The sequence below is a fragment of the Oncorhynchus gorbuscha genome, linkage group LG12 (genome assembly GCF_021184085.1).
Source record: "Oncorhynchus gorbuscha isolate QuinsamMale2020 ecotype Even-year linkage group LG12, OgorEven_v1.0, whole genome shotgun sequence".
Classification (NCBI taxonomy): Eukaryota; Metazoa; Chordata; class Actinopteri; order Salmoniformes; family Salmonidae; genus Oncorhynchus; species Oncorhynchus gorbuscha.
The window spans coordinates 22,057,251-22,178,838 of NC_060184.1; the positions used below are offsets into that span (position 1 = coordinate 22,057,251).

At 42.4% G+C, this 121,588-nt stretch overlaps 1 protein-coding gene across 1 annotated transcript; it reads right to left on the reverse strand.

Annotated features, from left to right (window-relative positions):
• Positions 1–34,825: 34,825 nt before the first annotated feature.
• LOC123990707 (band 4.1-like protein 2) lies at positions 34,826–98,224 on the reverse strand. The gene is given in 21 exon segments (XM_046291476.1): positions 34,826–35,912; positions 37,589–37,704; positions 38,399–38,479; positions 39,146–39,244; positions 39,336–39,464; positions 40,567–41,268; positions 43,249–43,301; positions 43,304–43,406; positions 46,743–46,805; positions 50,342–50,439; positions 52,747–52,919; positions 56,182–56,279; positions 56,602–56,754; positions 57,877–57,964; positions 59,223–59,441; positions 60,435–60,510; positions 65,711–65,753; positions 68,783–68,884; positions 88,973–89,203; positions 90,950–91,518; positions 98,059–98,224. Coding segments are annotated over 19 exon segments (3,174 nt in total). The 5' UTR covers positions 91,505–91,518; positions 98,059–98,224; the 3' UTR covers positions 34,826–35,912; positions 37,589–37,596.
• Between the last annotated feature and the right edge of the window lie 23,364 nt (positions 98,225–121,588).

Here is a 121,588-nt window from a genome sequence, read left to right on the forward strand (position 1 = left end):
AAATTTGATACTGGGAAGATGACTACCATCTAAGGCAAACATGGGCGTAGGCCTGTCTAACGGTCTGAAAGGAATGTTATGTTTCCGAGCCCATGCTTCGTCCATGAAACAACCCTCAGCCCCAGAGTCAATCAAAGCACTGCATGTAGCACCCGAACCGGTCCAGCGTAGATGGACCGACATAGTAGTACAAGATCTAGATGAAGGGACCTGAGTAGTAGCGCTCACCAGTAGCCCTCCGCTTACTGATGGGCTCTGGCCTCTTACTGGACATGAATTAACAAAATGTCCAGCAACTCCGCAATAGAGGCACAGGCGGTTGGTGATCCTCCGTTCCCTCTCCTTATTCGAGATGCGAATCCCTCCCAGCTGCATGGGCTCAGTCTCAAAGCCAGAGGAGGGAGATGGTTGCGATGCGGAGCAGGGAAACACCGTTGATGCGAGCTCTCTTCCACGAGCCCGGTGACGAAGATCTACCCGTCGTTCTATGCGGATGGCGAGAGCAATCAAAGAGTCCACATCTGAAGGAACCTCCCGGGAGAGAATTCATCCTTAACCACTGCGTGGAGTCCCTCCAGAAAACGAGCGAGCAGCGCCGGCTCGTTCCACTCACTAGAGGCAGCAAGAGTGCGAAACTCAATGGAATAATCCGTTATGGACCGTTCACCTTGGCATAAGGAAGCCAGGGCCCTAGAAGCCTCCCCACCAAAAACTGAACGGTCAAAAACCCGAATCATCTCCTCTTTAAAGTTCTGGAATTTGTTAGAGCAATCAGCCCTTGCCTCCCAGATAGCTGTGCCCCATTCTCGAGCCCGGCCAGTAAGGAGTGAAATGACGTAAGCAACCCGAGCTCTCTCTCTAGAGTATGTGTGGGGTTGGAGAGAGAACACAATCTCACACTGCGTGAGAAAGGAGCGGCACTCAGTGGGCTGCCCGGAGTAGCAAGGTGGGTTATTAACCCTGGGTTCTGGAGGCTCGGCAGGCCAGGGAGTAACAGGTGGCACGAGACGTAGACTCTGGAACTCTCCAGAGAGGTCGGAAACCTGAGCGGCCAGGTTCTCCACGGCATGGCGAGCAGCAGACAATTCCTGCTCGTGTCTGCCGAGCATGGCTCCTTGGATCTCGACGGCAGTGTAACGAGCGTCTGAAGTCGCTGGGTCCATTCCTTGGTCGGTTCCTTCTGTCATGCAGGTAAAAGAGGACCCAAAAGCGACTTAACAGAAACAGAGTTTATTAAAGTCCAAAACGGAATAACAGAATTCCTCTAGACTTGTAGAGGGGAAAACAACTGGAGAAGCGGCCACAGACTGCAGGTCGCTTCGGGTAGGCGCAGGCCGTAGTCGACTGAGACACCTGCTCACACGCAGCATCTGATGAAGGCACAAAACACGACAGGACAGGGTGATACACAATCACGGCAAAAACACGACAGGACAGGGCGAAACGCAATCACGGCATGGTGAATACAATACAAGGAACCGACGGGACAGGAACGGATCATAAAGGAATAAATAGGGACTCTAATCAGGGGAAAGGATCGGGAACAGGTGTGGGAAGACTAAATGATGATTAGGGGAATAGGAACAGCTGGGAGCAGGAACGGAACGACAGAGAGAAGAGAGAGCGAGAGAGTGAGAGAGGGAGGGGGAGAGAGAGGGATAGAACCAAACAAGACCAGCAGAGGGAAACGAATAGCATGGGGAGCACAGGGACAAGACATGACAATAAATGACAAACATGACACATAATCACTAGTTATAACTACTAATCCAGTTGAGCAGGCAATATTAACCAGGTCAAATTGTGTCACTTCTCTTGCGTTCATTGCACACAGAGTCAGGGTATATGCAACAGTTTGGGCTGCCTGGCTCATTGCGAACTAATTTTCCAGAATGTTGTAATTATGACATACATTGAAGTTTGTGCAATGTAACAAGAATATTTAGACTTAGGGATGCCACCCGTTAAGATTATTTTTTTAAATACTCTCATGTTCTCATGTTAAAAGGAACCACCAACTTTCATATGTTCTCATGTTTTGAGCAAGGAACTTAAACATTAGCTTTTTTATATGGCACACATTTTTACATGGCACATATTACTTTCTTCTCCAACACTTTGTTTTTGCATTATTTAAACCAAATTGAACATGATTCAGTATTTATTTGAGGCTAAATTGATTTTATTAATGTTTAATATTAAGTTAAAATAAGTGTTAATTCAGTATTGTTGTAATTGTTGTAATTGTTATTATTACAAATAAAAAAATTGTAGGTATCGGCTTTTTTGGTCCTCCAATAATCGGTATCGGCGTTGAAAAATCATAATCAGTCGACCTCTAGTTAACACATTTAAATGTTTTACTCACGTCGGCTGCAGTGAAGGAGAGTCCGCAGATTTTGGTTGCTGGTCGTGTCAGTGGCACTGTATTGTCCTCAAAGCGTGCAAGAAAGTTATTTAGTCTGCCTGTGAGCAAGACATCCTGGTCCGAGACGGGGCTGGTTTTCTTTTTGTAATCCTTGATTGACTTTAGACCCTGCCACATCCCTTTTGTGTCTGAGCCCTTGAATTGTGACACTACTTTGTCTCTATACTGACGTTTAGCTTGTTTGATTGCCTTGCGGAGGGAATAGCTACACTGTTTGTATTCGGTCATGTTTCTGGTCACCTTTCCTTGGTTGAAAGCAGTGGTTCGTGCTTTCAGTTTCACGCGAAAGCTGCCATCAACCACGGTTTCTGGTTTGGGAATGTTTTAATCGTTGTTATGGGAACGACATCGTCAATGCACTTTCTAATGAACTCACTCACCGAATCAGCGTATTCGTCAATGTTGTTGTTGGAAGCAATGCGGAACTTATCCCAATCCACGTGACCGAAGCAGTCTTGAAGCGTGGAATCAGATTGGTCGGACCAGCGTTGAACAGACCTGAGCACGGGAGCTTCTTGTTTTAGTTTCTGTCTGTAGGCAGGGAGCAACAAAATGGAGTCGTGGTCAGCTTTTCCGAAAGGAGTGCGGGGGAGTGCCTTATAGGTGTTGCGGAAGTTAGAATAGCAATCCGAGTAAAAATTGCCTGTCTTAGGTCAGTTAGGATCACCACTTTATTTTAAGAATGTGAAATGTCAGAATAATTGTATAGAGAATGATTTATTTCAGCTTTTGTTTCTTTCATCACATTCCCAGTGGGTCAGAAGTTTACATACACTCAATTAATATTTGGTAGCATTGCATTTAAATTGTTTAACTTGGGTCAAACATTTTGAGAAGCCTTCCACAAGCTTCCCACAATAAGTTTTGACCCATTCCTCCTGACGGAGCTGGTGTAACTGAATCAGATTTGTAGGCCTCCTTGTTCGCACACGCTTTTTCAGTTCTGCCCACAAATGTTCTATAGGATTGAGGTCAGGGCTTTGTGATGGCCACTCGAATACCTTAACTTTGTTGTCCTTAAGCCATTTTGCCACAACTTTAGAAGTATGCTTGGGGTCATTGTCCATTTGGAAGACCCATTTGCGACCAGGCATTAACGTTCTGACTGATGTCTTGAGTTGTTGCTTCAATATATCCACATATTTTTCCGACCTCATGATGCCATCTAATTTGTGAAGTGCACCAGTCTCTCCTGCAGCAAAGCACCCCCACAACATGATGCTGCTACCCCCGTGCTTCACGGTTGGGATGGTGTTCTTTGACTTGCAAGTGTCCCCCTTTTTCCTCCAAACATAACGATGGTCATTATGGCAGAACAGTTCTATTTTTGTTTCATCAGACCAAAGGACATTTCTCCAAAAAGTACGATCTTTGTCCCCATTTGCAGTTGCAAACCGTAGTCTACATCCCAAGGATGAACCAGACCTGTAGAGGTCTACAATTTTATTTCTGAGGTCTTGGCTGATTTCTTTCGATTTTCCCATGATGTCAAGCAAGACCTCAGAAATAAAATTGTAGACCTCCACATTTTCTGGAATTTTCCAAGCTGTTTAAAGGCACAGTCAACTTAGTGTATGTAAACTTCTGACCCACTGGTATTGTGATACAGTAAATAATAAGTGAAATAATCTGTCTGTAAACAATTGTTGGAAAAATTACTTGTGTCATGCACAAAGTAGATGTCCTAACCGACTTGCCAAAACTATAGTTTGTAAATAAGACATTTGTGGAGTGGTTGAAAAACAACTTTTAACTTCCGACTTAAACTTTAAACGGAAATATGGATTAGGGAGAGTAACTTAGTGGTGATGTTGTTGTTGCTATTACATTCAGATGATGACTACATTATATTGTAAATAATAATAATAAACCAGGGTTTCACAGAGTGCAGAGATATCCTCCTACTCTTTGATTAAGAGACATACACAGCTGTGTAACTTTACAAAGTAAAGCCAGCAGGCCAGATGTCTGAAAAGAAGGTGAGGGCTGTTGTGAAAAAAATGCACTGATTTCCTTCTGAGAGCTGGAGAGACTATATCCCCATGGCAACCTGCTCCTCAACATTGTCCTCATAATCTCTGCTAGTACATTTCTCAACCCTGTTTGATCTCACCTCTAGGGTGTTAGCTCTGGTGCTAATAGGCCTGCTGCTGTTCGGAGATGTTTTATCTTCAGAAAGATGGTTCCATGATATTCAGTTACAGTGAAAACGGTGGTAGATTTAGCTCATTCATGGTATGTACTGTACAGTAGTAGTGGAAAGTAGAGAGCCTCAAATAGAACATATGAAAGCTGGTGGTTCCTTTTAACATGAGTCTTCAATATTCCAAGGTAAGAAGTTTTAGGTTGTAGTTATTATAGGAATTATAGGACTATATCTCTCTATACCATTTGTATTTCATATACCTTTGACTATTGGATGTTCTCATAGGCACTATAGTATTGCCAGTGTAACAGTATAGCTTCCGTCCCTCGCCTCGCCCCTACCTGGGCTTGAACCAGGAACACATCGACAACAGCCACCCTCGAAGCAGGGTTACCCACACAGAGCAAGGGGAATAACTACTCCTAGTCTCAGACCAAGTGACGTTTGAAACGCTATTAGCACGCACCCCTCTAACTAGCTAGCCATTTCACATCGGTTACACCAGCCTAATCTCGGGAGTTGATGGCCTTGAAGTCATGAACAGCGCAATGCTTGAAGCATAGCAAAGAGCTGCTGGCAAAACGCATGAAAGTGCTGTTTGAATGAATGCTTACGAGCATGCTGCTGCCTACCATCGCTCAGTCAGACTGCTCTATGAAATCATAGACTTAATTATAACATAATGACACACAGAAATACGAGCCTTTGGTCATTAATATGGTCGAATCCGGAAACTATCTCGAAAACAAGACATTTATTCTTTCAGTGAAATACGGGCATCCATAAGACTAAATATTCCTGTTACATTGCACAACCTTCAATGTTATGTCATAATTACGTAAAATTCTGGCAAATTAGGAGGCCCAAACTATTGCATATACCCTGACTCTGCGTGCAATGAATGCAAGAGAAGTGACACAATTTACATTTACATTACATTTAAGTCATTTAGCAGACGCTCTTACCCAGAGCGACTTACAAATTGGTGCATTCACCTTATGACATCCAGTGGAACAGCCACTTTACAATAGTGCACCTAAATATTTTAAGGGGGGGGGGGGGGTGAGAAGGATTACTTTATCCTATCCTAAGTATTCCTTAAAGAGGTGGGGTTTCAGGTGTCTCCGGAAGGTGGTGATTGACTCCGCTGTCCTGGCGTCGTGAGGGAGTTTGTTCCACCATTGGGGAGCCAGAGCAGCGAACAGTTTTGACTGGGCTGAGCGGGAACTGTACTTCCTCAGTGGTAGGGAGGCGAGCAGGCCAGAGGTGGATGAACGCAGTGCCCTTATTTGGGTGTAGGGCCTGATCAGAGCCTGGAGGTACTGAGGTGCCGTTCCCCTCACAGCTCCGTAGGCAAGCACCATGGTCTTGTAGCGGATGCGAGCTTCAACTGGAAGCCAGTGGAGAGAGCGGAGGAGCGGGGTGACGTGAGAATTTCAACTGGTTAATATTGCCTGCTAACCTGGATTTCTGTTAGCTAAATATGCAGGTTTAAAAATATATACTTCTGTGTATAGACTTTAAGAAAGGCATTGATGTTTATGGTTAGGTACACATTGGAGCAAGGGCAGTCCTTTTTCGCATATACGTACCGCATCAATTATATGCAACGCAGGACACGCTAGATAAACTAGTAATATCAGCAACCATGTGTAGTTAACTAGTGATTATGATTGATTGTTTCTTATAAGATAAGTTTAATGCTAGCTAGCAACTTACCTTGGCTTACTGCATTCGTGTAACAGGCAGGCTCGTCATGGAGTGCAATGAGAGGCAGGTGGTTAGAGGTTGCAAGATTGAATCCCCGAGCTGACAAGGTAAAAATCTGTCATCCTGCCCCTGAACAAGGCAGTTAACCCGCCGTTCCTAGGCCGTCATTGAAAATAAGTATGTGTTCTTAACTGATTTGCCTAATTAAATAAAGATTAAATAAAGGTGTAAAAAAAATATATGTATATATATAGTCAAAATCGGTGTCCAAAAATACCGAATTCCGATTAATCGGTCGACCTCTAGTGGAGAGTACTGAGTGTGCTATGGTAATGCAGAAGCAGCTGGAGGTTTGAGAAGTGGAGGGGGGTACAGAACAGGTGTAACAGACATCCTGACAGCCTGACCTTTTCTATATGTAAACAATGTAAAACTAAAGTGATGGGCAACACTTAGATAATAGACAGTAAATACCATTGTTTCACGGCAGAATGCGCAGCGGCCATCTGCAACTGTGTGTCCCATTGGAATGACACCATCCAATGGAAGATATTGCACTACATACTGTAGCATCACAAGGTCACATACAGCACCTCTCTACAGAGATAGTAGGGAATTATTATTTGGTTGAACATGGTGAAACCAATTGTTTCTCATCGTCTTCAACCAGCCCTCATTCCCTAATGAGATTCACCACATGAGAATCCCCAATTGATTATTCAAGTTCCAATCCTCACCTCCTTCAGTGGAATACAGAGATGTGATCTTATCTTCTTATGGCTGCAGGGGCAGTATTGAGTAGCTTGGATGAAAGGTGCCCAGAGTCAACGGCCTGCTCCTCAGTCCCAGTTGTTAATATATGCATATTATTAGTACTATTGGATAGAAAACACTCTGAAGTTTCTAAAACTGTTTGAATGATGTCTGTGAGTATAACATAACTCATATGGCAGGCAAAAACCTGAGAAGAAATACAAACAGGAAGTGGGAAATCTGAGGTTGTCGATTTTCAACCCAGCCCTTATTGAATACACAGTGGTATATGGATAAAGTTCCTAGGGCTTCCACTAGATGTCAACAGTCTTTAGAAACTTGAATGCTTCTACTGTGTTGTGGAGCAGGATGGGAGCTCTTTGAGTCAGTGGTCTGGCAGAGAGCCAGGTCCTGGTCACGCGCATTTCACATGATAGCGACCTGCATTCCATGGCTTCTCTACAGACATAGGAATTCTCTGGTTGGAACTTTAATGAAGATTTATGATAACAACATCCTAAAGATTGATTCTATACTTAGTTTGACGAGTTTCTTCGACCTGTAATATAACTTTTTGATGTTTTTGTCCGACATCCGCATGGACCTGCACGAGTGTTTGGATTTGTGTACTAAACGCGCTAACAAAAGGAGCTACTTGGACATAAATAATGGACATTGTCGAACAAATCAAGCATTTATTGTGGAACTTGGATGCCTGGGAGCGCATTCTGATGAAGATCGTCAAAGGTAAGGGAATATTTATAATGTGATTTCTGATGACTCCAAAATGGCGGATAATTTTATTTATTTTCTGAGCGTCAGATTATTGCATGGTTTGCTTTTTCTGTAAAGTTTTTTAAAAATCTGACACATTAAGGAGAGGTATATCTATATTTCCATGTCTAACAATTGCATTTATCAACATTTTTAAGGAGTATTTCTGTAAAATGATGTGGCTCTCTGCAATATAACCGGATGTTTTGGAACTAGTGAACGTTAAATGGCAATGTATATTGAGATTTTTTTATATAAATATTAACTTTATCAAACAAAATATACATGTATTGTGTAACATGAAGTCCTATGAGTGTCATCTGATGAAGATCATCAAAGGTTAATGATTCATTTTATCTCTATTTGTGCTTTTTGTGACTCCTCTCTTTGGTTGGAAAAATGGCAGAATTATTCTGTGAGTTGGTGGTGACCTAACATAATCGCTTGCGGTGCGTTCCCTGTAAAGCCTATTTGAAATCGGACACTGTGGTGGGATTAACAACAAGATTACCTTTAAAACGGTATAAAATACATGTATGTTTGAGGAATTTTAATTATGAGATTTCTGTTGTTTTGAATTTGGCGCTTTCACTGGCTGTTGTCATATCGATCCCATTAACGGGATTGCAGCCCTAAGAAGTTTAACACAGTTCACCAACTGTCACATGAAAAGCTTCATTGGCTCTGTTATGTGTGTCATTGCATTTGTTTTCAGGTGACCCTTCTGGTAAATTCATTTTCGTTCATTGCCAGTTTCTCTGTTGGAAATGGAGTTCACAATCGTGGAAGAATGTGTATTTTATTAGATTCCCATCATATTGCCAGGATAGAGCAAATGGAGGATTCTTTGCTCAGATGGTGTTTTTAGTGTCCATCTTCATTCACCATGTAGCCCACACCTCTGGAGCAAGAGGCAAGGCAGAGCTGATTTAAATCCCAATGCATTTTTTATGGAAATTATCATTTAATTAAGAGAAAAATAGGCACAGTTACAATACAAATGTGATTCATCATCATCCGTCCAGGATATCTGAACAAATCGTTGGTTTGGTCACAAAAAATGGGTATGGTGATTCACAGCCACGTTGTCTGTCTGGTACATGATGTAGCAGTTCTGCTGTGGTCTTAAACACTGCCAGTTTGATGTGATATTTCAAGATGTCAAATTAATAGAAAATAGAAATGGTTTTAACATACAGGCAGCAGTGTGATAACAGGAAACACCACTACACAATCAGACATTAACGTCACAAATACCCAATGGAACTCTGAGTGGGTACCGTTGGATTCCTGCAGAAACCGAGATTGGCTGCCCACTGTGGGGGTTTCCTTTGTAGTCCCTAAACCTGAGGTACCTACGGAGGATTGATACTGACTGGCCACCTTATGCAAAGACAGCCAAAGTATGCACCCCTGCCCGATACATCCTCCATAGAAATTCTGTCAGCTAAACGCCCCTCCATCACACGCAATTGGCAGATAAATTGCCAATGATCCGGGTTATTTTTTATCTCCCCATTTCATACAATAATGAGACAGATTTTGCTTCAGCATTTTTAAGCATATTACAGACCGCAGGCAGGAACGCAGTGGAAATGAGCTAAATTGATTTTCCCCTCCTACTCTACACCAGTTGAATGCCCTCATCCTGTTCAGCATAACATCATGAAATAAATGTAGAAATTACTGAAGCTATGTGTGTCTGATTGCCGTACTCTGCTGCACTGTGGCATCAGGGTGATACAGTATCTTATTCTGTCTTAATAAGTCTTTGTTCCATTACACAGAGAATACACTGAGTTTTCACATGCATGTATTATTACTGTTCACTGAGCATTGGTTATTGGATATACAGTAGATTAAAAACACATGTATGTTTTACAATAATGACTTCCAGTCAGATTGAATAGCATTGGTTATTTATAGCATTCTTATTAAAGGATGTCAGGTCAGAACAAAGGGAATCTCTTGGCGATATAGATCAGTGTCCTGCATCTTAGACAGCCTTTGCTGTGAGCTCTGCTACACACAGGAAGCACCATGGCTACACTGACACATAGGGCGACTCTCAATTGTATACTCCATGCGTCCTCTCTCCTAGCTTCCTTCTCAAAACCCATTGGATGAGAAAGTCATTGGTCCCTCCCCTCTGACCTTCTCTAATGGGTTTTGAGAAGGAGGCGAGGAGAGAGGATGCGAGGAGTATGCAATTGAGATTATCCCCTTGATAATACAATCAACTCTTCCTCTCTCTCAGCTGAGACAAGCTGTCTCAGTCTCAGAACACCTGAACTAAAAGCGTACAGTCTTCCCCTTACTCCTAGTAAGTGTGTTGTTCGGTGTTCGAATACCCACACTAACATACTGTATACTACATACTTAATGAGTATATACTACTTGTTCATTTGTCAGTGTACTGTAAACAAACGGTATCCTTTCAGTTGAGTGTACTAGCGCTTCGAGGGTCTACCGGAAGTAAATGCTGTTGCTATGCAACTTCTTGGTAGTTTTTAAGCAGAAGAAATTACTAGCTAGAAATCACAAGACTTCATTAACAATGTTCATTAAGAAAGCACAACGACTATACCACTTCCCTAAGCTAAGAATTACATGAATAATCAAGTCAATAAATGTTTCCTCCATCTGGATTTAAATGTTTCATTATTTGTGTCCATTCCTATGTTAAAACCTATACGGCTCAACTCGGCAAGACAGACATACCATATACAACTATGTAATAGTTGATATACTGGCAAGTTCCATGTATTAGTAGCCAACTAACGTTATGTAGCTAGCTAACATACCGGTGCATACAAGCAACTGCTGTAATGATATGCGGTTCGTAAGACGAGTAGTGTAGCTAACAACTTGTTTGAAAAGTCAATACTTTTTTTATTACATTGCTCAACTTTTTAAAAAAGCAATTAAAGTTAAAGCAATGAATATTTACTTTTTGTACTTGCATTTACATCTGGGGGAAATGCAAGTTTTAACTAATTAAACAACAAAGAATATGAGCTACATGATCAGCCTGTGTGTGTAAAATAACAAGCGGTTAATGTGAACTTAACTCACAGCTAAAACATGTAAAGAAAGCAATCCAATGTTATTTGTTGCCTAGACTTTACTGCAAATGACACTCAAGTCCTGAGAAAAAAACAATACACTAATATTGCAGTTAACCATGACACCCTTTCTAATAGAATGCTACACGAACCACGTAGGTCACCTATTTTGGATTCAAAACAGTGTATTTCACCGAAAAGTGACTAGTTTGCATCCCTGATACTTAGAATTTTGGAGAATGTATCAATATTCAAACACAGCTCTAGTCTTCAACCATCTGGTCTGTCCCATCATTTAGTAAGAACATTGTTGACCTCATGAACCAACATCCCTTTGGTCTTAGACTTCCTTGATTCATGATTTGATATTATAGAGCACCTTGTAATTAAATGTACAATGTTAAAAATGCAGTACTGTATCAATAGGTTGATGCCTTTCGGTGAAGGGATTCAATGTCTGCAATCCATTTGAAAATCAATCCTAAAGTGTGTATGAATACTCGTAAGAGTGAAAATGTCACCACAAACCAAAGATCATGGATTTTGAATGGTTGATATTTAATAAGATGGATCTTTGCAATGAGTGAAAATGAAGCTGAGTGTTGATTGAGGCTGATGAGAATAAGACGCCTGGCTCTAAACCAATCCTCACCTCCGGGGTGTCTGTCTTACCAGGAAATACACTGTAATTAAAGCCTATAGTGGTGACAGGTAGTAATCCGGCCTGGCTCCGGAGTCATTAGGACCAATGTGTGGGATACAGCCATGAGAAGAGGGAGGGGAGAAGCAGCAGGAGGCACTGGATCTATTTCAGTCTAGAGTTTATACGTTATAGATCATCGATTCCAGGGAATGTTTTGATGCGTGGTGGGCTCTAGAGGGAATGACGCTTCCAGCCGGTACTACTATGCCACTCTGAGAAAAGACTGTCTCTTTAGAACAAAAGACAGGAAAGTCAACAGGCGCTACTGTTATTCTACAATCATAAAGGGCAAGTGTCAAGCAGGTGGTGAATCACTGATAGTTGTTGTCATAACGATTCCATAAAAGATCTAATTAACAGTAATTCATTCATGTTGATATCAATCTAGAACAACAATGTCAGAAAATGATCCGCTTGTCTTTACCAGAAAAGGTGTAGCACCCAACTGCTGTAGCTCTGTGTCTGAAACAGTTTCCAACCGTAGTTCAGAATGTGGACATGCCAACCCATCCACTTCACACCTTTTATAATGTCAAGTAACAGTACCATACAAAAATCCACACATAAACGTTTCTGAAAGGGGAAATAGCGGTGGGGACTTCACTGCAATCTGCTTTAATGAAAAGGCCATTCTCATCCAGAGTGAAGTGCCGTAGATGAAAGACAGATGAGTCTGCAAACCAAACAAGGCCATGATACCAAGGTGTAACTGACTGGTGTGCTCCCTTGGTCTTGGTCTGAAGCTCACTATGTGGCCAGCTCATCAACCTGTTAGTGTACACAGGACAGATAAAGTAAATCATCTTTTATTGTGAACACACATACAGTACAACATTCAGTAGACTTGCCACTCAACACAGCTGGTGATGTTGCGACGATGGAGCCTGTCAGTACACCAGTATGGGATGCATGACACTGGATATTGTCGTAAACCAGAACAAGTTGAGGACATGGTTAATTTGAGAATACAGTATTTTCAGTTCACATGTTATTGCAGGACCAATGATGGAATCCTAATCAACCTCCCACACATTACATGCTGATGAATTTATTGGGTTGCTACTCCAACCATGGGAAAAACAAGTTTCTACAGAGGGTGGAATCTCCTTCTAATCCTTGACACCAATCAAGCAGTAACACAAAACGCTGCCAATTAGGAAGTATACAAATGTACAAAACAGCACAAGAAAATGTGTGATGCTACATTCACAGCGAATACATTAAGTTACATAACAACTTTTAATTGACAATCTCAATGCGTATTCAGACATTTCAGACAAAAGTTGAGGGGTACAGCATACTGAACAAATGAATCTTAGAGTCAAAGATTGAGACAGATCCTGAAGACAGGCTGTATCTGGGTTAAGCTATTACATGTCAGGTAGAGTCAGTAAGGGAATATGTTCTGCTGCTACTGCTGATACAGTAGGAACATTCTCCACAGCTTTTCCCTAGCAGACCCAGACTCCAGCCTGGAACAGAAAGACAGCCTCCATCCAAAAACACTTCAGTCCTGTGGGATCAGCTGCGTTCTAACCACTAAATGCTGTTCCCTGGCAACGACTGGTATAAAGTACACAGTCAAAAACAGCATTCAAAGGAAAGTTACAGTTTGACGAGACTGTTCTCTACAAGCAGAATAAACACAGAACAGACATACATTATTTACATGAAGACGTGCTAAGTGTTCGTAATCAAGTATGACCTTGAAGCTGTTTTCATTCACTCTAAAGACTCCATTAAGTCTCTTTACCTTCACCGTTATATACTGTACTTTTGACCTTGAAGCTGTTTTCATTCACTCTAAAGACTCCATTAAGTCTCTTTACCTTCACCGTTATATACTGTACTTTTGACCTTGAAGCTATTTTTCATTCACTCTAAAGACTCCATTAAGTCTCTTTACCTTCACCGTTATATACTGTACTTTTGACCTTGAAGCTGTTTTCATTCACTCTAAAGACTCCATTAAGTCTCTTTACCTTCACCGTTATATACAGTACTTTTGACCTTGAAGCTGTTTTCATTCACTCTAAAGACTCCATTAAGTCTCTTTACCTTCACCGTTATATACTGTACTTTTGACCTTGAAGCTGTTTTCATTCACTCTAAAGACTCCATTAAGTCTCTTTACCTTCACCGTTATATACTGTACTTTTGACCTTGAAGCTGTTTTCATTCACTCTAAAGACTCCATTAAGTCTCTTTACCTTCACCGTTATATACTGTACTTTTGACCTTGAAGCTGTTTTCATTCACTCTAAATTGTTATGCAGGTGAATGAGGACCCAAAAGCGACTTGGCGAAAACAGAGTCTTTATTCCAGTAAAGGAAATAGGCAATACTCCTAGACAAATCAGAGCAGAAAACAAAACATAAAAAACTAATTCCACTCGTAGTGACGAGGACAGACTGGAGACTCGACCATAAACTGTAGGTTGCCTCGGGAAGGCACCGACCGTAGCAGACTCAGACACCTGCTTACACGCAGCATCTGAGGGAAACAAGACACAGCACGGCGAACAATATACAAGGATCCGACAGGACAGAAATGGAAAACAAGGGGAAAAATAGGGACTCTAATCAGAGGGCAAGATAGGGAACAGGTGTGGAAAGACTAAATGAGTGAGTAGGAGAATGAGGAACAGCTGGGAGCAGGAACGGAACGATAGAGAGAGGAGAGAGAGGGAGGGAGAGAGAGAGGGATAGAAAAAGGGAACGAACCTAATAAGACCAGCAGGGGGAAACGAACAGAAGGGAAAGCATAATGACAAGACAATATAAGACAAAACATGACATAAAGATTCCATTAAGTCTCTTTACCTTCACTGTTATATACTGTACTTTTGACCTTGAAGCTGTTTTCATTCACTCTAAAGACTCCATTAAGTCTCTTTACCTTCACCGTTATATACTGTACTTTTGACCTTGAAGCTGTTTTCATTCACTCTAAAGACTCCATTAAGTCTCTTTACCTTCACCGTTATATACTGTACTTTTGACCTTGAAGCTGTTTTCATTCACTCTAAAGACTCCATTAAGTCTCTTTACCTTCACCGTTATATACTGTACTTTTGACCTTGAAGCTGTTTTCATTCACTCTAAAGACTCCATTAAGTCTCTTTACCTTCACCGTTATATACTGTACTTTTGACCTTGAAGCTGTTTTCATTCACTCTAAAGACTCCATTAAGTCTCTTTACCTTCACCGTTATATACTGTACTTTTGACCTTGAAGCTGTTTTCATTCACTCTAAAGACTCCATTAAGTCTCTTTACCTTCACCGTTATATACTGTACTTTTGTGGTCAACATCTTTTTTTATCCCGTTCTGAAAATCTCAGATGTAAACATGGAACCAGTGAGAAAAGTTTTGTACTGTAAATGTGGTCCCCAGAGCATTTATCATCACACAATAGCTCTGTAATACTGTTTCCATACTTTATCTTACTTTCTCAATTAATCCCCTTCTGACAGCTAAGTTCTCTACTGTAGCTACAAGTTCAAATACATGGCTCTCTCAATTCATGTTACTTAGAAAGGCTGGTAAATGAAACATATTTCACCTCAAAGCAGGCAAACACAATCCCACGTTGTCCCAGATATGATGGCAGATGGGCTGTATTATAGAAACCATCCCTTTCTTTTTCAGAGAAGAGGAGGAGAAAAGGAGTCAGGAATAGCAATTACACCGAGGTCAAGCTGTATGTCACTAAATCTACAGCGTATGCCGTGCTTATGCAAAACATTTAGCTGTTACAGAGTGACAATGTCATGTAGCTTTCTGGCTTCCCATTGGACAGAAGCCTTTTGTTGCCATAACACCCCTGCCCTTGTGTCATTTCCCATCAACGTAAGACTATATTCAGTCAAACATATAGTCTTAGGGCATGAAATTAAACTGACTGCCATGAGTTTCAATCAAATCTTTGCTTAGTCAAAATATTATATCCTAATTCTCATGTCGCGTTGTTTTTTTAAACAAATCCTCTAAATGGGCAGATGTGATTTTCCTCCATGCCCACAACTTGGCATTACTCAGTGCCAAGATTGTGCATGTAATCATTTCATGTGGCCAAAAACACATATATTTAGTCTGAGTTTCCTCTATGACCCAAAAAGCAGACTGTCCCTGAGGGTTAAAGGAAGGCTGTGGGCTTCTTCACTAATAGATTTTTATTTCCACAGAGTGGAGATTGTCCTGCAGCTTGTACACATACAGTATCATTACATTTGCTAAACAATCTATGTACATGCAACTATGTAAAGTACTGTACTATGATAGCAAAAATGTGTGTACTGTAATGATATGTATAATGACCAAAAGTAATCAAATGTTCCATTGGGCTGAAACTATTTTAGAACGATAGACCACCAGGATTTGGGTGATCGAGGGGCTGTACACACTAAACACAGATATCTAGATGCTGAATTACTATTCCAAACACATCCCCTTAGATAACAACAAAACAGTGGAATGCTAAACGCTATCAACTACACCCCTGGCCAGTTCACCTCTGTTGCCTACAATACACACAGTTGCTCTAAATGCATCATTCCTGCAATTACAATATGCTAGACTTAGAACTCTGTCACAATTACACACCAGCACTGTTTCCATAGTTACCCAACAAAACCAGGCATTGTTTCCTCAAGCATTTCAAAACGTTTTGATTTGCGTTGTTACACTTAAATGGGAGATTTTCACAAAAATGTAATTAGTGCGTTTTCACGGATATATTGTAAAATGCCCAAGATAACAGATATACTCCATTAACATGTGATGGTCAGAATATATTATTGCTCCATAATCACATTCAGAAAGATGTACCACAAGATCGATTAAAGACAAATCAATCAATCAAATTTGATTTATATAGCCCTTCGTACATCAGCTGATATCTCAAAGTGCTGTACAGAAACCCAGCCTAAAACCCCAAACAGCAAGCAATGCAGGTGTAGAAGCACGGTGGCTAGGAAAAACTCCCTAGAAAGGCCAAAACCTAGGAAGAAACCTAGAGAGGAACCAGGCTATGTGGGGTGGCCAGTCCTCTTCTGGCTGTGCCGGGTTCATAAATGACCAGCATGGTCGAAAAATAACAAGGCAGAACAGTTGAAACTGGAGCAGCAGCACAGTCAGGTGGACTGGGGACAGCAAGGAGTCATCATGTCAGGTCGTCTTGGGGCACGGTCCTTGGGCTCAGGTCCTCAGAGAGAGAGAGAGAAAGAAAGAGAGAATTAGAGAGAGCATATGTGGGGTGGCCAGTCCTCTTCTGGCTGTGCTGGGTGGAGATTATAACAGAACATGGCCAAGATGTTCAAATGTTCATAAATGACCAGCATGGTCAAATAATAGTAAGGCAGAACAGTTGAAACTGGAGCAGCAGCATGGCCAGGTGGACTGGGGACAGCAAGGAGTCATCATGTCAGGTAGTCCTGGGGCATGGTCCTAGGGCTCAGGTCAGTTGAAACTGGAGCAGCAGCATGGCCAGGTGGACTGGGGACAGCGAGGAGCCATCATGTCAGGTAGTCCTGGGGCATGGTCCTAGGGCTCAGGTCCTCCGAGAGAGAGAAAGAAAGAAGGAGAGAATTAGAGAACGCACACTTAGATTCACACAGGACACCGAATAGGACAGGAGAAGTACTCCAGATATAACAAACTGACCCTAGCCCCCCGACACAAACTACTGTAGCATAAATACTGGAGGCTGAGACAGGAGGGTTCAGGTGACACTGTGGCCCCATCCGAGGACACCCCCGGACAGGGCCAAACAGGAAGGATATAACCCCACCCACTTTGCCAAAGCAGAGCCCGCACACCACTAGAGGGATATCTTCAACCACCAACTTTCCATCCTGAGACAAGGCTGAGTATAGCCCACAAAGATCTCCGCCACGGCACAACCCAAGGGAGGGGGGGGGCGCCAACCCAGACAGGATGACCACAACAGTGAATCAACCCACTCAGGTGACGCACCCCCTGCAGGGACGGCATGAGAGAGCCCCAGTAAGCCAGTGACTCAGCCCCTGTAATAGACAGTTTTATCATAACCTACGTGGGAGGGAATAGTCAGGAAGCAGCCTATGGTATCAGTGTGCTTCACTCATACAACAGTGTTTACAGAAGTGGGAAAACAAAGTCCTAAGGTACAGTCCATTAACAGAATACTAAAATTATATCAAATGATGGTTGATAAGTCTAGGCCGTTACTCACCAACACAAAGTAATGAAAGAAGAAATCATTATCACTCCTACTGTCCCCTGTCCAACACAAAAAATCACTCTCTCATCTTTTAACGAACTGTATTTTACACCCATGTTTGTATTCTGGTATATTTTGTATAATGGTATATACACACTTGGCAGCTTCTATAGAATGAAAAACAGGTTTAAATGCATCCAGTAAACTAATGAGACCTCAAGGGAGAGAGAAAGGAAAGGTACATGTTTGTCAGGGACATGTTAGAAGAGCCATTCACACACACATGCCATCAACAAGGTACAGAAGCTCACTGTGAGGAGTGATAACACAGAGGGCAGAGGTCAAACACTTTTACTCAAACCTTGTGCTGCAGAGAAAACCACCTGCTGTAACTATATTTCTCCATAATGAGTCCCTCTCTCTGTCCATTCCTTCTCGCTTTCCCCACAAATGGATGTATAACCACACGAGCAGCTGTGTAAACACTCCATATGTACTATAAATGGTTGAGAGCTGCAGGCTCTGGTAAACGAGAACAAGACAGCAGTACTACCAAAGTAACCAGTTAATAGATAAACATGTTATGATCGTCAGATAGGAAGGTGTGCCTCATCCTAGACTTTCAGTGCCCTGCCTGATTCTGTCTTCTTCCAGTGTCTGGCTGGGCTCCATTTGGGAGAGATTGGGAGAGCCCACAAAGATGAGCCTACCAGCCAGCAGGGCTGATGGACAGAACAGAAACACAGCTAGTATAAATTAATTGGAGCACTTGCTATTTGTTCTCCTCCTTTTGTCGTGCTCAAAAACCTTTCAGGGCCTGACTAATTGGCGCGCTGAAAGAATGGAAAAATGTGCGTCATTCAAACGCTATTGAAGCAGCTGGCAGCACAGCCTTGTTTTCAGGAACACCGTTTACACAAAGGTTTCAAACAAGCCATAATATAAAATTGCAGCAATAACACCCTGCCCAATGCAAAAGAGCAGCCTACTAATTAGAACCAAATCTCAACTCCCAGCCCTTCCCGCCCTGGGGTAAAACAACTCTTCCCAGACAGATGTACTTTATAAAAATGTCTCCAAGACACCCACTGCAATGCCTATGCTGTGCCTCTCGGAGGTATTCACACCCCTTGACTTTCCGCAAAATGTTTATAAATTAATTAAAAATGAAAAGCTGAAATGTCTTGAGTCAATAAGTATTCAATCTCTTTCTTAAGGCAAGCCTAAATAAGTTTAGGAGCAATATGAGCTTAATAAAATGCATGGACTCACTCTGTGTGCAATAATAGTGCCTAATAAGATTTTGGAATGACTACCTCAACTCTGTACCCCACTTACAGTACTTTCGGAAAGTACTCCTCCTAACCCTTGACTTTTTCCACATTTCGTCACGTTACAGCGTTATTCTTAAATGGATTAAATAAAAAATCCTCAGCAATCTATATAGACAATACCCCATAATGCGTTTTGCAAATGTATTACAAATATAAAACAGAAATACCTTATTTACATTAGTATTCAGACCCTTTGCAATGAGACTCGAAATTGAACTCCGTTGCATCTTGTTTCCATTGATCATTCTTGAGATGTTTCTACAACTTGGAGTCCACCTGTGGTAAATTAAATTGATTGAACATGATTTGGAAATGCACACAGCTGTCTATATAAGGTCCCACAATTGACAGTGCATATCTGAGCAAAAACCAAGCCATGAGGTCGAAGGAATTGTCCGTAAAGCTCCAAGACAGGATTGCGTCGAGGCACAGATCTGGGGAAGGGTACCAAAAAATGTCTGCAGCATTGAAGGTCGCCAAAAATAGTGGCTATAGTTTGGAACCACCAAAACTCTTCCTAGAGCTGGACGCCCAGCCAAACTGAGAAATCGGGGGAGACGGGCCTTGGTCAGGGAGGTGACCAAGAACCTGATGATCACTCTGACAGAGCTCCAGCGTTCCTCTGTGGAGATAGGAGAATCTTCCAGAAGGACAACCATCACTGCAGCACTCCACCAACCAGGCCTTTATGGTAGAGTGGCCAGACTGAAGCCACTCTTCAGTAAAAAGGCACATGACAGCCCGCTTGGAGTTTGCCAAAAGGCACCTAAAGACTCTCAGACCATGAGAAACAAGATTCTCTGTTCTGATGAAACCAAGATTCAACTCTTTGGCCTGAATGCCAAGCACCACATCTGGAGGAAACCTGGCATCATCCCTACGGTGAAGCATGGTGGTGGCAGCATCATGCTGTGGGGATGTTTTTCAGCGTAAGGGAATGGGAGGCTAGTCAGGATCAAGGGAAAGATGAAAAGAGCAAAGTACAGAGAGATCCTTGATGAAAACCTGCTACAGAGCGCTCAGGACCTCAGACTGGGGTGAAGGTTCACCTTCCAATAGGACAACAACCCTAAGCACAAAGCCAAGACAACAGAGGAGAGGCTTCGGGACAAGTCTCTGAATATCCTTGAGTGACCCAGCCAGAGCCCGGACTTGAACCTGATCGAACATCTCTGGAGAGACCTGAGAATAGCGGTGCAGCGTCGCTCCCTATCCAACCTGACAGAGCTTGAAAGGAACTGCAGAGAAGAATGTGAGAAACTCCCCAAATATAGGTTTGCCAAGCTTGTAGCGTCATACTCAAGACTGTAATCGCTGCCAAAGGTGCATCAACAAAGCACTGAGTAAAGGGTCTGAATATTTATGTAAATGTTATATTTCAGTTCTTTTTTTATACATTTTTGCTGTGTCATTATGGGTTATTGTGTGTAGAATGATGAGGGGAAAAAACAATTGAATCCATTTTAGAATACGGCTGTAATGTAACAAAATGTGGGAAAAGTACAGTACAATAATCTATAAGGTCCCTCAGTCAAGCATTGAATTTCAAACATAGATTCAACCACAAAGACCAATGAGTTTTTCCAATGCCTCGCAAATAAGTGCACCTGTTGGTAAAAAACAAACAAACATTGAATATCATTTTGAGCATGGTGAAATTATTAATTACACTTTGGTGACTAAACAGTTATAGTTTAATAGTTGTGATAGGAGAAAACTGAGGATGGATCAACAACATTGTAGATACTCACAATACTAACCTAAATGACAGAGTGAAAAGAAGGAAGTATTTATATACAGTGCCTTGCGAAAGTATTCGGCCCCGTTGAACTTTGCGACCTTTTGCCACATTTCAGGCTTCAAACATAAAGATATAAAACTGTATCCGAGATAGGCAGGTCTGAGATACTGTTGTGAAGAAGTTTAAAGCCGGATTTGGATACAAAAATATTTCCCAAGCTTTAAACATCCCAAGGAGCAATGTGCAGGCGATAATATTGAAATGGAAGGAGTATCAGACCACTGCAAATCTACCAAGACCTGGCCGTCCCTCTAAACTTTCAGCTCATACAAGGAGAAGACTGATCAGAGATGCAGCCAAGAGGCCCATGATCACTCTGGATGAACTGCAGAGATCTACAGCTGAGGTGGGAGACTCTGTCCATAGGACAACAATCAGTCGTATATTGCACAAATCTGGCCTTTATGGAAGAGTGGCAAGAAGAAAGCCATTTCTTAAAGATATCAATAAAAAGTGTCGTTTAAAGTTTGCCACAAGCCACCTGGGAGACACACCAAACATGTGGAAGAAGGTGCTCTGGTCAGATGAAACCAAAACTTTTTGGCAACAATGCAAAACGTTATGTTTGGCGTAAAAGCAACACAGCTCATCACCATGAACACACCATCCCCACTGTCAAACATGGTGGTGGCAGCATCATGGTTTGGGCCTGCTTTTCTTCAGCAGGGACAGGGAAGATGGTTAAAATTGATGGGAAGATGGATGGAGCCAAATACAGGACCATTCTGGAAGAAAACCTGATGGAGTCTGCAAAAGACCTGAGACTGGGACAGAGATTTGTCTTCAACAAGACAATGATCCAAAACATAAAGCAAAATCTACAATGGAATGGTTCAAAAATAAACATATCCAGGTGTTAGAATGGCCAAGTCAAAGTCCAGACCTGAATCCAATCGAGATTCTGTGGAAACAACTGAAAACTGCTGTTCAAAAATGCTCTTCATCCAACCTCACTGAGCTCGAGCTGTTTTGCAAGGAGGAATGGGAAAAAAAAATGAAGTCTCTCGATGTGCAAAACTGATAGAGACATACCCCAAGCGACTTACAGCTGTAATCGCAGCAAAAGGTGGCGCTACAAAGTATTAACTTAAGGGGGCTGAATAATTTTGCACGCCCAATTTTTCAGTTTTTGATTTGTTAGAAAAGTTTGAAATATCCAATAAATGTTGTTCCACTTCATGATTGTGTCCCACTTGTTGATTCTTCACAAAAAAATACAGTTTTATGTTTGAAGCCTGTGGCAAAAGGTCGCAAAGTTCAAGGGGGCCGAATACTTTCGCAAGGCACTGTATATAAAAAATGCATCCTGTTTGCAAAACCTGTAGAAAATGTGGCAAAAAAGAGAACTTTATGTCCTAAATGCAAAGCATTATGTTTTCGGCAAATCCAATACAACACATCTCTGAGTACCAGTCCTTGTATTTTCAAGCATTTTGGTGGCTATATCTTTTTATGGGTATGCTTGTCATCAGCGAGGACTAGGGAGTTTTTGGGATAAAAATAAACAGAATAGAGATATGCACAGGCAAAATCCTAGAGGATAACCTAGTTCAGTTTGCATTCCAACAGACACAGATAAATTCACCTTTCAGCAGGACAATAACCTAAAACGCAATGCCAAATCTACATTGGAGTTTCTTACCAAGACGGCATTAAATGTTCCTGAGTAGCCTTGTTCCAGTTCTGACTTAAATCGGCATAAAAATATGGCAAGACCTGAAAATGGCTGTCTAGCAATGACCAACTTGACAGAGCTTGAAGAATTGTTTTAATAACGTGCAAATATTGTACAATCCAGGTGTGCAAAGCTTTTAGAGACTTACCCAGAAAGGCGAACATCTGTAATCGCTGCCACAAGAGATTCTAACACGTATTGACTCAGGGGTGTGAATACTTAGAAATGAGAGATTTCTGTATTAAATGTTCAATAAATGTGCAAAAATGTATAAAAACATGTGTTCACTTTGTCATTATTGTGATGTCATTATGGGGTATTGTGATGTCATTATGGGGTATTGTGATGTCATTATGGGGTATTGTGTGTCAAATAAATGTTGAATTCAGGTTGTAACACAACAAAATGTGGAATAAGCAAAGAGGTGTGAATACTTTCTGGAGGCACTGTATAGCAGAACATTGTAATAGTTTAGTTTTAAAGTGTAATCATTGTGGAAAAGAATTACCGGTTGACCTCATATTGCTCAACATAAAAACAAACAGGCTCATTAAATCCTATGGTAGAGCACTGTTTGACGGTAGAGCAGTGTTTGAAGAACAAACAATGATTATGCGGCACTCTCTTCTACCACTGATAGGCGGAATCAAACCTTCAAATATAAATCTAGTGTAATCTACAGGATTTAAAACATACTCATTCCAGTTTTTTACAACTTTCTATATTGTAGAATAATAGTGAAGAAATAACTATGAAATAACACATATGGAATCATTTAAGTAACCAAAAAAGTGTTAAACAAATCCAAATATATTTGAGATTCTTCAAGTAGCCACCCTTTGCCTTGATGACAGCCTTGATCACACTTGGCATTCTCTTAACCAGCATCATAAGATAGTCACCTGGAATGCATTTGAATTAACAGGTGTGCCTTGTTAAAAGTACATTTGTGGAATTCCTTTCCTTCCTAATGCGTTTGTGCCAATCAGTTGTGTTGCGACAAGGTAGGGCTGGTACACGGATGACAGCCCTACTTGGTAAAAGACTAAGTCAATATTATGGCAAGAACAGCTCAAATAAGCAAATAAAAACGACAGTCCATCATTACTTTAAAACATGAAGGTCAGTCAATTCAGAAAATTTCAAGAACTTTGAACGTTTCTTCAAGTGCAGTCACAAAAACCATCAAGCACTCTGATGAACCTGGCTCTCATGAGGATCTCCACAGGAAAGGAAAACCCAGAGTGACTTCTGCTGTAGAGGATAAGTTAAATGAGTTAAATGCACCTCAGATTGCAGCCCAAATAAATGCTTCATAGAGTTCAAGAAACAGACACATCTCAATATCAACTGTTCAGAGGAGACTGCGTGAATCAGACCTTCATGGTCGAATTGCTGCAAAGAAAACACTACTAAAGGACACCAATAAGAAGAAGATACTTGGTTGGGTCAAGAAACACAAGCAATGGACATTAGACCACTGTGTCTTTGTGAGACACAGAGTAGGTGAACGGATGATCTCCACATGTTTGGTTCCCACCGTAAAGCAGGGAAGAGTTGGTGTGATGGTGCTTTGCTGGTGACACTGTGATTTATTTAGAATTCAAGGCACACTTAACCAGCATGGCTACCACAACATTCTTCAGCAATACGCCACGCCATCCCATCTGGTTTGCGCTTAGTGGGACTATTGTTTTTTTTTTCAACAGGGCAATGACACAAAACACACCTCCAGGCTATGTAAGGGCTATTTGACCAAGAAGGAGAATGATGCCAATATGCTAGATGTAGTTTGAAGAGAGCAGAGTTGGAGAGACTTGCACTTTCTCTTGAGCTATATGTATAGCCTATCTTTTAGGAATGGGTGATTTTCAGACAGAATAATTGTTGATCAATATTTTGGCCTATTTCTAAGCAATGTAGTAAACTATAGTGTAATCATAGGCCTATTTAGGAAGTACATTTCCTTGGAAAGATAACCTGTCCCGTGCTTCTCCCAGCCCATGTATACATTGGCTATAGCCTACTCTATTTAATTGAGAACACACGCGCACCTGATCTCACAGGTATGGCTACTGAACTGGAGGCAGCAACAGTGACACCTGCTACGGTTTGCATAGGCCTATAGGATATAGCCTACTGTTTTGCAGTCAGAGACAAATACATGGGTAATCCATACTTATTGAAAATTAAAAGGTGCAAGCTCTCTCACCATAGTAGCCCAACCTGTGCGCATTGTGCGTTTTCCTTTGCAATCATGATTAAAACATTTTGATTGCACTTCGACTCACATTGGTTGAGCGCCCTCCACTTCTTTTCATTATTACTATTTATTTATAGACAGTGTAGTAAACTACAGTCTAATTATATTTAAGATTACATTTACATTTACATTTAAGTCATTTAGCAGACGCTCTTATCCAGAGCGACTTACAAATTGGTGCATTCACCTTATGACATCCAGTGGGACAGTCACTTAACAATAGTGCATCTAAAACTTAGGGGGGGTGGGGTGAGAGGGATTACTTATCCTATCCTAGGTATTCCTTAAAGAGGTGGGGTTTCAGGTGTCTCCGGAAGGTGGTGATTTCATATTCAAGTTAACTGCCACGTGATTCTCCGCCTTGTAGGCAACCTACTCTATTTCAATGAGACCACACATACTAGACGCACTTGAACTCACGCCCAAGGGCATGATACACTAGCACAGGATGCCGCATGGTGAAACGCTGCTTCCCATTCATTTCAATGGAAGGAAAGTGGTGAGAAGCGGAGAGGGCGGGGATCTTTGGGTGGTGTGATGGGGGCGTGGTAGGCAGTGAAAAATGTTAACTTTTCCCAACTTCATGCAAATCACCAGCGGACCGCTGGGCGATGACCAATCATGACGAATTTGATGCTGTGTGGCCCAAGGCTGGAGACTTTCTTCAGCAAAGATACCAACACATCTTGACCACCAAAGTCCAATTGATGTCACAATGCTGTCCAGTACTTTATTAAAAATATCCTCTCCTATTGTCCTGGTTTCCAGTGGTTTGCAGAAGAGGATGTATTTTTTAATTGACCCCCAGTAATCGTAACAGACATATACCAGGAGCTGTGCCAGGCTCGCCACCTCTGACTCATCCAGCTGTAAAGCATAGAATTCACTGGCTTGTATGCGAAGCATCTCAAAACATATCCTGTCATGTCACTGATGCATCGTGAAACAGTGTTGTTTGATGAAGGCATTGTCTGTATAGGCCTTTTCTCTCAGCATTATCCCAGCCATATCCGCCATATCTCAAAAGTCATGTTAATTCTGGCAAAAAAAACTCCTGTGCCTTATTTTTCAAATTGGCAGGTTTTGTTTCTAAATGTCTGTGCAAGAGTGAAGTTTCCATCGTGTTGTGAAATAGTACTTTGCACATAACACACTGTGGCTGAGGAAAGGCACTACTCCCAATATAAGTGAACCCCAAAATCAATGTAGTTACAGTATCATCATATTCCCACTGGCTCCAGGTCATCTACAAGACCCTGCTAGGTAAAGTCCCCCCTTATCTCAGCTCACTGGTCACCATAGCAGCACCCACCTGTAGCACGCGCTCCAGCAGGTATATCTCTCTGGTCACCCCCAAAACCAATTCTTCCTTTGGCCGCCTCTCCTTCCAGTTCTCTGCTGCCAATGACTGGAACGAACTACAAATATCTCTGCAACTGGAAACACTCCCTCACTAGCTTTAAGCACCAGCTGTCAGAGCAGCTCACAGATTACTGCACATAGGCCATCTACAATTTTGCCCAAACAACTGCCTCTCCGCCTACTGTATTTATTTATTTTGCGCATATCTCTACTTTGCACCTATCACTTACTTTGCATGTTGTGTCGAACTGCTTTGCTTTATCTTGGCCAGGTCGCAATTGTAAATGAGAACTTGTTCTCAACTTGCCTACCTGGTCAAATAAAGGTAAAAGAAATATTTAAAAATATATATATATTTGCGCTTCTTCGATGGTCCAACGTCCGTCTGTTGTTCGGTGCTTTCCCGCTAAGGGAGCAGCAGCTCTTCAGCTGCATCAGTGTCACTGTCAGTGTCCATGCTATCTAGGCTAACAACAAATGTAGAATTACTGATTGCATTAGCATTGGATGTGCTCGTGGAAGCAGAACAACTTGTGTCATCAACAGGTGCAGGTGTAGTACTGCTGGGAGTATCAGTACTACCAGTAGAGTAGGTATGTGTCTCTATGGACGCGGCCTTACTTTTAACCATTTATCAATTTTTGAGCAAACGGAATTAGCAGCAGTTACGTTTGGATACATACGGACTGTTAGTAGAATTCCCGCAAGAGAGTAACGGTTAATGTGATTGGATATTATTTGACAAGGCTACCTGTATTTGACATTGTGTTGTTATTTTGCTGAACAGTAAATGGTTTCATTTTATCTTTGGCAGTGAAGTGAGGCTACTCAGGTGAGAAAAAAACCTCAGCCAAATGTACAGACCATTGGAAAATATAAATGGACTGTTTGAACATGTGAAGAAATTATTATTTCTTTGTTTAAATGTGAATCCCCTTTTGATTTGGAGTACCCCCGAAGGCATTGTGCATACCCCAGTTTGAGAATACCTGTCTTAGCAGGATCAGATGGTGACAGCGTTCCCAGCAGGGTCAGACAGCCGAGGAAGACCAGTCTACAGAGTTCAGGTGAATTTTGCAGTATATTCAGTGAATTATACAAAAGTTGCATCTTGAGTTGATGGGTAGACCTACAGTAGCTACATGACAGCACCTTAAGTTTAAAGCTACAGTCTGGGATCTGGGAATAATGGTAATTTCAATTATCAAACCATTGATTCAATTCGTACTAACGTACTTAAGTAAAAAATACTTGAAAGTACTACTTAAGTAGTTGTACGTTTTACCCCATACATTTTCCTTGACTTTCAAAAGTACTTGTAACATTTTGAATGCTTAGCATGACAGGAACATTTTCTAATTCACACACTTATCAAGAGAACATCCCTGGTCATCCTTACTGCCTCTGATCTGGCAGACTCACTAAACACATGCTTAGTTTGTAAATGATGTCTGAGTGTTGGAGCATGCTCCTGGCTGTCTGTACATTTAGAAAACAAGAAAATGATGCCACCTGGTTTGCTTTATACAAGGAACTTGAAATGAACTATACTTTTACTTTTGATACTTAAGTATATTTAAAACTAAATACTTTTAGACTTTTACTAAAGTAGTATTTTAGTGGGTGACTTTTACTTGAGCCATTTTCTATCAAGGTATCTTTACTTTTACTCAAGCATGACGATTGGGTACTTTTTCCATCACTGTATGGAATACTGTACAACAAAGGGAGTCTGTATTGAAAATATTCCCACGTCAGGGAAGATCTAGGCAATCCCTAGCAGCTGGGCTGCACAGTCCTGGCCCTGGGGGTCTGCTGTACTGTTGTCACTCTGGCCTTGGCCTAACACACCTGAAACCAATAATGAATGTTGCACTAAGACTATAAAGCTGAGTGGTGTGTGCTGGATTGGGGCGCTACAAGGCCGTGGACTCTTAGGGGCAGGACAGGGTGACACAGCTATTTGTGTGGAAGTAAAAAGAGCTCTACAGTACTATTAGACCTATGATATGAATTAAATGGAGGGTGTACGGTTTCTGTGTGTTAATGTGTACGTGAGTTTTCATTAAACTTTTGTTTTCCAAACCATTCCCATGAGACAAAAAAAGATGGGAAGGAAGTTGGGGAGAGTTCAGTTATTGACTAGACTGGTGGGGGTCGGGCGTGTAGGCGGCTCGGGTTGGCCGGGCGGTCTGGCTGAAAATGTTATGTACCTTAGAGGTCGTCTTAAAGATAGTCAAAAGTTGTCTTTGTACTTTATTTGTAAGAGTTGTTCATTGGTTAAGCTATTGGTTAAAGGTGAATCATGGATCTAGTTCAGTCTTATTAATCACTAAAACATATTTATTTATCTCTCACCTAGCTTGATGACTGTGGAAATTTCTGCTTTTTTGTTGTTCTATATAGAGACGGCTAGAAGGGCCATTGATCATATTAGATTCTGTAGTAATGCAGGAAATGTGCTTTAGATGCTCCAAAAAATGGGAGGGCCACTTGACAAATTATGTCCCCCTCTGCAACTAGCACAGCTGGGGGGATTTAATCATTCATAATCAATCGATCAAAAATATAAAAATAATCTTAGCAAAAAAATGTATTTTAAAATTACAATATGTAGAAACTATGAGAATAGAAAGGTTCACTACTTTTGTGAAGCATCACAGCACAGTTGAAAAATATATGGCAAATAGAAATCCAAACTGGATCGTGTTCAGAGATAGATGGAAGGGGTTGAGTGGAGTTGAAGGATGGGACTAACAAACAAAAAAAGATAACCATTGTGAAATATACTGTGTCCGTAGAATGTATAATCTGGAAGTAGAAGCCTAAATGTTGTTGTCCATTAGTTTACAACAATTAGGGGAGGGTTCGGGGAAAATAATAAAGGAAAATATATATTTACAAAAAAGATAGGGACAGGAAATGATGCAGACAATTACATTGATGGAAGCCACAATGTATCTGCAATATTAAAGCTGACCCCACTTCTAAAACCAAAGTTGTTCCCCTGATAAACACAGATATTAAACGGTTTTCCAAAATGTTGTTGTTCTGTCTCGAGCCTTACTTACCCAAAATGGTCATCACGGATCAAAACGGATCAAAATCCTCGTAAACCTCCGTCAACTATTACGTATTTTAGATGCTTCATCAGAAACAACAGCTACTTGGACTATATCTTCCGATGCAGAAAAAGCTCTTGATAAACTAGAATGGTCATATCCCTAGTCTGTCTTAGAACATATGACAATTGGCTGCAATTTCATTAATATGATTAACATTCTATATGCCAATCCCTCAGCCATAGTTGAAACAGGCAATATATGTTCTATTATTATTATTATATATTATTCTGCTCCATTCAGAATCACTAGAGGAAGCAGACAAGGTGACCCAATTTCCCCTTTGCTATTCTTATTATCGATGAACCCCTGGCTCAGGCAACTCGTGGAAATAACACAAACTTTCCTAAACTCTACTGATCACTTCATCTCATTAGAGAGACAATATTTTACTATATCTAGACAATGTACTTGAATCACTCCCAAACACAATGAAGATCATAGATAAATTCAGCTTCATCTCAAGTCATAAAATGAATCTTCTCAAGTGCCCGATGGACAACTCCATCTCTACATATGGAATCCCAATAGTTTTCCATTTCAAATATATGGGAATTGATCAATTTCTTTCCTTAGAGAAAACTTTTGCCAGAAACTTCAACAGAACGCTCAAATCAATTAAACCTGTCCTCAGTAGATGGAATAATATCGCAGTTGCTTTAAGCGGCAGAATATCTATTGTCAAAATGAATACATTGCAACGGCTGAATTTCTGTAGTTCAATGCTTCCCATGGCTCTTCCTTCTGGCTATTGGGATCAAATTAATAGTTTCAAAATGTATATGGCAAGGTAAATGATCACCGATAACATGAACACATTTACAAAGAGGGAACGACGTGGGACTATCCTTTAAATTGCATTTCCAGGCACTATCATTTCACCCATAATAATAATAAATTGTCTTAGACATGATTATTCTGCCCCCTGGCTGAGTATAGAGAGAAATATGGTGTTTCCTATTACTCTGGAAGAAGTGCTCTTCACTGATATATCCCTTGAACAATGTAAACCACGCTTGGGTACTATTATTGCTCACAATTTTGATTTGGCACAAAATTAAAAAACAATACAACTGAGAATCAAAATGGCATGCCCAATCACAAGAGTTTCACAAAAAATGCCTTGCGATCTGGAGGGCGGCCTTTTGCATCCCCCCAATGTGGAATCCGTATCCTTACCGATATCATGGACGGTAATGGTTTGAGAACATTCCAAGATTGGAAACATACAGACATATCGCCAGAGAACTCCCTTTTTCGATACCTACAAACTTAGGTCAGCTGTACTGACTCTCTGTAGACAGCAGTCACACATTTACAATGGACAATACAGGGGCTCAAACAATGTTTTCAGGGATGAGCAAAATCAATAGGTGGAAGATGAGGTGGAAAGAGACATTTCTGAGAACGTGTGATCTTGAAAACTGAAATAACCTTGGATTGATGCTGAGTGCTGGTGACTAGAAATAGTCTGCTGGTTTCAAAATGAAGCATGATGGCATGCATAGAACATTGGTAACTCTGGATGAATACATAACAAAACACCAGAAAGGAATTGAAAATGTTCTTGTAGTCTCACCAACATACAAATGGCTGTTAAATGCTAATTTCCTATCTAGGAGAGAAAATATGGCAACAATACAGCATGCTCCGCATGACAACGCCAATGACCAATTTAGCCTTGATTAACCACTATCAGAAGCCCCTCCATTATGTCTCATCCAGTGACTGTCAATATGATTGACAGGCGTGTGATTGAATGCAGGAGAAGTGTGATGGTGGGGCAATGAGTGGGCCCAGACCTGATCACTGTAGGGGCCCATCCAATGACAGAAGTAGGATCTTCATTGGAGCCAGTTTGCTACAGCAGGACAAAATCATGCAGCAGCAGGAAATGTGAAGGGAAATCAAGCCTGAAATTTCAAAATGGAAATTACAAAAATCAAATAAAATACAAGTTTAAAATGTCCTGCATTGTAGGAAAGTTCCCCTGCAACAGGGTGATCACATTATGGTCTCTCCTCAATCATGGTTCAGTATCATGGTTTTACCTACTGAAGTCTAAACGTAATTAATTGAATCTCTTCTGGGTTGGGGCTAGGTAATTACATGCTGATCATGTTATGTGGTGCTGTTTGAACTTTATCATTTCCATTCATTAAGGAGTAATATTCACTCTCTTTCTAATAGACTGACTGTTTATGAACTATTTTTAGCTCTTGTGACAGTTTGTGGACTTTAGATCAGCGGTTCTCAACTGGTGGGACGCAACCCAAAATGATAAAAATGTCCTATTGCTGCAGGAATATTTTCCCAAATTTGGGTCACAGGTTAGAGTAAAACATTTCAACATGAACTTAAACAACTAAAACCGGGTAGAAAGTGTGTAGAATTTATAATTAAATCATTTAAATCGCTGAACTATTTTTCTTCAACACAGTATTTTTTTTATATAAAGCTATTAGCAGCACTATTTTGCAGACTTGGTTGATTTTGTAGTCTCAAACCAGTGATGATATTATTGCGCAAAATTGTACTAGAGACCTAAGACTATTTATATAAAAGCAGCACACCCTGGCCCCTACACCCTCAAAATCCAGCCTAAACCTATGACTGCCCCACGAACCAGAGTGATACCCATTCAAAACTCTAGTAAGTGTGCTAACTGCGGAAATATCAGTCATGACTAATTCCTGTGAAGTAGCATTGCTGAGTAGCCAGAGTAAGAGACATGGGGCCCGATGGAAGAGACAGTTATACCAGCTGATTCCATTATGAGAGAGGGCACAACTCATCCAGACAGTGACACTGTGCACACAGAGTTCGATCATACATACAGTTCTCTCTGTCTGGAACTGAGCTTGACAGAGCTGTGGGGTTTGTGCAGTCTAAAGTCAAGCTGGAGGTGTATTCTCTTAGTATGATATAGCAAGACCTAGTACCCATAGAAAAGCCACCCACAATGCTGAATGCCATTGAATATTCTACCTCTGTATGCAATAATAAGCACAGTGATTGTATGTTAAGCACATCCCCTCTCCGGAGAACATGAGAGCAAGTGAGTCAGAGAAAATTCCTTGAAGCTAGAATCCTTCATTGAAAAAATAAAGCAGCCACTCATTCTCTAGATGGGTCTGGAGAAATGTAGCCACACTCAAATTCATAGACAGCGAAATGGATGCGAGGACGAACCATCCATATCATCAAAACGTATTTTATCCTTAGTTGGTACAGAAATCCCCAAGAAACCATGATGCCTGGCAGAGCAAAATGTTTTTGTTGCCAAAATAAGCTAATGATCAAATAGGAGAAGGAGATATTCTAATTCATTGATCATGATGGTTGGAAGTCAAAATTAGCGGTCAAAGTGTCTGTCCCGCAATCTGATAGCTGAGCGGTGAAGGTTGTTGCTAGGGTCGAGTGATTAATTACACAAAGCAGATCAAAGATTCATCTGATGGATTTCTCACTCCATGCAAATGAACAAGAAACCACAAAAACAAGAGAGCCTCAGAAATGGCCTGATATCCAGATGATTGCGAAAAAGGGTTTTTAATCGCAGTATCCCCCAAAGGCTCATTTGAACAACTGGATAAGTAAATAACCAAAACGGCAAAGAATTGAACATTACTAGGCCAGATGAAGCAGTATAACATTCTTCCTACACAGAACAGTTGGTTGGGGGGGGGGGTTAAATTGGGTTCAGAATTGCTCATTAAGTGTTGTAAATCCTTCCTCTAATCATATCAGGCAGAGGCTTTATATCTTTAGTGTTTAGGGAACATTCTCTCATGTTTATTCAAGAAACACACTGCATATTGACAGCATTCGATAGCCGAACTTAATTAAGTTCAAAGGCGCAGCGGAGAATAAAGCCTGTTTCTCAAAGCAAAGTGCTTATTGTGCCAATAACGAAAGTTAGGGAACATCACCTGTTTATAATAAATCATAATCCTTTTAAATTCTATATATGAACAATTGGAAAAAGCTTGGGGATTTGGAAGATAAATGACAGTGATTTGTTATCAATTCTGATTTTAATTGTATTCTGAATAAGTAACTGTTTGGGAGAAGTATAGAGACTTCCACAACACAGTCAGAGAGCAGTATAATAGCAAAGTCAATCTATTTCTATCACATGTACTAAACAAACCAATCAATAGACATTCACACAGAACCTTCCAACAACAGCTTCAGTCAAAATCTCCGTTCGGCCAATTACAATCTCTCAAATATCCAGTTTACTTCAACAGACCAGACGTGTCCATCAAACCCTTCATACTTTCTCAGAGAAATGATAATTATCCAAAGTGGAGACTATGTTTATGACATGGATTGGTGCTGGATTGGCCACCCAGCACCAGGGTTGGGTAAACTATTAACCAGGCAGTAGTAAATCTTAGTAATCACTGGGTTGTTTAAACAGATTCAAAGTCCAAATCACAAGTGGTATTTCTACAGCAGTGTGCCACAGGGCCAAAGGCCTGCCTCACCCTCACCAGTTACCACCATCAGTATGTCTAGCTTGGTGTTTGGTTCTCTGGGTGGTCCCTGGATGGCTGCTCTGGATTGGGGTCTTACTGCCCGTCATTCTGTTGCTGATGCAGATCATCGTTTACCTGAACTGGAAGGTACTTAAACTGCACTCTGCTCGGTCTGTAATAAGTTAACAAATTAGTGATTTTGGATAATGTCAGTGATCTAAAAATAGACTATATACAATTACATGATTTAAAGCTAGTCAATATCTAACAGCTTACTTGTAGCATACTGTTACTGGACACCCAGCCTGTTTAAACCTGGAAGGATTTGACTTGCTGCATATTACGGAATTACAGCTGCATTAGCATAGAAACAGTCCTACTTTTCAAACATACAAAAAGATAATTTTGAGAAATGTTCCCATCTGAGAGAAGTAAGTCTTTAGAACGTGGCTTAGTGTGGAGCTGGCCTTAAAGGCTCAGCCACCTGTCGATACTTTCTCCATTTCATTATTGATGGTATTACTGATGGAGCTCTGCCTCTCAGCAGGGCTGACCTCACAGCTTTCAAACATTGCTGGCTGCAGACAGAGGATGTGGCCACATACACTCTCTCCTTCCTTTATAATCAGTGGAGGCAGAGTTGTCTTCAACACCTTACCCCAGGGACATGGCCTCCAGCCTGAGCTACACAACCTCATCACCCAGGCAGAGACGACAGGCTGATGGGAAGATGTGCATATTTTATTACTAAAATAATTGTTTATTGTACCATCAGTATTCAATTATTTCTAAGAATTGTTCAAGTTATTTTCAGACTATTGCCTATGGTTGACAGGTCCCAGAAGTCCACAATGAGCTTATGTAAAAAGATCTGAGCCTTTTCTAAAACAATTAAAACTTTTGAGAATGGTCTGTTTTTTTGTGGTTCAACAGGAAGCAAGCAAGAACTCAGATGTTTGGCTGCTGAAGGGTGTTGTGTAAAAAGAAACCAAAGTCATCCAATTAGAGAATAACAAATGTTTATTTCAGTGTTACACAGAGGGTTAGGTGGCTGTGATGGAGAGGGGGAAAACAATTTTCAAGCTGCTGAATATCTAAGATGATCTGCTATACACATGGTCCAAAGAGCTAATTGATGCCGTCATTGGACTTGGTGGGGTTGGTCAGACTGCAGAGAGCACTAGGCAGCCATCACTTTAATCTACAGGTAAAATGTTAAAATGGTGGCAACTGTGTTTCTTTTAGCTGTCAAAAAAACTCTGAAATATATTAAAAATATATTTTTTTTAAAAGGGGCAAACACACCTCATCAACATCTACAGTAAATCAGTTTACAGATAAATACACAAAAAACAAGTTTAAAAGACCCCCCCAAAAAATTCTACAAATACATTTATGATTAATGATGCCAGAAAGTCACAGAAAAAAAAGTGTCCAAGCTTTTAATTTTACAGTTTTTTTTTTCTGAGTGAGGTATTGGAAAAGCACCTGCACTTTAATGGAATGCTTCAGTTTTGAATGCATAGAGAAGAACACGTGTTGGCACTGTATTGCAATGTACAAAATGACACAGTGCTTCACCCTTTGCTGGTCCCTTGGAAACTCCCCCAATTAAATTAATTTGCTGTTATTCTGTCCCCCCCCCCCCCCCCCCCAAAAAAAACTGATAAACATCTGGCTCTAAGAACATAGAACAAGACTAGGTCCAAAGCTAATATCCACCTAGTCTTACTTCCTGTCCACATACAGATGCAAGAATCCAGGAAGCTAGATATTGAAATGTACTTTCTCATAACACCAGCTGTCTGTACATACTAGGAATGTGAATACTGCACAACAATAAAAATTACCACTTGATAAATCCTATCTGGTTTTAACAATGATAGCCATTTTTAAAAACACACTACAAACATTAGCTAAGTGGTTCTCTTCTGAGTGATAAAAAAAAGGAAGGCGTGTGATGAAACAGACACATAGGAGTTCAGCCTCTGTTGTCTTCACCTCATCTTCTCACCAGGTTGACTCTCAGTTTGGGAGATGACAGGACTTTCTCAAACATCCATGTATGAACTTCACAGGCTCTTCAGCTCTGTGAAAGACAAGGAGAGAGGGATGAATATTATATTTAACATGAATGAGTCTAACACCAACTGGAGTAATTTAAAGCGGTGTCTAGAGGTCTATTTGATATAACCTAAAATAGCTTGGTATGGTAATGCCACTGCCTTGCACTGATTAACAGTGATTATACAGTTGATCATATCTACTATTTTCTCATTTAATTAGGAAGAATTCATCTGCTTCACTGAAAGTGGCCAAATCCTGAGCTTTAGTGCTAATAGGGCATAAATTGGATTTTCATTAGATACTTGCCTACTGGGATTTAAAGCCACCATCTCCTTGGGGCAAACCCAAACCAGCTAGTACTCCATCGCCTGCTTCAAAGTCTTTTGATGAGAGAGGTATCTCTCACGTCATGCCAGGTAGGTAGAGAGGAGGGAGACTATAGCGAGACAAAAGCACTTGATGATCTGACAACAGCTGCCGCAGCATTCTCACAGAAGGTTACACATGCTGCTTCACCAATCAAAGTGTTACTCTATTCTCAGCAACCACCGCAGTCTTGCTCATTTCCCCCCCAATTCAGCAGAACTGGAGAGGCATGACAGAACTAAACACTTGAGCTGGGCTGGCTGGGGCTCTATCTGGGCCACCTCTGAAGTGGAAATAAATGGAATACTTTTATCAGTCCCACTTTCCTGTTGGCAGTTATTGCGTTGCTGAAGTGCAGAGCTGGCTCTGCATGGAGATGGATTGTAAACCAAAGCTTTACTGTAATGTAAACAAATCGCTGTGCATCGGACAACTGGCATGATGAGCTGTCTGAACTTGCCAAACGACACGAGGATATACCGCTATATGGACAGGGTGGAGGCAGAGCAATGAGCTAGTTTATACAGAGTAATACCAAGTAATGAAGGCATATGATCCACCCAGCACCCATGGATTCACTGTCCCAATCAATTGGCTCAGAGCCTCTGCTTTGCTGTGGGTACATTTGATCCTATTGTATGGACCCCACTTCTGACTCATTTTTTATGAGCCATAGATACTGCTTTGTAACCGAAGTAATTGAGGTGTTTTCAAAACAATTCTCTGGGCGTGATCCAAGCTTTTTGAGACCTCAATGGATTATAATGGCTTCATGTCCAATTTTTGACAAAGTCAAATAACTGATGAAAGAGCTATTGTAAAGGGCTTTCAAGCTAACAACCTACAGGGAATATTTGTTTCCTCCTCCCTTACACCAGTTAATTAGCATAGTCATTAATCTGCTGTTCCAATGTGTATGAAGTGTCATAATGTCTGGTGGAGTGTAGTGCCACAGTCTACCAGCACTGTGCATGTTAGAATACAGACAGTGATATCACAAGGTTAGCAAAGCAAGTAAAACAAAAATATTTTGCTCAGACAAAATGATACATCTGCAGATGTTTGGTTCTGACATTTTGTATGAATTGTGACATTTCATCCCAAAATAACCCAGTCACATGTAGACAGAGCAACCGGGGAGTTAACAGAGAAGATGAAGAACTCAAAGACAAAGACAAGGAGACAGACAGTTCCACCATGTGGGGGGACTTATTTCCAGCGGATGCCGCTGATGTGCTGTCTGTTTGGGCTAGTAGGGCTCCTGTAGAGTAAGAGCAGAGGGACGCCTCCCTCACTCTATACCCCTCTAATCACCACACCCTTGGGCCTTACCTGGTGCCTCAGTCCTCGCCCTCCTCAGCCAGCTCAGTCTCTTTGTGGACCACCACCCGGGTCACTGACATGTCAGGGTGCTGCTCTTTGGCTTCCTTTATAGCCTGGGCCAAGGCCTATCCGGGGTGGCAACACGCCCCACCCAAAAGGAAAGGGAGACGATGGCATTAACGGAAATAATGGAACACAAAGGAACCGAAAACAATTGACACAGATGAGAAAAGTAGTGGTAGCAACAACAAAACAATCAGTAAAACATCAAATGAGAGGACAAAGGATGGGAGGGGTTGAGGAGGATATGGAAAGTATGACTTGGTAGTTTGCCCATGCTTGTCCCTTTGGGGTTTGTGGTGAACTTCTACTGTGGAAACATATGTTGCCGTAAATATTTGTCCGTTCTACAGGGACTTCTGTATGGAGTGTATCAGTCTGCTGTACTCTTTAGTTTAATGTCCAGAGAACAGAACAAATCAGCAGCGCTCTCATACGGAGGGAGGTAAAAGACTGACTCTTGACACTAAATCAGACAGCTGGATCTTGTAACAGGAATCGATGCATCTCTTTCAGCTGAGACATTCACTACACAATATGAGCGAGCTATTGATTGCAGTTGGTGGTATGGCATATGATATATAAATGACAGATTCTCATTTAATTTCCATATTAAGTATAAATGTTCACTAAATGGGCAAAAGTGACCAATGTATTAGACCCACAACTTCCATTCAGTAGTACAAGCTGCTGTGGTGTACTGTGTAATTGGTTCCCACCAGAGGGTGTGTCTGATTGCTGTGACTGACTGACGCTCACCTGATCGTGGTCGATGTCTGAATCTCCGGTGATGACAATGCGCTTCTCGATCCTGGTTTCTGAGAGACCACCTTTTAATGTCTGCAAACAGCCATATGTTCAGGATAAGTGCACAGACATATTGTACTAGTAAAACAACAAATCCATCAGGAGGCTTAAATTATGCACTGAGCCAAATTTCATCAAGTTCAAATCTTCCAATCTTGGAAGCATCTCCTTGTGGACATGTGTGCTCCCAGGGAGGAGGATTTAAAAAGAAAACATCCCCAGCTATGTGTATAAATGAGTTTGGTGCCACCAGCAAGAGAGCAGATGAAAACCAGAGTTCTTCAGCAAGCTTGCTAGAGATACTGTCCAGCAGTGCAGCTGCTGTCAGGTGTCTGCTTAAGCCAGGCGTTTGGCATCTAGGAGTCGGCATCAAGTCACAACAGAGGAATGATGCCTGGGCTGGGCAGGTGCAAGTCACAGCCCCAAGCATAGACACTACAGAGCAGGCTGCTCTTCATTTGCACACAGATTACACTGAATAATGCTGGGAATCCAGTCCTCCCTGCAACAGTTTTCATACCATGGTGTTTACACAATCGACCAGGGAGAGCTGGGCCGTTACCATGGTGATGGATGTGGCTTGGAGGTTACCATGGTGAAGTGTGTAGTAACCGTGATGACGTGTATGTGTGTGGTTAACTTTGTGGTGTGTTTGGCCGTGTGGATACCATGGTGATGTGTATGGTTACATGTAGTTACCTTGGTGATGTGTGTGGTGGTGGTGGTGCACAGCGACTCAGAAGTAATGGTTTGGGCGGTCATGAGAATGCCTGGTTCACCGTCTCCACTGCCGTCCAGCTGGAGAACAAACAGAGCCAGGTTGAGCATCATTTCCCGGCTGAACACGAGCTATATAGGCGGTGGTGGTCTATTGAAAGTGTGGTCATACCTGTGCAGCCTCGTAAGTGATGGTCTTTGTCTCGGTGTGCACGATGGGAACCTCCTTAGTGGCAATCTCAGTCTTCTGAGCCGCAAACGTGTCTGAGATGGTCACCATCTCTGTCTTCACCACAGGTGGCTTGGAGGCAGGGAGGGAGAGAGTCAGACCAGACACACCATGCTGGTCCACTTCACTACGCAAATACCACATGCAAAGGGCAGGCAAAAACAGCACAACCGCTAAAGTAGAAGGAACAGAGCTCATGCACAGGCTGCAAATGAACGTTACAAAAACTCACAGAACTATAAACTACAATCTCTTCGGCGTAACCATGCAATCAAGCGCATGCCAGCTAAGTTACCAACTGAAAATGCAAAAAAGGCAAATAATATAGAAGTTTTTGTAATTGTTATGTAAGTGCACAATGCATTTTTGCTTTGATCTTTGACACAGACATGCATTAACGTTCCCACAAATGAACGTTGTGGCATTTAAGTGGTTGGGAGGACGAGTCCTTGAAGACAGTCACGTTGGGGACTAAACCCAATTAATGCCAACGACCAAGCAATAACGCATCTTACCCAAGCACTTACAGATAAAGACCCTATACAGGGGAGGAGACACAATCCACATGCTGTATCACACACACACACACACACATGCAGTGCACAATACCTCCATTCCCATGCAATTCTCAGCTCCATTTCTGCCAGTGGGTTCACAAACACAGGGCCCATGGGCGACCAATACAGTGCTCACAGTATGTATAATGTATGAATGTATGAAGGGACACAGTACGCAGAGTCAAAATAAAACCCCAACAGAAACGTGCTGCACTGAGGTGGTAATGATTACAGTGAAGTAGTCTGGGAGGGTGCAGATTGACAGTAGAGGGCAGCACTTTGGCACAGATCCACAATGGCTGTTGCTTCTGCTGGGGGATATTAGCCATTATTTCTTACGATTATCACTTATCAATATTCAACTTGCTTAGAAAAATAGCCCAAGCGACCGCTGTGCAGCTGAAAGGCCTTCAGATAGCTTCCCATTGCTATGACGCTCAGGTGCTAAGCGAGAGAAGCACGGACAGACAGTAGAGAAGCAGCAGGTAGGTGTGTAGGTACAGTAGGTAGCTAGGTATATAGTAGGTAGGTAGGAGGGGAGGTGGGTGGTGGTGGTGGTCAGAAGTGTGCATGGCTCAGTACTACGCAGCTCTGTGAGGCCGCAGCCATTCATTTACCTCAGAGCAACAAATAACCTGAGGAATGCGCTCCGTCTCAGCGTGAGACGCGTCCCCGTTGACTCTGGGCTCCTCCTCTTCCTCCTCTTCTTCTTCTTCCACAGCCACCAGGCCAGGCTGGTCCTCAGCATGCCCATTAGGGGCCTCCTCAGGGATAACCAGGATGTCCTCTGTGCGCTCCTCCTCAGCGGGGGCATCGACCACAAGGGCTGTCTCTGGCTCTGCCATGGGCATTTCTTCCACTACTGAAGGGGAAGGCATGGTCTCTACCTCAACCTCTGGGAGTGGTTCGGGCTCTGCAACTTGCTCTGGTTCTTCATGGTTGTCCACTTCCTCCTCCTCCTCCTCTTCCTCAGGCTCTTCTTTGATCTGTTCCACTGAGGTGCTGACAGTGACCTGGGGGTGGTACTCCCCTGCCTCTTCCTCGCTCTCACTGTGGCTGTCTGAGGACCCGCTCACAGGCCTCTTCTGCTCCTCCTTAACTTCCTCCTTCACTTCCTCTATCACTTCCTCTATCACTTCCTCTTCGGGCTTCTCGACTTCTGTCTCCACGGCGACAGGGGTGACCACCACCTCGGGGGTGGTGATGGTGACAGAGCCTTTGGGTGCCACCCTGATCTCCTCGACGACTACAGTCTCTTCTATCTCAACCTCTGCTGCCTGCAACGTTGTCTCGTCTGATTTCTGTTTGTCATCTGAACTCTAAACCAGAGAACAAAAACAACAAACGGAAGAGAGAGATAAAAACAAAAACATAAAAGATGACCACACAACCCAACAAAGGACAACACCAACTAAAAAATACAACAACAAACATAAGGAGGGATGGAAATGGCAACAGATGAAGAACAGTCAGCATAATGGCAACCAGCAAACAGAGATGTGGATGGGTGGAAGAAGAGATGTCTGGAATAAAACAACTGATGAGCTGGCAGTTAAGAACATGTGTGGGGAAGAGAAAGCAGAAGGTGGGTGTGTTAGATGAGGGGGGACCACCTTAGAGACCGTGTCCACTGTGAGGTCAGAGAGAGGCACCTGGGTTGTGGGTGGGGGGCTCCTCTGTGGAACAAAGGCAATGGTCACTCACACCAGCATGGCATCAGGAATCACTAGGGTTAGTTACTATAGCACTGTACAGGTTCCCCTCTGAGTGGGTTAGGAGGGAGAGACTCTGCCATGCACAAACATAACATTACCATCTCATTACCCATCTGTAAAGGGAACTTTTAACAGTTCTATATAAAAACATATAGTGTAGTAACACTCAGAGCACTTAAAGTCAGAACAAACATTCAGAACAAGAGGCGAATGACAGAAGAGAATGAAATGTCGAGAAAATATTCAAGTTTATGGCCAGCCTTGTTTGTGCTCTTACAGCTTGTGTACAAAATTAGTAGGTTTGTGCATTGACAAGCTAATGACACATCTTGTCACAATAATGTGTATACACTGTAAATTCAGCCATTACTTTGATTGTGTGTGGTGGTCTGGACTGGTCATGAACTTGCTACGGCAGCAGCGAGAAGGAACAATGGACAATACATTAGTTGTGGCATGGTTTTATTTGATCTGTACTTAGGAGCACCTGGGCAGCGAGTGGAGCTGAGGCCATTGGGCTTGAGAATACAGCGCCAGCGCCCTCTGCTGCTCTCTTAATGGTGCTACAGCCAGGGTCAACCAGACCAGACTCGCAGGCAAATTTACTGAATAAAATAGAGGTAATTTCCTCTTCTAAGCTCTACACGGGTTAGAGAATGACAAAGCAAAGAGGTCAGAGTTAGATGCTGGACAAACATTTATGGAGAGAAGACAAACTAACTTTCACAAGCTAATCCAAACAGTTCAAAAAACACAACAGAAAACATAGAAGTGCCCTTAAAAGTTTAGTGGCTAAGAGTGGCAGATTGACATCAGAGAAACTGAAGAGATGAAAGCTGGAAAAGGTGCCACAGTAGAAGCTTTCAGCTGTGAAACAAAGAAGGAGACAGGGATAATGGAAGTTTGTGTTCTAGGAATGAGGCAGCACATCTGTAACAAAGACATGCCACACACACTGTTTATCACACAGGTCCAGGACGTGGCCCAAGGCCTGTGTGTGAACACTGTCACCTGCTTGTTGGGTGTAGACACAGAGTGACAAGAGGCATGCAGTACGTCACGCAACACAGTCAAACACAGGGTGGGAAATCACAAGAGGAAACACGAAGTAGGAAATCAAAAGTGAGGCTTGTCCAGCTGAAAGGAGCAGTTACACTGACGTGAAAGAAACATACCGTTTTTAAATAATACAGCAGTGAAAATTAAAGCTCAGTAAGAAAGGAATTTTCAACAGTAGTGCAAATATACCCTTATGTTCAGTGTCACTTCAAAACAAAAGAGGCTGAGGAAATTGTGAACACAGAAAAACTAGCGCAAAAGAACATTGGTTGGGGCAGTGTGGCATGTGTAGCTACAAAAGAAAGTGTTAGTGGAATTAGGTACACAGAGAGAAGGAGAAGAGGGAGAAGGGGTGATACTTCTATATCCAACTGTCACATCAATCATACAGAGTCAGAACCAGGGTACAGAGGTTGGAGCCAGGGCCTCCATGCAGACTAGAGAGATCAGAGAGGTGGAAACAGGAGGAGAGTAGAGGACATGCAGGCAGGCTGGTGGGACAGGAGGACACGGCTGGACACGTACCCCTTGGGCCTGCAGACGCAGGCTGGTAGCCGGGCTGGCAGTGAGGCGCTTTTCCATTGACTGGGACGAGTCTCAGGGGTGGCCTCCATAAAACTGCGCTTTAACTCACTAGTGCTAGCCTGATGTTTCAAAACATCCTCCTGAGTCTTATCCAGGTCCTAGCGGTGTCAGGAGGATGCCACACACAGCCATGGTGGGGGAGATGGGAGGACAACAGGTACATTAGTCTGTAAACCATGATAGTAACAGGAAGGATGGATGCCAAGCCTCACTGACTGCCCATTTATGGTTAGTTTTAGTGTGTGTATGGGTGAACTGTTTTAGACCTAGCACAGAGTAAAGAGTGCATTTCCTAAGGAGCCACCAAGAGGCGATATCACTCCACAGAAAGTACAGGTTATTATTGGGCACTACCCATTTCAAATGGTCACGCACTGTCCCAAATGAGACCTCAATCTAATTATCAGATAACAATATTGAATTGAAAGCACTCTGGGTTCAACTTGTTGTGACCCCTTTTAGAGAGGAGGATGTAGAAGACATCCACACTGATCAAGGGTTGTGATGAGGGATCAGTGAGGCGAGGCGTTATGAGTTTAAACCCTTTAGCTCAGTAGTACACCTGAACATCAAAACGTGGAACTGCCAGTGGAACCCAACCAGAGGGATACATTTTCCCTTTATGAGACTGTTGAACAAGGGCTTGACTCTGAACTGTGTTAGTCTTGTCACACAAGTTGGCAGGTGTAAAATTATACATCGCATAGGCACCTGCTATTGCCATGGCGATAAGTGACATGGAGGGCGGTTTCACTATACATACAATTATATAATTCTTATTTCAAATTAACATACTCCAGGAAGGTTGAAAAGCTGTTTTCATCATTTACAATTCTCACCACGAGTTGAGTAAATTCTTAAGTAAGTTTCTCCAATCTTTTGATCTCAAGGTCATATAGTAACTGCCATTTAAGCCATAACAGTCTAAGCCCTGTAAGCTATACGGAAATGTTTCAAGGTCATACCAAGGATCATTTGATTTAGAATTTGTACACCCCTTGAGGTATCAAATGTATTTTGGCCTTATTGCCATTAGCCCATACAAACTAAATTGAATAACATTCACTACATACATGGAACAGATAGATCTATTCTAGGGACTAAAGGAAGTGAGTCCTACAGTACCAGTCAAACGTTTGGGCACACCTCATTCAGGGGTTTTTCTTTATTTTTACTATGTTCTACATTGCAGAATGGCACTGTATATCTGAGAGATTTGAAAGATCAGGAAACATAATAAATGTGCACACACACGCTTACCCCTTATTGTAGGCCACAAAACAGTCACCATATATACAGTACCAATCAAAAGTTGACACATTTACTCATTCTAGGATTTTTCATAATTTTTTACCATTTTCTACATTGTAGAATAATAGTGAAAAAAAAAATCAGAAAGTAACCAAGTGTTAAATCAAAATATATTTTATATTTGAGATTCTTCAAAGTAGCCACCCTTTGCCTTGATGATAGCTTTGCACACTCTTGGGATTAGCTCAACCAGAGGTTGAGGTAGTCACCTGGAATGCATTTCAATTAACAGGTGTGCCTTGTTAAAAGTTCATTTGTGGAATTTCTTTCCTTCTTAATGCATTTGAGCCAATCAGTTATGTCGTGACAAGGTAGGGGTGATATACAGAAGATAGCCCTATTTGGTAAAAGACCAAGTCCATATTATGGAAAGAGCAGCTCAAATAAGCAAAGAGAAACAACAGACCATCATAACTTTAATTAAGACATGGTCAGTTAATCTGGAAAATATAAAGAACTTTCAAAGTTTCTTCAAGTGCAGTCGCAAAAAGCATTAAGCGCTATGATGAAACTGGTATTCATAAGGACCGCCACAGGAAAGGAAAACCCAGAGTTACCTCTGCTGCAGAGCATAAGTTCATTAGTTACCAGCCTCAGAAATTGCAGCCCAAATAAATGCGTCAGAGTCAAGTAACACACACATCAACTTTAGTTTCCAACTGATGTGTCTTTGTGAGACACAGATTAGGTAAATGATCTGCGCATGTGTGGTTCCCACTGTGAAGCATTGAGGTGGTGGTGTGATGGTGCTTTGCTGGTGACACTGTCTGTGATTTATTTAGAATTCAAGGCACACTTAACCAGCATGGCTACCACAGCATTCTGCAGCGATACACCATTTCATCTGGTTTGCGCTTATTTGGAATATCATTTGTTTTTCAACAGGACAATGACCCAACACACCTCCAGGCTGTGTAAGGGCTATTTGACCAAGGAGGGTGATGGAGTGCTGCATCAGATGACCTGGCCTCCACCGTCACCCGACCTCAACCCAATTGAGATGGTTTGGGATGAGTTGGACTGCAGAGTGAAGGAAAAGCAGCCAACAAGTGCTCAACATGTGTGAGAACTCCTTCAAGACGGTTGGAAAGGCATTCCTCATGAAGCTGGTTGAGAGAATTCCAAGAGTGTGCAAAGCTGTCATCAAGGCAAATGGTGGCTACTTTGAAGAATATAAAATAGATTTTTTGGTTACATGATTCCATGAGTTATTTCATAGTTGAGGTCTTCACTATTATTCTACAATGTAGAAAATAGTAAAAATAAAGAAAAACCCTTGAATGACTAGGTGTATCCAAACTTTTGACTGGTACTGTACTGCAACTAGTATCGAGGGACCTTCAGACAAGTCTTGTAAGGCCTGTGGGCGTGTTTGTGAGAGTCTCACCTTTCACATGGTAGTTTGTTGCCCAAACTGTTAGGACGCTACAGACCAATGTTGGCAGATCGGCTGTGCTGACTTCAGACACAATTGTGTTTGTGAGAGAGTCTCATCTTTCCATAGAGGGTAAAAATAATAGGACAAACCGTTCCGACACTACAGACCATTTTGTGAGAAGACCGATTTTCGGGATGTCTCATGGTCTGGATGCGGTGGATTGAGACACGGGCAGCAGACAGCGACTATAGGAGGTTAAAGACATTCTGGTAATTACATCATTTTAAAAGGGCACTAATGACAGTTCCACGTTTCTAATGTGTGAGATTATAGAACACTCTGGGTAGGTTTAGTTTGTTATCACACCATTACAAATTCACAACTTAAATCAAGCAAACCAGAGCAGGAAAATCCCTTATTGGGTGAGGGAAACATTAGTCCTGTTATAAACACATCCCCGGAAAATACTAAATATCCAAAAACAATTTTCAACTCAATAACAGGAGAGGTTGAGCGTTCATCAGCGCTCCCCCTCGCCCCAATAAACCCTTTTTGGTCAGACATGCACCCCATCCCACATGCAAAATCATGCAATGGTGTTCAAAAACACACACAGAGATACAGAGCCTGAGAGTGAAAGGTAGACTGGAGAAGACAGCCTGGGACAAGAGCCAAGAGAGAGGACGCAGGCTTGGGCTTTGATTCCCTTTAGTTACGGGCCAATAGTTATCACAGTCATACCAACCTCCAACATTAAATTGCTATGTCTGACATATATATTTTCCCCCTGCACTCTCAACTTTCCGCTCTGTGGAATCAAAAAATGAAGAAGCATTTGTGAAAAACACATAAAAAAGGAAATAAAATGCCTAAGCGTCCAGAGGTGAGAATCTGTGCAGTTAGGACAGTTCCACTACAGAGCAGACCAGAATGGACCCTGTCTAAACCACACGTCACCTTAGCTGTGTAGTCATTAACTATAATACTGTAGAGATAGAGAATATTTACTCCTCACAAGGTAGAGCTTATTTGGGTGTTAATCCGTAGAAGGCTGCAGCTAAGGCAAGCCTATCCAGAACAATTTCCCATCCAGAACAATGTCCTATCCTCAGCACGTTCAGCTGTGGTGGCGTGTGGTTGAACAGCAGTGTGTTGAGAAAAACCATACACGTCACAGATCACAGTGGAAGCAGCACAAAGATACAAAAAACAAAGCATTACATTCCTGTAGGATAAGTGAAACCCAGGTTACAAAATAAAGAGCAGCGAAAATGTAAAAAAGCCCAGATGATCTATAGACCAAGTCACCATCAAACAATCAATCACAGTTAATCAATCAACCTGCTGGGAGGAGTCTGGCTCATCTCTTTTCATCTGTTAGCATCCAGAAGAAAAGGACATGTTAGTTTGATACCTGCACTGCCCAGAGCTTCGTGTATATACACTGTATTACAAATAATCTTAAAAGGTGCAGTATGATGGTAAAGATGCCCACTGTCCTCACAGACCTCAGTGCCTTCAGTAGGTGTGGCCGCCACCCTTTCGCTAGGCTCCTCCTCTACCTGCATGGTTTTTGTAGTGGGAATGTTTTTTTTGTCGGGGAAAAGAAAAGGTGAAATGGATGATGAGAAAGCCTGATTCCCAGCAGCACCACCTAACGGTGCAATGTCATGTGACAGAGGGAGGAGTGCCCAGGCTCTGCCCACATGAGTGAGACCTGATGAGATGGGGGCGGTGCACATGCTGGCCTCGGAATACTGGTCATTTTTCTGTGTAGTGCTGATTTAACTGTTTTGTCTCATCGGTCATTTCCTACTTTATGTTTCTTATTGTTGCCTAAATGTCAGAAACGCGGGTCTACTAAATTGTCAGAAACGCGGGTCTACTAAATTGTCAGAAACGGGGGTCTACTAAATTGTCAGAAACGGGGGTCTACTAAATTGTCAGAAACGGGGGTCTACTAAATTGTCAGAAACGCGGGTCTACTAAATTGTCAGAAACGCGGGTCTACTAAATGGTCAGAAACGGGGGTCTACTAAATGGTCAGAAACGCGGGTGTACTAAATGTCAGAAACTCGGGTGTACTAAATGGCGACTAATAACACTGAATGGGACAGGGGGTGCAACACAGGCAATGACATCCTTATAGGGCAAAACTAACTTGAAAACAGAGCTATATATACACACTAAATCTACCTGTGTATGACTATGGCATTTACAGCCAAACAGATAGGGACACAGGAATAAGAATTATCATCTTACAACACTAAAAAGGTTTAAATTATTTTTATGACAGAGCAGCCAATACTGGTACAATAAGAGTGATTAGTATTTAATAACTAATTTAAGATCTCTAAAGAATGGTGAAAGACTGAAATTCTATTTAGTAATTTTATACAGAAATCAAGGGTTTTAAGAAGAAAGGAGAGTGAAATATAACGGGGATGGAGGGAGTGCAGAACACAGACGTGCTGGCTAAGGTGAGGGGTGGGAGGAGCTGACAGAAGCAGGGGGGTGATGAGATGGTGCCATTCAGGCGGCGGGGTCACACAGCTCTTCCTGCAGCAGGGAAGTGTGTGTGTCAGTGTGTGTGTCTGAGCAGGGTGTGGCCACAGGGGGAGGAGCGGGGACAGGTGCCTTATGCTCCAGGTAGCAGAGCGACAGGGCCAGGGGCAGGGCCAGGAGGAAGGCCAGAGCCAGGGACTGGGAGGCAGACAGCAGCAAAGCCAAGATGAACATGAATGAGGGCACCAGGGAGGGGGAGGAGAGGGGCAGGTAGCGCTGCAGCCCCGAGGGGATCAAGCAGGCAGCACAGTCCTTGGGAAGGCTGAGGAAGCAGAGGTAGCCATCCGCATCCAGCAGAGAGAAGGGAAGGAAGCCCAGGCCCATCAACATCCCCAGCACGGAGAAGCCCAGACTGGACTGAGCCACATCATTGGCCTGGACGGGTGACCCTTCCTGGGGCCCTGAGCTGCAGGCCATGGGGGAGGGAGGAGGAAAGGCCTCTAGAGGCTGGTGATGGTAGTGCCCTGTTGCAGCCAAACGGTCTTCATGCTGCTGGGGGGTAAAATCAGGATCCCAAATACCCGGGTAGTCCCCGTCCCCATCTAGCTGGCCCCAGGACAGGGGGTCGTCCTCCGAGATGTCGGACAGAACGTCTAGCTCAGAGATGGTGTCCAGGATGGGAGGGATGGATGAGTTGGAGGAGGATAAGGACAGGGGGAACATGAAGATTGACTACACAGTGATCGTCATTTCCCCCATGTAGAGAAATAGAGAGAAGGCCACATGTAGACACCATGCAGGGAAGGAAGTGGTGAGGGGGGAAAACAAGCAGTAATCACAACCAAGAGAAGAAGAAACAAATGTGTGTGAAAAATAATAAAACAGTAAGAGGAAGGTGTGCGCAGGAAAAGAGGGGAGAAAGAAACACCATTAGTGAGACGTGTCATGTCAGGGGTGCAGCAGAGTAACACTGGTGCAGACAAGAGGTCACATAGTGGGGGCAGTGAGAGGTCAGGGGTCAAAGGGTGGGTCCAAGAGGTTCTGGGGGAGGAGGGTCAAGCGCATTCTACAACTGTACAACAACAGGATCAGAACTGAGAACACTAGTGGACAGATGCAGAGAGAAGTCAGAGTAGATGACAGGAAGGGGAAGAATCTAAAGCAACCCAAAAACAGGAAGGTCGTTGTGATTGAGTTAGAGATATAGCACAGTTAAACTCTGGTTGTTCCCATTCAATTTGAATTCAAAACTCTTACTTTTAGCCCTGTCCCCTTAATTTTTACTTCCAGGTAAACCCCCCAGAGAACCAGAAATCTTCCCTGACCATGGCAGGACAACATCCGCCGAGCAAGAATCCAGTTAGTGGAGTCTCGATTAATATCACAATGTTAGGAGGGGGGGGGGGATCCTATTGGTGTACATTACCCCTAGTACAACTAAGACAGTGCCTCCCCCCCATAATGAAATAATGATATTGCATTATGGACAAGTCACTTATGTTAAGGATGAATATGATCCTTTATACAGCACCCACATGTCAAGAGTCTTACACTCTCCTAATAGGAGTTATGGTACGAAGCAGACAGTTCAGAATGTCATCCTATAGCTCTGGCTAATTCAGCTCCACAGTGCTACAGTGGGGGGGTGACAAAACCAAGATTAAGTCAATAAAGCTAAGCTAGACAGTGGAGATAATTCATTGAATTCCTTTGAGACAAAATCATTAGGCATTAGTCAGACAGACTATTCATTTCCAATTCAACAACAGGATGTCAGATGTTTGGTTCTTCCTTGAAAGACAAGAGGTTGAGTTAGATCATCCCGCTACCTCCTCTCACCTTGGAGGAGTCGGAGGAGAGTTCCAGGCCAGGCTCCCTGCCGTTCCCCACAGAGGTGGGGGCCGAGTCCTGGGCCTCGATCATGTTGATCACTGGCGCTGAAGGGGCACAGACAAGATGACACATATCCAAGCTTTATATAACATTCATATTCTCCATTCATTTATGTATACTTCAGAGAGCTCTTCAATTCAGCACATCATGCTAATGTCAATGCATTGCCAGCAGAGGGCGTTCACAGTTTAATCTGGACCATATGAAAACAATAAAAATTAAATGTACCCGCCTTTTGCGGATAAGAACATAATTGCATGGATTCATAGTACATACCAGACATGGCTATTTGTTTTGGTATAGTAAATGCCTATGTCCAATAGCTATTCAGATGGAAAGAGGTCAGAGGTCAGAGAAATTACACAGGATCAGTTCTTTGGCTAAATGCTAGGTCTGTGAAACTACAGTAATGATTGACATGTCATGCTAGCCGTAGTGTACAGTAGTGTATTTAGCAGTGCCAACCCACAGTGCTGCGATGTAGTCAGGGATTCTTGAGGTTTAGTAGTAAGGGTTTGATATGGAACCTGATATCATCAGTAACTGACCATGCCACCCACAGCACAGCCGCCACTCCCTGTATTGTTGTGTCCAGAGACCAGGACCAAATTCTCCTCGGCTAGCCACTGTCTCATTCAGAGTCCCAGTCTCACACCTGCTGTATCTGAAGCTCTGGGGCCAGAGGAGAGAGAGCGAAGTCCCCACGGCTGGCCAGTCAGAAAACAAAATGGTTCCCTCCCGCCCTCTTCTTATTTTTCCCTCTACTACAGAGGAAGGCGAGGGAATTAATAGTACACGGCATTGGGCTGATGATGAATGATCAAGAGGCTCAGAGAGGCCCTACATACAGGAGGGGAAAGAAGGAGCGAGGAAGCAAAGAAAAGGGGTTCCAGAGCAGGCCCAGGTTAGCGTGAGTGAGTCGAGTAACCCTTTAATAATGAATGGCCCGGCCTTAGTACACATGGGGTATTTGGGACGGAGTTGAGTTATCCTAGATTTACAAGCTAGACAGAGAGGGAAGAAAGGCGAAAGCCCTCATCTTGCTAAATGTTATGGTAGGTTATTCATGGAAAAGTAAAGTATCGAGATTGGCATTCCTTTGGCGACTCATGTTCATCTAGGATTCTCCTCCTAGATTTGTGCTGCTGAAGTTGGAAGCAAAAAACTGAAGAGTCAATATAACACACTAATCTTTACATTTTCAAGCTTTGCCATTTAATTACTACTTCACTTTCAGCTACACCATCACCCGCATTTAATCTGCATAAGCAGCCGGGCCAGTCCAGTATTACTGTATTTTAGTCTAATTCCCCACATCACGCAAAGACACTAGGTTTTGCTCAGAGCAATTTCTAGAATGCTTTTATGGTGGAAAATAGGCTTACAAATTCACATGGACCTTGGCCTGAGAACATCCTTCATGCTTGTTAAGGTTTTAGTGGCACTGTTTCTTTCCCATGTTAAATGTACAATGTAACATACACAGCCTGGGTCTAGTCATAGAAACACATTGAAATCCCCTGGTCAAAAAGAACGAGTCCAGTTTCATCCACAGTCCTTCCCAAAGTCCCAACAAAGGGAAATATGTTAGAGCCATTTCCCGTATATAGGCAATAGCAATGACAGTGGGGGAATGTGCCAAGCCTGCAGCTCAACACTGACTGACGTTGCACAGGACACTGCAAAATGGTTCTTCTAAAAACACTTGGAAAAGAGAAATAGCCTCATAGTAGGCTATAGGAATGTTCATCCCTAGTCATTGTAACATGTTTGGCTAAATGCAAAACCAGCACAGTTCAGCTCACCAGACAGTTTGAGCTGACTAAACCGAAGAGGATAGTGGTTTGTTCCCTCTAAACTTTAATGGTTGGCGGGGGAACAGAATGCATGCTGAGGCACGTTGATGAGCGTTGTCACGGAACGGGGCCTTTTCTGTATATCTCACAGTAATGGTTTTCCTCTGATCCTGTGGGTCCTTTGTTACTTTATCTACTTCTCTCGCTCACTGTTATGGGAGTGTTTCTTCAGCAGTTTATCTAAATGTCTCTTTGATGGCAGGGCTGAGGTAGCCTGTGGTTCTGTGACGGACCCCCTACGGTGTCTGCACTGAGCTGACTGAATGAGAACCCTCTCACGATCACAAAGAGACCGGCTGCTGCAGAATCAGAGGCTATGCTCCACTGAGTAACACTCATCTCCTCGCCTGCAGAGACCGCTACGGACTGACTCATACTGTACTCATTACCAGAATACCAGCGCTGCCCATAGTCCAAGGTAGTGGGCACTGGGCATAACAATACATCAACCCAAATCCCAACTGTGTGTGTGTGTTGTCTAGTGCCACTGCCTACCTCCATCCAGGCTTCGTGAGATGCGCTTGCTGGAGGTGCGCTCGAAGTAGGGTGCCGGCCTGTCGATGAGGATGCTGGCCTGTCGTGTTTGGGCCTGGGTCCGCCCACTGTAGCGGAATTTAGAGCCCAGTGTGAGGAACTTGGCTTTAGTGGGCGCTTCTTGAGTCATCAACCTGGAGTGAGAATAGGACCAAAATAAAATTAAACTATTCTGAAAACAAACAAATACTGTATCATATACAGTATTTGGTGCAGTGTGTAAACTCCATGTGGATATGTTATTTCAGTTTACTGGATGACAGTGAGGCTATATAGATAAAGAGTACTGTCTTTTTTCACTATCATTTTTAAAAATATGTTTTTTATTATTATTATTTTTTAAATAAATGTCCTGTCTGTGACCTAGGCTAACCACAGGTGGAAGTGATAAACCTAGCTCTCTCTGTGTGTAAATACAGAGATTATGAATGAGTCATGAAGACCTAGGTAAAAGGGACCCGTTCAACAGTCTCATTGTTTGTCAGTGACCGTACGTGAACATGAGCTGTAAACCCCATCAAACTCTGGGCGCCGAACAGTATGCAGTCTCCTATTCTCCTTCGCTGGCTCTGAGTAGCAGCTGTGTTTGAGGCTAGATATTCAAAATTGTCCCTGCCCCTATCCTTAATCTCCTATGGAGACAGGGCTTTCCTGTCCGCCCATCTCCCCCCATTTGCTTTGCAGGGCCCCTCACTCAGACATTTATCACACACACACACACACACACACACACACACACACACACACACACACACACACACACACACACACACACACACACACACACACACACACACACACACACACACACACACACACACACGTATGTGCACAGCCTGAAGGAGCGGCAGGCTGGGGTCCAGATGTCTCTGGCATCTTTCTAGTGGTGTCAGGTTAAGCCATACTGGGGTCCTCTCCAAGGCTCTGCTCTCTGCTGTTATACAGGCAGACTAGGAAGGGGTCTGTTCTGTTGTTTATACCAGGGGCATGCAGGCCAGGGCTGATTTCAACCCCATTTAAACACACTGGCCCTAGGTGTGCTGCTGGGATGTCAGGGTGTCTGTGGATCCCATTATGATGTCAGCATCCCAGCATGACCTCCATCCCAGCCCAGCCAGGGCTGGGGTCTGTCATGACATCATGCCCTCACATCACAGCCCAAGAAAAGCCACTCTTCGGACACAATTGCTAATAAGCAGGACAATTGAACTTCTCTAGGGTAGGGGGCAGCATTCAGAATTTTGGATGAAAAGCATGCCCAAATTAAACAGCCTGCTACTAGGGCCCAGAAGATATGATATGCATATAACTGGTAGATTTGGATAGAAAACACTTAAGTTTCCGAAACTGTTAAAATAGTGTCTGAGTATAACAGAACTGATTTGGCTGGCAAAAACCTGAGAAAAATCCATTCAGGAGGTATTTTTTTTGTTTTTTGTAGTTTTCTATTCAATGCCATTACAGTATCCATTGAATTAGGACTCAAAATTGCAGTTCCTATGCCTTCCACTAGATGGCAACAGTCTTTAGAAATAGTTTCAGGCTTGTATTCTGATAAATGAGGGAGTAAAACCAGTCTGAATGAATGGACCCTGACGTGTCACAGAGCTTTTTCATGCGCAATCCCGAGAGAGTGCCTTTCTTGTTTACCTTTTAGATTGACAACGTTATTGTCCGGTTGAAATATTATAGATTTAGGCTAAAAACAACCTGAGGCTTGAATATAAACATTGTTTGACATGTTTCTATGAACTTTATGGATACAATTTGGATTTTTTTGCCTGCCTGTTTTGACTAAGTTTGAGCCTGTGGATTACTGAAGAAAACGCAAGGTTTTTGGATATAAAGAGACTTTATCGAACAAAAGGAACATTTATTGAGTAAATGAATGTCTTCTGAGTGCAACCATATGAAGATCAAAGGTAAGGGATTAATTTTCTCTCCATTTCTGAATTGTGTAACTCTTCTGCTTGGCTGGTTACTGTTTGTAATGATTTGTCTGCTGGGCCATGTTCTCAAATAATCGTAAGGTATGCTTTCACCGTTAAGCATTTTTTAAAATCTGACACAGTGGTTGGATTCACAAGAAGTTAATCTTTAAACCTATGTAAAATATGTTTTGTAAATATTTAGAATGAGTATTTCTGTATTTGAATTTGGCGCTCTGTAATCTCACTGGATGTTGGCCAGGTGGGACGCTAAAAGTCCCACATAGCCTAGAGATGTTAAAAGCCCTCATAGGTATTGATATCAATATAAAAGACCATTAAAGTGGATGGCAGTGTTTGAAATTCAAATTTGACAGATTAAGGAGTCATTACTAGGAGTTTCTTTTGCACACAGAAGATCTGAATGAGAGGAGAGGAGAAAGAGCGGCGCTACAGGGCTTTGGGATATTACTGGTTGGGTTGAAGGCAAGGTAGTGAGTGATTGTTGCTTTGTGTTTGTTGAGGCTGTGGCTCCCCTCCTCGTTGTCCATGCCAAGAATAACACAACTCGATTAAAACAGCCGAGGATCTCCATGCCGTATCTGGTTTCAATTTGGAGTGTGCCGACAATCCTCTTATGAACTGTCAAATAATGAGATGCGCAGCAGGGATTTATTATGTGATGCAACACACTTCCGCATTGTCTCCATACTGCTGTACCGTTTGTTGCTACTTGGCTACCTGCCAAACCTTTGCTTTTTACTTTTAAGTATTTCATCAAACTCGGTACTTAACAAGTTTACCAAGGTCTTAGTTTTATTCTCACACAACTTTTTTAATTCAACTTTTTCACCCCGGATGCTTCATCTGGACATGGATCTACAGGACCTCCTCCGGGCAAAAAAAATAAAACAAACTAAATAACATGATGCCTTCTCATTGCAGTCGCTGTACTCTTAATATACAGGATTACTATCGCCTTGTGGTGAGGATAGCAGAGTTGCAAGCCGGACTTGAGACGCAAATCATTAGGCAAGGGCAATTTAAGTGTAGGAAAAGATGATGCTGCATCTGTACGACAAATACAAGCGTCCCCTATACCATACGAAGTTAAGCGCATGATAATGGCCATGGCTTTAGGCATCAGACAGAGAAGCTGCCTGAACAAATAAGTGCATAGTGTTGGGGGGGGGGGCATTTAACACTCCCCACTGACATGGGGTAGTACTAACTGTGTTAGCTTAGACACATTTCACAGAGTCAACAGGTTAGAAAGGGCCTATAGATAAAGTTGCAAGGAGGAACAGAACACTATAAAGAAAGGTGCAATCATTAAAACAACATACTTCAGAGGACCTAACACACTAGTTCTTCCTGGTTCAGACATCTTTTAGAGTCTGTGGCAGTGAGTTGGAGGTTAAACCTATGTTGGTGTCGTTGACATGGGAGCGGAGAGTGTGATTGTTACCTGAAGAAGGTGTGATTCTCCACGCAGACCTTCCAGACCCTCTTGGCAGAGCGGTGGTTGGGCAGCTTGAAGCCCACGGTGCTCTCAAACTGCTCCGTCTGTAAGACAGAGTATATAGCAGAGTTCCCCCGAGTACAAGAATTAGCCAAGTTAGAAAACATATGCTCCACAAAAAAACGAGATATGGAACAACCCCCCCCCCCCCCCCCCCACAAAACTAGTTTGAATTGGGCCTTGAGAAAGAAATATCTAAACGTCAGCATTTCCATCTCCACAATCAAACCATGTCCTAACATTGTCACTATTTGGCTCAATGACAGTCTCTTTCCTACAGCTGATCTCTGGAGTGGGTTTTGGAAAGGACAAGAGTAAATTGTGGAAATATCTTGTTTTTCCTCTGAGAGTGGTGCAGTTCTGTACCTCTCCCGGCCTGATTTTGATATAGAAGTTGCTACGTTTGTAGGAGATCTTGAGGATTTTTGGCCAGGCAAAGCGGTTTATCCGGAGTCGGTCTTTGTAGATCAGCAGGCCATTGGCACACACTCCCAACATGATGTCCACTCCCTCAGAGTCCTGCAGACACAAAGACAACAGCCAAAGCAACAGTTCAGCAAAGTATAATGAACAGAAAACAGTCACGTTTGCAGCAGTACAGACAACATGGATAGAGAACAGACAACGTTCTCAGATTTCAGTCCAGAATATTTATAATATTGCCAAGGCTCACAATGGAATAAGATTACATACAATTGAATAAGGCTGGATATGCAATCATCCCACCATAACTCAATGGTAACGTTATCAAACTTGCATGATGCCATAAAGGGTCTTTTAAGTCTGGGACATATGGATAGTTTGATACTGAGTGGCTATTGATTTGTGTATCAAACTGTAAAACGAGGAGGAAAATCCATCGCCGCTGATGGGCATGGCAACTATTTGACACCATTGCATGGCTTTCAACCACCCCCTCTCACTCCCCATGGCCATGACATGCTTCTCCACACAACCCTTGTACGTGGCTGTCTGACTACCTACTAAAAGAGAGAGAGGACATAAGGGCCTGACATGCACTTTTCTCACTAATTACTGACGGTTGGGAACTGCCCCCCCCTGGTCCTCTCCCTAACGCCCCCTTCTCGCCATCCCCCTCTGTGCTCTAGACCAACAGAACATTTCTGTGAGTATTTTCAACCCATGTCCAGTCCACCGGGAGAGAGCATGGTTCATTCCACAGGGCTGTTCCCATGCAGACGGCGCAGTGAAAAGAGCTCCGGCTCCACCACATGTATTTGTACAGCTGATGCACTTTCTTTTTTGGCTTTGTGTTTTCTGCCTGCCTCTCTTCCCCTCACTGCACACTACATCAAAGGAGCCTCCCTGAGTCCTGTGTGCTCTCACAGTTTCAACAGACTTCCATACACAAAGAATGGAGCGTAGGAGAACAGTTCCTTGATAAATGACTAAGTTTGGATACTGACCAGTAGGCTATGTGTCCTTACAGTTCAATCATGTTTTTTTTTTTTTTTTACAGCTATGAGGTTGACATTTTCTCATTGCAGGGCATTTTATAAACATCACAAATGTATCTCCTAGTATTTCCCAAAACATGTATACAGGAGTGATTTCTTAAACAAAATCTCTGGTTGGATTGGACATTTCAAAACCCGGTGCCTGGGGCCATGTGTCAGTCACCTTGGCATGGTGGAGATCGACACCATACATCGACAACTTCTTGGCGTTTTCTAAGAACTGGGTATCTGCTTGAGCAGGAGTCATCCCCCTAGAATGGTAGACAAAACATAGAACAATCCAAAACAAACAGAGGTGAAAAGTTCAAGTCGATGATCATTCAATCGATAAATGGGAGATGTTGAAAACAGAGAATTCAAAATATGATAATCACAGGGTTTAGTAATCACAGGCCAGGGGTAATTTCCAATCTAATATCTCACAGGTGTCTTTCCCCAGTCCCCACAGCCGGGTGGTTTTAGAGGCCCCTTCAGCGATGACTTCAATGTCAGTGTCAGAAGAGGGGATGGTCGTGGACGGCAAGAAAACTGAAGAGGAAGCACCTCGCTATCCACATCGACGGGACAGTAGCGGAGAAGGTGGAAAGTTAAGTTCCTCGGCTTACATGTCACGGACAAAGTGAAATGGTCTACCCACACAGGCAGTGTGGTGAAGAAGGCGCAACGGCGTCTCAACCTCAGGAGGCTGATGAAATTTTGCTTATCATCTAAAAACACTCAAGCGTTTAGACGCACAATCGAGAGCATCCTGTCAGGCTGTATCACCGCCTGTTCGGCAATTGCACCGCCCTCAACCGCAAGGCTCTCCAGAGAGTAGTGTGGTCTGCACAACACATCACCGGGGGCAAACTACCTGCCCTCCAGGACACCTACAGCACCCGATATCACAGGAAGGCCAAAAAGATCATCAAGGACAACCACCACCTGAGTCACTGCCTGTTCACCCCGCTATCATCCAGAAGGCGAGGTCGGTACAGTTGCATCAAATCTGGGACCGAGAGACTGAAAAACAGCGTCTATCTCAAGGCCATCAGACTGTTAAACAGCCATCGCTAACATAGAGGCTGCTACCAACATAGACTCAAATCTCTGGCCACGTAAATAAATGGACTTAATAAAATGTATCACTAGTCACCTTAAATAACGCCACTTTAATAATGTTTACAAATCCTACATTACTCATCTCATATGTATATACTGTATTCTATACCATCTACTGCATCTTGCCAATGCCGCACGGCCATCGCGCATCCATATATTTATATGTACATATTCTATTCATCCCTTTACATTTGTGTGTATAATGTAGTTGTGAATTTGGTAGATTATTTGTTAGATATTACTTTGTAGTCGGAACTAGAAGCACAAGCATTTTGCTACACTCGCATTAACATCTGCTAACCATGTGTATGTGGCCAATAAAATGTGATTTGATTTGTGTCACTTCCTCTTGCTTGCTTTAAAGGGATAGTTCTCTGAACTATACCTTTAACCCCACACGGCTCTGACCTGTGAGTTTTGTGGAGCTCTACCACCTTCTCCTCCATCTCCTTAGTCTGTGAGGGGGCAAACTGGAAGTCGCTGATGTAGTCAAGGCGTTGCTCATCGGGGTCGTGATCTCCCAGCTCGGCCTGCAGGGAGTAGGAACCCAGCAGAGAGTGGGTGACGAAGGAGCAGGGCAGACGCCCCGAAACTATGTCCTGCCGCAGCTGAAGGCACAGGAGATATCTACAGGGAGATGGAGAGATGGGAGGAGGGGAAGAAAGAGAGTGAGGCGAGCGAGATGGGATCAAAGGGCATGAAATAGATTTTGTACATTTGGTCTGTATGTTTATAATGTCACTAATCCACTAGTTCAGATCTGACATGACATTCAGCACATGAACGTGGTGTGTGTGGGGGCGGTTTCCTGTGCCTTACAGTACAGCAGCAGCCTGCAGACTCACAACAGCAGAAATAGCGTATGCGGTAATGGAACACAGAGAGGGAGGGAAAAAAAGGTAGGTGTGCGAGATGATTGCCTGTGACCTTGGATCTGGGGCTGTGCTGAAAATAAACTCTGGAGGCTGAAGACAGCTCCACTGCATTCAATATTGCTGCAACCTTTTGACGGGTGCCGATCAAAGAGGGCATTCTACGCTATAGATTAAGGAGTAACCGGAGTGACCCGCTGAGCGCTCAGAGCCGAGTGTGATGAGACACTGGGGGAACACACGGACATTGAACACTCTGTGTACAGCACACCGTTCCCCCTTGTGCTCTGCTCTTCTGACCTTATCGACCAGGGGTCTACTGCATGTTGCTGCTGTGGTGTGCAACTACTGTGCAGCACTGTACTACAGCTCCCTTTACTGGATTAGAGGTTTATATATTCACAGTTGTACAGTGAATAACAGTGTTTTCTTATGTGTTAGTTACGTGTGCATGCTGGCCGAAAAACAACAACATGTACTGTAGATACCGTAACAGTACAACTATTTACATTTCCTGAGTACAAAATACTCTGGAAAGATGTCAAAAGTGTGAATGCAACATTTTAAGACTGTAGGTTATTGACTGCTCCGGGCCACCTGCGTGGCATACATACATTCTGTGTTTGCACAACTGGGCAGATCATTTCATTGCTATATGACGAACATAATAAAGCCAAACAATCAAATGTACAATGAAAAGGAGTGGCTGTTTGACCTTTGTTTCCTTATGAAACGGAAAGTACAATACCTGGTAATATCCTCGGTCAGCTGGGACGGATCAGGAGGGTAGAACTTGACATTGAACGCTAACTGCCAGGAGGGATCTGTGGAGAGAGAGAACAGGACTCGTCTGATTTAAAGACTAAAGGAAATGCATCCTTCATTATCATAGCACAACATATTATACATTCCTCTGAGGTGCCAGGCCACGTGTTCAAGCCTAGAAGTGACTCCGGCTAAGCATTTGGGTGAGCGTTTGTACTGTATGTAGAGGAAGGCAATTATTAGTTTAGTGCCAAATAACCAACAAAGAAAAACAAGCGATGGTGGAATCTTCCCGAGCCAGATGTGCTAAGAACACATGCTTGCTCGAACAGCTGTGCTCATCGACTGTCCGTAAGGAGTGTGGGTGTGGTGGGGGTGAGAAAGCAGAGACGGGGGAGAGGGGGCAAAGAGATGGAAAGAGAACACACTGGGAAGGAGCGCTGTAAGCAATTACACAACAGCTAAGACCTGCGAGGAGAGGCTTTGAAGTGGAAGTTTTAGCAAGCCTGGAAAGACATGGGCCAGCCTGAGGAGTCGTTTTGATTTGGTCGTGCACAGAGACTAATCTAAAATGGCAGAGTAGAAACAAGGCCTTTAAAATTAAACTCCTTTTCCATTTTGAGTATTCATCATTAGACACGCTGAGGGGACTTTATCAGTAAAATAGACTACATTTGGATTCAACCAGTTAGCAGAAAACATTTCAGAACCACACACTCAACTCCCACAAATGGGGTTTTAAAATCAACGTCAAATCTTCAACACTAAATCATGATATGGATTCACTTTTACAAAAGCAATCTACTTTCTAGTAGTAGCCTACTTTTTATATAGAGACTACTAGTGTTGGGGTCAAATGGGGGCCAGATGGGCTTAAGAGCCCTTTGCAGGGCTCCATGTTATACTTCCTGTTGTCAGCGATAAGAGAGCCGCCATGTGAGATGAGACAGGATTAGCAGTGCTAATACACACTACCTACTCAACTCTCTGTGTGTGTGTCCAGTTACAGACCACTGGCTTTATGTGGCAATGCCTAGAGCCTCGTCAGCATTAGGGTAGGGCTGGTTGTCAACTAGCAACCGCTAACTAAGAGAGAGAGAAGGGGTGGGTCAGGGGGGGTTGCGCTATCCTGATTACACCGGGGAGAGAAGAGATGGATGATGATGATCACAGTCTCTCACCCTCTGGGTGAGAGACATGTTATGCAATGGCTCAATTTACAAATTCCCACTCACTTTCCCTGAAATGTTCCAAAACATGAGGAATTCAGGCTTTTTCATCCAGAAAAGGGATATTGAAATAAGAGGTTTTCTGTGTCTGCTCATTAGTGGAGAGTGAGAGTAATATCCTTTTGGTCTAGCTGCAGGTGAGTGAGTTTAACTGGTCTGGACAGTATGCTTGAACAGAGTAATCATATAGGGATTCCATGCGGGCCATTTGTTTTGCTGCTGAACTGAATGGCTCTGCTTTTCATTCTTCCCAGAACCCTAGGCCTCATGAGAAGGAACATAAGGAATTAGGGCCAGGCAAGGAAGGAATTCCATTGACTGTGCGGAGAAAATGACATTAGGGGATTAATTCATTTCTCTTTTCAAGTCTACACAACATCGAGAATTCAAGGAAAATCATAGAAAAACAATGCTCTATTCCCCCCCTTTTTAAATTTACAAAACACAAGAAGGAAAACCATGCCAAATTCACACATGCTTAGTGCGGGCATGGGATACAGGATATGTTATTAAAGAGGAATTCCAAAAATTACCCCACAAACTAAACTGCCACTGTTCCTCTCCTGTTACAACTGTGGTCACATATTGTAGCCATTGTCCTTTGGCCAGACCGAGCGGAGAGATCAGTGACCGTTTGAAGAAGCAAGGAGCAGTTAGGTGAGGATCTGTCCAAGAACATAGTGATTTCTTGGTGTGTGTGTGTGAGCGGTAGAGAAACTGTGCAGAACAGTATCTTCAACTGTCCAATTAGGTGTAGTATTTCAGGTGTGAATGGACAAAAATCGATAGCAAAAAACTGGTGTCATCTAGCACAGAAACAGCTTTGGAAATCAGGGTAATTTTCTAAGTGAGCATTCATGGGCAGACTCTTACAAAGTAAGCATTTTTATAAAGATGACCTTCAAAAAGTCAGCTGTGGTGGTGTGACATGGGATTTCAGTCTCCCCCTCATCTCTGGCCTGTTTTTTGATTTTCAATTATCCTTGAAACGTTCCAGTCTGAGTCACAGGCTGAAGATAAATGGGTCTGAGCTGAGGCCTCAATTCATGTGATAGGCTAGCCTCCATTCCCTAGTACCACACACACACACACACACACACACACACACACACACACACACACACACACACACACACACACACACACACACACACACACACACACACACACTATAGAGTGCTATTACAGGGCACACAGGCACAGCAGCTTGCATGAAATGGAATTGGGAGGGGAGTGCCATATCATAGAATCATATCCACAAGCAGCAATACCCCCAGAGGTACGTGCAATGCTGTTCGGGGGCACGCCAAATGAATCACATTAAAAAATATATATAGACTACTGTTCAAAAGTTTGGGGGTCGGTCACTTAGAAATGTCCTTGTTTTTGAAATATATATACTTTTTGTCCATTAAAATATCAAATGGATCAGAAATAGTGTAGACATTGTTCATGTTGGAAATGGCTATTGTAGCTGGAAATGGCAGATTTGTGGAATATCTACATAGGCGTACAGAGGCCCATTATCAGCAACAATCACTCCTGTGTTCTAATGGCACATTGTGTTAGCTAATCCAAGTTCATAATTTTAAAAAGGCTAATTGATCATTAGAAAACCCTTTCACAATTATGAAAGCACAGCTGAATACTGTTGCCCTGATTAAAGAAGCAATAAAACTGGCCTTCTTTAGACTAGTTGAGTATCTGGAGCATCAGCATTTGTGGGTTCGATTACAGGCTCAAAATGGCCAGAAACAAATAACATTCTACTTAAACTCGTCAGTCTATTCTTGTTCTGAGATAAGGCTATTCCATGCAAGAAACTGAAGATCTCGTACGATGCTGTGTACTACTCCCTTCACAGAACAGCACAAAATGGCCATAAACAGAATAGAAAGAGTGGGAGTCCCCAGTACACAAAAGAGCAAGGGGACAAGTACATTAGTGCGTCTAGTTTAAAAACAGATGACTCACAAGTCCTCAACTGGCAGTTTCATTAAACAATACCCGCAAAACACCAGTCTCAACGTCAACAGTGAAAAGGCGACTCCAGGATGCTGGCCTTCAAGCATGCTGGTTATCAAAGGGCAAAGTATTGAGAAGTCTTTTTTTAAATTGAGAGACAAGCTTAAAGTTCTCTTTACTGACCATAATTTTCACTTGTTTGACCACTTGCATGATGACTAGTTTCTCACACGACTGGCCCACCTGGGTGATGTTTTTTCTGGGTGATGTTTTTTCTCCCCTGAATGATCTGAATCTAGGATTACAGGGACTCTCCCCTCTCGAATCCAAAGCAGAGTAGTTGGGAAAATAATATTTCGTTCTGCCCTTGAGGAATTCACTTAACCCTAATTTCTCCTGTAAATCGCTCTGGATAAGAGCATTTTTAGTAATTGACTAAAGCCTAAATAAAAACACTTTTTTTTACGCACATGTACACACTAGAATTAGAATGCATGGTAGAGTATGAGAGAAAACAAATGTCATCAAGCATTTCAAATTAAGTATTTTTTTCTTGCGTCTACACAAAGCAATGCTGGTAAAGTGAGAGGATAAATTGCCAGAAAATAGACTGTTTGCATTATGTCTGGAATTGTGACATGTATAGTAAAAAAAAAAAAAGTGTTTATAATGTAATGACCTGGCTAGATCATAAATGACAAAAGTCCAGACAGAGGGTTGAGTTTACGAATTCCCCGTTTATTAACAACTCAAAACAGGGTACTATTTGGCCGTAGCCCACGCAAAATAAATCAAGGATCCCAGTATAAAACAACACTGACCATCTCTTGTTAAGATGGTTAACGTAAGAGAGAACAATGGCTAAGCATGGTCTTACACTTGCAGTGCTCCACCAACCACAAGGATGCTCGGCACCGGAACATTCCAGACAGTCCAGTGATTGGCAGATAGTAGGTTGACAAGCATGTCAAACCCTACAAACACTGGGTACTGGTAAGTACAACACAACAAATAAACAGCATAACACAGCTGTCTGCGCAGGTCGCTACAAAAAGTTTAGCTGCCATTGCCAATAATACATTTTTGCAAACAATAACTTTATGCCCACCGTTGTTGATTTCAAGCATATAGCCTACAGGCACATAGCCTATGCAGGCAACAGCTGGGAAACCCGAGGAACTTTGTTCAAGAGAGAATATTGTTAAGCAGAAAGATTGAGACTAGCTTTAATTTAATTCACGTTATCTGCTGTCACTTCAACAAGCAACTGAACACATTGACTGTAAAATCCACCCCTCCAAAGAAAGCATGGTTTCGTGGCTTCTCCGAGACGCCACCCGATCTGTGATCGGATCCACAGCCGAAGCATGAACAGCCGAAGCATGAACCAGGCAGGGGTACAACACATGAAGCAGCCTTGACTGTTGCATCTTTCAGAGGGAGGATCCCATTCCCTTTCTCTCCCCTGAAGGAGGGACCAGACCAGCCCAGCGACTCTGAACATGATGCAAACGGATACATCAAGTTAAGGAGAGAGAAAGAGGCCAGTTTTGGGCCGCTGTAGACTAACACATCCCAGGCCCTGGACAGGAAAGTACCTCCGCTCGGAGCTGCCGTTCCCATGGCTAGAGTGAATTCCCTCTGTGTGTTTATAAACGCCTGGTCGTTGTTACTGGCAGTGCTCTGGAAGTATCAGACTGGGGATGGGTGAGCAGCCTCCCCACACCAAACACACATCATCACAAACACATCCCCCCAGACCCATCCAGAATTACTGCAATCCAGTTACCAGATGTGAAAAGAGCATGTCACTCCAGGAGACAATAAATAACGTATCTGCTCAAGAGTAAATGTCAACAGTAACATTAGTTATTAGTTCTACTGGAATAGACTTGGGGGATAGAGTGATCAGGGTGCTTTAGGAGAAATTATAGGGTATAGTGTGGAAGTCTTTCTTGAGGTTGGTATGTACAGTAAAGCCAATTGGTGTGAACTCCGGTGGCCATGTTACTTAATGAGACACTTCATACAGAAAGTTTCAAAAGGTTAAAAAGCCACAACTTACTGCAGATCTGACGTTTGATCTCCTTTGTAGGGTCCAGCCAGCACTATAGAAGAGAAACAAAGGAGATATTAGCTTTGGTATTAACAAGTATGCAGAAATTTTAACAGTATCAAACTTCTACCAATTAATCACAGACTTCAAATTTTCCCTGTTGAGTAACCATGGTGATTGGCAACATGTTAGAATAATGAGATGGGATTTTGATTGTAAAGGCATTCATATTGCAATTAACTACTTGGCCAGACTATACCACCTAAACATAGAACACTGTGCCGTTTCTAATCCAAATACACTAGGACCTCATTTTATTTCCCTTCTCAGGTACTTTAGTAGATCAGGTATGTCAAGAAAAGTAGAATCAAACAAGACAGAAGGTAGCATTTTGCACAGAGCTACTGTAAAGAGCATAACTCTCAATTTAGCACCAGTCCAGACCACAGACAACAAAACTAGCCATGGTGGTCATTACTGGTCTGATCCCTGAACTTCAGCACACCACTTTCATATAAACAAACACACATGATGAAAACACTTCCACTAAACTACACAGCCTAGCCTCTTCCCTCATCTCCACACTCCACCCCCGTGGCTAGCCTACAGTTTCCAGTTCAAAGTGGAACAAAAGACAGCATTTACCCACTGCAAATATGCTAATCTCTCCCAAAAGTCTCCCTCACAGAATGATCTGGAGCCTACAGAGACAGTGGAGCGTGTTGACTGTCATTAACTTCTCTAGGGTAGGGTCAGCATTGGGAATTTTGGATGAAAAGTGTAACCAAATTAAACTGCCTGCTACTCTGCCATAAAAGCTAGAATATGCATATAAGATTTGGATAGAAAACACTGAAGTTTCTAAAACTGTTTGAATGATGAATGATGGGCGGCAGAACTCATATGGCAGGCAAAAACCTGAGGAAAATCCAACCAGGAAGTGGAAAATCTGAGGTTTGTAGTTTAAACTCTTGTCCTATAGAATACACAGTGTCTATGGGGTCATGTTGCACTTCCTAAGGCTTCCACTAGATGTCAACAGTCTTTAGAACCTTGTTTGATGCTTCTACTGTGATGTGGGGGCAAATGAGAGGGGAATGAGTCAGAGGTCTGCCAGCAGCCACGAGCTCAGTCTCGCACGTTCACGTGAGAGCGACCTGCATTCCATTGAAGACAAAGGAATTCTCCGGTTGGAACATTATTGAAGATTTATGTTAAAAACACCCTAAAGATTGATTCTATACATCGTTTGACATGTTTCTACGGACTGTAACGGAACTTTTGGACTTTGTCTGCTCGTGCGTCATGAAGCTGGATTACTGGGCTGAACGTGCTAACAACAAGGAGGATTTTGGACATAAATGGACATTATCAAACAAAACAAACATTTGTTGTGGAACTGGGATTCCTGGGAGTGCATTCTGATGAAGATCAAGGGTAAGTGAACATTTATAATGCTATTTCTGACTTTGTTGACTCAAACATGGCAGATATCAATTTGGATTGATTTGTCGTCTGAGCGCCGTACTCATGGTTTGTTTGTTTTAAATCTGACACAGCGGTTGCATTAAGGAGAAGTATATCTTTAATTCTGTAAATAACACTTGTATCGTTTATCAATGTTTATTATGAGTATTTCTGTAAATTGATGTGGCTCTCTGCAAAATCACCAGATGTTCTGGAACTACTGAATCTAACGCGCCAATGTAAACTCCGATTTACTTTACCGAACATACATGCATTATGTAACATGAAGTCCTAAGAGTGTCATCTGATGGAGAGCAAAGGTTAGTGATTAATTTGATCTATATTTCCACTTTTTGTGACTCCTCTCTTTGGCTGGAAAAATGGCTGTGTTTTTCTGTGATTTGGCTCTGACCTTAATCATTCGGTTTGCTTTTGTCGTAAAGCCTTTTTGAAATCGGACACTGGCTGGATTTACAACAAGTGTATCTTTAGAATGGTGTAAAATACATGTATGTTTGAGGTATTTTAATTATGGGACTTCTGTTTTGAATTTGGCGCCCTGCAGTTTCACTGGCGGGACGCTACCGTACCACGTACCCTAGAGAGGTTAAGCTCCAATTACAGTGTGCAGGGGAGAGTTCAACATTCAGGCCCAAAGCCGTAAGATGTGAGAAGGATACAGTCTGAACAAGGCCTGGGTTCAATTACCACTTGAAATAATTTCAAATACTTTAGGTGTGCCTGATTGATTGGCTGTTGCAATGGAACCAATATAAGTCCCAAAAGTGCAATTAAAATAGTATTTGAACCAGTGTTGGGATCAATTCCATTTCAATTCAGGAAGTACACTGAAATTACAAATTCGGCCTAACCGCAATGCTTTTCAATTAGAAACATTTTGAATTGGAATTTGGTTTACTTTCTGAATTCAAATTAAAATTGATCCCAACCCTGATTTGAATCCAGGTCTTCTGTGAACCAGTCCTGCTTGGCAGCAGGCAAGAGCAGAGTCAGATTGGACTGAAGTTTGTGAGAGGAGCCTCGTTTGTCTTGAACCAGTGATATTACAGCCCTCTCCAATAAACAGTGTCGACACAGATATGGAAAATAACTAATGTTATTCCCTGGAAGCATATCTGGGTTATCTGGAGGTTTACTGCACACTTCAGACATCCTGTGAGGATGGAGTGGACTTAAAGTACTTCCCTGTGTTTCATCATCCATCACAGGCCTTTGTTAAAATGACCAATTATATGGTCTATCAGGCCCGCTGAAGGTTTAGAATGTCTAAAGAGCGCATATTGATCTTGAGGAATATTATGTGGTATCAAAGTCAAGCCATTGGTCATTGTTGCTATTGTAGCAGAGAAACAATATAAAACGTTTAGGACATAATTGCAAAAACATCTGTGCCATTAGGTGAGAAGGATATATCATACATTTTATGAAGTAGTTATGCCTGAAGTAGTACTGGTACTTCAGAAACAAAACATACAAAAAAATGGATTGGAAAGCTTTATGTACAAGAGGAGTTTGTATTTTGTAACGCGTTTGCTGTTCTGGAAAAGCCTCTTACTGTACAAGAATGTGGTACAAAGAAACAAACAACTTTACCATCTGGTCAGCGTTTTTGTAACTCAACCCAAAGTAGTCCTTCTCCAGTAGGTTCAGGGCTTCACACACTTTGAAAAACAGGTACTGGCCTTTGGCCCGTTTCTACAGAGAGGGAAGAACAAAGAGAAGAGAATGAAAAACATTACATTAATCATCAATTCGAAAGAACAGTTGACATTTAGAAATAACGACCTACAACCGCAGCGAGGCAGATTATTTTGAGAACTAGACTCGGGATACATTTCTACCACCCATCATTCCTCATGCATTTCATTTAACAGAAAACACCCTTACAAAACATAAATGACAAAACCTTAAATTACACAATCTTTCACAGTTCGTTAATACAGGGTTAATTTACGTGGAGTTGAATATATGTGGCTCATGAATGCAACAGCTGTAATGGTTGTGTGTGGAAAGTGTCAGAAACTCTAGAGAATGCACTCCCCCGGGGCATCTCTGGGGTGTGAGGTGATATTTGCCCTACAGACAGACAAACGTGCAGTTTGGGACAGCTTGGCAGCTCTCTTCAACTGGTCCTGTATTCACCTGCACATCAGAACTAGACAGTATGGGCATTAGAGAAAAATCCCCACAAAAGCCCATGAACTGCGTGATCACTGCATATTGGTCCTTTGACGCTTGTGGAATGAGGGAGAAATTTGAGATGAATTGCAGTGTGGACAAAGGGGACAAACTACCTCCCCGGGGTAACACATTGCGCCTCAGGCGGCAGTAACAATAACCATAAAAAGTTCACAAAGGACAATGACACTGCATTCTAGACAGAGGGGGATGGGGGGGATAAAGAATGCTGTGCATTTGTGTTTCTCCTCCTTGGGAAGGTCGAGACATTGAAGATATGCTGGTATCAGCCACTTCAGAGAAAGACACTTGAGGCTTTTTGAATGTCACTTAATTTCCCCTCTCTCTGACAACATACACTGTTACATTAGATAGTATGTTGTGTGTGTGTGTAGACTATCTGCTGGGAGGCAGCAACATGCTGGTAGCCAGAGGAGTGCAGCCCTGAGACACAACTCAGAATCTACTGGTGCCAAATTGTATGTCTAAGGTTTTGCCTTCGGTTTCAAATAAACATCTTTACACATGACCTTGCATCTTCTGCCATGGCACGTCCCTCTGAGCTACATATTGATCAATCAGAACAGGAACTCAGTTGATTTTTAATTTACATTGTAAATAATATTTTGTTTTTAATTAACTTGTCTGGATAGATAAGTTCAATAAAATAAACAAGGCTGATGGTGAAGACAAATGTTCAGGGCCAGCTCTTTCCACTACTAAAGCACTTCCTAGTGCTGACTGGTCAACAGTCATGAAGTATTGTGGGCACAGAACAAAATGGATTTTACACATGTGTACTATTGATCATGCAGAAGCCATTGCCTTGGTGTGCATTAGGCAGCACTGTAAAAAATAACAAAACAATGTCCGTTTGCCCATTAGGCAAGAGATTTCAGATGCTTCAAATTGAATCTTGGGTTACAGTACAAATGCAATGGAACCGTCTGCGCCCTGGGCTGATAATTGTGCCTGAGAGAGAGACTGCAGCACAAGCAGACTAGTCCTGATATGAATTACTGCCTCCTGCTCAGTGTCATGTAATTCCCAATGAAATATGTTTGATGGCAACATCTCATTGGAACGAGAAAAGCAACCCAATCTCATTGGTAGGTGTAACAGTACAGAGCCACAGACAAAAGGCTTCATAAAACGTCAGGTCATACACTGTATATTCCATCCAAATAGGCTAACACAGCCTTAAAAAAAAAGGTTTTAAATCACAGAGCTATTTATGCTATGTTCACCTGGAGGTGAGGTAAACACACATGACCCTAATCCCCATGGTGTTGGTGAGAGAGAGATGCTCCTTCCTGAGGGCTGTCGTAACCAGGACAATGCTCCATGGAAACAAAATTATGCATGAGAGGCAGATCATCCACTATGGGTCTCTATGGACTGAAGCCATCTGTCAAAAAGGTGTAGCTAGGCCTATGCTATGCTAGCGAACTACTAGCTTGCCTCATTAGGTTTCTTCCATTGGCCAGCACGCTACAGTCATTAACATGCTAACAGAGGGCACTTCAGCCACGGAAGGAGCATAGAGCATTAGTATTACCTCATTTGCAATCACAAGTCAAGCGAGTTTGCATATGTTTTACATCAGTATTTGTGTGTACATTCCCTATATATGCGCACCAAGCTTACAAAGGGTGTATACAAAGCACCAGAAATCTTTGGAAACAAAGTCACGCTTTGGCATATTACAGTAAATGAGTGGTCGAATTATGAATGCTAGCGAGTTGCCCTGAAAACACACTGAAAGTTCAATAATGCAGCGGTGCAGGAGATGATGCATAGAGTAACACAGTGGCACAGCCAACAATACACCAAGTGAGGAGGACTAGCAGGCTAAGTGGAGATGGGTTAGTGCTGGGTGCATTACTGCAGCCTAATTGAAATTGGCAGGTTGGAACAAGCAAAAGGCCTGGGCTGTCTGCTAAGGATTTAACAGAGCACATGGTTAAGGGTAGGAAGCAGTTTTTACTCAAAAAGTAACACAGTGAGGTGAATGACTTAGTAACGTAGTTGTAGTCACGCTCGTTACCTATAATCACAGTTATTTTGTAAACATTGTTTTAGCAACGGTAATTTTTTAAATATTTATAATATTTGATAGTTACATATTGGGATATTATTTAACATATCGCAATATTTCAATGACTGATCAAAACAAATTCTCTCATTGCTCTCTCGTCTCTGTGCAGCAGATACTTTGAGGTCTGGGGACTGTGCAGGCCACTCAAGTAAAATGAACTCGCTGTCATCTTGCAGGTGATGATTTTCCACTCAATTGTCCAGTGTTGGTGATCACGTTCCCACTGGAGGTGCTTCTTGTTTTTAGCTGATAGTAGTAGAACACAGGTGGTCGTCTGCTGCAATAGCCCATTCGTAACAAGGTTCGACGAGTTCTGAGATGCTGTTCTGCACTCCACTGTTGTACTGCACCATTATTTGTGGCCCACCTGTTAGCTTGCACAATTCTTGCCATTCACCTTCCAGCTCTCTCAATGAGCTGTTTACGCCCACAGGACTGCTGCTAACTAGACATTTTTTGGGTGTCGCACTATTTTTTAGTAAACGTGAAAAACCCAGGAGGGTGGCCATTTCTGAGATACTGGATCCAGCGCACTGGGCACCGACGGTCATACCACGCACAAAGACACTTAGAATGGGCAAAACCAATAACCTAACGTTCAATTGAACAGTAACGGAATGCCTCATTGCCTGCCTCTCACGGTCTGTAGGAGCAATCCATTTTTGTGAATGGGGTGGTGTACCTAATAAACTAGCTGGTGAGTGAATATTGTGAGCAATATGTTTGGAACATCGAATCGCAATACATTCGATGTTTTACTCAAGTAGGCCTACACATTGTCCTACTAAACAAATGACAGATTTGGCCCAAAATCTAGGCCTCTTTAAACACTGGATTTTCTACTCATTTGGCTTTATGGGAGCATTCCTGATGGTCTGGATATTGTTTTGCAATCAGAGAAGGGACGGTTCCATCTCTGGGGAATTAGAGACAGGGTGGGAGAGAGGAACAGAGTGGGGGAGAGACAGAGGGGAGTATGTGACGCCGTCTGTCCATGGCTGGAAGAACCCTGATATCCAGATGCAGTTTTATAATTTCCCATAGGCTTTTAGAGAATCAGCTGTAAAAAAAAACCTCCACCTCTTCTCCAACACGATGAGAATTAAATTCACACATTCAAACATCTAGAAAATCGTGGGGCAAGGAGAGAATGTGACAGACAATAACTCAGACACCCTTAAAAGGCTTTTTGTTTCTATCTGCAGAGAAGTGTGTTGTGTGATGGTGAGGCTGGTCTCTCTGGCTCCCCAGAGCTCTGGGTTGTTACAGCAGATTAGACTCAAATGTATCCATCGGGACTGGAGCCCTAATGCTCGATGAGCTGGACGGATAAATAATGCAGGAGGAGTCTAGCCAAGCAAAGTGCAGTGGAGGGAACAATGTACTGCACAGAGTCACACCACTGGCTGAAGAGGAGAGGACAGTGTTGCTGCACTCACAGACTGTGCCTCTCCTCTCTAATGAGCCCCAGACTCTATTACTGTTTGTTGACACAACATATTACAGTTTCATCACTTTTGCAAGGCACTCACAACGCAAGGGAAAATACTATGCGTGAGGACAAGGATATACTGTACCCTGAGTTGCAGGGCTTTGTCAGAGTGATTGAGAATCATGCGTTATGTAGTGTGACAGTATCAGAGCACGGTGTTTCTATGATAGCTTATGCATTAGACTCTAGCTCTCTCGCTGGTACTACAAAGTGAACGGAGATTCATTTATAGGCTAGTACTCTTTAGATATGCATGAATATTATTTTCCAGTACACAGACATTACAGAAGGGGTTGATTGAAGGAAGATCAATAAAGTAGGAGACAGGAGAATGAAGGATAGGATAATCAGAGACGTAGTCATTAACCTGTGGCCCAGTGGCACCTCATGCCCATCCCACCAGTGGATCCACCCTGAAGCCCAGACCCCCAGAGGAGAGAGGAAAAGGAAAGTGGGAAGGAGGAGAAAGGGGGGAGGGCGCCGCCGAGGCTGCAGTCTCCTAGAGACGCCTCAATGCCCCACTGAGTTCTAATGGGCTCGGTCTGCCTGGCCTGGGTGCTACACAGCCCAGCAGAGACAGGGAGGGCGGGTAGAGAAACCCGGAGAGCCTCAGAGTTCCAGCAGGTTCCATTTTGCACTGGTTTCAGGTTAACTTCTCAGGGTAGAGAGATTAGAGAGTACCTTGGTGTCAGTGAGAGAGTAAACTCAGGCTGTGCTATAGTGTTTTTAAGAGTTATATCACTCATTTTGCATTGACATTAGCTTGCAGTTGAGTGATGACTAAGGAACTAAACAACAATGAGAAGAGCAGCCTATAAATCATTTTTACAACGGGAGACCGTTGAGAATGTCTGAAGCGACCCTAGTGTGGTAACATGACACATGCAATTGTTTTCCACTGAGGGTTAGTGTTGGCGTTTGCTTTGCTTCTCCCAAAAATGAAGGTTAATCTCTGGAATGCTTTCTTGTCCTCATTTATTTTCTAAACGCTCCCAGATAGATGTAATTCCTCCACTGCAGTCTCATTATAAATTTGCCACTGTCTTCTGGCTGAATACTCTCCAACAATGGCATGTACTGATGCCTCAGCTTTTCTGAAACTGCGAACAAAGCTGTCTGTTCAAACAGTACTGTGCAATTAGTGTTGGACCCCATTCACAAACCATACCTCCATCGCAAACGCATGTTCAGCGGCCCTGGGATCCACCATTAACACTGTCGATCACACAGTTCAACCCTCTCTAGCCTCTGGGATATTAAAATGACTATCCTACACATGAATAACCAATGAGACAGTCAAAAGCAATACCATAACAGATCAGAGCCTGGTGAGGTAGACTTCCGCAACCAACTAGCTTTAACACTTGACTTGTAATTATGAATAAAGCAGCTCCATCTATCCTACGGAGTGGATCATTGGATCACTGCCCTCTGTCACTTCCTCCTCTTCCTAGTCCTTTAGCAGAGGATATGATGACTGGTTATGACTTTGCAGTCAGGGAGGGTTGGTTTGCCACGTGTCTGCGGGGGACAGCATATGCTATAGCTTTAATCAGTGGGGGGCTCAGAACCCCCCGCTAATCTGCGCTGCCCGTGGTTGGCTTCAGAGAACCAGACAAGCCCCCGCCATCCACCCTGCTTTTACCCCAGCCAGGCCCTGGGGCTTGGGCAGGGGTGTCGCCCCAATCCCTCCAACGTCCAGGTCGGATTAAGGGCCGGCCCTCTCAATCAGCTCATTGGCTGATCTTTTACCCACTTCCATCAGTACGAGCGCTTACCCCAGTAGTGGAAAACATAAGTGGTTCCCAAATTGCAAGATTTGCAAGAAAATTTGCTTTAAAACTGCAAAATTGTCTTTGCACCGCCGACAAAACAAAGAGTTGCAGGACAAAAACCTGCAAAATGTTCTCTCCACCAACAAGAGGAGTGAACAGTTTGGGTCATGTACAATGCGCAAGAAGATGTGGGGCACACTCGCAAGATGTTCCCCAATGTTGGAATGGGGACCCGAGTGAAAAGGTTTGGGAACCTGTGCATTGCACCGCATTACTCCCACCCATACTCAGGCTTCATGTGCATCCGAGGACAAGAGAGAGAGGGCATCCAGCCCTCCACCAGACACAGGCCCAGTCCAATGAGCTCCCAGCCCTAGACACACAACACTGGTCATTACACAGCCAAACCAGATGATAGCCCACATCATTAAAACCCATGGAAGAAGCCAAATGGAGCCAGACTTAAAAATGTGAGCTAAGGTCCAATGTAGTGAAAGCCAATTCACCTGTACAGTACCAGTCAAAAGTTGAGACACCTACTCATTCAAGGGTTTTTCTTTATTTTTTAAAACTATTTTCTACATTGTAGAATAATAGTGAAGACATCAGAACTATGTAATAACACATACAGTTCAAGTCAGAAGTTCACATAGGTTAGTCATTAAACCTTGTTTTTCCAACTATGCCAAAAATGTATTTTGGCAAGCTGTTTAGGATATCTACTTCGTGCATGACAAGTAATTTTTCCCACAGACATTAATTCACTGTATCACAATTCCAGTGGGTCAGAAGTTAACATTCACTAACTTAACTGTGCCTTTAAACAGCTTGGACAATTCCAGAAAATGATGTCATGGCTTTAGAAGCTTCTGATAGGTTAATTGACATCATTTGAGTCAATTGGAGGTGTACCTGTGGATGTATTTTAAGGCTTACCTCTCAGGAAGGAGACGTGTTCTGTCTCCTAGAGATGAATGTACTTTGGTGCGAAAAGTGTAAATCAATCCCAGAACAACAGCAAAGGACCGTGTGAAGATGCTGGAGGAAACAGTTATAAAAGTATCTATATCCACAGTAAACCGAGTCCTATATCGACATAACCTGAAAGGCCGCTCAGCAAGGAAAAAGCCACTGCAACAAAACCGCCATAAAATGCCAGACTACGGTTTGAAATTGCACATGGGGACAAAGATAGGACATTTCTCCAAAAAGTACGCTGGACTGATGACACAAAAATAGACCTGTTTGGCCATAATGACCATTGTTATGTTTGGAGGAAAAAGGGGAAGGCTTGCAAGCCGAAGAACACCGTCCCAACCGTGAAGCACGGGGGTGGCAGCACCACGTTGTAGGGGTGCTTTGCTGCAGGAAGGACTGGTGCACTTCACAAAATAAATAGCATCATGAGAACAGAAAATTAAGTAGATATATTGAAGCAACATCAAGACATCAGCCAGGAAGTTAAAGCTTGGTCACAAATGGGTCTTCCAAATGGACTATGACCCCAAGCATACTTCCAAAGTTGTGGAAAAATGGCTTAAGGACAACAAAGTCAAGGTATTGGAGTGGCCATCACAAAGCCCTGACCTCAATCCTATAGAAAACTTGTGGGCAGAACTGAAAAAGCATATGCGAGAAAGGAGGCCTACAAACCTGACCGTTACACCAGCTCTGTCAGGAGGAATGGGCCAAAATTCACCCAACTTATTGTGGGAAGCTTGTGGAAGGCTACCCAAAATGTTTGACCCAAGTGAAAGAATTTAAAGGCAATGCTATCAAATACTAATTGAGTGTATGTAAACTTCTGACTCACTGCGAATGTGATGAAAGAAATAAAAGCTGAAATAAATCAATCACTCTATTATTCTGACATTTCACATTCTTAAAATAAAGTGGTGAACCTTACTGACCTAAGACAGGGACTTTTTACTAGGATTAAATGTCTGGAACTGTGAAAAACTGAGTTTAAATGTATTTGGCTAAGTAAACTTCCGACTTCAACTGTATGGACCACAACAAATGTGTTAACCAAAACAAAATGTAGTTTTGATTTTAGATTCTTCAAAGTAGCCACCCTTTGCTTTGACGACAGCTTTGCACTCACTCAACCAGCTTCAAGAGGAATGCCTGGATGTGTGTTTTGGATCTTTGTCCTTTTGAGAAAAAAATGACAGTGGGCCTACGAGCAAACCAGCGCTGCAGAATGCTGTGGTGGCCATGCTGGTTAAGTGTGCCTTGAAATCTAAATAAAATCAGACCGTGTCACCAGCAAAGCACCATCACACCACCTCCATGCTTCACGGTGGGAACCACACATGCAGAGATCATCCGTTCACCTACTCCGTCTCACAAAGACATGGCGGTTGAAACCAAAAATTGGGACACATTTCCATCTAATGTCCATTGCTCATATTTCTTGGCTGACGCAAGTCTCTTCTTCTTATTGGTGTCCTTTAGTAGTGTTTTCTTTGCAGAAATTCGACCATGAAGGCCTTAGCCATGCAGTCTCCTTTGAACAGTTGATGTTGAGATGCGTCCGTTACTTGAAATCTGAAGCATTTATTTGGGCTGCAATTTCTGAGGCTGGTAACTCTAAATGAACTTATCCTCTGCACCAGAGGTAACTCTGGGACTTCCTTTCCTGTTTGCCCCTGCACTTGAAGAAACTTACAAAGTTCTTGTAATTTTCCAGATGAACTGACCTTCATGTCTTAAAGTATTGATGAACTATCATTTGTCTTTGCTTGTTTGAGCTGTCATTTGTAATAGACTTGTTTTTCTTACCAAATAGGGCTATCTTCTGTATGCCACTCCTACCTTGTCACAACTTACTGGCTCAAACGCAATAAGAAATTCCACAAATTAACTTAAGACATCTGTTATGTGACAACCTCATGAAGCCTGTTGAGAGAATGCCAAGAGTGTGCCAAGCTGTCAATCAAGGGAAAGGGTGGCTACTTTGAAGAATCTCAAATATAATTTCATTTGTTGAACACTTTGTTTACTACATGATTTCATGAGTGTTATTTCATAGTTTTGATGTCTTCACTATTGTTCTACAAATGTAGAAAATAGTAAAAATAAAGAAAAACCCTTGAATGAGTAGGTGTCCAAACTTTTGACTGGTACTGTATACTGACATTACAATAACGAGTAAAACCATCTGATATGTGGAGCTGGAGAAACAATACATGAGCTCAAACGGAGAGAGAGAAAAAAGACTTGACTGATTTGAGATGCAGGCTAGAGTGGTATAGAATTCAGCCACAAACCTGTCCAATAATAACAGCTATACCCCATGCAGAGACGATGAAAGCCATTTAGTGAGCCAAGACTGACTGCCTTGATGTGTTCAGCCTCTATCCTACCTCTTACAGGGCACACCAGAATTTACTAAGCAACCATGCTAATGATTACCTGGCTCAAGACCAAAAATGAAATAACCATAATTTATAGCATTCCAGAGATGGTCCTAAATCAACAATAAATCCTTTAACCCAGCTGAGATTTAGACCTACCAAATATAGTATTAGCAACGTCACACTATTAGCAACATTGTCATGGTCCCTGAGAGAAGCAGAGTCAGCAAAACGGTTAAATCTCATCTCCCTGATGTTAGTCTCTGTGCACTCCTCTCCCTGCTGTGTCCTATTTTTATACAATTTTACTTTTAGTTTTTTCTAACTTATTTGAATAAAACAAAATATGTTGCCGTTTGTCCAATAAATCATAAAAATAGTATACTGGTTGAAGTTTACAGCACACTAATCTTTATTATGTAAAATATTGCCTGGACATGTTTCTCGTTACATTTAAGACTTTTTGAAGTTGCTGTAAACACTAATCGTTTATTTTTTAAATGTTTAAAAATGACCCACGAATCTAGAGAAAAAGTTCAATTTAATTTCTTCAATTAAATGCCTTCAAAACGAGAATCTTATTTTCAAACGCCCCCTTTACAATGCTTCACCTTCTCATTAGCGAAATTACTAAAAAGCTCAAAATGGGAAAAAAAAAACTCAGAACCATTACCTTAATGGAAAAAAATAAAAAATAATAATAATAATTTCTAAGCAGAAAGAAATATGCAAATTGGCGCCCATAAAAACCGATTTCCGATTGCTATGAAAACTTGAAAATCGGCCCTAATTAAATCGGCCATTCCGATTAAATCGGTCAACCTCTAGTCACTATAGTACCTTGTTCGAATCCAGGCTGGATCACAACTGTCCGTGATTGGGAGTGACATAGGGTGGCACACAATTGGCTCAGCGTACTTCTTAATTGGCTTGCCTAGATAAATAAAATGTAATGTGAACCTTAAACCTCGAGACTCTGGGGGCAGTATTTCATTTTTGGATAAAAAACGTTCCCGTTTTAAACAAGATATTTTGTCACGAAAAGATGCTCGACTATGCATATAATTGACAGCTTTGGAAAGAAAACACTGACGTTTCCAAAACTGCAAAGATATTATCTGTGAGTGCCACAGAACTGATGCTACAGGCGAAACCAAGATGAAACTTCAAACAGGAAGTGAGACAGATTTGAGGCGCTGTGTTACAATGTCTCCTTATATGGCTGTGAATGCGCCAGGAACGAGCCTTCACTTTCTGTCGTTTCCCCAAGGTGTCTGCAGCATTGTGACGTATTTGTAGGCATATCATTGGAAGATTGACCATAGACTACATTTACCAGGTGTCCGCCTGGTGTCCTCCGTCGAAATTGGTGCGTAATCTCCAGCTGCAAATATTTTTCCATGTGATTCAGAGGAGAAACCAAACTTCCACTAATGATATATCATCGAATAGATATGTGAAAAACACTGAGGATTAATTCTAAACAACGTTTGCCATGTTTGTCGATATTATGGACTTAATTTGGAAAAAAGCTTGGCGTTTTGATGACTGAATTTGTTTTTTTTTGTTAGCCAAACGTGATGAACAAAACAGAGCGATTTCTCCTAAACAAATAATCTTTCAGGAAAAACTGAACATTTGCTATCTAACTGAGAGTCTCCTCATTGAAAACATGCGAAGTTCTTCAAAGGTAAATTATTTTATTTGAATGCTTTTCTTGTTTTTGTGAAAATGTTGCCTGCTGAATGCTAGGCTTAATGCTATGCTAGCTATCAATACTCTTACACAAATGCTTGTTTTGCTATGGTTGAAAAGCATATTTTGAAAATCTGAGATGAGTGTTAACAAAAGGCTAAGCTTGAGAGCCAGTATATTTTTCATTTTCATGAATAGTTAACGTTGCGTTATGTTAATGAGCGTGAGGCTATGATTATGCTCCCGGTTACGGCATTGCTAGTTTCAAGAGGCAATAGGTGTGCTGTGCTGGTAGCTTTATTTACTAGGACCACTGCTCACACCTACTGTATAGATGTTTTGTAAAACAGTTATTTGATAAAGTAGGGGTTAAGAAATATGGGTGTATAAACCACCATCTGGAGTTAAGTAAACAACCCTGCCACTTAGAGGATGTGTACCTGTTTCAGCACTTACCTATACTATAGTTTGAGAACCCAAGACAGTTGTGTCAATGTCCCCAAATATTTAGATACTTTATAGGCATATCATGTTATGCCATGTGCCCATAGGATACCATTCAATTTAGATAGATACATACATTAGTGGTTACCCAAAATAAAATAAACATCCAAAAGTCCAATTCAAGGTAGAAAGGAGGAATTGGAGAAGTCAACAACAGAAGCTGTGATGTATTTTTGCTCACTATAATCCATTATACAAGATGCGAGTAGGTGAATGACGTCTCGATGTCAAGCTGGTATCTTCCTGCTGTCGAGGAAGACTTCAAAATAAATCAAATCTTATCTTTTTTTCCGGAGTGCTCCAACTCCTTTCTACTTCCATTTAATTCTTTGGTTGTTTTTATTGGTAAGCACTTCATGATTTTTGTCAAAGTTGTTGAGCACCCCACCATCCCTTTGATTGCTGAAGTGCAAAGGCCCACCAGAACTCACATCTAAAATACCTTAAGACCATACATAACCACTTCCTAACAAACTAAGTGGCTGTAAAGACAATATTTTTTTGGTTTTATATGCTTAAGTCCACTTTTGACATGGAAAATACATGCATGTACTTATAGTACTTATGCTAAAATAAGGGGTGATTTCTCAACTCTCTCAACCAGCTTCATGAGGTAGTCACCTGGAATGCATTTCAATTAACAGGTATGCCTTGTTAAAAGTAATTTGTGAAATTTCTTTCCTGAACCTGGACAAATCAGCTGGGCTAGACCATCTGGACCCTCTCTTTCTAAAATTATCCGCTGCCATTGTTGCAACCCCTATTACCAGTCTGTTCAACCTCTCATATAGTCTGAGATCCCTAAAGATTGGAAAGCTGCCGCGGTAATCCCCCTCTTTAAAAAGGGGGTGACACTCTAGACCCAAACTGTTATAGTCCTATATCCATCCTGCCTCTCTAAAAAGGTCTTCGAAAGCCAAGTCAACAAACAGATTACTGACCATTTCGAATCCCACCGTACCTTCTCCGCTGTGCAATCCGGTTTCCGAGCTGGTCACGGGTGCCCCTAAGCCATGAATAAAAGACAGTACTTTGCAGCTGTAATCAACCTGGCCAAGGCTCAGACCTGGCCAGACTCAATAGCCTTGGTTTCTCAAATGACTGCCTCACCTGGTTCACCAACTACTTCGCAGACAGAGTCCAGTGTGTCAAATCGGAGGGCCTGTTGTCCAGACCTCTGTCAGTCTATGGGGGTACCACAGGGTTCAATTCTCAGGCCCTCCGTATATATCAATGTCGCTCTTTCTGCAGGTGATTCCCTGATACCATTCTGTATACATCTGGCCCATTGGACACTTAACTTCTCTAGGGTAGGGGGCAGCATTTGGAATTTTGGATGAAAAGTGTGCCCAAACTAACTGCCTTCTACTCAGGTCCAGAAGATAGGATAGGCATATAATTGGACTGATTTGGCAGGCAAAAACCTGAGAAAAACCCATTCAGGGTTTGTAGTTTATTGTAGTTTGTTTGTTTGTAGTTTTCTATTCAATGCCATTACAGTATCCATTGCCTTAAGACTCAAATTGCAGTTCCTATGCCTTCCACTCGATCTCAGTCTTTATAAAATGTTTCAGGCGTGTATTCTGAAAAATAAGGGAGTAAGAGCAGTCTGAATGAGTGGACCCTGTTGTGTCAGAGCTTTTTCAGAGCTTTTTCAGAGCTTTTTCATTCGCGCGACCGAGAGAGAACCTTTCTTGTTTACCTTTTATATTGACTACGTTATTGTCCGGTTGAAATATTATCGATTATTTAGGCTAAAAACAACCTGAGGATTGAATATAAACATCGTTTGACATGTTTCTATGAACTTTACGGATACAATTTGGATTTTTTTGTCTGCCTGTTGTGACTGCATTTGAGCCTGTGGATTACTGAAGAAAACATGCAAACAGAGGTTTTCACATATACACTATCAAACAAAAGGAACATGTATTGAATAAATGAATGTCTTGAGTGCAACCATATGAAGATCAAAGGTAAGTGATTCATTTTCTCCATTTCTGACTTGTGTAACTCTTCTACTTGGCTGGTTACTGTTTGTAATGATTTGTCTTCTGGGCCATGTTCTCAAATAATTGTAAGGTATGCTTTCGCCGTAAAGCATTTTTGAAATTTTACAGTGGTTGGATTCACAAGAAGTTAATCTTTAAACCTATGTAAAATAGTTGTATCTTTCCTGAATTTTTATAATGAGTATTTCTGTATTTGGCGCTCTGCAATCTCACTGGAAGTTGGCCAGGTGGGACGCTAAAGTCCCACATAGCCTAGAGAGGTTAACACTTAAGCCTACCCCCTACTTTTTCGAACATTCTGTTTAAAATCGTGCAACATTTCAGCGTCCTGCTACTCATGCCAGGAATATAGTATATGCATATGATTAGTATGTGTGGATAGAAAACACTGACGTTTCTAAAAGTGGTTAAATCACGGCTGTGACTATAATATAACGTGTGTTTCATCGAAAAGCGGAAGAAAAACTGATTACCAAAATCTGGAAAATATATCAATGCGCCACTTGCATGTATTGTCTATCGGAAAGCAAATTACATGGGGCTGAGATTGCAAGTCCTACAGCTTCCACACGATGTCGCCAGTCTTGTCAATTGCCTGGGCTTTGTTTCTTGGTCAAACGAGTAAGAGAGAGCCCATTCCTTCCCGTCTCAGACAGGATGTTTGAGGAGAAATTTCCGAACATGATTTCAAGACGTGGAGCTATTGAATACACATCGCCCCATGATCAATTTGATAGATTATTAACATTTACTAATACCTAAAGTTGGATTACAAAAGTATTTCGAAGTGTTTTGTGAAAGTTTATCATCGACTGTAAATTTTAAAAAATGACGTTGCGTTTTAAAACGCTGTTTTTTTCCTGGATCACACACTCTTCGTAGATCGATATTTAAGGGTATTTATAGACCGATTTAATAATAAAAAAAGACCCAATAGTGATGTTTATGGGACATCTAGGAGTGCCAACAAAAGAAGATCGTCAAAGGTAATGAATGTTTTATATTTTATTTCTGCGTTTTGTGTAGCGCCGGCTATGCTAATTATTTTGTTTACGTCCCCTTCAGGTATTTCGGGGTGTTGCATGCTATCAGATAATAGCTTCTCATGCTTTCGCCGAAAAGCATTTTAAAAATCTGACTTGTTGGCTGGATTCACAACGAGTGTAGCTTTAATTCAGTACCCTGCATGTGTGTTTTAATGAACGTTTGAGTTTTAACGAGTGCTATTAGCATTTAGCGTAGCGCATTTGCATTTCCAGATGGCTAGATGAGACGCCTGCGTGTCTGGTGGGCTTAACAGGTTAACTAACCTCCAAACGAGCTTCAATCACAACACTCCTTCCGTGGCCTCCAACTGCTCATAAAAACGTTTGTAAAACCAAATGCATGCTTTTCAACCGTTCGCTGCCCGCACCCGCCTGCCCGACGAGCATCATTACCCTGGACGTTTCTGACCTAGAATATGTGGACAACTACCTAGGTGTCTGGTTAGACTGTAAACTCTCCTTCCAGACTCATTTTAAACATCTCCAATCAAAAATGAAATCTCGAATCTGCTTTCTATTTCGCAACAAAGCCTCCTTCACTCACACTGCCAAACTTACCCTAGCGATCCTCGACTTCGGCGACGTCATCTACAAAATAGTTTCCAACACTACTCAGCAAACTGGATGCACTCTATCGCAGTGCCATCTGTTTTGTTACCAAAGCCCCATATACCACCCACCACTGCGACCTGTATGCTCTAGTCGGCTGGCCCTTGCTACATATTAGTCGCCAGACCCACTGGCTCCAGGTCATCTAGAAGTCTACGCTAGGTAAAGCTCTGCCTTCTCAGCTCATTGGTCACGACAACAACACCCACCCGTAGCATGCGCTCCAGCAGGTATATCTCATTAGTCATCCCCAAATCCAACACCTTTGGCTGCCTTTCCTTCAAATTCTCTGCTGCAGTGACTGGAACGAATTGCAAAAATTGCTGAAGCTGGAGACTTCTAGTTCCCTTGCTAACTTTAAACATCAGCTATCGGAGAAGCTAACCGATCGCTGCAGCTGTACATAGTCCATCTGTAAATAGCCAGCCCAGTCTACCTACCTCATCCCCATAGTTTTTATTTACTGTTCTGCTCTTTTGCACACCGGTATCGCTACTTGCACATCATCGTCTGCTCATTTATCACTCCAGTGTTACTCTGCTAAATTGTAATTACTTTGCTACTATGGCCTATTTATTGCCTACCTCCTCACCCCATCTGCACACACTGTATATAGACTTTCTATTGTATTGACTGTACGCTTGTTTATTCCATGTGTACAGTGCCTTGCGAAAGTATTCGGCCCCCTTGAACTTTGCAACCTTCTGCCACATTTCAGGCTTCAAACATAAAGATAAAAAACTATTTTTTTTTGTGAAGAAACAACAAGTGGGACACAATCATGAAGTGGAACGACATTTATTGGATATTTCAAACTTTATTAACAAATCAAAAACTGAAAAATTGCCAAAGAGAGCAAAAAGAAATGACAGTTCATCATTACTTTAAAGACAAGGTCAGGCAATGCATAAAACCTCAAGTGCAGTTCCAAAAACCATCAAGTGCTATGATGAAAATTGCTCTCAGACCGCCACAGGAAAGGAAGACCCAGAGTTGCCTCTGCTACAGAGGATAAGTCCATTAGATACCATCCGCAGAAATCGGCAATTAACTGCACCTCAGATGATTGTAGCCCAAATAAATGCTAGAGTTCACGTAACACACATCAAAATCAACTGTTCAGAGGCAGTCTCCTCTGAACAGTTGATTTTAATGTGTGTTACTTGGGCTGTGAATTAGGCCTTCATGGTCAAATTGCTGTAAAGAAACCACTACTAAAAAGGACACCAATAATAAGAAGAGACTTGCTTGGGCCAAGAAACACAAGAAATGGATATTAGACTGGTTGAAATCTGTCCTTTGGTCTGATAATTCCAAACGAGATTTTTGGTTCCAACCGCCGTGTCTTTGTGAGACGCAGAGTAGGTGAATGGATGATCTCCACATGTGTGCTTCCCACCATAAAGCATAGAGGTGGTGTGATGGTGCTTTGCTGGTGACAAGGATTTATTTAGAATTCAAGGCACACTTAACCAGCATTGCTACCACAGCATTCTGCTGCAATAAACCAAGAAGGAGAGTGATGAGTCCTGCGTCAGAAGACCTGGCCTCCACAATCACCTGACCTCCACAATCACCTGACCTCAACCCAAATGAGATGGTTTGGGATGAGTTTGACTGCAGAGCGAAAGAAAAGCAGCCAACAAGTGCTCAGCATATGTGCCAAGAGTGTGCAAAGCTGTCATCAAGGCAAAGGGTGGCTACTTTGAAGAATCTAAAAATATATTTAGATTTGTATAACATTTTACTTGGTTACTTAGTTTTGATGTATTCACTATTATTCCACAATGTAGAAAATTGTACAAATAAAGAAAAATTGTTGAATGAGCAAGTGTCTCCAAACTTTTGACTGGTAGTGTATATAAAAAAAACAGATGTCACATTTAAATAAGTATTTTGACCCTTTAATCAGTACTTTGTTGAAGCACCTTTGGCAGCATTGAGTGTTCTTGGGTATGACGCTACACGCTGGATACACCTGTATTTGGAGTTTCTCACATTCTTCTCTGCAGATCCTCTCAAGCTCTGTCGGGTTGGATGGGGAACATTGCTGCACAGCTAGTTTTAAGTCTCTCCAGAGATGTTTAACCCGATCGAACACCTGGCCTCTGGCTGGGTCACTCAAGGACATTGAGACTTGTCCCGAAGCCCCTCCTGCGTTTAATTGGCTGTGTGCAACAGGTCGTTGTCCTGTTGGAAGGTGAACCTTCAACCCAGTCTGTGGTCCTGAGCAAGTTTTTATCAAGGATCTCTGTACTTCGCTCCATTCATCGTTCCCTCGATCCTGACTAGTCTACCAGTCCCTGCTGCTGAAAAACACCCCCACAGCTTGATGGTGCCACCACCATGCTTTACCATAGGGATGGTGCCAGGTTTCCTTCAGATGTGATGCTTGGCATTCAGGCTAGAGTCGAATATTGGTTTCATCAGACCAGAGAATCGTGTTTCTCATGGTCTGAGAGTCTTGGCAAACTCCAAGTGGGCTGTCATGTGCCTTTTACTGAGGAGTGGCTTCTGTCTGGCCACTACCATAAAGGCCTGATTGGTGGAGTGCTACAGAGATGGGAGAACTTTCCAGAAGGACAACCATCTCCACAGAGGAACTCTGGTCACTCTGACAGAGCTCCACCGGGTTTATGGTCACCTCCCTGACGAAGGCCCTTCTCCCCAGACTGCTCAGTTTGGCCAGGTGACGAGCTCTAAGGAGAGTCTAGGTGGTTCCAAACTTCTTCCATTTAAGAATGATGGAGGCCACTGTGTTCTAGGGGACCTCCAACGCCCCAGAAGTCTGTTGGTACCTTTCCCCAGATCTGTGCCGACACAATCCTGTCTCGGAGCTCTACGGACAATACCTTTGACCTCAAGGCTTGGTTTTTGCTCTGACATGTACTGTCAACTGTGGGACCTTAAATAGACAGGTGTGCCTTTCCAAATCATGTCCAATTAATTTAATTTACCACAGGTGGATTCCAATCAAGTTATAGATACCTCAAGGATGATCAATGGAAACAGGATGCATCTGAGCTCAATTTCAAGCCTCATAGCAAAGGGTCTGAATACTTGTGTAAATATGGTATGTTTCTTTTTAATACATTTGCAAACATTTCTACAAAGCTGTTTTTGCTTTGTCATTATGGGGTATTGTGTGTAGATTGCTGAGGATTTTTATTTAATCAATTCTCGAATAAGGCTGTAAAGTAACAAAATGTTACTAAATCTAAATCCTTTCCGAAGGCACTGTGTGTGAGTGAGATATATATATATAGTTGTTTGTTGTGAAATGCCAGTTTGGTGAGAATCATCCAGTCACCACCTGTCCTGTGTTTACAGGTTGATGTCCTGTTGAGGTCGTCTGCAGAAGCAGCAGCACATAGCAGAGAAGCTATAAATAGTCCCAGGGTCCACCGGTAGCATGGGGGGAAATAATGGGCCTGACATGAAAACCTGGCAATCTATCCAACAGGATTATACGTTACGCTCTCCTCTTCCTGCACTAAACAACATTATTGTAATGAGGCTCATCGAATAAGGAGAGGCTACAGTCAGTGCTGTGGACAGCTCCAATACATCCAGGGGATGGGTGCACTGCACTGTTTTCTCCTGGGACAATACTAAGTAAACATGACAATGGTTCTGAATCTTAGCGCAGACATACAACTCAGCCAGGGGTGTCAACCTCATTCCATGGAGGGCCTAGTGTCTGCTGGTTTTAAGTTTTTCCCTTTCAATTAAGACCTAGACCAGTGGTTTTATATTTTATTTCACAGTTCCTCTGTGGTTCCCAAATGGTGGGGCGCGCCCCGAGAAACTCAGTCCGGCTTTCAACTTACTCTTGAAAGTTGTAATTGGGTAGTGCATCATCTGTTTTCCTCGTCATGTTAGTCATTGTATACATTAGAGCTATTTAAAAACTTGTCAAATGTCCAAAATCAACTAGCCCATGTCAGCTAACATTTTTTAGCCCATAGATTGTTTTAATGTTCCGAGTCACTCAAATTTCACGAGACATGGCAAAATATATATAATTGCAAGAAAATGTACTTTTAAATCTGCTAATGTTTTGTAACCCTTGAATGGTCTTTCAAGAAAATAAGCTTTAAAATGTGCAAAATTGTCTCTCCAACAATAAGGGTGTGAACAGTTTGTGTGATGAACAGTGCTTGTGCACATAGAAATAGGTGGGGGGGGGGGGCAGGATGTTCTCCAATGCTGGAAGGGGAGCCTGAGTGAAAACGTTTAGGAACGCCTGATTTAAGACAACTAGATGAGAAGAGTTCCTTAATAATCAGTGGCCTTAATTCATCAATCAAGTACAAGGGAGGAGCGAAAACCTGCAGGCCCTCAGTGGAATGAGTTTGACATGTGAACTAGGCTATTAATCTGTCAGAACACAGGATTAAAAAGGGTAGGCTATTTTTTCCTCTGAAGGATAGAAGGCAATTACCACAAGCTTCAAAATAACCTTGGAACTCCTCACAATATACACTATAGTAAACACTTGAAACATCTGGTCTGACTTCTATCACCAATATTCAACGATATGTGACTCATTTCAGGAAACTAGGCGTATGTCGCACGTCACTACTTCACAGGAGCAGCATTTGAATATAAGCATATTTTTTTTTATCAATATGTTTTTGGGGGCAGAAATGCCTTCTGGAACATTTGAACTTTCATGTGCCTTAAACTTGTATTACATCCATAAATACAAATAAAATTGGTAAATTACGATTCTAGTTGGTTTAGCCATGGAAAAAAAGCAGGAACCTTCCCACTAGCCATGACTGGCTGGACATGCTGAGAGATGAGTTTAGATTGGTCTGCCACGTAGCAAGTTTCTGTCTATTACGTGAGCTGATATTTTTTTTGCAACATAAGACCGAATCAAGGCGGTCGGTCACATATGATCTGAAGTGATCAGAAACTATTATATTTGGAGTCCCGTCCAGGATCTGGACTTTGATATAGTGTGTGTTACTTTGCTTAGAACAATGGGATAGACTTAAGACACTCACCTCCACCTCACAGGGGAACTGGCTTCCATCCAGCATGATCACATGACACATCACCATCTTCACCTTCTTGGTCAGTTTCAGAGGCGACTTGATAAAATAACGCCCTCCCTCGGGCTTCAAGCTCTCTTCCTGGTCTTTCTTCTCCTCTCCTCCTTCCTCTGTTTCTTTTTTCTCCTCCTCCGCTGCACTCTTCTCCTGAGATTTCTCTGATGCTTTCTCCTCCTTAGCAGGCTAGACACAAATCACCAAGAGGAGAATCAGAGACAGAACAACCCTTTAAATCCATGCAGGCCATTTTGTCAACAGTGATTTGTCAAAGAGTAGCCTAGTTCTGCTTAGTGCCATAGATTGTTGGCACGGCTCTGAGAACCAAGAGTGTAACTTTGATGGCAGTACACACTTCTTTTAACCAGCAGAACTCATGTTTTCCATTGGCCTGATCACCGCAGATGATGTCATCGGGTGGATAAAAATTTAAACATGGACAAGGGCTTGGCTGGAATATCGACAAGCACAACGAGGAGATGTTTCTCCTGCAGCATAATAGCTTGCAGGGATCCCAACATACCGTAATTGCTGGACTATAAGCCGCTACTTTATTCCCACGCTTTGAACCTCGCGGTTTATACAATGACGCGGCTAATTTATGGATTTTTCCCGCTTTCACAAGATTCATGCCGCCAAAAAAAACTGAGCACAGTCACATAATGTGACGTGAAATCGAGCGCGCTCAAACTTCATCATTCTGATTACGGTAGTCATTTTATCACCCTCATCATGGCAAAGACACTGAGAAATGCATATGATGCAGCTTTCAAGTTGAAGGCGAACGATCTGGCTGTTGGAAAAGGAAAGAGAGCTGCTGCACGGGAGCTTGAGTCGATGATAAGACGTTGGAAACAGCAGCGTGAGGAACTGACTCAGTGCAAAAAGACAACAAAGGCTTTCAGAGGGAAGAAAAGCAGATGGCCCAAAGTATTTGCAGCCACTCGACATCAGTGTAAATCGTGCATTTAAGGTGGCGCTCCTTGTTCAGTGGGAGTCTTGGATGACAAGTGGGGAGAAATCCTTCACTAAAACGGGTAGCATGCGAAGAGCAACTTATGGTCAAGTCTGCCAGTGGGTCCTGACAGCGTGGAGCATTGTCAAAAAAATCCACTATCATCAACGGGTTTTGAAAGGCTGGACTGCTGCGTGTTGAAGGGGCAGCATGAGCTCAGCGGGGTATTTGCCTCCGGATGAAAGTGAGGAGAGCGACAATGAAAACGATCCAACATCGGATTAAGCAATTCTGAGGCTATTCATCTCCGACACCGAAGGAGATGACTTCAGTGGTTTCAGTGCACAGGAGGAAGATAGTGACCAAGTTCATTTGTTTCAATGTACAGGTAGGCACCTGCGGTTTATAGACATGTGCGGCGTATTTATGTACAAAATACATATTTTTTAATAATTCAGTGGGTGCGGTTTATATTCAGGTGCGCTTAATAGTCCAGCAATTACAGTAATACAAACGTCTTATTAAATAATATCTATAAAAGACCAATAAGGAGAACATTCAACATCTCTATACTAATAGAGCAGTACCTTTTCTGTGACTGAATAATACTGTATCAACAGACGGTTTTTTAAACTCATAACTCCTAACCTCAGGGTTGCAAAGGATGAACCTTGACAGAGAGCTCTAGTGGATTGAAATAAGTGGCACCCATTCCTCAGGGTCCCTGCTTGGCTTGCTGTGGTTGAATCAAGTTGGGTGACTGCAAGGTCAACAATGACACACTACTGTCAGCAAGCCAGCAGAGAAGAAGACCATCTCAATAAGTAAAGCTACAGTAAACATAATAATCTGGGTTCTCACCTGCCAGGAATCCATCTAAATCTGAGAATAGTTTAATTGAAAGACCAAAGCAAAGATAATGGAGAGACAGTAAGGGGTGTGTAGAGAATTTATATGGCGAATATCGGCTAGCATACCTGAGTTTCTGCACTGCCAGTGGAATGATTCTCCGCGTGTTCCTCTGAATTCACTTCCTCTTTCTGTTCTGGCTCCGCCTCGCCGTTCACTTCCTCTTCTTCAACCTGTGGCTCAGCTGCTGTGGTCGATGATGTCTGCTCTGCTTTGACCTGCTCCGCCTTTTCACCCTCCCCGTTCACCAGAACCACACCTCCCTCTTCCTTGGGTGTCACCTGGCTCTCTTTGAGTCCCACCACACTCTGAGACTTCTGCCTCTTAAGCCATGGAGGGAGGAACCTGGAAATGCCTTTCTTCTCTGAAGCTAGTGGTGAGGCTGGGGGCTCCTCTCCCGCCGGTCCTGTGGTGTTGTCGGCAGGCTGGGCCTCCTCCTGGTTCTCCTTTGCCTCTGCTGAGTCTGTGGCCAGAGCGGGGCTTTCATTGGACTGCTCAGCGGCCTCAACGACCTTGACCTTGTCTGTCTGGTTGATGGCTGGTCGTTCAGGTTCTGCAGGCTGCTCCTCTGCCTTCTCCGGCTCTTTTTTCACCTCTGTTTCAGATCCCACCTCTGTCGTCATGGTCCCCAGTCACACTGCACATAGAGAGAGAGAGGGAGATGGGGAATACAGTTAAACCAGGAGAAGACAGCTAGTGATGTGAGTACATATGATAGTCTATTAGCAAACAGATGTCATGTTGCAGGTAGGTCAAAGTATAAATCAATTATATTAGTTATTTTATCATGTAACAACTGAAAAAACAATGACGCAATAATATCAGCTGTACGTTTGTCAGCCGTGATTCCTTCTGACAGATTTCGCTGACAAATATTGGAGCTCACTAAAATGGCATGTGCAGTGGCCATCGATGGCTGGTTGCTAAGGAGCTAACTGCATCCCCCACCAGAGAGGAGCAGTAGCCACAGGCCGAACCAGGCTTCAACCCAAATATCAGTGACAAGGACACTGCTCTGCACAGCGCACTTACTCAACATGACAATAGGAGGACTCTGAGTTAAGAGATTCAGGTTTGCCACACCCGTCTCCATTTCACAGAAAAGGGCACAGCTCAAAATAAATCACGGAATGATAGAGCCGAGAATCTGGATAATGGTTTTAGGAGAATATTGGAGAATGTGAATCCGACAGATTGTTTTGGAAGCATCATGTTCCAGAGAGAAGGACGTACAGGTGAAGTCGGAAGTTTACATACACACCCTTTTCCACATTGCGTCAAACAACATTGACGAATACGCTGATTCGGTGAGCGAGTTTATTATCAAGTGCATCAGCGATGTCGTACCCACAGCAACTATTAAAACATTCCCAAACCAGAAACCGTGGATTGATGGCAGCATTTGCGAAAAACTGAAAGTACAAACCACTGCTTTTAACCAGGCCAATGTGAACGGAAAAAAGGCCGAATACAAACAGTGTAGCTAATCCCTCCGCAAGGCAATCAAACAAGCTAAGCGTCAGTATAGAGACTAAGTATATATCAATGACGTTGCTCTTGCTGCGGGCGATTCCCTGATCCACCTCTACGCAGACGACACCATTCTATATACTTCCGGCCCGTCCTTGGACACTGTGCTATCTAACCTCCAAACGAGCTTCAATGCCATACAATCTCCTTCGGTGGCCTCCAACTGCTCTTAAACACTAGTAAAACCAAATGCATGCTTTTCAACCGTTCGCTGCCTGCACCCGCACTCCTGACCAGCATCACCACCCTGGATGGTTCCAACCTTGAATATGTGGACATCTATAAGTACCTAGGTGTCTGGCTAGACTGTAAACTCTACTTCCAGACTCATATCAAACATCTCCAATCGAAAATCAAATCAAGAGTCGGCTTTCTATTCCGCAACAAAGCCTCCTTCACTCACACCGCCAAACTTACCCTAGTAAAACTGACTATCCTACCGATCCTCGACTTTGGCGATGTCATCTACAAAATTGCTTCCAACACTCTTGTCAGCAAACTGGATGCAGTTTATCACAGTGCCATCCGTTTTGTCACTAAAGCACCTTATGCCACCCACCACTGCGACTTGTACGCTCTAGTCGGCTGGCCCTCGCTACATATTCGTCGCCCAGACCCACTGGCTCCAGGTCATCTACAAGTCCATGCTAGGTAAAGCTCCGCCTTATCTCAGTTTACTGGTCACGATGGCAACACCCATCCGTAGCACGCGCTCCAGCAGGTGTATCTCACTGATCATCCCTAAAGCCAACACCTCATTTGGCCGCCTTTTGTTCCAGTTCTCCGCTGCCTGTGACGAACAAATTGCAAAAAAATAAAAATAAAAAATAAAAAAAAAAAATATCGCTGAAGTTGGAGACTTATCTCCCTCACCAACTTCAAACATTTGCTATCTGAGCAGCTAACCGATCACTGCAGCTGTACATAGTCTATCGGCAAATAGCCCACCCATTTTTACCTACCACATCCCCATACTGTTATTTACTTTTCTGCTCTTTTGCACACCAATATCTCTACCTGTACATGACCATCTGATCATTTATCACTCCAGTGTTAATCTGCAAAATTGTAATTATTCACCTACCTCATGCCTTTTGCACACAATGTATATAGACTCCCCTTTTTTTTCCTACTGTGTTATTGACTTGTTAATTGTTTACTCCATGTGTAACTCTGTTGTCTGCTCACACTGCTATGCTTTATCTTGGCCAGGTCGCAGTTGCAAATGAGAACTTGTTCTCAACTAGCCTACCTGGTTAAATAAAGGTGAAATAAAAAATATATATTTTAAAAAGTAGAGTTGCAATTCAACGGCTCAGACACGAGGGATGTGGCAGGGTCTACAGTCAATAACGGATTAAAAAAAGAAAACCAGCCTCGTCGCGGACCAGGATGCCTTGCTCCCAGACAGACTAAACAACTTATTTGCTCGCTTTGAGGACTATACATTTCCACTAACACAGCCCGCTTCTAAAACCTGCGGACTCTCCTTCACTGCAGTCAATGTAAGTAAAACATTTAAACGTGTTAACCCTCGCAAGGCTGCAGGCCCAGAAGGCATCCCTAGCAGTGTCCTCAGAGCATGGCAAAGACCAGCTGGCTGGTGTGTTTACGGACATATTCAATCAATCCTTATCCCAGTCTGCTGTTCCCACATTCAAGAGGGCCACCATTGTTCCTGTTCCCAAGAAAGCTAAGGTAACTGAGCTAAACGACTACCGCCCCGTAGCACTCACTTCCGTCATCATGAAGTGCATTGAGAGACTAGTCAAGGACCATATCACCTCCACCCTACCTGACACTGTAGACCCTCTCCAATTTGCTACCCACCCCCAATAGATCCACAGACAACGCAATAGCAACCACACTGCCCTAACCCATATGGACAAGAGGAATACCTATGTGAGACTGCTGTTCATCGACTACAGCTCAGCATTTAACCTCTTAAGTCGACACGACACGCATGCGCCCCATCTAGCCATCTGGAAATGCAAATGTGCTACGCTAAATGCTAATGCTAAATGCTAGACCCAACTATTTAAAGTCAATGCTACCAAATACTAATTGAGTGTATGTAAACTTCTGACCCACTGGGAATGTGCTGAAAAAAATAAAAGCTGAAATAAAATCAATCACTATTATGACATTTCACATTCTTAAAATAAAAGTGGTGATCCTAACTGACCTATTACAGGGAATTTTTACTGGGATTAAATGTCTGGAATTGTGAAAAACTGAGTTTAAATGTATTTGGCTAAGGTGTATGTAAACTTCCGACTTCAACAGTACCCTCTGAAATTAAAATGGACAAAGTGCTGCAGGTTTGATCAATGACTCAGCCAGTCTCCATAGAGACAAATTCACCTAAATTATCTACCCTGATTAAATCAGTTCATTTCCTTTCTCCTGATTACAAATGTGATTGTATTGAAAATATTAACCTTAGCTAGCTACCTCTAGAATTGATAATTAATGTACCTGGCATTCCATGGTTCACTTCAGTTACTTTTGTCATAATCAATGAGAGGAGCACATACACTAGGCAACACACAGGGGGATTTATGAATAGAAAATGGTCCCTCGCACATGACTGGCCACTGGGTTGAGGGAGAGAAGCCATTTTATGATCAGTTTTGGGTTCTGCAAATTTTACAGCAGGTCATGTGACATGTTGACACATGAATTAAGGAAGGCAGCAACTGAGAAGACTCAGGGGAACGGTTGAAAATATAACCAAGGAAAGGACATTCTAGTATTATTCTGACAATAAATAAAAGGGGCGAGGGACATATTGGTAGCTAAATGTAACGGACAGAACTGGCTAGGACACATTTCGGGCTTCTTCAGATTAGTCTTAATCAAGTTCAAACTGAAGTAAAAGACCTCTGCAACAAATCAAATGACAGAGCCCAAAAAAGTAAACTGTAGATGACATGCATCAACCGTGAGCAACTTAACCCAATGAATGGCATCGTAATGGACACTGCTTCTTCACTGATGTGTGGGCTACATTTAGGACACATACAGAAACAAATGAAGACATGCTGTGTAGGCCTAGGCTACACATCAAATTGGTTCAAATTTGACCTATTAAATCAATCTATTTGAAGAAATAGGCTACATCTAGGCCTAATCTAATCAAGAAAATACTATTTTGAATTTAAACATTGATTCACTGTGAATAATGCACCTTGATTGTAGGGCAGGCTCAGTCTGGTATGTGAAATCACAACAGAGATGACCTGAAATAGAATATTATGTTTAAAACTATAGCCTGCAGGTTCAAAACTCAACATTGCCACAGGGGAGCGACTAGCGCGGCCATTCAGTGGCATTATGGTCTGGCCACCCCAGCAGAGTGCAGGCTAAATCAACTAATCTGCAAATGCCTGCACATCATGAGAGTTTGTGAAACACAGCCTGTCAGAACCAAATCAAGGTCCTTGTCAGCAAAAAACTAAATGGCATCTTTATAGAGAGATGTGACTGACATGCTCCAGTCGCATGCCATCAGATCATTTCTTTAATAAACTCATACCATCACAGACATAATCCAGTAGACGGACACAATAGACCAGAGGTCAGACCAGAGGTCAGATACCCTCAACATATTCTGATCCTGGAGGTGGGTTATGGTTAGCCTAAGTGTTTTTGCTTGTAAAAACATACGTCTCGGTTTATGTCGTTTATATAATTGTCAGTTACCTTAGTAGAACTGTGGGTGACAGTCAGATGTATTTTAGGTGTGCGTGCGTGTGTTTGCTGTACACAACTCAAGTGTAGGCTACATGGAGGTGATGAGGGACTTGGCTTATCTCCAGTCGTATCAAACCCGTCACCACAACAGCCTATCGCTTCATTACACCAATTAGACACGTTTGGACAATTAAGTGTACACCGACAACATGTATACGATAAGGAAATTATTTTCTCTCGTTACAGACACTCACTGTGTGACAGCCTGGCTAGGTTTCCATCCAATTGAGAATATTTAAAAACAAATCTGCGTAAAGATATTTCTCACAAATGGTGTTTCTCCATCAAATTGACTTGTAGATAAAAATCTATGTGCAATGACAAAGTGCACATTAAATTACTTTTTTATTAAGTTTTCATGTACCGAATAAAAGTGCAATATGTTTCCATCGAATTTAACTCTACCACGTTAAATAGCAAATGTGCCTACTCTGATCTTGGCACCTGCGCTCTAGCCAACAACTCGCAGATACAGTGTGGGTAGTCTTGTCTACATGAGATTATGGATAAGAGTGAGCATATTTGTATTTGTCAAGGGTAGTCAAGCGTCGATCATCATGTCACCAGAATAAGACAGTCAATATTTACTCACCGTGCACTTTCACCACTCAGTGAAGTTCAGCACTTGTTTCATTTGTAGCCTAATAAAACTGCAGTTTCCCAGTCGTAGTGGGAGGACCACACACACCATATCATTGTGTGATTCCAAGTTTACTTCGGTATGATGGTTCTTATAATCAATATTTGCTCCTAAACTGTTTTCACCTCAATTTCTCACATACCACATTCTACCGACACAAAAGATCCCACATGCTGGATAAACAAATTGTTGGCATTTACACAACTGTGCCGAAGACAGCTGTGATGGAAACAGGATGTTATGATGTAAATATTTTTATAATACTCTATGATTTTACTTGCATAAAAACTGTGGATGGAAACGTGGCTTGTGAGAAACAATCTCTGGTCATTCCCAATTGACTGCAGTGTGTTTGTTGTTATTGTACTGTTCAATATGAAAATCATTATAGTCCAGGTAGTGCAGAGAGCAGTCTGCTCGGATTGTTTTGCTTAGTGTCTGCGCCCTACGAGGCATACCGTACCGGGAATGTTGCAGCTTCAAAAGGATCCGTACCGGGAATACCGTACCGGGAATGCTGCAGCTTCAAAAGGATCTGCGACAAGCAGGCTTTCATTTCCCCCTTAACCCACGACTCTACCCCAGCCTCCATTAAAAACGACACATCCCCCAACAGTGGCAGAAGAATACTATGAAAAAACTGCCATGGCTTCCATTCCGTTTCATCTTTAGACACAGGTTAGCTGTTTTATTGTAGCACGGTGTTGTGTTTGCGTATCAAGCGATTGAAAGACACGCCCTCGTATCTCCTCGCTTTGTGACAATACCACATGGGGAATTTTATAATCACCAACAGAGCACACATGCATAAGGAATACTGAAGTCTTAACCACACACACGGCCTGACAATGATGTGCTTGGGAAAACAAGGATGTCACTGCAACAACACCCAAGACAACACCCCTCACTGATTAGTCAAATCAAAACTCATTAAAAGCGGGTACATTGCCTAGCTGAAGACAAATTGCCAGGAAATTATTTTCAAATTCCAAAGCAAAACATTTGGTTTATCCCCATATCTACTCAACCTTATGAATCACAAGTTCCTGGAATGGCTGCGTCCTGATCACTCGGTGTCCCGCTAAAGTCAAATCAGCTGATTTAGACATTCTATCAAAGTGAACGGAAGATGAACTGCATTGACTATTAGCCAGCCGCGTCAGCCTCAGAGCAGTATCCTCAGTACAGTAAGCCAGTGCACAGCTGTGGTGCAGGGCTGGGTGTGGGTGTGAGCACCAAGTAGCGCCTTACCGTGATCTCTCCCCTCTGATGTCCGACTCAAGACTTCACTTTCCTGTCACCTTCCTGTGCTCTATTCCAGCTGATCAGCTTCCTGCTCTACACGCTGCGGTCATTACCGCACTCAGCACCAAACTCAGGGGGACAGAGAGCCAGAGAGAAGAATGAGGCTGAGAGAGAGTGAGCCAAACGTGACCGAGAGAAATAATGGGGAGGGAGGAGGGAGAGAGTGAACAAGGAGGCAGACCCCACCCCCGCAGTGTATGTGCCAAGAGAGGGGTTGTTGGTGGACACTAGCATAGATCTCTCTCCTCGTCAGTAGTGTCCTCTCTAGTCTCAGGGAACACTACAATCCAAATCTAGTTTAATAAGTCTCAAACCAGCTCTGTGCGGCAGAAGATCACTAACCACAAGCTTTAACATGCAGACCCACTGTGGTTTGATGCCCATCTAACCTAAATGACTGGAGTTTAAAGAGCCAGTCCTCAAGCAAAAAAATCAATTTTTACACATCATTCCAGAGCGTAGACAAGAGGTAGGCCTACTCTCAGCACAACAGAGGCTTACAGTACAAGAATCAACAAAGTTCTAACTATTATTCTAATGGTGTAAGCAGGCGCTGCCCTAAATTACTTTTTGGCCAAAGCTTTATCCCAATATTAGTGCCATCACACATACTTCTATTAAATGTATACTTATGCAAAAAAAGTATATTCTACTGCCATTTACTTTATGTTCTTATCTTGTATCATTTCTTATTGTTGTTGCATTGTCGAGAAGGAACCTGTATTTAGTTGGACGATGTATACCATGAGTATCCTGTACATACGACTAATAAAACTTGAAAACATTGGGTGACAGATGGAAGTCGAGTCATTTCAATGTACAGTGAATCTACAGTACACACGATAGTGGGAGTTAATAGCCATGTGTCCAACAATGGTACAGTAATACACCAGAGAATGGAGCACTTTTGGAGGGGCACTCTGAAGAGTCAGTATCCTCAAAGTGTGCCCTGTGAAGGGGTCCATGCCCCAAGAGAGATCAAAGCTGTGTGTCGTGCCGAAGCCACAGCCCCATCATTGGGAAGGTCACCGCAGGATTAAACTAAGAAGAATGTCCAGACAACCCAAAGGATGAAAATACCACAGACAGAGGCTCATTTCCCCGGGTCTCATGGCACTAAATGTCAATTTTATCTGTCCTCTGAAGCCTTCGGCAACGGTATCGAAGCACACCAAGAACAGATTTCTTTTTTAGAGGTCAAACAAGGAGTTTGTCTGTTAAATGGATACGGGGACGAGCAAATAGCCACAAGTTCCGGAACTGAAGCATATATTTTGTACCACATACCACAACCGCCATAAAAAAGCCAGACTACGGTTTGCAACTGCACATGGGGACAAAGATCATACTTTTTTGAGAAATGTCCTCTGGACTGATGAAACAAAAATAGAACTGTTTGGCCATAATGACAATCGTTATGTTTGGAGGAAAAAGGGGGAGGGTTGCAAGCCGAAAAGCACCTTCCCAAACGTGAAGCACGGGGCTGGCAGCACCATGTTGTGGGGGTGCTTTGCTGCAGGAGGGACTGGCGCACTTCACAAAATAGATGGCAGCATGAGGACAATTATGTGGATATATTCAAGCAACATCAAGACATCTCCTTTGCTTCGTAACCCTGGACAAGCACACCTGATTCAACTTGCCAACTAAATCATCAAGCCCTCAATGAGCTGAATGAGATGTGTTCAAGGGCTACAACTAAACTGTGTACTGTTGGGGGCAATCGATGACCAGGGTTGGGAAACACTGGTGTAGAACAAATAGCTTTATTTGTTGTTAAATTAGAAAATCATGTTATGAGATGCTGGAACAATTTTACTTGGATATTATATGCAGAAGATGACATTTGTTGGTCAATGCCAGTAAAAACTCATATCTTTACTTACAAGTTTATCAATAATTTGATGAGTTTATCAAGACAGATTTATCCCATGTGTTAAAACCCACTTGAATGTGTATTGAGCCACCTACCCCTAACCTCAATTTCCAATCTCTTATCTGGACATCTCCTTTGTGGCCTATGAATTCCTCCCATCGTCACCATCCATAGCTGAGGCAGTGACTGTGACCAACTTTGTCTCACGCTGCCTGCAAGTCCACAACAATATCGTGATCAATCACTGTCAGCCGCTGGGCTACTGTGTCCCACTGTCCCCTTCTGGCTGGCTCTCACAGGGTTGAGCAGTGAAGGACTAAGCGGTAGGCTATTTATGGCTTGAAGGGAAAGATAATAGATAAGAGTCCTAGAATTTTACAGGGAATCCATGACCATCACTGGTTTAGATGGTGTCTGAAGGGGTGATGTAACTGAGAGGAGTTATTCTAGGTGCCTACATGATCTAAATTGCATTCAGGTCATCTTCAGCCACACACACTGGCAGCTATCCATGCTTCTTTACCTGCTTAGGACACCAGAGAACACTGCAGCTCGTTAACAGTAACAATGAAGGGCATCAAATGTGGCTTCCTGTGTCTGCAAAGTTCCTCTTTGATTTGCAAGTGAAAGTAGTTTGTTGATGTCAAACTATACAAAGACAAGTGTTTACTGTGTTAAGTCCACCCCCAGTCGGATGGTTTAGGCTAATATTAGGTGTATCTACACATTACATCAGAGAGAAAATTTAAATAGACAGTCGCAAAAACACATGAGCTAGAGCCTGTCTCATGACATCATACAACCAAGAGGGTAAAGCACAGAAACTCCAAGTTCAGACTTCATAATGCTGATATCAAGACCAACTTAAAACATGCCAAATATAGCATTGCGTGAGTCCCATTTTTCCCTCACATCCTCAACTGTCCTTCCCAGAGATAAAAATAAGCTCCTGGCTGCAGCACTGCCGATTTTGCTGTGTCGAGGGACAGAAATCCAGAATCAGGGCATATCGCTTAACTCCAGCGTCAAGTTGCACTACATAAAGCCAGCAATAATACAGTGTGGTGACAGGACAGCTTTAGTTAATGGTTCCCTCCTCTTGGAAGCTTTTCAGCTGTTCCTAGAACTGATGCAGGGAAGGAGGGACTCCAATACCAACAACACAATGTATAGGACACAGCCCCACAGAGATACTGGGTTGATATTAGCACACTTCCTGGCCTCCGGTTTGCCCCTGAAGCATTTGATCTCTGTTGCTCAGTGTCTGGGCTAGATTTTATTTGGCCATAGATACTCCCACTGCAGGGACCCCAGTCCAGAGAGCCAACTTCCAGCTTCAACCCCTGCTCCAGACCGGGCTGGATTTCATCAGCGTGCTCTGGGAACCCACACATTCAAGAACAATTGCAAAACAGATTCATATTGAGCCCTTCATGATGTGCATAGCTTGAATGATAGCCTTTTTCTTTTACATGAGGATCCCCCCCCCCAACAGTTACTGTCCATTAGGACTTTCTCATATGGGTAGGAAAACAAAAGTGTTATAATAATGGCCCGTGTCAAAATTCCAAGCATTGTTTGTAAACTAACAAATATGCTGCCAAAAGATTTAAGCTCAAATTCCAGTCAGACATCAGATTTGAACATTCCTCTGATATTGACACACAAAACATAGCTGGCTGTTAGGGTGAAGTACAGTACATGATCATACAGATTAAAGCAAACACAGAATAACGCCTGTATATTCCAGACAGCTGTTGAGTCTGGTGGAGTTGTTATTGTGGATTAAAGTCTGTGGGCTAATGGACTAGTGATGTCATAGAATAAAAGCTATGGGCCCAGCCCTGGAATGGACCTCCTGAGGGAACACATCTGGGTTCTAGAGCAGTGACCACGTTCCGCCCAGGACTCCCACACACACACAATAGATTGGAGTCTAGAGCCAGAGGTTCTAATCCAACTCTGGGCTGGACCCCGAAAATATCATCTCCCACAAAGCAGAGAGAGCAGCTGGGCTGGGACGGACTGGGGTAAAACTAATCTAATGAATGATAACCAACCCTAAAAGTGACCCTCTCAAAGGCTCAACGGAGACTTGTTGAAACAATTATATAATTTATTAGTTTTTCTGTAGATTAGAGCATATCCTTTACGTGTGTCGAGCCTTAGGGCTACTTGAGGCAATTTTCCCAACAAACATGGGGATGAGTGGTATATGGTAGATACCTGTGAGGGTCATCTGTTGAGTAAAAATATGTCTTGCGTTAATCACCTGAGAAAAACAAACCATGTCCTAATCCTTGTTGACAATGCCAGCCATCTGTCACACTCAGACAAGAGTTTTGGGTAATGGAATACGTAATTTTCAAATTCAACCATTTCACACTAAACTATGACAAATTTAAACCCTGATGTGATTCACTGCAAGCCAGCCTTGTGACATGATTCAGTGGTTATCTATGACACCTACTGATAACAACCCTCCAGGATTTTGTTTTTCATCCACCAGAGTATGAGCAATGACAAATTCATTGAAATGGCACGTTGTCCTGAACAGTGAATAACTGGAAGAAAGAACATGTTTTGTCATCCGATGCAGCACTCCAAGAGCAAGCACCACAATGTTGATGTCCATAGATATACATCTATGGCTGAGGGAGAAATTAAGACGTAGTCCATAGTGCTTCCTTGCCACTGAGAGGTTAAAATTGTGTCATAATGGAGGGACATTCATGTGGAGAGGGCTCCAGTGTGCTGTGTTTAAACAGTAATACAGGCTGACTGTGCGCCCTACAAGACCGCCCATTCCCCCTTTATTCTCTCTGAATGTCTGAGTGTTCCAAATCAGTTAGAAATGCCCATTGTCATTCGCTAAATTCCCATCTCCCATTAGTGATTTGAGCCACGGAGATGAGTGTTCCCAAGGGGCCACATGGAGGTAATCTCTGCACAGGTGCACGCACGGGGATTCCCTTGGAAACACAACACAACTTTGTTTTTCAAGCTCTCAGAATAACAAATGTATTCCCTTAAATAGGGTTCAACTTTGGTCAAGAACAAAATGAGAAACCATTCAAGAATGTAGTCAAATTGTATCTAAACTATATTTACACATCGGGACATTTGACAATATTGTATCACAGCTAGCTGTTTCAAAACAGTATTTTTCCTTCATCTCCATCTTTTAAAATAATGAATTTCAGCACTTATTTACGTGACCGTTTTGAAACGCTAGGGAGGGGGAAAAGTGTTATGTAAAAAAATATATATATCTTTTTTTAAATAGTAACAAATAATTAAGGCAGCAGTAAAATAATAGCGAGGTTAAATACAGGGGGTACGGGAACAGAGTCAATGTGCGGGGGAACCGGGTTAGTTGAGGTAATATGTACATGTAGAGTTCGTGATGAACACAATTGTATTTTAGCGATTTTAAATGCACAAAAATACCTTTAAGAGCACCTGAAGCCCTTTTTTTTGTAAGGCAACTGTGACCAGATGCATATCCAAATTCCCAGTCATGTGAAATCCATAGATTAGGGCCTAATTTATTTATTTCAAATTGACTGATTTCCTCATGAATTCTATGAAATTGTTGCGTTTATATTTTACATTGATAGAAGCCACAATCCGCAATATTAAAGCTGATCTAACCCCCTAAAATGTTCCACTAGATTGACATAGGCTAATGATACTGCTGTTCGTTACTCATCTTGGTGGCTGAGGAAAACTAAAACGTGGACAGTTGTTTTAACATCTTTAAAGTGTGCATCAGAATTTGGTATGAAGGACCGCACAGCATTGCATCTTCAACTTGCATGTTCTGTTAATATGAATTAACCAAATCTAAATGAGATTTCTGTAATTCTGAGCACCGTTAGTGGACGCTCGAATCAGGTTATGCACCCAATGCATATGGTCCTGCAGATTTTCTCAACGGTCACATAAATTAAAATGTTGCCGGTCAAATGTCCGGTGCCACATTTTCCAAACGGACACCCTGATATATAAGTGATGGCTTTGAAGAAAATTAAGTTTAGGCAAGGCTTTTTTTCTCCTCTTCTAGTTTGTCAGCCTACTACATAGGGCTGGGAATGGCCAGGGACCTTGCGATACGATATCACGATGCGTAAATGCCGATAGAATCTTGAGAATCGCAATAAATATTGTATGTATTGTGATTAGATACTGTGACTTCATTTAGAATCGATGTTTCAAACATATTGTTCACCATGTCTGCTACAGAGGGACAAGAGCGAGCCATGAGAAAACAAGTTGATCAATCATTGAAATAAAAATATTGGAAAAAAATAGTCTCCCTATTTAAAAAATAAATTTAAAAAAGGGATGGAAAAAGGGTGTTAAGGTGCAGGTACAGCCAACTAGAACAAAAATATATATATCAAAGAAAATAAGACACTTTCAAAAATACTACATCACTACGGTGATATAAATTATTTAAAATAAATATCAGTTGTTTCGACTTGTTCTTGGCTCTGATGACAGTAAATCACCAGCAGTCCTTGTGGGAAATCGCTGTTTTTTGGCAAGACAAAGTATTCGTTACACTCAAATAAAGTGTGACTGCACAGGAGGACCGTAGCAGAGCAGCAGCCTGTTCCGCCAGGCCAGCTCTTAGTAGTCATAGTTAGGGGCCATGTTTGTTTTCCAGAGAAGGAGCCATCAGCACCTCCTGCAATCTGCCCTAAACAGCCCTGTGAACTTTGTCCCCGCGGAGTAGGCCTGGGGTAACAGGAAGTCTGACGTGGTGACAAACTCCATCCGTCCCATTCAGGCCTGGCCGTTTCCTCAGTCTCATCCGCTAATCCCCATTCCTTTATCTCTCCCTCTCCAGCATGAATACAAGGGCATTTTTGTCTCACTAAAGGGTATGGAAAACTGAACTCTGCAGTTTAAAGAACATCCTCACGGTGTGATTTACTTTATCAAGGCTTATGGGGGGGTCCAAGCAGTGTTTACCTTTTGAGGGCAATTCAAAAGCTTTCTTTTGACACACAAACTCACAATTCTGCACTACTCAAACAAATCCTTCAGCAGCTTAAAATCAGGCTCCTTAGAATAATCAATCCAGCTAAATCTGTGGGCTAATAAGAGTGGTCAATAACTTCCATCTATTTCCCTTTAGCTGGGGTTGAAAAAGATAGCGGTCCAAAATAGACTTATGGCCAATAGCCTCCTCGGTTTACTAAACCGATCTGCTAATAGTGGATTAAAGATCTTGAGGATCCCTCCGTTTGGCACGGGCTACTTGTCGTGGTGGAGGATACAACAAGGGGCTGTGAACACTGCTTCAATTAGTATTCCACGGTGGGTCGGACACATTTCAGACAGCCAGAGACGACCCTCGGAAGGATAGTCTTTGCTGTGATCATCACTGGAATTCCCCATACAGAAGCAGAATCAGTGGCGCAGACATTTTCCTGATGGGAAAAGTGGGATCGACAGGGCATTCATGATTTTCCAGTGCTGCTGCCCCAGTAACCAGAAGTAGAGCGGCTGCACTGCCGAAATATCTTGTTTACACAGCTTGGGGTTTCGTCACTGCTTCACCATCCTGCAGGACACCCAGCAGGAGACACTGATGTGTAGACTACACCAACATAGTTTTGGTCATATACTGTGTGTGAATATATATATATATATATATATATATATATATATATATTTAAAAACACTGTCAAACAGACCATTCCAAAATCAGGGGCATTAATATAGACTTGGTCCCCTTTGCGGATATAACAACCTCCAGTCTTCTGGGAGAAGAGAGCAAGAGCATTGGTGAGATCGGGCGATTAGAGCTTGCTCGCAGTCAGCCTTCCATTTAATTCCAAAGGTGATTGATGGGGTTGAGGTCAGGGCTCTGTGCAGGCCAGTCAAGTTCTTCCAGACTGATCTCAACAAACCATTTCTGTATGAACCTCACTTTGGAAGCACAGAATCATCTAGAATGTCATTGTATGCTGTAATGTTAAGATTGTCCTTCCCTGGAACTAAGGGGCGAAGCCCGAACCATGAAAAACAGCCACCATTTTTCCTCCTCCACCAAACTTTACAGTTGGCACAATGGACTCGGGCAGGTAGCCTTCTCCTGGCATAGGCCAAACCCAGATGTCCGTCGGTCTGCCAGAGGGAGAAGCGTGATTCATCACTCCAGAATATGCACAAAATACAACAAAAAGCATTCCCCTAGAAAGTTGATTGGCCTACATGTAGCCTATTCATATGTTATTTACGCACTGCACTTAGTTCAATTTATCAAATCAGTTACGGGTTTCTTGCTCAAACCGCGAGCAACACTTGTCAAACTCAGACATTGGATTCACACAGTACTAGTATTATTCATCACATTACATTGTCATACATTTTATCTGTAGCCTGTAGGCTACAGAAAAGGACACATACTCTTTCTACCATATCAGTTACATGATTTATGTAAGATCATTTTTTTGACTGAATGTTGCTGGAGCGCTGCAGAGATGAGTCTCCAACAGCACCCTGGAGAGGCGCGCTGGGAATGGACAAGCAAATATTTGTGCCCCTGCCTTTGTTGAAGTGGGCACTGCTTATCAAAGGGCGGCATCAGCGCCCACTTAAAAAGCCCATACCGCACTGGTTGAAATCATCATTGTTTTTGGGCAGAATGTGAGGTTGTGTGCGCTGTTGGTGGCGAGTCTTGATCAGTTTAGCTCAGAAAATGCAGCCCTATTTGGCCGTCTAATGAACGGGCAGGCCGTGCCTAAAGCACATCAATAAATTAGCTATAACAAACTCAACACCGTAACGGCAAAACGGATGCAGAGTATGTGAAAAATAAATATTAAACTATTGAGTTTATAGGTTGCTCAGGTAAAGGGGAAGTCAGATGTGTGGAATAAATGTGGAGAATGCTGAAGATCAAGAATAGACTGAATATTGTGTGTGTTGTCAAACAGGTACTGTATAGATTAGAGGTCGACCGATTAAATTAAGGCCACCGATTTGGACACAGATTTAGATTTTCTTTACACCTTTATTTAACTTGGCAAGTCAGTTAATTAAGAACACATTCTTAATTTCGATGACTGCCTAGGAATGGTGGGTTAACTGCCTTGTTCAGGGGCAGAACGTCAATTTTTTACCTTGTCAGTTCGGGGATTCAATCTTACAACCTTACAGTTGACTAGTCCAACGCTCTAACCACCTGCCTCTCATTGTACTCCACGAGGAGTCTGCCTGTTACACGAATGCAGTAAGAAGCCAAGGTAAGTTGCTAGCTAGCATTAAAATTATCGTATAAAAATAAATAAATCATAATAACTAGTTAACTACACATGGTTGATGATATTACTAGATACTTTCTATAGTGTCCTGCGTTGCATATAATCAATGCAACGCAGGGCGATGATTTAACAAAAGCACATTTGCAAAAAAAAGCACAATCGTTGCATGACTGTACCTAAGCATAAACACCAATGTCTTTAAATTCTTGGTGACAGGGTGCAGTATTTTCACGTCCGGATGAAATGCATGCCCAAATTCAACTGCCTGCTACTCATCCCCAGAAGATAAGATATGCATATTATTCGTAGATTGGATAGAAAACACTAGAGTTTCTAAAACGGTTTGAATCAAGTCTGAGTAAAACAGAACTTATTGAGCAGGCGAAACCCAGAGGACAAACCACTGTTTTGTTTTGAGGTCACTTTTTGTCATTGGGAATCCAGATTTCTAAGGGACCTTCTTGCAGTTCTTACCGCTTCCACTGGATGTCACCAGTGTTTAGAAATTGGTTGAGGTTATTCCTTTGTGTAATGAAGAAGTACGGCCATCTTGAACGAGCTTGCTAACTGTCTGAATCACAGTATCTCCAGCCAGCCTAACTACTCACTGGACCCCTATGATCACTCGGGTATGCATGCCTCTCCCTAATATCAATATGCCTTGTCCATTGCTGTTCTGGTTTGTGATTGTCTTATTTCACTGTAGAGCCTCTATCCCTGCTCAATATGTCTAGCCAACACTTTAGTTCCACCTCCCACACATGCAGTGACATCAGCTGGTTTACATTTCTAGAGACAATATCTCTAATCATCACTTAATGCCTAGGTTTACCTTCAAATGTAATCACAACCTACCATACCTTTGTCTGTACATTATGCCTTGAATCTATTCTATTGCGCCCAGAAACCTGCTAATTTTACTCGGTTCCGAACGCACTAGACAACCAGTTCTTATAGCCTTAAGCCGTACCCTTATCCTACTCCGGTGATGTAGCAGTTAATCCAGGCCCTGCAGTGCCTAGCTCCACTCCTATTCCCCAGGTGCTCTCATTGGTTGACTTCTGTAACCGTAAAAGCCTTGTTTTCATGCATGTTAACATTAGAAGCCTCCTCCCTAAGTGTGCTTTATTCACTGCTTTCGCACACTCTGCCAACCCGGATGTCCTAGCCGTGTCTAAATGCTGGCTTAGGAAGACCCCAAAAACCCCCTGAAATTTCCATCCCTAACATTTTCCGACAAGATAGAACTGCCAAAGGGGGCGGAGTTGCAATCAACTGCAGAGATAGACAGAATTCTGCAGGCTTACTATCCAGGTCTGTGCCAAAATAATTTGAGGTTCTACTTCTAAAAACCACCTTTCCAGAAACAAGTCTCTCACTGTTGCCACTTGCTATAGACCACCCTCTGCCCCAGCTGTGCCCTGGACACCATATGTGAATTGATTTGACCCCCCCCCCCCCCCCGTCCATCTTCACATACTGCTAGGTAACCTAAACTGGGACATGCAACTTTACGCTACCCATCCCTTAAGAGGGATAATTGTCATCAGCAACCACTGAATAGCATAGCGCCTCAGTCAAATAATATTACTAAAAATATTCATATTCACGAAATCACATGTGCAATATTGCAAAACACAGCTCAGCCTTTTGTTAATCCACATGTCGTCTCAGATTTTGAAATGATGCTTTACAGTGAAAGCAATCCAAGCGTTTGTGTAAGTTTATCGATCGGTTGACAAAACATTAAGTACACTTAGCATCAGGTAGCTTAGTCACGCAAATAAGAAAAGCAATCAAATTAATCGTTTACCTTTGATGATCTTCGGATGTCTTCACTCACGAGACTCCCAGTTACACAACAAATGTTCCTTTTGTTCCATAAAGATTATTTTTATATCCAAAATACCTCCATTTATTTGTTACATTATGTTCAGAAATCCACAGGAAAGAGCGGTTACAACAACACAGACAAATTCCAAATAATATCCGTAATGTGTACAGAAACATGTCAAACGTTTTTTATAATCAATCCTCAGGTTTTTAAAAAATATAATCGATAACATATCAACCGCAAATGTCTTTCACAGTAGGAGAGGGAAAAGCAATACCTATCCAAAGTCTGTTGTGCGAGCAAAACTCATGTGACCACTTGACACAATGTTATCGTTCTGGCTCATTTTTCAAAATAAAAGCCTGAAACTATGTCTGAAGACTGTTGACAGCTTGAGGAAGCGATAGGAAAAGGAATCTGGTTGATATTCCTTTAAATTGAGCAATGGGAGGCTATGGAACATGGAGTTTTCAAAATAGGAGGCACTTCCTGGTTTGATTTCTCAGGATTTCGCCTGCAATATCAGTTTTGTTATACTCACAGACAATATTTTGACAGTTTTGGAAACTTGTGTTTTCTACCCTAATCTGTCAATTATATGCATATTCTAGCATCTGGTCCTGAGAAAAAGGCTGTTTACTTTGGGAACATTATTCTTCCAAACATAAAAATAGTGCCCCCTAGCTTCAAGAGGTTAACACCCCGGCCATCCTAGAATCTAAGCTTGATGCCGTCAATCTCACACAAATCAGCAATGAACCTACCAGGTACAACCCCAAATCTGTAAACATGAGCACCCTCATAGATATCATCCTAACCAACTTGCCCTCCAAATACACCTATGCTGTTTTCAACCAAGATCTCAGCAATCACTGCCTCATTGCCTGCATCTAATGTGTCTGCAGTCAAACGACTAAACCTCATCACTGTCAAACTCTCCCTAAAACACTTCGGCGAGCAGGCATTTCTAATTGACCTGGCCCGGGTATCCTGGAAGGATATTGACCTCATTCCGTCAGTAGAGGATGCCTGGTTATTCTTTAAAAGTGCCTTCATCACCATCTTAAATAAGCATGCCCCATAAAAAAAAACATAGAACCAGGAACAGATATAGCCCTTGGTTCACTCCAGACCTGACTGCCCTTTACCAGAACAAAAACATCCTGTGGCGTACTGCATTAGCATCAAATAGACCCCGCGATATGCAACTTTTCAGGGAAGTTTGGAACCAATATACACAGGCAGTTAGGAAAGCTGAGGCTAGCTTTTTCAAAACAGAAATGTTCATCCTGTAGCACAAACGCAAAAAAGTTCTGGGACACTAAAGTCCATGAAGAATAAGAGCACCTCCCAGCTGCCTACTGCACTGAGGCTAGGAAACACTCACCACCAATAATTCCACTATAATTGAGAATTTCAATAAGTATTTTTCTACAGCTGGCCATGTTTTCCACCTGGCTACCCGTACTCCGGTCAACAGCCCTGTACCCTCCACAGCAACTCACCCAAGCCCCACCCAAATCCAGATAGCTGATGTTCTGAAAGAGGCAAAATCTGGACCCCTACAAAATCTGGACCCTCTTTCTAAAAATTAGCCGCCAAAATTGTTGCAACCCCTATTACTAGCCCGTTCAACCTCTCGTATCGTCTGAGATTCCCAAAGATTGGAAAGGTGCTGCGATCATCCCCCTCTTCAAAGGGGGAGACACCCTAGACCCAAACTGCTACAGACCTATATCAATCCTACCCTGCCTTTCTAAGGTCCTCGAAAGCCAAGTCAAGAAACAGATTACTGATAATTTCAAATCCCACCGTACCTTCTCCGCTATGAAAACTGGTTTCAGAGCTGGTCATGGGTGCACCTCAGCCACGCTCAAGGCCCTAAACGATATCATAACCGCCATCAATGAGAGACATTACTGTGCAGCCGTATTCGTCGACCTGGAAAAGGCTTTCGACACTGTAAATCACCACATTCTGATCAGCAGACTCAACTTGGTTTCTCAAATGACTGCCTCGCCTGGTACACCAACTACTTCTCTGATAGAGTTCAGTGTGTCAAATCGGAGGGCCTGTTGTCCGGACCTCTGGCAGTCTATGGGGGTGCCACAGGGTTCAATTCTCTGGCCGACTCTTTTCTCTGTGTTGACCAGGGAACTCTAGCAGGGCAGAAATTTTACAAACTGACTTGTTGGAAACTTGGCATCCTATGACATGCCACGGAGCTCTTCATTAAGGACATTCTACTGCCAATGATTGTCTATGAAGATTGCATGGCTGTGTGCTCGATTTTATGCTCTCATTTGCAACGGGTGTGGCTGAACTAGTCAAATCCACTCATTTGAAGGGGTGTCCACATACTTGTGGACAGAGGGCTTCAGAGGAGCATATAACAAGGAGGGATTGAAGAACACCTGTGCCCCAGCCTTCACTACTTGTGCAAATTCAAAAGCTGCATCACTAAACTAATGTTTCCCAACTTTGAAACCTACATCTAAAGACACAAATATAAATAAATATTGCAGCAAAATCCCGTACCATAGGGCAAAAAACTAGTGTATATCCACAACTAAAAATGCAACACAATTGGAACTCAACATCCCAGGAGTGCTGTAAATTTGTAAAGAAAGCAACTTTATTTTTTTCTAAGACAAATGTGCCTAGATTCCAAGACAAGTATAATTTGATTCAAATTACCTCTGCCTTACTGACATGGAAAGCCCTTGCTGCAAAATTGGACTCCTGCAGATAATCTCTTTTTAACTATGTTTGGGAGGGTGCCAAGCCACAGGCATCCAATTAAGTGGAACATTTATTTTTCCCCCTGTGCTGTTTCAAAGCAGGACACTTGTAGGAGATGGCAAACCCCCCCTTTCATCAGTAATGAGCAGAACATTGCATTTATTGTGCCATTCAAAGGGCTGGTAGTGCAGCTTCTGAGAAAAGCTGCAACATGGTGGCTTACTAAGAGCACAAGTAATTTCTGGTCACGGTTTAATTTTGTTTAGCTCCATCTATGAACCCAACTTGTTGCAAACAGGTATAGTTGAGAGAATTGTATGGAGCTTTGAAGGTGATGGAATCAAAAGCCTTGTGTTGGATTGGAAAGGCCATGTTTGAAAAATGCTCAATATGAAACTGAGAATCAACAGAGTTGGTGTTGCACGGAGTTTGTAATCTTTATTTGTTGAGTGATTCCATAAGAGCCTAAACCACCGACAATCCCTGTGGAAAAACAGTGGCCAAGGCAGGATGTCAGGAACACAGTACTCTATAAGCGGGATGTTCCCATAACCCTTCCGAATGGTTAAGCAATCTCTCACAGTCCGCAGCAGAATTAGGAGACTGAGTGACACGTAGAGTGGTCTGTTCCAACAGGAAGCTCACCACAAGACCCAATGTTGGAGTAAATCCCTACCTCCCTTTTGTGCAATCAGAATCTGAGGTACTTACATGTAGTGACAGTATGAGTTTGACAATTCAGAGCTCTGGTATTTCTTTCTCTTTTGCAACAATTTAGAATTGGCATATCAGTGTTTCATCTGACAGCTGGCAATGGTGCCAATATGGAGCATTTGAATGGTTAGTGAGATTACTCAGAAAGTAAAGTTGAAAGCCTTTTCAACAGGGGTCTTTGAGTACACAGGGGTCATACTGAATGCAACATTTAGCCTACAACACAGATAAGTCCAAACACCACTAACAAGTGGGGGGGCAGGATCAGTGGAGAGGACTGCACACATGACTACACAATGTCCTTGATGGTAAAGTACACAGAAGAGGGAGCACGTTTACAGTCCTTCTGAGGTACAGAACAGAGGAAAGGGGACAGTTACCACCTCATACCATCTTGATGCAACTTGAAAGAAACTCGTGCTCTTCGCCTGAGGGAGTCTAACAAACACCCTATGCTGTAGCTTCTCGCTCACCCTCCCATACACTACAGAGATGTTTCATGAGCTAATGGACCATGAGCTAAGTGTTAACCCACAGTCACAGGCTAAATCCTATAGAGCATGATTCCAGTTAAAATGTCTATATACTCAGACATACAGTACCAGTCAAAAGTTGACACCAACTCATTCAAGGATCTTCCTGTATTTTTTTATTTATTTCTACATTGTAGAATCATAGTGAAGACAAAACTATCAAATCATGTCATTAAAAAAAAAGATTGAATCAAAGTAGCCACCCTTTGCCTTGATGACAGCTTTGCACACACTTGGCATTCTCTCAACCAGCTTCAGGAGGTAGTCACCTGGAATGCATTTCAATTAAAAAGGTGTGACTTGTTAAAAGTTAATTTATGGAATTGATTTCCTTCTTAATGCATTTGAGCCAATCAGTTCTGTTGTGACAAGGAAGGGGTGGTATACCGAAGATAGCCCTATTCAGTAAAAGGCCAAGTCCATATTAAGGCAAAAACAGCACAAATAAGCAAAGAGAAATGACAGTCCATTACTTTAAGACATGAAGGTCAGTTAATCCGGAACACTTCAAGAAGTGCAGTCGCAAAAACCATCAAACGCTATGATGAAACTGGCTCTCATGAGGACCGCAACAGGAAAGGAAAACCCAGAGTTACCTCTGATGCAAAGGATAACTAGAAAGATTGTCTACAGCCCAAGTAATTGTCTCTGGCCCCGTCTCAGTTAGGGGGAGTGATGAGCTCTACAGCAGAGTCTCACAACTCAATTGCTGGTTGAAAACGGTTCTGACCCTCCCAAAAATACAGAATTTGTAGATAAGTGGCCTTCTTTCTGGGACTCACCCACAAACAGGACCAAGCCTGGACTGCTGAGAAGTGACGGACTCCATCCTAGCTGGAGGGGTGTTTGCTTCTCATAAGAACATAGACAGGGCTCTAACTCCTCTATTATTATTTGACCCTGCTGGTCATCCATGGACATCTTGCCCATGTTCTGTTATAATCACCACCCAGCACAGCCAGAAGAGGACTGGCCACCCCTCAACCTGGTTCCCCTAGGTTTCTTCCTAGGTGCTGGCCTTCCTAGAGAGTTTTTCCTTGCCACCCTGCTTCTACACCTGCATTGCTTGCTGTTTGGGGTTTTAGGCTGGATATCTGTACAGCACTTTGTGACATCAGCTGATGTAAGAAGGGCTTTAGAAATCAATTTGATTTAGCTCCACAATGAGATTGCCAGCTTAGTGAAGTCTGCCACAAGCACAGTGTAGTCAGCTCAGCTATCCCCATTGAGACAGTGTGTGTCAATTAAAATAAATAAAAGCCTGCGTTTTCATCATGAAATCTATACAGCCTACTCAACCACTTCTTATAGCTACTGTTTACAGGCCTCCTGGGCCATATACAGCGTTGCTCACGGAGTTCCCATCGGACCTTGTAGTCATGGCAAATATTTTACTTTTTGGTGACTTCAATATTCACATGGAAAAATCCAGACCCACTCCAAAAAACTTTGAGCCATCATCAACTCAGTGGATTTTGTCCTACATGTCTCTGGACCTACCTCACTGCCACAGTCATACTCTGGACCTAGTTGTGTCCTGTGGAATAAATATTGTTGATCTTAATGTTTTTCCACAATCCTGGACTAATCGTACCACCATTTTATGTTTGCAACCAAGTCTGCCCAGATCCCAACCCAGGATCATCAAAAGCTGTGCTACAAATTTTGGGACAACCAAAAGATTCTTTGATGCCCTTCCAGACTCCCCCAATGTATCCAAGGACATCGGGAGTACATATTTTTTTTAAATAATAAATATAGGTTAACCATCTAACTGAGGAACTTAATTTAACCGTGTGTGATACCCTAGATGCAGTCGCACCCTTAAAAACAAAAAACATTTGTCATAAGAAACTAGCTCCCTGGTATACAGAAAATACCCGAGCCCTGAAGCCAGCTTCCAGAAAATTGGAAAGGAAATGGGGCTACACCAAACTGGAAGTCTTTTCCTACTAGCTTGGAAAGACAGTACTGTGAAGTATCGAAGAGCCCTCACTGCTGCTCGATCATCCTATTTTTACAACGTAATTGGGGAGAATAAGAACAATCCAAAATGTATGTTTGATACGGTCACAAAGCTAACTAAAAAACATTCCCCAAGAAAGGATGGCTTTCACGTCAGCAGTGATAAATTCATGAACTTTGATGAAAAGATCATTATCATTAGAAAGCAAATTACAGACTCCTCTTTAAATCTGCATATTTCTTTAAAGCTCAGTTGTCCTGAGTCTGCACAACACTGACAGGTCCTAGGATAAAGGGAGACATGCAAGTTGTTTAATCCTTTATCTCTTGACATATTCATGAAATTAGTAATGGCCTCTAATCCTTCAAGCTGCATACTGGACCCTATTCCAACTAAACTACTGAAAGAGCTGCTTCCTGTGCTTGGCCCTACTATGTTGAACATAATAAATGGCTCCCTATACACCAGCTGTGTTCCAAACTCATTAAAAGTAGCAGTAATAAAGCCTCTTGAAAAATCAAAATCTTGAACAAGATGTATTATTTTTTTAAATGCTGGCCTATATTGAATCTCCCATTCCTCTCAATATGCCTTCCTGAATTCAAATAATGTATACAAAACGCTTCAGTCTGGTTTTAGACTCCATCATAGCACTGAGACGTACGACCTTCGTGAGTGCAATTACATTTTAACGGCGTCAGACGAAGGCTCTGCATCTGTCCTCGTGCTCCTAGACCTTAGTGCTGCTTTTGATACCATTGACAAACCCAAATTGGTCTACACAGAAAGGTTCTGACCTGGTTTAGATCTTATCTGTCAGAAAGATAGGAGTTTGTTTCTGAATGGTGTGTCCTCTGACAAATCAACTGTAAATTTCAGTGTTCCTCAAGGTTCCATTTTAGGACTTCTATTGTTTACACTATACAGCTCTTGGTGACATCATTCGGAAATAATGTTAACTTTCACTGCTATGTGGACAACACACAGCTGAACATTTCGATGAAACGTGGTGAATTCTCAATTGCCTTTCCTTGAAGCCTGTGTTTCAGACATAAGGAAGAGGATGGTGGCATTTTGTCACTTCTAGATTAGACTACTGCAATGCTCTACTCTCTGGCTACCCGGTTAAAGCACAAATAAACATCAGTTAATGCTCAACATGGCTGCTAGAATCCTGACTAGAACAAAAAACAACAACATGTGATCACATTATTCCAGTGGTAGCCTCTCTACACTGGTTTCCTGTTAACTTCTTTGGGACAAGGGGTGGTATTTTGTCATCCGGATGTCTGTAAGTATAACAGAACTGAAATGGCAGGCAAAACCCAGAGGACAAATACCCCCCCCCCAAAAAAGTCATCCTACCACTGATTTCAATGGCTGGCACTTCTATAGTAGGGCAAAATCATGTCCGATTGCAGTTCCTAGGCGTTCAACTAGATGTCAAGTCTTTAGAAAGAGTTTCAGGCTGGTTTTTGGAAAAATTAGCCAGAAATTGTAGTTTTTCTAGGTGGCTCCCATTTTGGCTGCAGTGTTTCCAAGTGCATGAATGAGAGCGCATTCTTTGGTATTTTTCTCCGGTAAAGACAAAGATTCTACGTCTTAAATGTTTATTTGCGTATTAGGGTACCTAAGGTTTGATTATAAACATTGATTTACTTGTTTGGATAAGTTTATTGGTGACATTTGGGATTTATTTTGTATACATTTTAGAGGATGGAAAACGAGTGGATTATTGACTGAAGCGTGCCAGCTAAACTGAGTTTTAATGGATATAAATTAGTTTATCGTATAAAATAACCATTTGTGATGTAACAGGGACCTTTTGAAGTGCCAACAGAAGAAGATCTTCAATGGTAAGGCATATAATACATCGCTATCTGACTTTCGTGTCGCAACTCCCTGGTTGAAAATGATTTGTTATGCATGTGTGTGCTGGGCGCTGTCCTCAGATCATCGCATTGTTTGCTTTCGCAGTAAAGCATTTTTGAAATCTGACACGGCGGCTGGATTAACAACAAGTTAAGCTTTATTCTGATGTATTGCACTTGTGATTTCATGAAAGTTGGAAGTTGTTGAAATGGGACACTAGCGTCCCAATGATCTGCAAGAAGTTAAGGCTAGGGCTGATTTCAAGGTTGTACTGAACCTACAAAGCATTACATTGGCTTGCTCCTACACATCTTTCTGATTTGGTCCTGCCGTACATACATACATACATGTACGCTACGGTCAAAAGATGCAGGCCTCCTTATTGTCCCTAGAATTTCTTCAATTGTGCTCCATTTGTATGGAATGCTCTGCCTATCCGTGCGAGAGACGCAGACTCGTTCTCAACCTTTAAGACTCCTCTGTTCAGTAGGCCCTATGATTGAGTATAGTCTAGCCCAGGGGTGTGACGGTGAACAGAAAGGTACTGGAGGTTAGAACCACCCTTGCCGTCTTTGCCTGGCTGGTTTCCCTCTCTTCACTGGGATTCTCTGCCTCTAACCCTAATATGGCGATGAGTCACTGGCGCTCTTCCATGCAGTCCCCCTAGGAGGTGTGAATTACTTGAGTGGGTTGAGTCTCTGCCGAGAACTTCCTGTCAAGCTTGGTGCCCCCCCCCTCGGGTTCGTGCCATGGGGGAGAATGTCGTGGGTACTCGGCCATGTCTCAGGGTAGTAAGATATTCCTCTAGTGGTGTGGGGGCTGTGCTTTGGCAAAATGGGTGGGTTTATATCATGCCCGGTTGGCCCTGTCCGGAGTGTGTTATAGTCCTCTCTCAGCCCTAGGAACATGCCTCAGGACTACATGGCCTGATGACGCCTTGCTTTGCCCAGTCCAAATGGTCATGCTGCTGCTCCAGTTGCAACTGTTCTGTCTGCGGCTATAAAACCCTGACCTGTTCACTGGACGTGCTACCTTGTCCCAGATCTGCTGTTTTCAACTCTCTACCGCACCTGCCGTCTCTAACTCTGAACGCTCGGCTATGAAAAGCCAACTGACATTTACTACGGAGGTGCTGGCCTGTTGCACCCTCTACAACCACTGATTATTATTATCGAACTGCTGGTCATCTATGAACATCTCAACCTGGCACAGCCAGAAGAGGACTGGCCACCCCTCAGAGCCTGGTTCCTTCAGGTTTCTTCCTAGGTTCCTGCCTTTCTAGGAGGTTTTGGGCTTCCACATCTGCATTTTTTGCCATTTGGGGTTTTAGGCTAGGTTTCCATATAGCACTTTGTGACATCGGCTGATGTAAATAGATCTTTATAAATAAATGTGATTGATTGATGAGTTAATGTTACCAGCCTCAGAAATTTCAGCCCAAACAACTGCTACAGAGTTCAAGTAACACATCTCAACTGTTCAGAGGAGATTGCGTGAGTCAGGCCTTCATGGTCGAATTGCTGCAAAGAAACCACTTCTAAAGGACACCATTAAGAAGAAGAAACTTGCTTGGGCCAAGAAAAACGAGTAATGGACATTAGACCAGTGGAAATCTGTCCTTTGATCCGATGCATCCTAATTTGCAATTTTTGGTTCCAACTGATGAGTCTGAGACGCAGAGTAGGTGAACGGATGATCTCCGCATGTGTGGTTCCTCTGTGAAGCATTGAGGTGGTGGTGTGATGGTGCTTTGCTGGTGACAGGGTCTGTGATTTATTTAGAATTCAAGGCACACTTAACCAGCATGGCTACCACAGCAATACGCCATCCCATCTGGTTTGCGCTTAGTGGGACTATCATTTGTTTTTCAACAGGACAATGATCCAAAACACACATCCAGGCTGTGTAAGGGCTATTTGACCAAGGAGAGTGACGAGTGCTGCATCAAATGACCTGGCCTCCACAATCACCCAACCTCAACTCAATTGAGATGGTTTGGACCGCAGAGTAAAGGACAAGCAGCCAACAAGTGCTCTACATGTGTGTGAACTTCTTCAAGAGTGTTGGAAAAGCATTCCTCATGAAGCTGGTTGAGAAAATGCAAAGCTGTCAAGGCAAAGGGTGGTTACTTTGAAATATTTTGATTTGTTTAACACTTTTGGTTACTATATGATTCCTTGTGTTATTTCATAGTTGGTCTTCACTATTATTCTACAATGTAGAAAATCATTTAAAAAAATAAACCCTTGAATGAGTAGGTGTCCAAACTTTTGACTGGTACAGTATGTCAAAGAAAGAAATCTTGAAGCTGCAGGAGCATTGGCCAGGGGATAGTGAATAGTACTGCAGTTATCAGCATCAATTCCCTACGACAAATACATAATTTGGTGGGTGCTTATAGTTGTCCTATGTCACACATGTACAAGTGTGTATTCATGTGTGAATTGGAAATGTGCTTTTTGCATATCCTAACTCTTCCTGAGTCACCCGTGGAGAGTGGGGTCACAGCCAGGGTCAACCATCATAAACTGTGATCCTGGAGCAATTAGGGTTAAGTGCCTTGCTCAAGGGCACATAATGTTACCCTTGTCGGCTCTGGGATTCAAACTGCAGCCTAAGTTTATTTTTATTTTTTTACCTCAAGCAAGTCTGTATTTCTCCTAGATTGTGTCCGATGTGGCCCAAAAGCCTCAAACAAAAACCAGAATTTGTTGTACCATAACTACCCATTGAAAGGTTTAACAATTAAGTGTGCCATGAAGACCGTTTTCAACTCTGTGCCACAGGAACATGGCATTCTTCTAGTAAGTGAACTAGTCTATCCCTGCTGGTTAATTAAAAGAGAATTCTAGACTTATTTACTAATAAAGCTCAATAAACTCAAATAGTTGACTATTGAAAAATGTAACCAGTGAGCCCACCTACACTCAATATGCCAACTACCAAACATATGGCCCTCTCTGACAAGGCATCAGCAGCTTCACACAATAACTCACTGTCCAGTGTACTGCCATGCTACCCACCTTCTAATTATGAGATAAGCAAACCCAAACAATTAACCATGTCTCATTAGGCCATCTGACAAAAAAAGCCACAATGAGGCACTGTGTTCACTTTCATCCTTTCAAACAAATGACCTTGCAAGTAATTTGCAGGCGGAAGTATTGACAAGTCATGAAGAATGACTTAACATTGCATCTCATCATAAATATCTCAAGAGTATACTGTAACTGATGTTTAGGCCCAAAGCTTGCTGGCATTATAGAAAACAAATTAACATCAAACACTCTCCTCCTGCAAACACGCAAAGTTTAATCTGTGCGAGTGAGAGAGCAATGTAACAATTGCTATACACAATGTAACACATGGACATTTTAGAAAGCATACCGTTTGTAATCAGCTAACTTCGCTAGCTTTCTGCCTTGCAACTGAAATGAAACAAACACTGTAGCATGCCGTTTCTGCAATCATGACTACTTTCGAAATATTCTATGAGGATTTGAGGGAGTCACTAAAGAAATCCAAGTCACGAATTGATAAACTATTTATTCAATTCGCCATGTCTAACAACTCCAACTTTTAAGCCGTTTGTAGTTAACGTTGGCTAACTAGCAAAAATTATATCGCATAAATTATTGATGTAACAAGTGCAGTATCCGCTCGTGAGTTGTGCTGCTAACATTGGCACTCTTCCTTTAAGTATTCTCTGCGAGCTATATAGTTGGTATAATTTACTCCACTGAAACTTAACCTAGCAAACCAAAATATCGCTGGGCATATCCTGAAAGACATAGTTAAATCGACAATTATTAATGTCAGCTAGAGAAACTTGCAGGAGTTTCCAACACAAGGTATTGGGGGCGGGCGCAACCAATACACAGATGGTTTTACAAATGTATTGTGGATTAGCGACCCCTTGTTTACATAGTTACGGCACGAATGATACACTAGTCAAATTTAGCGAGCAAGCGGTATTTTGTAAATTGTTTGGTAGCACTTGAGAGAACCAAGAACCAAGTAGCTAATTGCAAGTCATTGATTTTAAAAATTAGCCAGCTAATTTAGCAGAACCGGTATCTCTGCCTGAGAACTCTTAACGCCCAGAAAAAAAGCTCTGATTCAAACTCCCATTCACCAGTTCGGCACGCGTTATAGTGTCAAAATACATTTGTGGATCAACCAATATGGAGTTTCGCTGAGCAACTACTGGTATCATTATTTACACTCGTTACGGCCGGTAAATAACATCCAAAAAAGGTGTCTATAACGTTACACATTATCAAGCAACCAAGAAAAAAAGGCCTATTCTGCAATGAACAGTTGGGGATGCTCAAAAATATATATTTATTTATTAACTGCATGGCTTGCTAGCTTACCAGTTAACTAGTTACAAGCGAAAACACATTTTGAAATGTTTGATAACGTTACCACATAGCATTGCTAACTATCTAGCAGGCTACAATCATGTAAATAGCCTTTTAAAATAACTGATTTGTTTACCTCACTTTTATCGTTCTACCAATTGTGTGCAAATTAGGTAGCACCATAACGTTACATCAACTTACCTGATGCAGTTCAGATTAAATAAGAAAAGCTTTTACAACGTGGTCTCGTGAAAATGTGCTCTGATAAACCTAAAATTGAAATTCCCAGACCAAA